At 38.5% G+C, this 129,741-nt stretch overlaps 2 protein-coding genes across 2 annotated transcripts; both read left to right on the top strand.

The window, feature by feature from the left end:
- The first annotated feature begins 1,654 nt into the window (after positions 1 to 1,654).
- LOC137502983 (uncharacterized) lies at positions 1,655 to 32,667 on the top strand. Its single transcript, XM_068230276.1, has 5 exons — positions 1,655 to 1,690; positions 18,044 to 18,133; positions 23,734 to 23,859; positions 31,942 to 32,003; positions 32,451 to 32,667. The coding sequence occupies exons 2-5, from the start codon at positions 18,047 to 18,049 to the stop codon at positions 32,665 to 32,667; spliced, it is 492 nt and encodes a 163-aa protein (XP_068086377.1). The 5' UTR covers positions 1,655 to 1,690; positions 18,044 to 18,046.
- A 31,957-nt stretch (positions 32,668 to 64,624) lies between these two features.
- LOC137502982 (uncharacterized) lies at positions 64,625 to 127,030 on the top strand. Its single transcript, XM_068230275.1, has 6 exons — positions 64,625 to 64,949; positions 77,029 to 77,118; positions 80,580 to 80,705; positions 104,755 to 104,813; positions 109,763 to 109,920; positions 127,020 to 127,030. Exons 2-6 carry the CDS (start codon positions 77,050 to 77,052, stop codon positions 127,028 to 127,030), a joined length of 423 nt encoding a protein of 140 aa, XP_068086376.1. The 5' UTR covers positions 64,625 to 64,949; positions 77,029 to 77,049.
- The last annotated feature ends 2,711 nt before the right edge of the window (positions 127,031 to 129,741 follow it).

Below are 129,741 nucleotides of genomic sequence, written 5' to 3'. Positions count from 1 at the left end.
TTGGTAAGAAACAAGTTTCTTTGAATACAGTTATAAAAATATTACTTTTTCTTATTACTTGGAAATTTTTCTTTGCCCTTTTTTCAAATGCCCTTATTAGGTTACTGATACAACGGCTGGAATGTGTATCTAAATCAAACAACTGATCATACCAATATTTTTCCAAATCAAATGAATGTACCCCAGACATTTGCTGCAGTACACTTATAGAATATAGCCTGGGATGGTCCAGTCACCCTGCATTCACGGGGCAACTGGGCCAATTGGGATTTTTTAATTAGGCCTATATAGGCCTATGTATAAAAAGTACAGAATGTCAAAAACTTTCCTTAAATAATATCTTGGTGTGTTTATTGCTAAATAATCATGCTATATTTTGCAGTCAAAAATTTCTTACTTCTTGTCCTAAATTACAGTTTTATGAAGGTAACTGGAGGTCATGTTGTCAAATCATGACCCAGTTACCCTGGAGCACCTTATAATGTTCAGTGGTTTGAGTTACCTATTACAATCATCAAGCTGTTTACTTGATCGGTGTAAGTTTGCTTCCAGATCTACAATTTTCTTCTTCATTCTGAATAGCGCAACACGAAGCCTTCTATTTGTTCTCTTTAGATTTTCCATGTTGCTGTCATCCAACAAATCAACTTGACAACCAACGTCACATGGTTTGTTGTTACTAGTATTTAGGCCTACCTCTTTATCTGTAAATGGAGACTCGACTGGAAAGAGAAAAAGAGAGAACCTGACATTAGATTAGCTATAACTGTATAACCTACACAAGTAAATAGGCCCTATTTGCATAATGAATAATAATAATAAGCAGAAGAGGAAGAAGAATAACAGTATATAGACATGAACTTCTACTACTAACAAATGACTCACGTATTATTCTGTTTCGTACCTTCACATTAAAAGTGCAATTGTCCCCAGAAATAATTACTTAGTATGCAATACTTCAAACCTTATAATATAACGCTTACCATTTTCTGCAATGATGTCCGGAGAGCTCTTGTTAGACGTCTCTGTGTTTGAATCCCTTCTCTTCCTCTTCGCCGAACTTAGCGGTTGTTTATAAGCTGGATAATCAGGGAAAAGGCTGGGTAAAGATCCTGCTTTTAATTTTCGCACTTTACTGGTCACTTTGAAATCGTCATTTACAAAATGTAGACTGCAAACCACGGAATAGTCAGAAGGCATCCATTTACTTCCCTTGCTGTTTCCTTCCCGGGATATAATACTTAACCACTTTCGACGCAATTCTGTACTTGAAGGTATTTCGTGGAATGAAATACCACGGCATTCTGGTTTTCCTTTCTTTGATTTGCAGAAAGGCACGCAGCAGTTGACCATTTTCACTGAAAACAAGAACAGTACTACCCGTGAACCCGATTTCCCGCTGTTTCATTTCGATTCCGACGACAGGTCTGGGGCCATTTGGTTTTGCTACCTACCGTGAGTATATGTAAATGGAGTGTTTTATTTTGTGCCATGTTAAAATATTGTGTTGTGATGAGCAGGCAGTATAAGCAGCCATCGGATGCAGATCGAGAAAAGATGTGCATTCCGTTTGTGTTACTATTACACGTGCTCTGGTATAATATATTGCTTCCGAATAGACGATCTGTAATTTGTGCTGTAGAAGGTTGCCAGGCGAGAATGTTGATGTGGTATTGAATTTGCTGCTCAAGTAAGTATTGTGTTGATTTTTCAGCAACTGAAGAATTTCATTTGGACTTTTGCTACGGATGTTGTTTATTCAAATAATTTTCACATATAGTCATTGGCCACCATTAGCAAAAATGTAGAATACCCTGTTTGTAGTTTTTCTTTTCTCTCATAGTCATAGTCTGTGATTCTGGTCCATTGTTTAACCGCAGATTTCCAGAGAAGAAATCGCGTTTTTTTAAAATATTTTTTTATCGGCTTATACTTCAATATAACAAGTGAGCGTATGTCGGGATTATAAATCCCAAAATTTATATTTCTGTTCAGTCTCTAAATCCTAACCACTAGACACTTGACATATATATTTAAATCCTGTGAAAACCAGTGGTGTATGCTGTGAACAAGATGTGGTCTACCATTAGACTTAGGTTACCGCTTTTTTGTTTGTTTAATGAATGTCAAGCCCTAAGCGTTCTGAGCTGCAGCCAATAGCCTGCTGTATTGCCAGTGCTGTTTTACAAGCTACTGCCCTGGCCTCTGCTACCGTCAATAGTCAACTCCTGATCAGTGAAATGATAGCCTAAGGTTTAGCAAATTAAAGCCTGGCTTTGTGGTGAAATGGATAGAATGCTTGCCTTTGGTCCGATGGGCCAGTTCAATTCTCTGAATCAACTCCTCGTACTCTAAATTCCCCTGGCATGTTATAATGTTTTTGCCATTCATTTCATTCTCATTAGGTCACCACCAAGCTTATACAGATGCCATGCACCATTATTATTATTATTATTATTATTATTATTATTATTATTATTAAAATTTAGAATTTTACAGAGTTACCAGCAGTCGTACTCATCGTTCACTGGTTTAGTAGCTTCCTCGGGAGATCAGTGGTGGTGTCCGATACATGATCATAGGTTTGATTCCAAAGAGAATAATAAACCGAAAGATTGCAGTTTATTGTAGCAGATCAACCTATAAAAAGAAAACTATATTAGTCCTGTAACAGTAAAGCATGCAATGTCTCTCTGTAAGGCTGTAGAAGCAAAAGAGAGTGAAATACCAGCACTCCATTATATGTATAGTTATTTCAGAATTACGAGGTGAGGAAGTATATATGATGAGGAACGAATGTGTCAATTCGGAAACTTCTGGAGAACTTCAAGTCTGTGAGCTCTCTCCTTCGTTAACAGTGGTGATCCAACGGACCGAAGCCTAGCACTTCTATCCCTCCGCCCCCCTTACCTATTTGGAATTCAGCAGCAAGCCGTGTGGGGCGAGGTCAGGGGAGAAGAACGCAGTGCCAGGGCTGCAATATCTTTCTCCAATGCCTTGCACTCAGTAATACGAGCAACATTTTATCTCATTGCATTCAAGTTTTGTAAATGGAACAATGTGTCAGATAGTTACATTGTAATGTGCTTTAAATTTCTATTGTTCTTATTTGACATTCGGGCTTCACCCATAGCCCTGGTAGCCCTCAGTATATGCCACTGGTGAGAACAAAACAATGTTATTCTGGTGTCAGAACTTTTCCCATTTTAAACAAAAGATGTCGCCGTTCCCCACAGGTAGTACTTCTTGTCTAGACACCCTTGACTATCTATGGTAATGGTCGGACAGTGTTGTTGCAGACGCTGGAACTCCAACTCCACAGTAAGACGCCAGAAGCCATTGGCCAGCAGTCACTGAATGCTGGGTGGTGGTGGTTGCGATTGTGGTTGGTGGTAGCGATTACTAACACCAATCAGAGGGCAAAATGGAAGGGGTCCAAAACTTAAAGAAATGAAGGTATTCTGCAAAGAAAGACAAAAACCATGTAAAGAGTGAAAATGAAAGACTCCTTCGAATTCGTAAACCTACTGTAAAATGTCACAGTCAGAAAGGGACAAGACTTGACCAAGGGACATCGGTTAGGACAGACAAAAGTGAGGAGCCTAGCACAAGTAAGTGGAACAGTGGGAGTACTCAGCTAAGGGTACATGGTTGTCAACTCATGCTCCCTACTTATGAGCTCCTGGTGCTCCTTTTCGTCACCTCCTACAACAGGCAGGGATCCTGTTTGTGATATTCTACTGCCCCTACCCACAGGAAGATGGGTAATAAATGCTGGAAGAGCAGTGATTTTGTTTGTTTTTAAAAGAAACAGCTGAAAAATCATGGAATGTGAGACCGCTCCAGTAATTTTTCATGGCAAGTAGTATATGACATACAGATGCCTTGAATTCTGAAAATTATTGTTAAGTAAATCTGTCAACTCCAGCTATAATGAACCTCTATGGACTCAAATATTTGGTTCACTGTAACTGAAAATCTTCTTCCAGTCTTTTTTTCAAGTTGCTTTACGTTGCACCGACACAGATAGGTCTTATGGTGACGATGGAACAGCAAAGGGTTAGAAGTGGGAAGGAAGCGGCCATGGCCTCATTTAAGGTATTTGCCTGGGGTGAAAATGGGAAACCACGGAGAAACTATCTTCAGGGCTGCCAACAGTGGGGCTCGAACCTACTATGCTTCAAGTACTGGATACTGGCCGCGCTTAAGCGACTGCAGCTATCGAGCCCGGTATGTGAACAAGTAACATAAAAGTTGATAATCTTAAAGATGCTATAGAAATAAGAAGTAGGCCTATGTTACTCTAAAAAAAACTTTTAATGACAGGCTGTACATTGTCCAATAAAGAGAGAATAATTTTCATGCACTGTATACATGGTTATTGAGTCCTAGATAAGCCTATTATTTGCAGCTGCTTACTGTACACTGTTTTAATAAAAACATTAAAACCTTCTGTAGGGCATGTGCCTTCTCTACACTAGATTCCACATCATTCACAGTTTCTAAAACCCTTAGAACATTCTTTATACCCTTCTTGCCTTTGATTTTACCCACGACTCATCAGCCCACATCTGCTTCGAAGACAAAATAGGAAGATACAGGTAGAAGTATTCATTGAAAGTTCTCCTTCCTTGCCCAGTTACCGAGGTGTCCAGTGCGGTCAACAAACTGACAGGGATGGAATTTATGACACACAGGACTGAGGAGCAGTGTTCTCTCCAGGATCTTCTTAATGGTGCACTACCCTGCCATTTTTACAGACCGCCTGAACCTAGATGTGTGCTAGTTGCGTAGAGCCCACACAGTTAAACAACAATTCGGCTTTTCTTCTGCCTGCGATCCTTCATCTCCAGCACACCTCCCTCTGCACACCTTACTTGGATCAGAGGTGCGCGTGGCTGGGTGTGCAGTAGTTAGTTAATCTGAGGCAAGCTTGGCGATAACACATCTCCTTAACAGTGCGTTTTGTGTTGTGACTATTGACTTGTGCGAAATAGTAGTGATAACAATATGCCTCCCATCCTTTCAAAACTATACAGAAAATCTTTTCCTTGTCAGGGTTGAGAAATAGTGTCTAACGTGTTACAATTCATGCAGAAAGAAGCCGACGAAAAGAAATTTATTATTCCAGCCAAAAACTGCAGGAGTATGTGTGTGCTGCAACTCGTGTAGGTGCATGCACCGTGAAGTCTGTGAAAAAACAATTGCTACAGGTCCAGCCAGGAACATTGGCATAGTTCAATACACCTCGCAAGAACAAAGAAAAAAAAGCGTCCGTGCTCTGGATTAGATAATTTTGACATGTTGTTTGTTCGGAGGACAGTCAGTGAATTTTATATAACTGAGAAAGAAAATACGACTGTGGAATCTGTGTTGGCATAACAAAACAAAATGTATACATACAAGGGCCAATGTAGTGGTTTGCGAAAAATTTCCAAAGAACTTGCATTTCGGTGGAAAAGAGTACAAAATAAGAGGTGTTTGCTAATTGAGCGTAATGATATTCACAGTGCTCGAATCACATTTTTGCATTCTGTTACTAGGTATCGTGAGGAGGGTCGCCCTATAGTATACAGTGATGAAACCTACATTAACAGCTCTCACACAACACCGAAGTCTTGGTGTGATACCACATCTACAGAGGGTTTTAAATCACCGATATTGAAAGGACAGCACCTTATTATTGTTCATGCAGGCTATGAGCTGGGTTTTATTCCAAATGGCCTCTTGATATTTAAATCAAATCAGACATCCGGTGATTACCATCGAGAAATGAATGCCACGAACTCTATGAAATGGTTGAAAGAAATACTTCTGCCAAACTTCCCACCAAAATCTGTTCTTGTGATAGAAAATGCATCCTATCACAACATTCAGTATGATAAATGCCCGACTTCTAATGCTCACAAACAGGAGATGCTGAACTGGCTAATGGAAATGATATGTTCAAGACTGAACTTTATGAACTTATAAAGATCAATAAGCCTCAAACTAAGAACTATATTATGGACCGTCTTTTACATGAATACAGCCATACTGTTCTTCGCTTGCCGGCTTATCATCCAGATTTGAACAGCATTGAAAAAATCTGGCATGATGTGAAACAATGGGTGGCACAGAAAAACACAACCTTCAAGCTGGATGATGTTAGAAATATTTACTTACAGAGATTTTCTGAAATTGGTGCAGAATATTTACAGTCAGAAGGCCTTTTGGAACCTGAAATTGAGCGCCTAACAATAAATGTGACTAACAGCAAGCAGTGAGGATGATTCGTCAAGCAGTGGCACAGATAGTGAAAGTGAAGTTGACATGGCTGGGATTGAAGAACTCCAGCCTTAGTTCTTTATATTATGAGCTCTATAAATGTGATGTTATTTTTTGTTAAGTGTTTGTGAGGCAACAACTGAGTCCTTGTGATAAGGTATCGTTATTCAGGATTTGAATAAAGTACCACAACCGGTATATGATTGCCGCGTTTCTAGCCTGACGTTAAGCAATGGACCTCGCGAAGTGGGAAATAAAATTTACAATTCCAGCAAAAATGTAAATTTAAACACCGGGCGACTTGGCCATGTGGTTGGGAGCTCACAGCTGTGAGCTTGCATCTGGGAGATAGTGGGTTCGAATCCCACTGTTGGCAGCCCTAAAGATGGTTTTCCGTGGTTTCCCATTTTCCTTCCTACTCCTATACCATCATTGCCATAAGGTCTATCTGTGTCGGTGCGACGTAAAACAAATAGCAAATAATAAATTTAAGATGGAAGGCGACTGTAGCTGTAGGGAATAGCAGTCTATACTTGATACACTTTTTTTCTTTTGCTACTCTGTGTACTGTACGGCACCTTCCATCTTTGTAAAATGAGTCTGTTACAGGAGGGTTCATACTGGCTATAATTCACCATTTATCTTTCATACCCGTATAAGTTTTTTTTTGTAAAATGTAAGAAAAAATATACAATGTATTCTTTTAACAAAGATTTCTATAAAATGATCATTTCATTAGAGACCCTTATTTCAAATGACTAGGGTTCATCATCTATATATTTGCCATGAAATAACATTACTACTACTCCTATAATAATAATAATATGAATGAACTTTTAGTTGGAAAGTTTTCTTAGTGATAATATAGACGTCGCTTGTTTACTACAGCAAATTTTCCAAAATATGATGTCGTTAACATTGCAGACTTCTGTTGCGTATAAATGTTCACGATTTTGTAAATGCATTACCAGTTGTGCTATAGCAGAATTGAATTACACCAGGTTAAAGCTCTAAACTATTCGTCGCTCTTACGCGCAATCTAAAAAGGAAATGCAACTATGAGCGATTGTCCGTTCAAGCCAGGGAATTTGTGGGAGTTGTGGGGATATTCTTTGTATTATACTGTATATAGAATGATGTGAACATAGCGCTGATTACAGGCATTAATGCTACTCGATTCCCTTTTGTGATCAAAATATGCAAATGCTGGAGCAACCTCAACAACAGCTCACATACTCTGGAGGCAGCTGCTTGCCACTCTGGTCTGGAGATGAGTAGGTTTGACCTGGGAACTCCGCGGAGAGACTCGCACTCAAGCGTCCCATTAAATGCACCCAGAGCTGTTATTTGATTGCATGGGCTCTACCATTATAAATACATATTTGAGTCTTTGGGTGCTCCAGATTAAAATGTAAATACTGTAAAAATTACTATTTAAATTATAAATCTTTATAATTGTCAGTATAATTGCATCAGTTACATCGGAGTTTAAATGTTTAGCTTGACTGTCGCGTAGTGTTGTGCACAAGCAGTGTCTGGATTGGCGTGGAATTGTGTGCGAGCACTCAATTCTGCATGACGTCACAAACCTGTAGGCCACTGCACAGTAACCGAGTGGCAAGCCCCGGTGTTTCATGATTATGAATAAGCAGTAGATCACTAGAAGTTCAAAATATTTTGTTATGTCCTGTTCGTGGTAATAACAATAAAATAGTCAATTTTGCAGTTAATAGTTACCTGTCTGATATTACTGTTAATGCACTGAGGGGAATAAATTGAAATTTTATCATATTTGACTTTACGTAGTATTCCTCGCCCGACTACTCATTCTTGCCATACGGCTGACAAACATTTCTAGGGAGAGCATTGTAGAAGGTTTGCTCTTTTCCCAATGAGAGGTGATTTTCTGTTTTGAGATTAATAGGATGGATTTTTCACATTGCTGCCTGGATATCAATCTGTTCTTAATATTAAAAAAAGAAGGAAACGCAGATTTTTTTCTGCAAACTTTGTGAAAATTTACATTATTTTAGAATGCAGTATGCTGTAATACATTCCACTAATGAAGCTTGAATGTATTATACGGGGTAAATTTTAAAGACTTTATACATTTAAAGTTAAAAACTTCATGATTGTTCCGTATTGAATAGAGAAAATAAGATGTATAATATTATAGGGAATGATCCACCTTTCAATACTCCGTAGTAAAAAGTAGTTACAACCTGTTTAATGGGACCGGTTTCAACACATTTAGAGTGTCATCATCAGCCAGTTAGCGAAGATCTTAACAGTAACTAACATATCAAACATAGGCAAAATATTAACATTGTATCACATCGTGGCAATTCAGTTAATGTTCAAAACACAATAATCACAGTCAAGAGAGTAAACAGAACATCACTATCTTGCGCCGAAAACAAATATACACTGACTGACAGAGCAAATGCAACACCAAGAAGGAGTGGTTCGAAAGGGATGAAAGTTGGGGAAAAAACAGAGACGGCACGGACGAATAATTGATGTTTATTTCAAACCGATATGCAGGTTACACAATGCGCACGGCATCGACTCAGTAGGATGTAGGACCGCCGCGAGCGGCGATGCACGCAGAAACACGTCGAGGTACAGAGTCAATAAGAGTGCGGATGGTGTCCTGAGGGATGGTTCTCCATTCTCTGTCAACCATTTGCCACAGTTGGTCGTCCGTACGAGGCTGGGGCAGAGTTTGCAAACGGCGTCCAATGAGATCCCACACGTGTTCGATTGGTGAGAGATCCGGAGAGTACGCTGGCCACGGAAGCATCTGTACACCTCGTAGAGCCTGTTGGGAGATGCGAGCAGTGTGTGGGCGGGCATTATCCTGCTGAAACAGAGCATTGGGCAGCCCCTGAAGGTACGGGAGTGCCACCGGCCGCAGCACATGCTGCACGTAGCGGTGGGCATTTAACGTGCCTTGAATACACACTAGAGGTGACGTGGAATCATACGCAATAGCGCCCCAAACCATGATGCCGCGTTGTCTAGCGGTAGGGCGCTCCACAATTACTGCCGGATTTGACCTTTCTCCACGCCGACGCCACACTCGTCTGCGGTGACTATCACTGACAGAACAGAAGCGTGACTCATCGGAGAACACGACGTTCCGCCATTCCCTCATCCAAGTCGCTCTAGCCCGGCACCATGCCAGGCGTGCACGTCTATGCTGTGGAGTCAATGGTAGTCTTCTGAGCGGACGCCGGGAGTGCAGGCCTCCTTCAACCAATATACGGGAAATTGTTCTGGTCGATATTGGAACAGCCAGGGTGTCTTGCACATGCTGAAGAATGGCGGTTGACGTGGCGTGCGGGGCTGCCACCGCTTGGCGGCGGATGCGCCGATCCTCGCGTGCTGACGTCACTCGGGCTGCGCCTGGACCCCTCGCACGTGCCACATGTCCCTGCGCCAACCATCTTCGCCACAGGCTCTGCACCGTGGACACATCCCTATGGGTATCGGCTGCGATTTGACAAAGCGACCAACCTGCCCTTCTCAGCCCGATCACCATACCCCTCGTAAAGTCGTCTGTCTGCTGGAAATGCCTCCGTTGACGGTGGCCTGGCATCCTTAGCTATACACGTGTCCTGTGGCACACGACAACACGTTCTATAATGACTGTCGGCTGAGAAATCACGGTACGAAGTGGGCCATTCGCCAACGCCGTGTCCCATTTATCGTTCGCTACGTGCGCAGCACAGCGGCGCATTTCACATCATGAGCATACCTCAGTGACGTCAGTCTACCCTGCAATTGGCATAAAGTTCTGACCACTCCTTCTTGGTGTTGCATTTGCTCTGTCAGTCAGTGTATTTGAAGTTCATAAGCAGATCAAGTATGCACTTATGTAAAGTCGTTGCTAGGCAGGTCTTGTAGGCATTTGTTTTCCGGTCGAAGGGTAAAAGGTGACGTGAATGAAGTCTTAGGGAAACAGTGTAGGATTTAATTTCGTCAAAATCAAAGTGGATATATAGGTTTTAAAATAATTTAAAACGTTAAAAAAGAATAAAGCCAAATAAAAATATATTAAAAATGGGAAGAAATAATGAAAGAAATACGAGGTTCAACTCGAAACAACTTGCCGTAGTAATTGATAAAGAAATGATAAATAGAGAAAGGGGGTGGGGGACGTTTATTAGAGGGTGGTGATGGTGGTTATTGTTATTAGAGGAAATACAATTGGGCAACAATCCTTTATATAACACTAATTCGAGGAAAAAAAGAGGAAGAGAACTGACACTTCGAAAAATGAAGATATCGGTTAAAGGAAGACAAGGGCCACGAAGGGCGTGAAAATGAAAGACTCCCTAGCCCTCGAAAACCTAATAGCATCGGGGTCGGAAAAGAACAAAGAGTTGACCAAGGGAGGTCGGACAGGATAGATGAAAGTGAGGAGCCTGGCACAAGTAAGTGGAAGCAATGCCAGGACTCAGCTAAGGCCCCCGTGGTCGCCAACCCACGCTCCGAGGTTCAGAGCCCCTGGGGGATGGAGGGTGGGAAGGAAAGAAAAATGGAAGGGATCCGATACTTCGAAAAATGAAGATATCAGCTAAAGGAAGACAAGGGCCACGAAGGGCATGAAAATGAAAGACTCCCTAGCACTCGGAAACCTAATAGCGTCGGGTTCGGAAAGGAACAAGAGTTGACCAAGGGAGGTCGGACAGGATAGATGAAAGTGAGGAGCCTGGCACAAGTATGTGGAAGCAATGCCAGGACTCAGCTAAGGGCCCCGTGGTCACCAACCCACGCTCCGAAGATCAGAGCCCCTGGGGGATGGGGGGTGGGAAGAAAAGAAAAATGGAAGGGATCCGATACTTCGAAAAATGAAGATATCAGCCAAATGAAGATAAGGGCCACGAAGGGTGTGAAAATGAAAGACTCCCTAGCCCTCGGAAACCTAAAAGCGTCGGGGTCGGAAAGGAACAAGAGTTGACCAAGGGAGGTCGGACAGGATAGATGAAAGTGAGGCGCCTGGCACAAGTAAATGGAAGCAATGCCAGGACTCAGCTAAGGGCCCCGTGGTCGCCAACCCACGCTCCGAAGTTCAGAGCCCCTTGGGTGGGGAGGGGAGAACTAAGGAGGATCAAGGGGGGTGTTGCAGAAGGGGGAAGTGGCATGAGAGGGTATTGTGTAAATTGTGAAAGATTGATTCCTTATTTGTTGACTTCAGGTTATTTGAAAAGGAGATGAGAAAATCGAAAAGGCATTGGGTTTCTCAGAAATATCATTCAGATTAAGATTTGGATTGAAAAACTGGTCAAGGTGTATAAAACAGTTTTCGGTGATGTCTAGGAGAGGGCCTTTATTTAGAGTGCTGAGAATTTCAATATCCTGGTTTATTGTAGTGAAAGCATGTTTTGTGTCATGTATGTGTTGTCCCACTGCCGAAAATCTGTTGTGCTTTATTGCATTAACGTGTTCAAAGTACCTAATTTTGAAGTTACGCCCAGTTTGACCTATGTAAGAAGAATTACAGTTGTGGCACTTAAAACGGTATACACCTGATTTAGAAAAGACACTTGTTCTATTTAAGGAGTAGGAGTTATGTAATAATTCAAGGTTTCTATTATTAGTTCGAAAATAAATCATGGTATTGTGTTTTTTGAAGACATTAGCTATACTATAGGTGTTTGTATTGAATGTGAATGTGGTGTAAGCAGCTGGTTTGGGAATATCTTTTAAGAGTGTTGTGTTAGGGCGGTGTCTAAATTTGTTAATGATTTGTTCAATAAAATAAGAATTATAACCGTTAAATTTGGCAATAGAACGGATGATGTTTAGTTCTTTATTTAAGTTTTCCTTTGATAGCGGAATTTTGAAGGCGCGGTTAACCATACTGTTGTATGAAGCACGTTTATGTGACTGTGGGTGAAAAGAGTCTTGTTTTATGGTATTAGCTGTATGTGTGGGTTTTCTATAAATCATATATTTTAATGAGGAAGGTAATCTGTTTATTGTTATGTCTAGAAAATTAATTGATTTGTTTGATTCTGTTTCAAGAGTGAATTTAATATGTGGATCAATTTTATTGAGGCTATTAAGAGTAGAAGCTGCATTGAAAACTCTATCATCCAGTATAACAAATGTGTCATCCACATATCTAGCCCAAAATAATACATGTTTAAAGTCGTCATTGTTATCAATGAAACTGTGTTCTAAAAAGTCTAGGTATATTTCTGCAAGGATCTCCGAGGCTGGAGAACCCATAGCCAAACCATCTTGTTGATAAATTATATTGTCAAAGATGAAGAAGTTGTTAGTAACTACTAATTTTAAGAGGGTCATAAAATCATTAATTTCAAGTTTGCTTAAGCAACTATATGTATTTAAGTTATTTTCAATAATAGGAAATAATTTTTTGATATTAATACTGGGATACATATTGACAATATCAAAAGAGTGTAGAGAATGGTGTGGTTGGATTTTAAGGTTATTTAATTTCTCAACTAGTTCTATGGTGTTTTTTACAGACTTATTTGATAAAAATTTGTAATTATTCTTAAGAAATTTATGAATGAATTGTGCTAATTTGTAAAGTGGGCTGGGTCTGTAAATAATAATTGGTCGAATAGGGACGTCAGTCTTATGAATTTTAGGGAGAGATTTAGCGGTTGGTAGGCCTGGATTCATGCTTAATAATTTTGTTTTTTCATGTTCAGTAAATAAGAAAGAAGAGTTCTTAAGGGTTTGTTTTAGGAGACGTTGAATTTGTTGGGTAGGATCTTTCTTTGTAATAGAAAAGGAATTATTACTGAAGAAATTTTTGGTTTTCTCGATATAATCAACTTTATCCATTATTACTGTAGTGTTACCTTTGTCAGCTTTTGTGGTAATGAGGTTCTGGTCTTTAATTTTCTTTTTAACGTTAAGAATGTGTTTACGTTCAACGAAGGGAACAGTGTTGCTATTATCATTAGATGTGTAAATCTTATTAAGTTTCCTTTTTACATCAAGTCTAATTTCGTCCTGTAGTTCTAAAGGCATTTTTTGATAGCTAATTCAGATTCAGTGATTGTATTAAAAACACTGTTATTTTTATTTAAGTTAGGCCAGTTATGTTTAGGGCCTTTTGATAGGATTAAGTTATCATTATCATCTAGGATTGTTTTGGATAAGTTTACAACAGGGGGGTGAAACTTACTAATTATATTGTCATGATTTTTTGGTTCATTAGGTAATTTAGTAAAAGGTTTCCTTGTCGTAGAGATATTTTTGAGATTATTAAGTTTTCTGTCTAGAGTTGATTGCTTTTTGGAAAGTGTGAAGAATAATTTATCGTCTATATGGGATTGAAATAAGTCCCATTGAGCACTTGATAGTAGGCGAGTTGCTTCGAGGTGAGATTCGTAAAGACGAATGTTTAGGAAAGATTTCTTCCTATAAAGGAATTTAACTTCATTGGTTAACCAAATCTTGTTAACTTTCTTTTGTGTTCTTGAACAATCATAAGAATTGCGATGTCTAAAACTGGTAGGTTTTAGAAAATTGGGGGTTAAATTTTGCGCGATACACTGTTTGAGAAAATTAATATCCTTGCCTAGCTTAGCAATCTTGATTTTAAGGCTTAAGTAGTTATAGGCTTTAGATATTGCTTGGTAAGCATTATCATTTAAAGTTAAAAACTTCATGATTGTTCCGTATTGAATAGAGAAAATAAGATGTATAATATTATAGGGAATGATCCACCTTTCAATACTCCGTAGTAAAAAGTAGTTACAACCTGTTTAATGGGACCGGTTTCAACACATTTAGAGTGTCATCATCAGCCAATTAGCGAAGATCTTAACAATAACTAACATATTAAACATAGGCAAAATATTAACATTGTATCACATCGTGGCAATTCAGTTAATGTTCAAAACACAATAATCACAGTCAAGAGAGTAAACAGAACATTACTATCTTGCGCCGAAAACAAATATATTTGAAGTTCTTAAGCAGATCAAGTATGCACTAAACATCATCCGTTCTATTGCCAAATTTAACGGTTATAATTCTTATTTTATTGAACAAATCATTAACAAATTTAGACACTGCCCTAACACAACACTCTTAAAAGATATTCCCAAACCAGCTGCTTACACCACATTCACATTCAATACAAACACCTATAGTATAGCTAATGTCTTCAAAAAACACAATACCATGATTTCTTTTCGAACTAATAATAGAAACCTTGAATTATTACATAACTCCTACTCCTTAAATAGAACAAGCGTCTTTTCTAAATCAGGTGTATACCGTTTTAAGTGCCACAACTGTAATTCTTCTTACATAGGTCAAACTGGGCGTAACTTCAAAATTAGGTACTTTGAACACGTTAATGCAATAAAGCACAACAGATTTTCGGCAGTGGGACAACACATACATGACACAAAACATGCTTTCACTACAATAAACCAGGATATTGAAATTCTCAGCACTCTAAATAAAGGCCCTCTCCTAGACATCACCGAAAACTGTTTTATACACCTTGACCAGTTTTTCAATCCAAATCTTAATCTGAATGATATTTCTGAGAAACCCAATGCCCTTTTCGATTTTCTCATCTCCTTTTTAAATAACCTGAAGTCAACAAATAAGGAATCAATCTTTCACAATTTACACAATACCCTCTCATGCCACTTCCCCCTTCCGCAACACCCCCCTTGATCCTCCTTAGTTCCCCCCTCCCCACTCAAGGGGCTCTGAACTTCGGAGCGTGGGTTGGCGACCACGGGGCCCTTAGCTGAGTCCTGGCATTGCTTCCATTTACTTGTGCTAGGTGCCTCACTTTCATCTATCCTGTCCGACCTCCCTTGGTCAACTCTTGTTCCTTTCCGACCCCGACGCTTTTAGGTTTCCGAGGGCTAGGGAGTCTTTCATTTTCACGCCCTTCGTGGCCCTTATCTTCATTTGGCTGATATCTTCATTTTTCGAAGTATCGGATCCCTTCCATTTTTCTTTTCTTCCCATCCCCCATCCCCCAGGGGCTCTGATCTTCGGAGCGTGGGTTGGTGACCACGGGGCCCTTAGCTGAGTCCTTGCATTGCTTCCACTTACTTGTGCCAGGCTCCTCACTTTCATCTATCCTGTCCGACCTCCCTTGGTCAACTCTTGTTCCTTTCCGACCCCGACGCTATTAGGTTTCCGAGTGCTAGGGAGTCTTTCATTTTCATGCCCTTCGTGGCCCTTGTCTTCCTTTAGCTGATATCTTCATTTTTCGAAATATCGGATCCCTTCCATTTTTCTTTTCTTCCCACCCCCCATCCCCCAGGGGCTCTGGTCTTCGGAGCGTGGGTTGGTGACCACGGGGCCCTTAGCTGAGTCCTGGCATTGCTTCCACTTACTTGTGCCAGGCTCCTCACTTTCATCTATCCTGTCCGACCTCCCTTGGTCAACTCTTGTTCCTTTCCGAACCCGACGCTATTAGGTTTCCGAGTGCTAGGGAGTCTTTCATTTTCATGCCCTTCGTGGCCCTTGTCTTCCTTTAGCTGATATCTTCATTTTTCGAAGTATCGGATCCCTTCCATTTTTCTTTCCTTCCCATCCTCCATCCCCCAGGGGCTCTGAACTTCGGAGCGTGGGTTGGCGACCACGGGGCCATTAGCTGAGTCCTGGCATTGCTTCCACTTACTTGTGCCTGGCTCCTCACTTTCATCTATCCTGTCCGACCTCCCTTGGTCAACTCTTGTTCTTTTCCGACCCCGATGCTATTAGGTTTGCGAGGGCTAGGGAGTCTTTCATTTTCACGCCCTTCGTGGCCCTTGTCTTCCTTTAACCGATATCTTCATTTTTCGAAGTGTCGGTTCTCTTCCTCTTTTTTTCCTCGAATTAGTGTTATATAAAGGATTGTTGCCCAATTGTATTTCCTCTAATAACAATAACCACCATCACCACCCTCTAATAAACGTCCCCCACCCCCTTTCTCTATTTATCATTTCTTTATCAATTACTACGGCAAGTTGTTTCGAGTTGAACCTCGTATTTCTTTCATTATTTCTTCCTATTTTTAATATATTTTTATTTGGCTTTATTCTTTTTTAACGTTTTAAATTATTTTAAAACCTATATATCCACTTTGATTTTGACGAAATTAAATCCTACACTGTTTCCCTAAGACTTCATTCACGTCACCTTTTACCCTTCGGCCGGAAAACAAATGCCTACAAGACCTGCCTAGCAACGACTTTACATAAGTGCATACTTGATCTGCTTATGAACTTCAAATATATTTGTTTTCGGCGCAAGATAGTGATGTTCTGTTTACTCTCTTGACTGTGATTATTGTGTTTTGAACATTAACTGAATTGCCACGATGTGATACAATGTTAATATTTTGCCTATGTTTAATAAGTTAGTTATTGTTAAGATCTTCGCTAATTGGCTGATGATGACACTCTAAATGTGTTGAAACCGGTCCCATTAAACAGGTTGTAACTACTTTTTACTACGGAGTATTGAAAGGTGGATCATTCCCTATAAGACTTTATACATGAGATATCCCGGGGCCTCAGAAAGAACATTTTACTGAAATTAAGTATGTACTAACTTGTAGATTTAGGTAATTGTTTTAGGTCTAATGTTATTCTGGTCGTAAGTTGGCAGGTTCAGTCCTAGCTCAGTCCAGTGGTATTTGAAGCTACTCTAATATCCCAACCTTGTTTCAGTAGATTTACATTATGTTCAACAATTCTTCAGGGACAGACTTCTACCATCTCAGCATTTCTGAAATCCATAAAAATAATTAGTGGAATGTAAATCCCGTAACATTTTTACTTGCCTCATACCCGAGTGTAGCCTATTAGTTTGTGTTTATACGACTTTCAACATGTGGAGTGGTAGGGCTAGCAGGCGAAATGGGCGGGAAGTGGAATTGGGAGGGACAGGATGTGATGGAGGAGTTGCAGGCCTTCTCTGTTACACGTGATGTATGTTAGGGTTCTGTTTACAAGAGATTGGAATGAAAGTGTCGATTAGCATGCTTCTTCTTTTGCTAACTTTGTATTAAGTTGTGGTAGGGTTGCTAAATTTATCCATGCTAATGTACAGATTTTCTAAAATATTAAGCAGGAGCCTTTTGGTTCTCATTAAGTTAAGTCAAGTCTTCCCCAGCTTCACTCTTCCCAAAATATAAAGCATATTACAACCACATGGTGTACCTTTCAACAATATTGTTCATGCATGCATATATATACAGTAATATCTACCTACCTCCAACTTGTGCACACAAGTCCCTCACCTCACAATGTACTTCGTTCTTATCAACATTAAATCGTGTTTCATATTGGTATTTTTGTGATTGTACTATGTAATTAACAAGTGTTTATCAAGATAAAAATATCCTTGTTCGTAGATCATACTGACTGTTTTAATTGTGAACATATGTGTTTTTACAACCATATTTATTGTCATGCCTTTTAAGATCCAGTCCTATTTGGTGTTTGTGTTAAAACATTTAATTTTAATGACACTATCCTTCCTTTAACTGTCTTGCTATGAATACCTGAAGATGGCCATTTACATTGGCTGAATCTAGTCCTAGTAAAAAAAAAAGGTGTTGATTAGGTGGCCAATAAAACTTTCAATAAGAAAATGAGTCATATCTATCAATACGGGCCTAATAATGAAATTCATTGCTTATATGCCTAAATTATGTTGAATGTTTGCAGACTAATATTTTTTTAAATATGAAATGATTGCTTGATAAAGGATTGTATTTTCTTTCCGTTTGGATGTTTCATTCCATTTTGTTTTCTTCTAGCTCATGATTTGTGTGGAAATTATGGAAGAGCCTCACTTCATTAAATGTGAACCAGAATGGTCAGCAGAAACAGAAGAAATCTTCAATTCGGTGAGTGACACCTTGGTTCCATACTGTGACGCAAGTGTGTAATGGACTAGTATAACTTGGAAACAATTCTCTCAACCGGTGGGTAAATAGTGAAAATATCGAGCTCGATTAGTAGGTTATTAATATTATCATCTACATAGTTATGTATGACAGGTTGTCAGTAAGGACTTTATTTGGTATAAATCGTGGTCGTACCATTTATTATTTGTGTCTTGTATGATGTTGTGTGTGTAATAGAACATGAGGTTATGTCATGATACTTCTGCTGTACATTTATTAATACAACTTTATTTAATGTAAGAGCATATAATTATTACTATATAATTTATTACTACTTGTAAATATGATGAATAAATCTGATGTAATGTTGTGCAGCACAGGGTAACAGTCTAGAACAATGCACCATTGCCACTGAGGTTTTACAGAATGTTTTATTAATTTGTATATAAGTTATTGGAGACTTGAGAAGATTCGAGAAAGCATGTTGTGTCATACTTTTCTGGAAGCCTGGCGAGGCAAAGTATATAAAAGGATGGTCTTGGGTTGTTGAGTTGTGTTGTTTGTGAGAGACATTACTCTAGTTAAGTATGTGAACTCATCTTGGGGTTTTGCCATTTAAATGGTTATGTTGTGTTGGTACCAAGCGTTCTGTAGCTGGTTGACATGCTAATATGGCAGTTGATTGAGTTCAAGATGGTGGTTCATTGGATGTGCAACTATTAACGCGTATATAATTTGTAAATAAAACAGTGTACACAATTGAAAGCATCTCGTGTGTGTGTGTCTTTTTGCATACGGTAAGTGCAGTAGACTCCCTCTAGTTCAGTCACCTCGGAACCAGACCCTACGCCAGACAAATCGACAATATGCTATAAATGCCAATATTTAGCTTATGTGAAATGCAGTACATAAATAAAAACCAATTATAAGGCAAGCAGTATTAATGTGTCTTTACTTTTGAGCATAGAAATAGTCAACTTATTTTAGTTACTTGTCTCCTAATTTCACAAGTTTAATTTTTCTCCATAATACTCATCTGAAATAGTTATTTTTAAATTATTATCACGGTGCTGCAAAATATAAACTCAACAGAACATATCATATATAATGCTGATTTTATGCTGGTTAAGCCTTATAAATCAAGAACCGTGACAGATAATGCAATCGTCACCAGTGCACCTATAATAATTATCGTCAAAGAAACTTTGAAATACCAATACTTAATGCAGGTTATAACCTCAAGGGTCTGTCATTAAAAAAAAAAACCAGCTATCACCATCATCACACTTATTCACAGAACTTCACATTTATTTTACAGATTTACCTTTAGGGTTGATGATAATTATTGTTTTATAGGGCCTAACGTATAGGTTATCAGCCATTATCATGCATGAACGCATATAGAACAACCTAACATCTAGGTTATCAGCCACTATCAGATTTGAATAAGCATGCCCATGCACACACACACACACACACACACACACCCATTGTTATTCCCCCTCCCCAAACATTTATATCTTACATTAAATAAATGATGATGTTACTTCATTGGAGTGGCTTGGGACATAATGGCCTTCATCCCCCTGTATTGAAGTATTTGTTGAATTTGTCTGATAACCTGGTGTGTGTAACTAGTTTTTAAAGTCTAGGATTCAGGTAGAGGAGGCTTTAAACAACATACCATCCCGGCAATTTCCTGGAAGGAGTATTGTATAACCCCGGGAAAATCACCACTCTAAGGATGGCCAGTCAGCACCAGGATTCAAACTTTTTTATCTCCGGACATCCAGCTCAGCCACATAGTCACGGTGCATGACTTACGGCTGTGCTGTAAGGTCCAGAAAAATTTAGGCTACCAGCAAAAATGAATATGTCAAAAAGTTCAAAGTAAGATAAGTCCACGATGTAGTAATAAGTTGGAATTAAACTATATGTGTCTAGACCTAATATTTCATTTGATCCCAACGGTACAAGTAAACAGGTTAATATCTATCTATGGGAGAAAAGTACAAGTAATTTTCTGACTTATAATCGTTTTCCCTGGCAGCCTATATACTGTATGAAATCAAGATTGTCTTTTCAGTTTCAGATTTTTATCCTTACCTGTGAAAAGATACCTTTCTCCCCTTTTCAAATCTTTAATTACTATTGTAAGCAGAGCAAGATATGACCATTCTGGCTCTATTCTTTCAGACCGGTGTACTTCACTTATCACATCAAGGAAAATACATGGTTTTTTTTTTGTTTGTAACATTAAAATTGCATAGAAGAAGCCTGGTTTGTTGACAATAAATCCTTGAAATCTCCCCACTTACGCCGATGGCCCGCGTAACTTACAATAGGTGCCCAACATCAGCTGATTTGTATCTTGGCACCGTGTTCTCCTGGCAGCACCCTCTCTATCTATTTGTATGCTTGAAGGTATTTACCATGTGTACTCACCTGAAATGAGTTGACGTTGTCTTTATGATGTCTTCATACACTTCTGAATTTTCACACCCAATGAGAGACAAACACTTGTAGTGGAAAATCAAATGCAGGAAAGCATTACAAAAACTCAGAATTTATTTTTTAAAGGTATGCTAATACTTTGTATAACTATCACAGACTGTCATAAATAAAACGTGGCTATCAACCAACTGATGTAACTGGAAGCTGTCTGTCTGAGCGGGGCGTGAGCTAAGGTATGGAAGAGTGACACAAGGACAGGTGCCGGCTGGACTTTCTGGCGGCCAAACTAGCTGAAGCCGAACTAGAGGGTGTCTACTCTTAAGTCCAACAGAGGACCTCAAAGGTTCAAGAACTATGAAGACTCTTTCTGAGATGGCAAAGTATAACACAAACTTTAATTGCAGTTTACCTCAAAATAATTTTACCGAGCTCGATAGCTGCAGTCGCTTAAGTGCAGCCAGTATCCAGTATACGGGAGATAGCAGGTTCAAACCCCACTGTCGGCAGCCCTGAAAATGGTTTTCCGTGGTTTCCCATTTTCACACCAGGCAGATGCTGGGGCTGTACCTTAATTAAGGCCACTGCCTCTTCCTTCCAACTCTTAGGCCTTTCCTATTCCATCGTCCCCATAAGACCTATCTGTGTCGGTGCAACGTAAAGCAACTAGCAAAAGCAAAATAACTTTTTTTTCTCAGGTACATGTAGCATCTAAATCATTATATTTAGAACTGTTATACTTTCCATGCTCATTAACGACCAAACTGTGACACTGTAACTCTACTATTTTCAATGTAACTTCTCTCTACATCCCTGGACCTTTTCCCTATAATCTAGGCTCATCATTAATGTTGATTAAGTTCAGTTTAAAGTCTGAATCACCGAGCTCGATAGCTGCAGTCGCTTAAATGCGGCCAGTATCCAGTATTCGGGAGATAGTAGGTTCGAATCCCACTGTCGGCAGCCCTGAAAATGGTTTTCCGTGGTTTCCCATTTTCACACCAGGCAAATGCTGGGGCTGTACCTTAATTAAGGCCACGTACGCTTCCTTCCCACTCCTAGCCCTTCCCTGTCCCATCGTCGCCATAAGACCTATCTGTGTCGGTGCGACGTAAAGCAACTAGCAAAAAAAAAAAGTCTGAATCCTTCGTGTTGCCAACCCTGTGTGCAAGGGTTGCCTATCTGCCATTTGGAAATGAAATCAGAGCTCAGAATGCGCAGTAAAATTAATGTAACCCAGGACCATGACAGGGTGGTGTTTGTTTTGTCTATATGACATCTGTCGATATCTATAATATCTGTAAGACAACTATATTATGTCCATGAAACATTGTTAAATTGTTGATACTGAGCAAGTGACTGTGCAGTTTTTGTTACGAAGCTTGCATTCGGGACATAGTGGGTTGAATCCCCACTGTTGGCAGCCCTGAATGTGGTTTTCCGTGGTTTCCCATTTTTACACCAGACAAATTCTGGGAATGTTCATTAATTAAGGCCATAGTTGCTTCCTGCCCAATCGTAGCCCTTTTCTATCCCATCATCAACATAAGAACTATCTGTATCCATGCGATGTAAAGCATGTTGTAAGAAAAGAAATTGTTGAGAGCGTAGTGTAAATTTCTGAAACTACTTGATCTTATTTTAATTGTGATTCAGGCCTATTGCAGATTGAAAGAAGATAAAACGAATGCATCAAAAGAAATCAAACAGGTCCAAGATATCTCAGGCAGAGCTTAAATTAGCTTTGGCTGCTGACCACATACTTGCCAACTTTCCCGAATTAGGCGTGAGACTCCCGATTTTCGACAGTATTTCCCGCCTCCCGGTTATTCTATTATTCCTCCCGATTTTAGGTTTTTTTTTTTTTTTTTTGTGAACTTCAAACATTTTTTTTTTCAAATGCCGCCATTTCAGCATTGTACGCAAGTGACCGAAAGTCCTTCGCTCTTTGCCGCTTTCAAATTAAATATGGACGTTTATTAAGACGAGAATGTGTGATGTTTATTCAAACCTGTATATCACGACGCGTATTTCGATCATCAATCTCTCGTTCTCGCGTGCTATGTTCGTGTTCGTTCACATCAGTCTAGTCAGTTGTTGAGGCTAGTCGCTAGGTTTGTAGTTTTTTAATAAATTAGTGACAGAATTTCAAAGATAGCGACTAGTGACTTTTCTAGAGAATTTAGGACCCATTCGGAGACAATTCTGGCGAACTTGAATTTATCGCTTGAAAAAAATAGTATTGCGATTCGCATAATCGCGCGGGCGGGTGATGCAATTTATTCTATGCACTTGCTAAGTAATAGCATCTACAGTAAATGCACGACTGATTCACACATGTGGAGCATCAGTTCATACTATTTTCGGAACTTATCAGAGGCAGATCATCTCACTTGCATACTTCCTGTGAGGGACTAGCCTCGTATAGCTACAGTCATGTTTTAGTACTCCTGTATTGCACACAATATGTAGAATAAGTGGTTTTGACCAATTGCATCTCCCGATTTTCATATCCAAATCTCCCGATTTTTGGTTTTGTAAAGTTGGCAGGTATGTGACCACCTGTCTAGCCTGTGAAGGTAGATATTCTCAAGAACACTCAAGATGATGCAATTAAATTGTTGAAAATTGGAGATAGTGTTGTTTGATGACAGTTGCAAAAGGAGAGCATAGGCAACAACACAAAACAGTCTTTCTAGGCCTAAATATTGTAGTCACTTATTTCTAATACCCATCCAACATCCACTTCACATATTCTATACCCAACAGACTTGTGGCAGCAGCTCCAACACAGGCTCCAGCCATCCTTTCTTCCGTGTTGTCTCAGAAAGACATTGTGGGTGGAGGGTGCATTGAAACAGTGTGACTGGATTTTCCTTTGCCAATAAAGTCATATAAATTATAGCTGTGTTGCTAATTTTTTAGCCACTGTCAGCAGCCCTGAAGATGGTTTTCCGTGGTTTCCCATTTTTACACCAGGCAAATTCTGGGGCTGTACCTTGATTAAGGCCACAGCCGCTTCCTTCCCATTCCTAGCCCTTTCCTGTCCCATCATCACTATAAGACCTATCTCTGTCGGCACAACATAAAGCAACTTGCCAAAAAAAATTTAGCCAGTCTATGTCTCATAATTTCTTTTCTAATTTCAGGAGACATACGATTATTTTCCAGGCAATAGCCTCACAAATGTCAAGAAAGAAACAGAGCCTTCACGTGATCCTGAATTAAATACTGAAGAAGAAAACAGGGACTCATTCACTGAATGTGAATCTCAGGTAATTATTTCTTTGTGTCAATGGACTGTACTCTCTTATGTCACACACAAAATTTAAGAGAATGTAAAAGGAGTCCAGTGAAGTGTAATGTTGTTCTGTTTCTCAGAAGACATAGCCTTCTTCATCTCATTTGTTCAGTTTAGTGAAAGGCCATCGTATGAATCATGTCCCGCGATACGCAAAGCTGTACGATTACTGTTGCTACTGCCTTCAATCTTTGGAATGTCCTTGCTCACTAATTCTCAGAGGTAAGCAACATTTCATATGTTTTACCTTAACTGTTTAACCCTAGAACTGGCAACTGTCAAATATTCAACAGTTTGGTCCCTGCTGTAGTTGCACTGTTGAATATTCAAAATATTTGTATTTCTTCTCATAAATTTCTCATTTCTTCGAGAGATGTCATGACATTCTACTTCTTGTCATTTTTTATGTCCGTAAGAGATGTGAGTTTAGCTTCATTCATATATACAACCTCTTTGGCCGCAATTTCACAGAAATAAATGAGTGCAGTTTTCCAATGATCCATTTGTGCACCATTTTTATAGTGTTGCCATGTTACAGCCAACCAGGCAAAAAGCATCCCTAATAAATACGCTAATCTTAAAATTGGTAGAATAAATAAAGACTTAGGTTTCCTTAAAAAATGCTTAAAGAAATGTCTAGTGCCCAGATTTCTATAGCAGGTCCAAAAATAGCATACACTATTCTTAACGCATCAAGAAACACAAAATAGGGTGAATAAAATTTGGCTAAAAAATGAAATCAAGTTTTTGTACAAAAGGAAAGCATTTCTTAATACACAATTATACAAAGCATACTGGAACACCCCTTTGCTGCTGGTTCCTCTGGAATGGAATTCTTTTTTCTGAGTCCCCTCTCCTACTTCTACTCTGTCTACAGGAAGCATACAAGTCAAGCCCACTTATCTTGATTTTAAACATCCATAATTATGGCCTCATGCGATAACACTTTCATTCCAGGAAGAAACAAGATTTAAGAACATAAGTACAAGTACAAGTGAACCTGAACGTCACAAATATTAACTATCATATATGATCAATGTTACGTTATTCACTATGATATTTTCATGACTCAGCACATGTTATTTTCACTCAAGTGCTCATTTTATATGTTGTTCTACTTTCCATTCACTTTATACAGTATTACCCCTCTTTTACACTTTTCAAGGGACCAAGAAATACTGGTGTAAAAGGGGGGGGGGGGGAAGTGTATATCGTGGGAAACAACTTGTACATATATATATTAAAATGCTCTGGAAAAGGAGGTAAATGTTACACAAATCCATATTATTAATTTATAGAGTATTTCAGTCTCAATTTATTTACTGTACTTACCTCAAATAAAGGTCCATTTAAGTTAATTACTGCACTGTATTAACTGTTGACTACACTGCCTTTGTAATTCTGTTCATCCATTGCCCAGGAGAAGGTTACTGATATGCGGTTAAAAATTTGTGTAATATATTCTTTTAATATAAAGTAGTTACTTTCTTAGAATGGCTATAGAATTATCTAAGATGCAATATTTTCTCTGAATGAAACATATTAATTGCTACAACATTAACACAAATTTATTCCAGCTGGAAAACTACACAGTCACTGCTTCCTACCAAAATAGTCCAGAATCGATCTCTGTTTGCACTTCTTATTTCTTATGACCTCTATTTGTTTTTCAAGCTCATAAAGGTTATGAAAATAATTTTCACCCCCCCCCCTCTACAGATAACAGATACCTGTGTAAAACATCCAATGCTGCACTTGTGCATCAGCACTGGTGGTAGGCATCACTTATCGGTCTTCCTCTGCTTCATCACTGTCACTGGTGGGAGACTTGGCTGCTGTTTGCTCAGCAACCAACTCCTCCACACTTCTTTCCTCTGCAGTGATCACAGAATCATCTACCTGAAGAAAATCAGTAGTGGAGTCTGACTGCAACATTCTCCATACATCAGGTAGCATGCCTTCTTCTTCTTCTTCTCCTTGTTCTTACTCTTCTTCTTCTTCTTCTTCTTCTTCTGGCACTAAGATTCAGCATAATTCTTGAAAAATCCTGCTTACAAGAAACAATTTAAGATGGTATTCTGCTTCAGGGCTTTCCAAGACTTTGCAACAAAATGAAGCGCATCCAGGATTGAAACTTTAACTGATGATGGATCTTTTCCAGCATCCATAAGGAATAAAATTCGCTGCACCAGGTTCTTCCTATAAAGTGACTTAAAGGAGTGAATAACCCCTAAATCCATACATTGTAGCTTGCTTGTGCAGTTAGCAGGCAGAAATTCTAACTGCACATTCCTCAAATTAACATCCACGGGATGTGCAGGTCAATGGTCGATGAAAAGAAGGATCTTCCTATTTTGCGCACCCATTTCTTAATCCAGAGCAATTAACTGCTGCCGGAAAAGATCTGAGGTCATCCAAGCTTTATGGTTGGCATCGTAGGTAGTAGGTAATGATCAAACATTCTTGAAGCAACGAGGCTTTTTAGATTTCCCTATCGCATAGGGGTGGATCTTCTCAGAGACATCAGTGTTGGCTCCCAACATCACTGTTAGCCTCATCTTGCTGTGTTTCCTGCCGTGGCATTTATCTCCTTTGAATGCCAAAATCTTGCTGGGCAACACGCTGAAAAACAGTCCAGTTTCATCTAGGTTAAAAATGTTCCTGGGTTTGTAATCCTTGGTCAGCTCCTGCAATCTTCTATCGATCCATTCTTCCACAGTTTCAACACTAACTGCATTAGATTGCTCACAAACATTTTTATAGGTTAGGTTATACCTTTTCCTAAATCGGTCAATCCAGCCATTGGATGCGCTGAAATTTTCAATGCCAAGAATGTTTGCCACTTTAAGTGCCTTTTCCTGTAAGAGCACACCATCAATTGAAATGCCTCCAGCTCTTGAAATTTCAAATCAACTTTTTACAATTTTTTCCATTTTCTTGTATTTCTTGGAGTTTGGTCCGCATTCTGAAGCACTTGATATAATGCTTCCTCTGCTTTTCACAATTGTATTCAATGTGGATGTAGAAATCCAGTTTGCGAGCTAATGAAACACGTGTTCCGCAGTACAAATCAACCTTTTCTAATATTCAAACTTTCTCATCCATAGTGAAAATTTTTCTTTCCTTCTTTTTTTCCATTATTAGCAGGAAAACAATGAAGCAATAACAAAGAAGGATTAACAAATACACACGACAGGAAAGGAAGATCACGGCAATTCATGTGAGATATTTTTTCAGAATGACATTATGATGATGATGATTATTATTATTATAATTTTCGACCATTTGACTCACATAACAAGAACAAAAAACATAATAAATAACAAAGTACAGTAAATGTGACAAATCAGCGACAATAACTTTAACAACTCCAAGAACAAACGCAAGTGTAAAGCAATAATCGTGAAATAACAAACTCAGTCAAGACAAACCGTCTTACTAATAAACGGTGTATAACTTTCATACAAGTTTATGTGATATTTGTTACTGATAAACCGTGTATAAGCCTCCTGTGTATACATCGGTTATAGTTATTCATTGAATTGCCTATACAGACCAGAACCCTTGTATAAGCGTTGTATAGCAGCGAGTAGCAGAAGAAAAAAAAAATGAGTGAGCAGTTTATTTTCGTGGTATTTACTGTCTGCGGTAATATAATCATGGTGAAATATTCGACTTATCCATTTAACATTGAACATACATTGAAAGAATGGACGATAACATTGATGATCTTCACAATATTTTAAACATAGATGACATACACTATTTAGAGGCTAGACATCTTCGTAAAGTAAAACACTTTAAAGAGACGAAATGACAATGAAAAACTATAAAAGAAATTATGCTTGGGCGTATTTTAGTGTAATAATGTGTCACTGCTTAATAGACTTTTGAAATTACGAGTTTATTATACATTATCTGCCTCTACAAAGATCTTTCTCAAATTTGGGTATAAAAAGGAACATATTCCTTGACACAAAAAATGGTGTAACTTGAAAAACATACGTAATATGATTTCCATACTTTGTAGTTGAATATGCAGGTATATGATGTATAAATGCCTAATAGAAACTTTTTTGATCAAACCTTTCTTTTAGCTACAAAACAGTTTTTCCTTTCTCCTGAAAAGTAAGGATTTTGAAATGTGTACCCTTTTCAGCTCACCAATTCAATTACAGTTGCCTACATTTTCCATACTATCCCAGTTAGAAGCTCTTGATCTTTTCTTAAGCTTTTCTATTTCTTTCTTGGCATTCATTACACAAGCAAGCTCGAATTCAAGAGGCCAAAATTGGGGCAAATATTTGTTTATAGGTAGGGGAGTTAGGGATTGGAATAACTTACCAAGGGAGATGTTCAATAAATTTCCAATCTCTTTGCGATCATTTAAGAAAAGGCTAGGAAAACAATAGATAGGGAAACTGCCATCTGAGCGACTGCCCTAAATGCAGATCAGTAGTGATTGAAATGTTGATATCAATAGAAGCCAATTCCCAGCTGTCTCATTTTGTGTTGCGGTTTCATTAATTCAACTCGTTCTCGGATTTGAAAATAAGGTTTAGGGCATTGTGGAAAACACCTGATATCAAAGAATGCACTGCGTTGGTTAAGCGGAAGTTCAATGCTGAGAGTTCTGAGGGTTATTATAAACCATGGTTGATTGATTTGGTCGTGGCGCCATGGTTACTCAAAGCGCTTTAGGTAAGTTGCGATGCCATTTTACCTCAAATTTTTTTCCTTTTGAAGGGCCTGAAATGTTGCAAATGTAATTTTGAGGATTTTAATACATTTTGAGCATAGGAAATCTCAGGGGACCAAGAAAAAATGTTGTAAAATGCGGGAAAACATAAAAGCTGAGAATGTAAATGCGGGGTAATACTGTCTTATATTTGAGCAAATCAGTTTGCATATGTTTTTAATAGTTTGTTGCATAGGACCTGTAAGTCTTCGACTAGTTAAAAAGTAAGGATAGATAAATAGGCAGTATACTTTTTAACACAGTTTCATTGTTATTAATATTATTTTAAATGTGATGAAGTTGATGTTGATAAACTTATATTATAGCCAATTTTTCTAAAAACCTCTATTCAGTTGATAATGAAGCTGTACAGCGTCAAAACTGGTACTGAATAAAACATAATATGTTGTAATTACATCTACACAAGAAAATTGTAAGGTATTCAATAAGGTGGACCCAAAAACTTTTAATACAATCTTGTAAACTTCCATCTGTTTGATACTATATATTTGCTTTAAGCAAAATTAATTATTTGTAGAATATTTGTAGAGCCATTTTCATCAAGTTAAATCAAACTGCAGTACTCAATTCTAATAAGAAGAGCAACTGAAAAGAACAGTTTAAATAAAATTAAGATCCAACTTAGACTTGAAAGAGTCAGTTTCAAAAAAAATGTTTTAAATGAACAACTATGAAAAACTCACATGAACAAAAGTGCTATATATTAACAAAATATATATTTAAGCGAATAGGAAATTGTTTTAAATTAGGTTAGACCCTAAGTAGATCCGTTTTCCCTTTCCATTTCTCTGCCTCACTCAACCTTCCCCATATATTTTAATGATCATTTTTAATTAGTTTTATTTTAAGCATAACAAAGGTACTATTTTAAGATGGATATTTGAGAAGAAGAAAATTCTATGTAATTTTACCTAAGCAATGTTATGTAGCCGAAGATGTTCTTAAGGAATGAAACATGTTCTACAAATAATTAATTTGCTTAAAACAAATTGAAAAACTGAAATTGAGAAATGGAAAATAAAATGTATTGGTTACATTCTGCAGCGTGAGGAGTTCGCTTGTAACATCACTGAAGAAAGAATTGCTGGAAAAAGTGGAAGAGGACTACCCAGAGTGTCTTATTTCCAGAACCTGAGGATGAAGTGCAAGACCTACGCTGAGTTGAAAAGACTGGCTCAAGATAGACATCTGTGGCTGCAGCGACAGGGCTTAGCCTTCAGAGGATGATGATGATGATGATGATGATGAAAGCAAATATATAGTATCAAACCACTGGAAGAGTTTTATTGATTTAATGTAAATAAGGTATGGTATTTGTAATGAGGCTGATTTCTTGCCAAAGAAAATCAGGTAGTGAACTTTGAGAAAATAATGTTGTGAAATGGAAAACAATTCCTTCGCAAAATCTCATGAGATATAGACAATAAATAGCTTCATAACAACCAGAAACATGTTCCAGAGGATAGATTAGCTTGTCAAAATTTCATGAAGTCCAATATCAACAGTATCTAAGTGTGCAAAAGCTTACCAGGAGTGCGTCAAAGTTTAGGTGGCTAAGCATCGTCAGGTGAGTTTCGTGTTACTGAATCCACAGCGGTGGAAAATGATTTTGAAATTCATGGTCTTGAGAGTGTCGAAATTTCTTTACAATTCTGAAATAAAATATTAGCAGTAAGATTTCAAACGCATTATAACTAGATACTTTATTTCAACAAAAGCTATCATGCAGTACTTATTCTACATCAAAACATGTTGCTCTGAAGCCACCAGACCCCCGTTCAAACTTTCTTCTATCCAGGTAGACAATCATGCTCAGCTGCTTTGAGCATTAGAATTGATATGCCATACCGTATTTCTTTTCACCACGAACCTACTACACTGTTGTAGCAGGGGGAGACGTGATACTGCCACGTGACGCATCCCAGGTGGCAGAAAGAGGGATCCTAACTGGCTTACCGGCAGACTTCAGCAGAATAAAATAGCTTTCATGGACCAAACACGTGGTCTTGGGAGTGTCATAATTTGTTCACGGTTCTGAAATAAAATATTAGCAATAAGATTTCAAATGCATTATAACTGGAACCAGTAGAAGACTTTTATTGACTTAATGTAAATAAGATTTTGATACGGGTAATGGTTCCACTGGACCCCGTGGATGGTGGATGCAGACGTAGAATACACCCACATTATATCCTGCCATTTGCAAGAGGCGACTAAAAGGATGCTGAAACTTGTACCATGAGATTACCTGTGATTAGTATGATCATGCAAGGAACACTATGAGTTGACTTTTCTTGGGATGAGTACCTCTACTTGAGGAATACAATGGGTCTGTGGGTGGATCTCTATGGGTTTACAGTACCCGTGTATAGTGTCCACCACTATGACGGAGGTTCCCCTCTTTCCAGGTTCGGTTGGAATGCCCAAAGCTGATAAGAAGAGGCTCTCATTGCTGGTGTGTTTCAGCATCTGGTTGTGGACATCATAGGTCTGCATTTCGAGGAAAACCACGGGTCTGGGTATTGCCTGTGATTAGTACCATTATATGAACGGTGCCTTGGGTCTGTGTTCCCTGTGATTAGTACCCACTCTGTGAGGAACACCACAGGATAGTGCGGGTCTCTGTGATTAGGACCACTATATTAGGAACGCCATGGGTTTGCATTGTTATGAGTGCACCATTATGAGAGAAACACCATAGGTCTGCATTACTTGTGAGTGGTACCACAATGTGTGGAACACCGTGAGCCTGCGTTACTTGTGATTAGTACCGCTACATGATAAATAGCACGATTTTACTTTACTAGCAATAAGTACCATTATGAGAGGATGTTGACCTGACAGGCATCACCGATTCAGGATTGTGCTTTGGAAGCAGCCTCTTGGTCAGTATATACCATTGTCTCAAGTTAGTTTCTTTGGAGATGGGGCATTGTGGGTCAGATCCACTGATTTTTTAAAGTTCATAATAATTGTTCGTCTTTTTTTATTCTAGGAAGTGGATTGCTTTGGGAATTATTTTTGAGTTTTAATATTGTGAGTTCGATCTGCTGATTACTGTACATTCATTCTTCATCATCAAGTTCTGAATTCTGGTCAGTGAATGAATTTTGGAATTTCAGATTGTCATTACATCTCATCTCGTACCATTGGGGCTGATGACCTAGATGCTGGGTCCCTCTATACAAGCATCATCATCATCATCCTTTCTTTTCATGTACTTTTTTGCTTTTTATGTTTCAAACCTACATAATTTCTGCTGCATTTACAAACTTCACTGAAATTTCTTCTTTGTAGATTCTTAAAGAAGAAATTATCGAGGAGGAAGAAGACATCAGTGGAAGAAATCTTTTGGATGAGTAAGTATCACATCAGGTTTCTTCCATTTTCTGATCTCTCATTGAATATCATCAGCAGGTGACAGGCCCAGCAGACTCTGCAGCTGCTTGGCAGCATAATTGGGTCTTGTTCCTTCCTCTCTCCTACCAGTCATTCACAAAACCAAGCTGTCTCACGCCTTTATGTAGTCCTTTACTCCACCTTTTTTCTTGATCTACCCAGTTGTTCCTCCTGCAGAGTATAAGATAAGTAGCTTCATAGATTATATGTGCAGAGTGATTTCTGAAACGTACCCTGTCCTCACAATGCATTTATTCTCATGGTTTTTTTAAGACACAAATTTTCACGACCACTATATGACATTATATTATATTATTTTGGGGATGTTAGGTTGTGTAAATAGTTACAATACTCAAAGTTTATAATTTTCATATTCCATATTGATGTCAATATTGTAATGGTTATAGCGTCCGCCATGCCAACTTGCTACGGGCCCAGCTCGTCACCGTATTTGGCCCACCCCCTTACTTCAGCCGTGCCAATCACATGCCGCACTTAAGTGCTAGGCGAGTCTCTCTCGCCTCCGCCCGCGGTCCCGCAGCAGAGGACTGCGGAAATGACTGGAAGATTAATCTGGAGTCTAAACAGACTTTCAACGTTTTAGGTCGTGTTACGTACATGTAGTACGTGTTGAAGAGATGTTAAGTACAGAACAAAAATGGCCAGCCGGACACCAGTGGGATCCGAACCCACAACCTCCCGATTTCGCGTCGGTTGCTCTACCAATTGAGCTATGGTGGCCTAGGCCATCTTTGTTCTATTTGAAAGGATCTGAGCTACAGGTCTGGCACTGCTGCTAGCACACTGTAGAGTGCGTTTAAGTCGCCCGTTGTGGGGCATGTCAATGAATATTTAATTTTCACGACCGCATTGTAATCGAAACAGACTTTCAACGTTTTAGGTCGTATTACGTGGGTTCGGATCCCACTGGTGTCCGGCTGGCCATTTTTGTTCTGTACTTAACATCTCTTCAACACGTACTACATGTACGTAACACGACCTAAAACGTTGAAAGTCTGTTTCGATTACAATGCGGTCGTGAAAATTAAATATTCATTGACATGCCCCACAACGGGCGACTTAAACGCACTCTACAGTGTGCTAGCAGCAGTGCCAGACCTGTAGCTCAGATCCTTTCAAACAGAACAAAGATGGCCTAGGCCACCATAGCTCAATTGGTAGAGCAACCGATGCGAAATCGGGAGGTTGTGGGTTCGGATCCCACTGGTGTCCGGCTGGCCAGTTTTGTTCTGTACTTAACATCTCTTCAACACGTACTACATGTACGTAACACGACCTAAAACGTTGAAAGTCTGTTTCGATTACAATGCGGTCGTGAAAATTCAATATTCATTAATCTGGAGTCTTTCATTTCGCGAGGTTCCTGGATCCATCGAGCATCCGGACTATTCCAGAAGGGCCAGCGCAGGTATATAAGAGAGGAACGACCTGCCTGCAGGAGTTAGTGAGAGTTAGTTAGTGAGTGAGTGAGATTGAGTTCGCTGGCGTGAGTTAGGGAAGAGCGCAGTCAGTGACAGCCTGGTCTGAGATGTCAGCCTGATGGAGTATCTGCCTGTTGGAGCTGAGGGCTCGTTCCTGTTTCCCTGATGTCTTGTATGTGTGTGTGTGTGTCCCTTGAGGCCGGCTGCTGGAGAAGAACCTTGGGTGTTCTGGAACAGCGGGAAGGGAACAATGGGTGCCAACGTGTGCAGACTGCGAACGGAGTTCAACGGATTGAGTGAACAGCGGATACTATCCCGACCTGCGAGACTGACATGTAGGCTGTGGACCATGACAGCGCTAACGAGTGTGACTGAGTGGCTGAGTGAGTGTAGTGTAAATAATTGAAGACTCTGTGTGTGTGTGTGTGTGTGTGTGTGTGTGTGTGTGTGTGATTGTAGATGGAACATGAGAAACTAAGAGAGAGCGCGAACCGTGTAAGTGTACTTGTGTAAGTTGTAAGTTCGGCAATCATGTGTGTGTTTGTGTAAATGTGTAATTGTAGTGCTTAGTTAATAAATCTTAGAAATAGGATGCTACCAGATTCTGTACTCATTTATTTACTTATTTACTCCTCCAACACACAACAACTGGCGTCAGAAGTGCGATGGACAAGTGTGATAAACTAGTGGATAAACTCTTACGATAAAACTGGTGTCAGAATCGAGTACCTGGTAGCGAATTTTGTAGTCGACAGAAATTTCTACTAGCGAAATGAATTCCGAACAGCTCCAGATGTTTCTAAGTAAGTTTAGTGAACTTGAAAATAAAATCTTATCCAGCTATGGCGAACTCAGTGAACTGAGGTCTGAACAGAGTTCTAACACGGACCAACTGAAAACACTCATATGAACGGAAGAGTGAGCAGTTAAAGTCAGGAGACGAAGTGCGCTCTCTCAGAACTGAGATCGACAATGATGATGTGCGGGATGACAACAGACCGGACGAGAAGGGGTCCGATTAGATGCTCACGGCTGTGGAGTCCAGAGTTCGAGGCCCAGCATGCAAAAACGATGGCTGTGGAAACGTGAATGAATCCCGCTAGCAGCGACGGCAGCTCCACCATCGTGAAGTTCGAAACCCTACGGAATGACGGGATTACTTCCAAGAGAACATGCCAGACCCAGTTCGAGACCGGATCGACATCCAGGAAGAGTGCTGAATACCGATCGCCAGACTACGTGTACAGAAGATGGTAGTTCAACGCAGCCCCAACCAAGTTCGACCTACGAGGAGGGTGTAGGAGTGCTCGACGTACGCTACGGTGTCCACCAACCGAGAGCCACCTACCGAGTCCAGCTGCAGGAGATGACTCAGCACACAGAGATAACGCCGCGGATAATCAACGCCGAGATCAAAGGACTAGGCGACGTGGTTGTGGAAGAGTTGTTATTAGGTGACACCAAGCTCGAGGCGGCTGACACCTGTGATAAACTACGTGGCGCTGAGATCCGTCCAGGGAGGACGATAGGCAAGAAACAGAACTACGAAGAGGCTCTGACGAGGGCTCATGAGACAGAGGCAACGATTGCAACGGCACGGATGGAGGGACCCCTACTAGGAGATGGAGCAGCAATGGAAGACGAACTGATGACCGACTAACGAGGATGCCACCTGACCAGGACACTTGTTCCAGTACGAAACTGCGTGCCGGTACGAACATCAAATTCTGCACCCTAGAAGAAAAGGAAATTCAGCAGGGCTAAATCTGGGACAAGCAAACCAGTCCCGGGCATCACACCACAGGTCTACGAAGGTGCTCAAGCCCTGAAAGTGGACGCGTGTGTGGAGGGAAGGAAAACCACCAAAGTTCTGGCTGCCACACGAAGACTTGCTGATTGTTATCAACGGGAACGAGGACACCATCGACTGGACCCAGCGGATCCCCCATGGGAAGGTGGTGGCCAACTGAACAAACCATATTGCAGCGTATCATGGGGCAGCTCAGGATGAGCAGCCTTAAGGAGGGGGCAATGTAATGGTTATAGCATCCACCATGCCAACTTGCTATGGGCCCAGCTCGTCACCGTATTCGGCCCACCCCCTTACTTCAGCTGCACCAATCGCGTGCAGCACTTAAGTGCTAGGCCAGCCTCTCTCGTCTCCGCCTGCGGTACCGCAGCAGAGGACTACGGAAATGACTGGAAGATTAATCTAGAGTCTTCCATTTTGCGAGGTTCCTGGATCCATCGAGCATCCGGACTATTCCAGAGGGGCCAGTGCAGGTATATAAGAGAGGTACGACCTGCCTGCAGGAGTTAGTGAGTAAGTGAGGAGTGAGATTGAGTTCGCTGGCATGAGTTAGGGAAGAGCGCAGTCAGTGACAGCCTGGTCTGAGATGTCAGCCTGATGGAGTATCTGCCTGTTGGAGCTGAGGACTCATTCCTGTTTCCCTGATGTCGTGTGTGTGTGTCCCTTGAGGCTGGCTGCTGGAGAAAAACCTTGGGTGTTCTGGAACAGCGCGAAGGGAACACTGCGTGGCAACGTGTGCAGACTTCGACGGGTTGAGTGAACAGCAGATACTATCCCGACCTGCGAGACTGATGTGTAGGCTGTGTTTTAAGATCTTATGGCTGATATCTAATATCTATAGGCCAAAACTAGAACGAAGATTTAAATTATTTGCTTACAATAATACTTATAATATTCTGATGCATTTTGATCATGCAACCAGGATCATCTTCAGAGCAGTAGCAATGATTTTAGTGGCAACTGTCATTCCGTAGTGACTAGCCTCAATATAGACACTGTTAGAAATGTAGTTCATTCCAGGGCCTCCAGAGTCAATTAGAAAAATGCTGAAGAGTTAAATACGGACGGTACCCATGATCTACTCTGTATATATCCAACCCAATTTTTAACATTATTCAGATGATTAGCAATTTCTGTCAGCCTCACAAATTATTCTAGATATATAATGTTTCTCTCTAGAAATGACAGAAGTTGCATCAAGCAGTATTTGATGGACATTATATATAACATTTTCTGCCACAGCTGACTTCTCTGGCTGGCAAAGACCCGTATGCCTGCAAGATTCCTTAACCTTCGTTGCTGCTGTCCTACATGTTTGGCGAACATAAACTGATACACAGGATTAAGGAATCATATATATTCCAATACACTTTAAAACAATGGGATCTCTAAGAATCATAAGCAATTGCCTGTGATGATATTATGTTTAACCACTCAATCTGGTTCAGCATGTACGTGTACGGGCCTACAAAACATAAACCAGGAGCGGTTTGACGTATGCCTGTATGGAATAGGCTAGTTATGTTTTAGATATACATCTGCATGCCATCTTTGGTTGTCAATGTGAACTTCTCGCACGGCTTGAAGCACAGGGTATCATTGTACATTAGTGTCCAAAAGTTAAGCATAAGTTACGAGTAAGCAGGGGAAAAGGAAATAGACCACAAATCGCGTGACATATGCACCTACCAACCTTACGTGTTCGCTCTGTATAGGAAAGTAGTGTTCCCTGCTTTGACTAGCGGCGTGACCACAAGATAAACACAGCCAGTGCCTGCGTCCTATATTCCCTCACTCGTGTTCGCCCTGTTATAATAGTGAACGAGACAACATAATGGCATAACGACGCCATTTGGACCCCGTTTTGCAGAATGATTCCCATTGCACATTAATCTGGGGGGAACCGGGTAGCTGACACAACCACAGGAACATCCTGGAACGTGACCAGTATGGTGGTGGTGGCGGTATGATGTAGAGTGGCTTCACATGCATAATGATAGTAATACAAGTGAATGCTCACCTGAGTGGTTGTGGACAGCTGTTGATTTGCATTTTATTCCTACAAGAAGGTAATTTGCATTTTTTTTACCTTGCATGCCCCCTTATTGTATGTAGCTATATCATCTGAATGATATGAACTGCGTATTCACTTATTTTGAACAAAATCAGACAAGTCGTTTAGAAGTTATAGCAATGTTTGTGACAGCATGTAAAATTGTACTTTTCTCAAATTTATTAACGTTGTAGGGTAAAACCTGGCCAACTTTTAATACTGGCTAGAAGGTTTAAAGACGTTCTTGATATTGTGCCTTCTGAGAATATTGCCAATCCTATCCATGACAGATTTTATGTATGGAGAGAAAGCCAGACCCTGAGGACAAGAATCACATGACAGTCTTTCTTTTGGCTTAGGATGTGCCTTTTCATCTATCTCTTTCCTTGAGTAGCCAATGTTCTGGTTAGGATCCCAACTTCTCCATTTAAATTATTCTTCCCACAAATCTTCCTTGCTTGGCTACTGAGCATGCTTTTGGCAAGGATATATATCAAGTAGATCATTGCTACCCTCCATTTTTAACTCTTTAGCATCCTTCTCCTTGAATCTGGGGACCCAAACTACAATTCTAACATGTCTCTATCTTGAGTAGTTGCTATGGAGTGGCAGTTGCCACTAAAATTCTTATTGCTCTGAAGACGATCCTGGTTGCAGGTTTGAAATGTGTCAGCGTAGAAGTATTACACAAGCTAACATTCCCAAAATGATATATTATGAAACCGTTTTCTTCAGTTTGGACTTAGTTAACATATAACATATAGCTTCTTTGTTGTGGAATTCACAAATTTGACAATTTTATGGCCTCTGTATTGACTAAGCTTATAGAAATAAATACACCAGGTTGTTGAAGGGTCTGCCATGTCAATATTTATTATAACATCATTAATTTAATCAATCATTGGTTGTACATGTTTGAGGAAATGGTCATTCTCCTCATCAGTGATAATGATATCCTATAATCTAAGGCCCTTTATCAGTGATTATAATTCATTAATTGCTATAACTCTTAATCTTAACACTTTAATTTTTACAGTGTTCACTAAAAGTTGCGTGTGTTTGTTCTTGCCTAAATGCTGAAAACTCACTGTAATTTTTTTTATAAAATGGCACCATTATTATACAAATGAAGTAAAATGTTGAAATTCACTAGAAACCATGGTCATGATTGCTTGGAGTTGTTAAAAATCTTCAATTCCATATACCATGATAAAACAATCATCCTCTTCAAATTTTCAGCTATTTATATCTTATACCCTATTCAAAATAATATACTGCCCCTTTTTATAGGCTTCAGTAGAGCAACCTCATTCTATGACAAATTCTTGCCAAATTTAAAACAGAACTGATCCACCAATCTTGATGTGTCTTTGAAATGTGATAAGTATACCAGATAGACATTCTTACTTTTAAAATAAGAAGAAAATCTGTGTTAAAAATATAATCGAAAACTGATCCTAATGTTCCTCCTCACTACTCAAAGCATTTTACTTCTGCCTTCCAAAATATTTGATAGTCCTCTGGTTTCAAGAGTATGCACCACAGCTTGCTGGAGCATCGCCAGACTTTAGCAAGATTACTATATTGAGGATATTGTTGTGTATCTACTCAGTGACTAGAAACAATAAAATGCTAATGTCCACGAACATGTAACATTCTTAGAAAAAAGTCCATTTCTATGGGACAGTGTATAGTAGTTTGTTCCATACGTAGTGGATTAATGGTGCAGTAAACAAATACACAGTAAGTATGACACGTAGGGAGAAGGTGATGATCCCCAGAAGATAAAAATGGTTAGAATAGAGAGAAGAAGAATACTGACAGAACAGATGAATATATTTAATGGTCAACAAGAAATATAAGTTTTTGTTAAAATTAGGACACCAACATAATGTAGTTAGCAATGAAAATAGTAGGAACAGCTCTGAAATCGGTAGTTACAAAGCAAGAATATGCCACATTTACAAATATCACATAGATAGTAGGAGTACATCTGTTAGGTAAATATAAATTTAAATGTGACAGATATAATTACAGAATCATACAAATATACAAAATGATGAAGGAACTCCGAAAAAAGCTAAAAAATAAAAAAGCGGAATGATAGAAAAATACGTAGGAAAGGGAGGGTGGGGAGTAAAGATGGATGCTAGGAGGAAGATATTCTTCACCGTGTAGCTCATTTGTTTTAGAAATATGAGTGTTGAACAACCAGCAGGTATCACAAGCACATAAATAGGTGAATACAATTAATGTTCCCTGTCCTGAGTACTAACTTAAAAAAGAGAAATCTTGCATCCCGATAGCTAAGACTAGATGGCTGAATGAAAAAGTACTTAAGAAGCCAGTTCTAGAAAAACGAAATAAGGCCAGACGGGCCAAAGAAAAGTCTGAAGTCAAAATAGCATAATGATTTCTTGCTCACCTATTTGCACAATTAAAAAGCCTGGATGGTAATGGCCAAATAATAAGATGGCACACAGTTCCGTGGTGATCCACCACTCTGTAATTATGCGAGACTGACGTGTGAAGGGTGGTGCCTATGTTATATAGCACAATGGAAAAATCTAGAAATATAGGTAAGAGAGAGTCAACATTTTCCAGAACAATGACATCACAGTCACATGTCCATGGGTAGGAGTTGCAGCAGGCAAGTAAGGCAGAATGTAGCGAAGGCAGCGGCACAGGAGTTGAAAAAAGAAGCGGCAGCAGAAGATAGGAATGTGGAATTACACTGAAACTTGCATTGTTGTAGAGGGAGAATATTACAAGTGTTAATTCTGACATACACCAAGCAAGTTGCCTACCTGGTTTTGGTCACTCGCAGCTCTGAAGTATGTTTTCTATAGTTTTCTATTTTTCACATCAGGCAAATGCTGGCACTGTTTCTTAAGGTCACAAGCACTACCTTCTCAATCCTGGCCTTTTCCCATCCCTCATCTCTAAAAATATGTGTGTGTTAATGCAATGTTAAACCACTAACAGAAATAATAATAATAATAATAATGGTGTGTGGCCTCTGAAGAGGGATGGTGCTGATCTTTCGAGTGGATGCCCTATCGGTGACCTGCACGTCTGGCGCTATATATGGTGAATTCTGATAATAAAGGCACAGACACCCAGCCCCCGAGCCATCAGAAATCACCAATGAAGGTTAAAATCACTGACTCGGCCAGGAATCAAACCCAGGAACCCCTAAAAGAGAGGCCAGCTTGCTAACCATTTAGCCGTGAAGTTGGACTAATTATCTTCTTGTCATTTAATACCGGGCAGTTCAAAATGATGGACCCGATTTCATAAATTTATTTTGTGAAATCTAATAAATATATTGCAATGCGAGGCGTGCTTTCAACGGTAAACTCTCAAAGTTTTTTTCAGTCACATCACAAGTGTTTTATGTGACCACCTCGCATAACATGACATATATCAAGCTGATAGTCTATCTCCTGCCAAACCTTGTGTAGTGTGTCGCAGTCAATCTCTGCGATGGCTGCTGTGATGTGGGAATGAAGGTCGCCCAATGTTAGTGGAAGACCCTTACGTTGTGTCTATTCACAGCCCCAGAAAGGTGAAAAGTCACTTCATCACTGAAAATTAACCCTTTCGGAGAACCCATCCTCTTCCATTAATGCAAGAAAGTCAGCACAGAAGGATGCTCGAGCAGCATAGTCAGTGTCTTTTAAGGCCTGCACCAGCTGCAAGTGGTAGGGTTTCGTTTGTAAACGTTTCCGCAGAATGCACCAAACAGTTGCCTGTGGAAGTTCAAGTTGCCTCGGTGCCAGGTAGGTGATAAGTATTGGAAGGTGGGAACCTACTTATAACTTAACCTTAGGTGGACTTCTGCGGACTCCACATGTAACGGGCGCAAACACATTCCACTGTCTCTTTCCTCGTCAAAGGACAGCCAGTCGACTTTCGCTTACAGGTGCAGCCCATGTGTCTGAAGTTTGCATACCGCCGGGCTGAGTGGCTCAGACGGTTAAGGCGCTGGCCTTCTGACCCCAACTTGGCAGGTTCGATCCTGGCTCAGTCCGGTGGTATTTGAAGGTGTTCAAATACGAAACTTTGAGAGTTTGCCTTTCCTTGCACATATCTCACAGTATGATATGTCCATTAGATTTCATAGAATAAATTTATGAAATAAGGTCCATCATTTTGAATTGCCCTGTATATTACCTTTTGGGTAACTCATTAAATTACTATTGCTGAATATAGGGTGAATCAACATGCAAAATTGTGCAAACTCAAATGTAGTGCTTTCTGTTTTGTTACATTCTCTGTTCGAAATCAACATTCTTGTCTTCATATGAAACACTGCTCCTTATTTAAGATATATTTTTTAAAACAGACATTTTGTATTTTTTGAGTGGATTATAACATGTTTATGAAGAAATGTGGAAATGAAGATTTAATGTACAAAGATGTTTGTCAACATAAATATGCTATAGTTTTTCTGTTACATAAAATCACTGTAATGTCTTTATTATTACCGAACTTCAGGTCTCAGTGCTGTGAATATTAAGATTTCATAAAACTCACATTTTATTGTGTAGTACTTCTGCGGAGGCGCAGACATCCAAGCTACTTCCACACTGATATGTCCATTGGATGTGCACAATCTTACAACCTACTTGGCAACTCTTTTGTTTGGAATCACTTGCATGTATGGTATTTTGTACAGCCTGTGATCTTGTGTATTTTGTTCAGCTTTTCTTTCATAAATTATTTCTGGTTTTTTTCTATCTGATCATGAGATCATGAAAGATAAACTGTTGTAGCTTGTAAAGGGCAGTAAACCAAAATTGCCAGTGTTCATTGTGGACAAAACTGCAAGAAGACAAGGACAATGTATGATTGCCACTTAGATGTGATTGAGAATGGGACTCAGATTGAAAGTGTTTCTGAGATAGGTGGAGTTTTCCCTTTGTAGGTTACAAAATTCTTTTTCCCCAGATATTAGCTGTGAAAAGCTCGTTTTTTCCTCATTCTCTTTCATTTGTAACAATTTATTTTCCTGATTTTATCATCAAATATAGCTGCATACAGACTGTTATAATTTTTTGTCAATTTGATTACAATGTGTTCTCGTAATACATTTGCAATTCTGAGCATTACACATTACGAGGCCATTTCCCGTGATTGTATTGTGATAGCATTTGATGCATTAGCAGAGCGCTGACAATACAGATAAGTTGGTGTTTGTAGGCTGTCAGTTTAGAAGTTGAGCCATCGAATGCATGCTTTAAGTAGAACCTACCCAAATATTAATACAAGAATCACAGATGGCCCACCTCGTAGATTATAATTGCCATGAGAGTGCCATGTGAGTATAATTATCTGGGAAAGAAGCTGCAGCTATCAAAAGTTTTGACAACCACTGTCCTGTTCAATTACTATATTATCAACATCATTAAATCACAGTATTGAATTTTCACAACCACATTGTAAAAAAAATCGACTTTCAACCTATTGTGTTGTGTTCCCTACATATAGTACATTCACCGCTGAAAGTCACTTTTATATATCTAAATCAGCTCTGTCTATACTATTTAATTACTCACTATTTATTTAATCTAAAACAAAGTCTACAAGAATTTTCATTCGCTTATCAACATTACTGTGAAACCGGTTCTGCTGCAAAATGAATACTAAATACCAGTGAAAATAAACTCTTATTCAACAATGCCCGTGCTGCACACAAATACAGACAGCATTGTGTACCAACAGTACATGCCTCTAGTTCCCTGCAGTGTGTATTCTTAGAAATTAAAATTCGAAAGGAATCTAATATACAAAGATAGGCGAGGCACTGCATCATTGTGAGCTGAGCTTGTCATTTGATTCATGTGCCAAAACACCTCGCGCAGCCACAGCTTATCATATGACTTCACTTCTGTTTCCACTTTTCCTTGTCTCCTTTAGAGTTTCATCCTATTGCCATTAGGAATAGTAGTTGTGACATACACTTCCCCATCTTAGACCAGTTACATTTTTAAATTGTCCATTACAGTATGTTTAAACAAGACTATCTCTTATGTCCCTAGTGATGATGATTTGCCTGCAACATCAGCTTCAAATGGTGAGAAAAGTGCACAAGATATGACCTTAAATGATGATCTGAAGTACCCAAATGAACTTAAAAGAGCACCACCACATCTGAAGAAACATCTGAATAAAGCTCATAATCGAAAAGGTAGCTTTGAATGTAAGGAATGCAACAGAATATTTACATGGTCTCAAAATTTAAAGGACCATGCAAAAATCCATCGTGGAGACAAAGCTTTCCAATGTACTCTCTGTGATAAAGCCTTCCTTCGATCATGGGACTTAAGGCGTCATATGGTTGTTCATACTGGGGAGCGAGAATTTAAATGTCCGTTATGCTGCAGGAAGTTTAGTTATGATTCGAATCTGAGAAGTCACATGAAAATACATAGTGGTGCACGACCATATTACTGCAATACATGCAATAAGGCCTTTCCGTCGAAAGGAAATTTAAAGAAACATGCTATGATCCATACTGGGGTCCGTCCATATAATTGTTCCTACTGTGACAGGGCTTTCATAGAGTCTGCCACTCTGAAGATACATTTACGTGTACATTCTGCAGAAACCTTTCCATGTTCACATTGTAGAAAGTCTTTCGATAGTGAGAAAGAACTAGAGATGCATTTGCATAATTCTGTGAAAAAGGACCGCTTATCTTTGACGTGAATAACAAATGTTTTCAAGTCGGAAAGTGATCTGAACGTAGAATGCTAAAAAGACTTCAATCATCAGAGTCCCCAATTGCCAGTTATCTTAACATTACCATACTTATGCCTGGTCTCTGGAATGGTGTGATATCTTTCCTATAGAAATTGCTCTGTTACAGCTGTCGACTCGATAAATCTTCGCTGCGTTGCACAGCGAAACAGCAGCTAACTTATCGAACTGTCAACTATTGGCTCATTAATCAAGTTTCATAAATACACACTAGATGCCACCCCTTGTACTGCTTTGTTTTTTTGCATTAGGTGTGTTCCCTAGATTGTCAGGCACATGCGCACAAGTAATGCATTACATTTGAGCTTTCTGTGCCGCTCCTATTATCCCCTCTTTGCCATGCAGCATAAAATTGGTATTCGACTTGTTCTTGCAGACGTGGGTGTTAGTTTCCTGGTGTTTAAGGGCTGTCGGAAGAATTTGACATTGTTTGAGGATTCCTAATGAAATATGCACACGAGGGGCACATGTTACGCGCAATCCAGTTTGCACTGAGCCTTATACGTATACCGTATCTCTCCCTGTTATTACAAAATATGAACATTGTTTGATCACAGTATAACGATATATATTGGGTAATTAACATAATTGTGCACGTAGAGGCACGCGGCTGTGAGCTTACATCTGGGAGATAGGTTTCAATCCCACTGTCGGCAGCCCTGAAGATAGTTTTCCGTGGTTTCCTATTTTCACTCCAGGCAAATGCTGGGGCTGTATCTTTATTAAGACCATGGGCGCTTCCTTCCAATTCCTAGGCCTTTCCTATCCCATTGTCGCCATAAGACCTATCTTGGTCGATGCGACGTAAAGCCCCTGACAAAAAAATTAACATAATTATATAACTTGTTAGTTCCATGTAAAGTAATATCGTTAATTAAAAACAATCCCACGATAAAAGTATATGCTCATGCCAATGCAAGTAAGCCTGCAGTAGGCCTACTATGATAAATGTGTAATATCTGTTAAGGCCGGTCTCCACTGATTAACATTTAACAACAACATGTTAAATGTTAAAAGTGTTAAATGTTAACTGGTGACACCATCAGCATGTTAAATGTCAAAAATGTCAAACATTGTGTCCACACTTAATAAACATGTTAAACTTGACATCCTTTGTTTATATACAGGTAGTTCATCATATCAATTTATGGTAATACATTTAGATGGTGTCTAGTATTTTTAAATAAGGACAATGGACTCAGATGAAGAGAAATTGGCCTTTGTTATTGCCGCTGTTGCTTCTTGTTATGATTTAGAAATTCAGTTTTATTAGGCACATTTTCTCCCCTCACTCTGCTCATAGCTTCAAAAGGAAACCACTTTGAAGTACAGGGTATAAACTTCGTCCGCTCCCGACTACCGACTTTTCTGAACTTTCTGCAATTCTCGACTGTACCGGGAGCAGAGGGACGCTAGTTTTTTTTAATTTTTTATTTACTCGCGGGAACAATTATAGATATTTTTGAGTTCGTGGAAACTGTCGACTTTCTTCGCTTTATATCTGTATTCCTCTGATGAGACATCTCACAAATAAGGCCTTTCTATTATATCATTAATTAAGTCCAGAGTAATCTCCTTGCTCTACCCCATTTCTGACATTTTAGTATAGTGCAGAGAGAACGACACACGTGCGTGTACTGTATTTGTAGCTTATTACAAAGAGAAGGAGTATTGCGGAGTGTTGTAATTATAATTCTACTTCATGAGGAGCACGTCGTTTGCATCGTTTAGGTTATGTGTTGGCATGGAAACATCATGGAAGTTGCCGAAGCTGTGCCGACAACGCACGAACAACGAATTGACTTGACATGTTTTCCACTTGGAGCGGAAAACACGCCAACATGTTAAAAGTGTTAACTCAACATTCTGAGTTAACATGCAAAGTCAATTGGAAGACACAATCACAATATACATGTCAACTATAACGTGTTAAATTTAACATGTTGGTGTTAAATGTTAAACAGTGGAGACCGGCCTTTATACTCAGTTACTGGTACCAGTGCTTTTATGGGCATGAATGCAGTCACTGATATAAATGTGATAAGACTCGGTGGTACTGAATCTTAAAGGATATTCTAATTATTAATTGATCAACAGGGGACAATGGAAAATTATTCGTCACAGGGCACAAATTGTCGCCTGTAACCTCTACCAAACCTATGACAGTATACTTGTTTAGCCTCAGTCTGTCTTTGAATTTGTTTTCACTACTGCATACTTCATTAGAATATTAGGCCGTCAATGATATAATCGTGGTCGTTCTAGACCGTTGACCATTTATACAATTTCTTTTTTTGGAAGATTGGAAAGCCACAGAAAATTTTAACAAACACCATGTTAGCTGGTGATACTGATGTACTGCGCTCGCGCCCACCAAGTTAACAAATAGATATCTCCTGCTGAGAGCCCTCTAAGTTAGCAAGCGATTTATCAAACCGATAGCTGTTTCCTACGTTTGTGCAACGCGAAAACACAAGTTAACCATTCAATACACTATAGGTTCGATATCTCGCCTTCCAGAAACCGGGCATTAGTGAACAATTTAATCAGTCCCACCAAAACTGAACACGCTTAAACTACTGCAAGGAATGTTTCAATTTCTTCATTAACCGGACCTTTCTTAACATATCAAACATTCAATTACACCAACGCTTCATTTCTGCGAGTTGCGTCTATTTAATGCAGCATTTCTTTGTATGTGAACTTGCAAGATACAGTCATATTTTTTCCTTGAAAGATAGTGCTTCTGACCAACATATGCTAAAATATATTTACATTCCCATCATCTAAAGTAATGTGTGATAAGTTCATTGTCTGAAAATGGATGGATAGTGATCTTCATTCTTTTTTGCACCGTTTTTGTTTGACGAGTTAGTTACTCGTAGGCTATGAGGCAAAGGTCATTGCATGAGGGTATGTCTTTCAGTGCCCAGTTCAATAACTGTATGTTGTGTAGTATGTGAAATTAGGTGGGGACCGTGTGAAACCCTAAGTTGGTGCATACTGTACTCCTGTCAAATAATATAGTCTGTTGAATACTTTACATTTCCACCTGACTGACAAATTGCCATCAAGAGCATCATGCTTTCACTCCACAAAAGTTCTGATTGGAACTGAGGCCAGGCTTTTGGTATGTAATTTAGGAAATAGGAATTTCATAATACAACCACCTCGTCTATGTACTCTGCCATTTAACATTTTCATGGTGAAGATCTTTTTAACCAATGGGGCTTGAACTGCCTAGGAACAATGTCAGACTATAAAAACTTCTTGCCTCAATAATCATAGCAACAAGGCAAGCTAAGTGGAGAATAGTATCCAGTCTAATGATGCTATGGTAGAATTGCCTTCTGCATAATATTTATGGCTTTTCCAAGTTACTTGTTGTCACCCACAAATGTGAATTAAGCCGTTACAGCTTGTTGTCTTACCTGGTGCCAATGCTATGAGGAACTGTCTATTCACTGTTCCATGCTTCTGTGGTGGTTGATAGTTTGAAGTGTTGTGTGTGAATAAAAATATGTATTTAGACAAAATTTTCTGAGCTACAATTAAAATGTCAACCCAGGTAGGTGTTGAACATGGGCCTGCTGAACACAAGGCAACTATTCTAAACATCAAGTCGAGTACACAAGAAATATAATGTTAGAACGCTTCCCGCTGTGAATTTTGTATATCTTGTACTTAATTTATAATTGTTTTAATGGTGAGCTTCTATAATACTATTCCAGTGTTCTAAATGCAGAATCTTCTGCACTTTACTAGCTACTATGAAACTCATAATTTAGGAATTGTGTTCTGTCAACATATTTAGGAATGTTTAATATACATGTTGATCTAATTATATTAAAAGCATACAGTATGCTGGTATCAAATATATCCTGGCCTATTTTCACATTAATGTCTTAATAAAGATTTGCAGTATTACTGTAAATAGTTATAGGAATCTATCAACTAAGGTTAAGCTGAAGGAAGAATCCCACCTTCCAATACTAATTTGCTTTTTTATTGCTAATCTATGTAATCAAAACACATAATCCAGCTTAAAATCTAGTTAAATGGCTTAAAAAGTACATGTTTCATTCCTGATTTGGAACATGTTCATCTAAAACATGCAAGAAATTGGAATATATGCCAATGTTATAATGTATGCTAATTTTTGGACCTTTACTCACATATTTTTGGCTGAAATGTTCTAAATTCTGGAATGAAACATGAACTTTTTAATCATTTAACTAGATTTTAAGCTGGACTATGTTTTATGAACACATAGACTAGCAATGAAAAAAACAATGAAGTACTGGAAGGTCAGATTCTTCCTTCAACCTAACCTTAGCTGAGTTGAGACCAATATGGGACTAAAATGAGAATTATAAGTTGGATATAATATATTGTTAAGAACCTTTAATAACTAAATTTAAGGTTAATATAAAAGAATTACTTCTACAGTATTACATATACAATGTAAGAATGTTACAATAGAGCCTTGCTTATCTGGATCTCAGATTTATCCAGACTTATTATGTTGGTAATATGTCTCAATTAAACTCACTTAATAATTATCTTAAGTCAAACATGAATGGAATTCTAAATTTAACAGGATTTCAATGATAATTTATTAATTGTAATATGACTATTCTGAAAATTATACAATTATTTTCAGTTATAATTAAAATGAATCCTCTTGGGATTGAGTATTGTTTTGTCAAAATCCCTGTTGTTTTAAGAGCAATACTTTATATTTGTCTATCAAAAACAGATGTGGGTAATTGGAGCTGAATTTACTTCGAAAAAAAGAAAAGAATATTGCCTTATAGGAGAACCTTTGTGACTCAATAATATTTTGTCAGTTAGGATGTTCAGTAAGTGCTAACAAGAGTTTCTCTTCCACACTGATTTATGTATTGAAATGATGTACAGTGCCCAAATTAAAGCCAGATTTATACTGTATGTACTTTATTTGAATTTATTGTTGACCCTGTACTTGAAAGACTTTCCTAAATAACACTTGCTGGGCTGATTGGCACAGACGGTTGAGGTGCTGGCCTTCTGGCCCCAGTATGGCAGGTTCAACTCTGGCTTAGTCTGGTGGTATTTGAATGTGCTCAAATATGTCAGCCTTGTGTTGGTAGATTTACTGGTACGTAAAGGAACTCCTACGGGAGAATTTCTGGCACCTCGGCATCTCCAAAAATTGTCAAGATCTTGAGACACCACGTCTACTGCACTGAAATGCCACACTTATTATACTTTTTGCCGTAATGTGCCTTTCCCGTCCTAGAAAAGTATGCGGGTGCGGTCAGAGAGCTTCGTGGTTAATGTCCAAAATGAAAAATAAGGCGATAAACAAAACTAACATCTAAAGAATCAAATACCAGGCATATGTGGACGGGTAAACAGCAACATAACTATGTGAATAAGAAGCAATATAGGGGGTAAAACAGATTTATTAGACTAAGCACACTGTCAAATATTCACGCTAAATACAAAAATAAAACAAAGGAAAATGCTTCGAATTGGTTTGAAAATAAATGTTGAACAACACAAGTGTGCCGGCCACATCCTTGAACAAAATTTATAACCAAGTACATAAGAAAGTCGGGCAATGTCCCAAAATGAAGTAGGACATTTACATAACTAAAATCTTGGGGAACACTACATTTCTCTTTGAGTCAACACTGCCAAATCAAATATGTCTAATATCCCGTATGGGATTAGATTGTTAAAACGTCTCTTAAGTCAACCCGCTAAAGAAGAAAATCACACTAGATCCGATCCATACTTATATATATATATACATTAACAAACTGTCATCACTAAATCAAAATAATCCAGGGTTCACTATATTACAACTACACTGGCTGTACAGACAGACCATTCTGTCGCAAATCAGACAGCAAAAAAACTGACAACCCTTTGAAAACAGGTTCGGGCTAATATTTAAAATACAGCAACATTGAAAGAATGACACATAAACAGTGATAAGTAAACACATGACACAATCAAACCAGAAGCACAAATCACACAATAAATGCTGTAAAATACATATAGTACGCGAATCTTTTCTTGAGCCCTGAACTCCATAGTGCTGCATGGGAACTTGGGCTCAACAAAAGGTTTGCATACTGTACAGGCACAAAAGAAAAAATCACTCCATATCTGGATACATGAAATAAATGCACTTCTTCTTATTGGAAGCCATTGGGATTCCTGACCTAGTTAATCATATGTGCCTGTCTAGCAAAAGAAACGACAATAGGTAACGGTATCGCTTGAGCTCTGCCTGGGAGGGGCTGTCACATGGGGTATTTAACTTTCAGCGCTGCTCATACTATTTCACTGATAAAATAAATCGATCTCTGCTCAATATCAATGCTTTTTACTACAAATTAATAAGGCCTCAATTTCTCATCTCTACATATACGCAGCTTCACTATTAAACATAAGGCCTTCTTCCCTCGCGGTATGGGAGTTTGACGTTTTCTGTACCACTGAATATCTTGGCCATTCAAGACCTTCCCTATGTACGCAGCTACAACATATAATTTCCCCTTTACTAAATTTTCACAGGCATCTCAGCCCTGTCTTAACATCCTACTGTATCAAATACATATCTATTAGGTGATTCCTGCCTTCGTGTTATAGCTCTCTTGTTCAATATTGCCCGTTTCGCTTGCCTTCTTTGCATGAATAAAAGATACTCACTAAAAAGTCACACGTACCTTCCTCATCTGCCATGAAACAAACCTTAAAAGCATGCCTCGTGCATAACAACAACAAAACCTATACTATATTGAAATATATTCCCGAACGATCTTAAGGGTGCACAGCCTCTGCAATTAAGGAATCTATCTCTGGTCTCATAACATGACACACATAAATGGAATAAACTTAAATAATATAAAAGAAACACACTCCTAACTAGAATCTAATAATTTCGCTCTTCCCCATCTAGTAAATAAACATAAAATCAAGGGCTCAAGCATGCATGTATCCCTGGGATCAACACAACTTTACTTTAAATTAATAGCACAGTTCAGCTCCAAATGGCTGATATTTAACATAAATTTAATATTAGAAATGGACCGAACTAGAATTCTATCTAAGGATTTAGACGTGTTGCACTTAAATTTGCCGATCTCTATTTTCATAGCAGTCACCAGACCACTAGGTCTCAACGTCTTAGGCCATCATTACAACGCACTGCATGATGTCAGAAGACACTCTGCTCATCCTGGTTGTTGCCATCACTGTCTTTGAAATGTGGTGCTCCTATAATGGAAGAGTTGTTAGGATTTCTTCTCCACTCGAAGTACATGAGTACTTATATACATATGCCTAATAAAATGACAGTTTATATGTAGCAGGCGGTACATGACATAGTCCCGTTCACACACTGTTAGTTCAGGGATCGGATCCCAGGCATGGCAGTACACAAGAGCGGTAAATTAACGGAACGTACTCGCTACAATTGCGACCATGATACGCAAACCGATTATAGTTTGTACACCACACAAATACAAATTAAGTCCGCAGGCTTCATAATATCGAATACTTATACTGTCTCTAACTGTTAATAGTTTCCGTGCCCAGCCCGCACTTTGGCGATGCTGTTCCTTTACACACCGGGCAGAGGTAACTACCATCCTAATTTGGACTGTTGACTCCCGAATCTGAATAAATTCACTCGCACAGGTGTTGTGCATATTAATTATAGTCTCAAAATAAAATCTAACTTGAACAAAGCATCACTGTTGGAAGTACAAACAAATAACTGGCACGTCAGTCACAGGCTACAATGACTGCCTACAAGAACAGACTGAGGACGAGAAACGAATGAGTACGACTGAGAGCACTTTCCTCATAGCTCGCTCTTTTAAAGACCCCCTAGCTTCTTTCAAATGCGGTGAACTCCCACGATACAATACGCTGGTGGTTCAACCACTATCTGAGGACAAAGCACTGAACTATTGAAATATATAAATTCTTTACCATGATTACAGGTAATCAATACTCCTAAATACAGTTAGCTGTAAATACACAATTAACACTTTGGACATATGGAAACCATGGAGCATAGGTTTGATAACAGATTTCATATGTAAAATAATGATGGTCCAGCACTGCGGTAAACGAAGTTGGTAGTTCTGAAGTCACTGTTCTGGGGATCCCAGCCCTCAGAAACTCCGCCATCAAGCTCGCAATTGGCCACTTTCAAACGTACTGCACACACGTGGTACTGCGACACTCCCAACTAACTTATTTGAAATTTCAAACTGAACGCTGATACAAGGCTAGGTACTGCCTAGTCTCTAACTCTGCGCGGTCCAGAAAGCATCCGTAACCAACTGACTTCCTCAAAAAGCTATCCCTTTTCAAATGAGCCCACAGTGTTATGCAATATTCCAAATACATTTTCATGTGGCATATACGAAATATCTCAATACCTCCTTTGTAATTTACAGTTTTCTTCATTAATAGAACTGTATGTATAAAATGTGATACATTTTATTTTAATGGCAGCCTGTAAATACAAGAGGTTGTTAATAAATAAACGGAAATGTAAGTGTATATAGAGAAAATTACAGAAACAATTAAAAGAGGACTACAATTTTATCGTCACCTTCACAGAGTGAATGACAAGAGGCTAACTAAAGAAGATTTTTGATTACATATCAAAATTAAAAACATTGCCAAATGTCTGGATGAGATATGATGGAATCTACAAAGACTGAAAATTACAGATAACTCATAATTAACAAGGTGGACGCCCGGAAACAGATCATTTCTGTGGAATTTTTGCTCTTGCAAATCCTACATCACTGTTGTAGAATGTTACTGGAAAAACACAGGGTGGCAATCAGCCACTGTATGAAGAAGTTCTGGGAAGAAAATTGTACCACAGTCTTTTGTTGGAAGTGGCCTTAAATTGTCCAAATTTTAAATGAACAAGAGACTGTTAAAAACACCTACAGTAAATTTGCTCTTAGGGACCAGGTTAATAAAACTGGTGATTACATGTAAAATCCAGCCACGTTTAGCTAATCATAATCTACTTTAAATCAAACAAACATATTTTGCAACAAATTAGTACACCCTTATTAAATCATATTCAAAATCTTATTTAGGTACTCACTGCTTTCCACTAACACTATTAAGGATTTAAATAGAAATAACCTAAATATTTTAAAATATATTTGAGTGAGATTCAATAGAATCTGATGACATTCTTTTATGAAAGAAAATTGTCATTCTATTTTAAACAAGATGTTTCTTTTTCAGATATAATAATGTTACCATATGTTCCCATTTTCAGATAGCTTATAAATGTGTTTAAATTGGTTTTGACAGACCGAAAAACTTAACAGTTATAAGCTGAGTCAAAACTGAAAAGAGATGGCTTCAGATATCACCAAGAAAGAAAGACAGGATCAGGAAGATCTTCAGACTCATTTGGCTGGTTGTGTGAATGAATCATATCCATGAAATTTCATTGGAATTTTTGTCCTAAATGGAGGATAATAATTGCTTTCATACAAATCAACAATAAAATTAGTGGTAAATTAATAAATACCGTTATTACTAGAGAAATATAGATACATTACTATGGCGACTATTTCGCTGTAGACACGAACCCTTTTGTGGCATTCTACTTCATCGTGCCATCTTTTGTTTCCTTCCTGAGGTCCAGGGCTAGCATCAAAGAATGGAAGTGCTATGTCTGTGAATTCTCAATATCTTTGTCCATCATGAATAGCAAGGGGGGGGGGGGACACACACACACAGTTCAAATGGGAAAGTCGAGGTGAAAAGTGTATCGTAAGAAACATAGAAATGATCTTTGTTGAAAGAAAAATAGCACGATCCATGAACCAATAGTTATATTAATTAATGAGTTAGCACTGATGAATGGGAGTGTTATGTCTGTGAATTCTCAATATCTTTGTCCATAATGACTAGCACAGGCAGTTCAAACGGGAAAGTGTAGGTGAAATGTGTATCGTAAGAAACATAGAAATTATTTTTGTTGAAAGAAAAATAGGATGATCCCTGGACCAATAATTATATTAATTAATGAGTTATGGGCACAAGTCAGCAACTCGCTCCACCAAGTAACATCAAGGAAAATACAGCAAAGTTGTTCAAAGAACATAAGGGAGCGAAGTCTTAACATACAAAAGTGTTACATGAACAAAAGGCATAACGAAGCGCTGGAACGTAATAAAATTTATAGCCGAAATGTAACACAGTATGCATATATTTCTCTAGTAATAATGGTATTTATTAATTTACCAATAATTTTACTCTTAATTTGTGTAAAAGCAATTATTATCTTCCATTTAGGACATAAATTGTAATGAAATTTCAGGGATATTTTTCATATACCCCATTGGCTTGTGCCATAAACTCACAATACAGAGCAGGAGAGCTATGCAAAGGAGTAAAGTTTCTTGACAGGTGTGATAGTTCTACATGACCCATTCCACACTATATCAACAGGTCTAGCACAAGCGGATCATCACCACACAAGGTTACCAAACTCAGCATTGGATTAACTTAGAGATAAGGTGGACTTATGCTATAACTGATCGTGGTCACCCCAGTTTTCTCCCTGTCAATTTATGAAGGATGTTATTTCCCACAGAGATCTTTAAAACAATTTGTCTTGTAGGCCAGGATACAATCTAAAATTACCCCTATATATTTTGGAGTAAAACATTGTTCCACGTAATCTCCCTTTCATTTAATATTGAGCTTCCTGGCTGCTTCCCTGTTTCTAAGGTGAAAAGTATGAACACGAGTATTGGATGCGTTACATTTGAGTTGATTCTCCTTGTAGTTCTACTCCTCAGTCCAGAATTAAGATCTTTGAAATGTCCATAAAATGATCCCATGAACCTAGGGTCCTGGGAAATAGAGACAAGCATGCTATCTCTATACCACATGACTGGGTAATAATAATAATTAGATTAGTATTATATTTACAAGCTCTAGAATATGTTTTATTTTCTCAACTATCATGAACCTTCTATTTCATTCGTGGATACACTTTTCCTTTCAGTTTATCAAAACGCTTTACCTCCCCTGTGGGTGGCGTCAAAGGATGCTTTATCTCTACCTCTGGCACGTCATAAGAGGCTCCCAAGAGCCAAGGGCATATAGCTCTTTCAATTCACAAGCGGGTAGCCTTACTAACCTACCACAAACCCCAAGTAATCTTACTCAGCAGTCAGAAAATCCCCAGCCTGGGGATGGAATTAATAATAATTCACAATTGCCTCTCAGGAGTAAGATTCCACCACCGACACCATACCCTGACAATCATATTGGCCCCTACCTAGTGTTTGTCAAAGCAAATGACACAAATAATATAGGCAACTTACACCCAATGACCTTGGGTAGGCTCTTTTATGAGCGGAAAATTGCGGGCATCAAAGCTATTCATAGAAAAGGACAAAACTGTAACCAGTTAACTTTTTTCACAGATGATGAAGCTAACATTTATATGCGACACCCCATCCTCATTGAGAAAAACCTAAAAGCTTATATACCTTCCTCCAATGTCTTCAGGATCGGCCTAGTCACGCAAGTGGATTTAAATTTACCTGAGGATGAAATTAAGGAAATCTATAGAAGACTCGTTCGAGTATATACCAACTGGAACTGTGAAAATCATATTCGAAACTCAAACTCTCCCACAGTAGATTTCTATTTTTAGTGTCATCTTAGATGTACAAGTTTTCATATTTAATCCTATCATTTGTAAAAATTGTCAGCGCTATAGGCATACAGCTACGAAATGTCGAGCGAAAATGACCTGCTGTGGCCGATGTAGCAATAAGCATAACACGGGAGACTGTCAACAAACGCTCGTCAAATGCCTCCACTGTAGTCAGAATCACCCGGTAGGATCCTCTCAATGTGCTGTACATCAACAACAGACTGCTATTAAGAAACACATGTGTACTGAAAACATCTCTTTCGAAGAAGCCAAAAATAGACTGCAGCCATCCACCTATAACACGACCATTCTCCCAAATTATTTCCCATCCTTAAAGGAAACTTTAGTAAACAGGCCTGGCAATGCCAATCCACGAAAGCGCAAAATAACTACATACGTAGACAGGGAGAACTGCCCACCCCCGGGTCCAGGCTATGATAGAATGTCATATTTCAACATAATAAGAACCCCTCAAATGGAACAACAACCACCTATTCTAACTCCGACCCCCCATACTACAACACCAGCAGTACCTACAAATATTCTTGCAAAAATGACAAGGGAATAACCCCTTCTACATCACATATACCCCACATTAAAGATTCAGGTGAAGAGATTCAGGACGACTTTATCAATCTGATGGAAATTATGGGTCAAAACACCCAATGGAAACACTTATTAAAACTGATACATAATAAAATAATCAGCATTTTAGACCCCAAGTATGCAGATACTGCAATGGAACTGTAGGAGTGTAGTGAACAAATGACATGAGTAAATTTTATTCATTAACGAATTCTAACCCAATATTACCTTATTACAAGAAATATGGCTTCTAATTTTTTTAAAAATTTATAATCAAAGGATATAATATCGAATGATTAGATGGTCCAAGATACACCGGAATTGCAACACTCATTAAGAATTTCATACCCTACAATCGTAACAAGACTTATCAGGCACTTACTTCCATCGCATACACATATAAGATATTATCATTTCTAACTTTTACTGTCCTTCCGACATACATGGTTCCTATGAACATTGGCTCAATTTTTTTACTCAATTTACCGGTGATTTCAATGCTCATCATATAACCTGGGGAAGCAGCAGCAATAGCTCGAAAGGAATACATATATCAAACTACTCCCTTCAAGCCAAACTCACCATCCTTAATGGTTAACAGCCCCTTCAAACACTCCGAGTGCGGTGGATCTAACTATATGTAATACGGATATAGCACATAAATTGACTTGGCAAATAAATAAGGATCATTTCCCTATTTTTGTTACATGTTCCAATAACAAGCCTCAATACAGAAACAGGCCTTCTAAGATACCTACATGTAATCTGCATAATATTGACTACGATCTTTTTAAGCATTTTATACAGGACTATTTCAGCCATACCTCCAAATTGACATCAGCGGAATATGATTCGCTCCTACAATGTATAAAATCATATCTTGACATCTATCATTCGAATATTTACAAAATTTCAACCAAAAATAATCCGATGTACACCATTCGTTGGTGGGATAACAAATGTGAGGACTGAATTAGATGACGGAGAAGTTTGTTGAAAAATTACAGAAACATTTCACGCTAACTATACGCAATATAAATGAATCTGTGCAAAAAATACACATATATTCAACACTAAACATAGAGCCGCATGGAAGCCCTTCTATTATAATCTATTAGCTTCATTTCTGTATTGATTGGTATCACAGTATAAAGATAATTTAAAAGTCACCACCTTATCAATACACAGATTTATTTACTTCAAAATTGGTCTTGACCTAATTTACCAATTTTGAAGTAAATAAATCTGTGTATTGATAAGGTGGTGACTTTTAAATTATCTTTATACTGGAAGCCCTTCGTCGAGGGCATAAATAGTACTACACCCAGTACAATCATATGGGCCAAAATTCTCTCCCTTAGTAACTCTAGGTGCACACCACAGCCTATCGCCCTACCACCTCCTAAATTATATCAATTGTACCGCAATCTAACACCAGATTTTGTTCACCCTGAATGTTTATTAACTTGTACACACCCCTCTACTAAATATCAAACATTACTGAATCCAATTACTCTGCTCCTTACCATTTAAGGCTAAATCAATCATTCTTAACCAGTATAATAAGATTTTAACCGACACAGTAATACCATCAAACTGGAACAAATTTGACATTATTCCAATACATAAGACAATACATAAGACAGAAAATACTAAAAAAATGGACATCTCTCTGGAAAGATCCCACAAAAACGAAGGGTAAATCTTATTACCAAATATAACTGGAGCTTCAATGAGCCCCCTTGTTCATCATGGGCAAATACTCAAGGAGACATATTACCACTATAATCTGCTTAAGGTACAATTATGCACTAACGTCCGAATATAAGTACAGATTTCACATAAGCGACACAGATACCTGCTCCTGTCAACAAGCTCATGGCACCATCCACCACCTAGTATTCCAATGTCCTAATTACTCCAACCCACGGAAAGGTTTTTTTCCTCAAAATTACAGAGGTATAATATTAGGGTCATGTCTATGCAAAACCTTTCAAAGAATTTTTTTCCAAAGATTAATATGGAATCTAGAATATTAAAACTCTTTACCGAAATGTCCATTCGCCTTCATAAAAAGCAGAAGTACCACTGACGCCTTAAAATTTTTTTTAACTGACCTATTATTAGCACGGTGCTAAAACAAGACACTATAGCAGTTTTTCTTGATGTTAAGGGAGCATACGATAATGTTGACCTTAACTTTCTACTCCAAAAATTACAAAAGTTTAACCTCCCACTATCCCTCATTCATGTATTCAAAAACCTTCTAATAAATCGCACATTAAATTTGAAAAATTATCAACTTAATTCTAGCGCATGATATGCCAATGTTGGGCTTCCCCAGGGGGATAAACTAAGCGGCATCCTATTTGCATTATATACAAGTGATTTGGAAAATGTAGTAACTCCTTATGCACGCATACTGCAATTTGCAGATGACATACTCATATGCTCCACACAAAATAAAGTAGATATATGTCGTCACTCAATCACGCAAGAACTCTCACATATACATATTTGGATGGATCAGCATGGATTAGAAATAACGTATTCTCAAAGTGCCGCGGTTATTTTTACCCTAAAAACGGAAATATGAGAAATCCGCAATACCTTATGCAACTCAACATATTGCCATTAAATCCCATACCAAATATTTGGGAGTCTACATTGACTATCAATTAAATTGGAAAATACATTTTGCCCAGTATAGAATTGAAAACACCATTCAAATCCTTAAGTCCTTAACTTGCTGAAAATGGGGTTCGAATCCGGCCACGTTACTGCTTTTATATAAAAACTCAATCAGAGCAAGGATGGCTTATGGATGCCATTTTTTCAACATAGCTTCAGCGACCACCCTAAAAAAATTACACATACTGTAATTCACTTCACTTCGAATTATATTAGGTGCAATAAGGACAACACCCACCAATGCCTTATTGGTTGAAGCAGCAGAGCTACCCTTGGCTATGCGATGGGAATATCTATTGTCCAAATATTTATTTAAAAGGATGTCTCTGAACCAACATCCCATATTGCCAAAACAGAAACATTTAAGAGAGTATCTACAATGGCATAAAATGAAAACCAGCAACATATCGGCTCTTCTACAGGCATATATTGTATTCATCCCCTTTAGAAACAATGTCATACAAACAAGATCTTTACTGGCATACTCTTACCAATACAGCATAACCAAATACCAACCTTCCATTATCACTACAACCTTCGAGAACCTTCCTGGCAACTTGAAAGATAATCCACTCTGGTTAATAAAACTTTGCAGGCATTTCTCCATCTGCACAAACAATATACCAATTGCTTTACCAACGGATCCAAGACATCAGAGGGTACAGGAGCTGCCTACTACATACCTCAGCATAACATACAGCAAAAATTTACTCTACCAGCTAATGCCTCAATTTACAAGGCAGAAACCTTCGCTATTCGCCAAACTCTTTTATGCATAAAACAACATAACATCCCCAATGCCATCATATATACCGATTCCTTAAGTGTCCTCCCAAGCAATCAAACCCTAAAGAAATCTCCCTCTTGGTATATCTGGAACAGCATGATATAATACTAATCTGGATACAAAGTCAGTGTAATATACCCGGTAACATTCAGGTTGATAGGTTAGCAAAAGCGGCAGCCAAAGCTACAGGACTTGCTTATCAACCAGCCATTCCGCACACAGATTACTCCCTCACTATCAAACAGAAAATACTCCAAAAATAGAGATCCCACGAAAACGAAGGGTAAATCTTATTACCAAATACAACTGGAGCTTCAATGAGCCCCGTGGTTCATCACGGGCAAATACTTAAGGAGACATATTACCACTATAATCTGCTTCAGGTTCAATTATGCACTAACGTCCGAATATAAGTACAGATTTCACATAAGCGACACAGATACCTGCTCCTGTCAACAAGCTCATGGCACCATCCACCACATAGTATTCCAATGTCCTAACTACTCCAACCAACGGAAAGGTTTTTTCCAAGCACTAATTGACCATAACGTTCCTTTACCAACAAGTGACTTTTGCCTCACTCACTCTCCTACAGAACCATTAGTTAAAATACTTAATAATTTTATTAATGAATGTAAAATCACATTATAAGTTACAATCGCTTACAAGCCCCCTAATTTCATTACCTGCATTATCATTATCACACATACAATGCAACCCCGGCCTTTTCACTTAACCTTCATAAGAAAATTAACAGTACTACAGTATATCCAAGTAACCGAATATAGCAGAACTCCAATGTTCAACCTCGATAACACACATAGGTGAAACTAAACGACATTCCAAATTTACTGTCGGGCGAGCATATTATTTGAATCATCTTTTACGAGCATAAACATACTCCTCCACTTCATCCTCAACCTCTAAACACAACTTCCAAGTTTATAACTTCTCATGACTACCAACCTAAGAATATTATATCAACAAAACAAATGCAATAAATAAACAGTGTGGTTATTGGGTACAGAGCATTGACTAATCTATAATACAAGGCCTTGAAATGCACTAAACCGGGCGAGTTGGCCGTGCGCGTAGAGGCGCGCGGCTGTGAGCTTGCATCCGGGAGATAGTAGGTTTGAATCTCACTATCGGCAGCCCTGAAAATGGTTTTCCGTGGTTTCCCATTTTCACACCAGGCAAATGCTGGGGCTGTACCTTAATTAAGGCTATGGCCGCTTCTTTCCAACTCCTAGGCCTTTCCTATCCCATCGTCGCCACAAGACCTATCCGTGTCGGTGCGACGTAAAGACCCTAGCAAAAAAAAAAGAAATGCACTAATGAAAATTCACCCACTAGGATCGCGTTCTTGCCCCTTGTGTTCGCATGGCTGGGTATGTATATAAGTAAAATATATCTTGAATAAAGAGAGCTGAAAGTTGTTTTGAGTATTTCATTGACTTGGACAGGTCTCTAAATTTTTAAAACTTTCCTACTCAGTGGCTTCTTGTCAATTTTCAAAACTTTCTCACTTCTACCTGAGTGGCTCAAAGCAATGTTGCCTAATAGAGGCCTCAGAAATTTTTGGAGTAGAAAAGGAGGTTATTGTCATTGCACTATCTACACTTAATTTCACTGATGAACCTGGCTTTCAGAAAAAACCTACACACTTTAGTAACTGTTGTCAGGGTAAGTACTTCACAGCAGAGGTGACAAATTCTGTCATGAAGTGCAGAAGAGCCACAAATGATGATTTTAGGTATCCGAGGGCTCCTCAATCATGAAAGCGAATAAGACACAATGTTGGACTTTCGCTAGCTGGAGAAGAGATGTGTTCTAAACAGCCTTCACAGTCTGTTTGTTCTTCTGCCACATGCACTAAGTATCCTGCTACCATAGCTAGAGAAATACCAGGCATTGTAGCTGTTGAATCTGAAACAAATTAATCATATTTATATACTAGCGAACACTTAAAAATAAAGTATTTTTCACACAGATCTGACGTAATTTACCTTGCAAGGGGTTTGTAATGCTAGACATTATGTGTTCAGGAAGCTGCAGAATTTGCACATCCTGCCAACTTTCATTCCTTCTATATTTTTCATCCATATTGTAGTAAACTGGTTCGTATATTGTGGATCTTATCTTCATCCCTCAGCTCAACATTGCCATGTTCTGATGCCGCAATAATTCCTGTATGGAGCATTGTTTCGATTACGTTAAGGCATGACTTTGCATCCATTGTGTCACTTTATCCTGCTTTGCGTCGTAGGTGGCTAAAAAAAATCGATATCATCGCTTGTTAGGTTCCTCGTCAAGACATAATGAAAATGTATACTTATGAGGTATTCTACGCAGGCTACAGTAGATTGTGTAGTCAAGACCAACGCCTGATACATTGCCCTCATGAATCTTTTCTCCTTCTCTGGATGCATTTGAATGTTCTTGATATACGACAAGATATCACTTATTAACCAACTGAGGCATTCATCTTTAATGCTGAAAAATGCCAGTTTGTTCTCATTCCTGGAATATGTCCCATATGAGGTATTGCAGACATCATGCGCATCGAATCACTTCAAAAAACAAATTTTTTCTTTTAAACTGTCCCTGTCTTTAATGCTCTCAGGGCAAACCACCTCCATACTTTTCAAACCAGCGATTGTTTCAGGGGAAAATACAATTTTGGCTCTTGCTACATTCATTTTCTCCAAATTTGTCAGATAAATTACTTTGCTGGTTAGTTTCCTCGCCGGCTTCATAATTGAAGATTTCTGGAGTTTGAAAAGACCTCTCAAGTGATCGCCAGTCATGGTAGCATTGTTTACAAAAAAGTCTCGTGACAAATGTTGGGATCACACATTTTTTATGACGTGACCGGGATCAAAACTTAGGAACAGAGGCCTAGTTTCATTAGCTGGATGTCGTATCTCATGCATAGTACTTCCTCCGCATAATGTTTCGAACATCGAAACATTTACCTGGGAATTGTCGGTCACAATTCTGATCACTCTGAAACAACACTCTTCAACAGCATTTAATGCATCCAAGGTTAATTTTGCAGGTTGTGAGCCTGTAATGGATGAAGCGAAATAGAAAGACACTGGTATTCTGTAATATGCAGAGAGTCTCTTGAACAAAATTCGGAGTAGTTTATTGGCCAACCTATCTTCGATTCCAAGAGCACCCATTTCAATGTAATTCAGTCCAATAAACATATCTAATTTCCTGTCATACATTAGTCTCAGCTTTATGGACATTTCATCTATTATAAAGGAACCAACGAATGAAGAGATACTGAATCAAATTGGTGAGAGGAGATCGATTTGGCTAAATTTGACAAGAAGAAGAGATAGAATGATAGGACACATCTTAAGACACCCAGACTTGTTCAGTTGGTTTTTGAAGGAAGTGTAGGTGGTAAGAACGGTAGGGGTAGACCAAGGTATGAATATGACAAACAGATTAGAGCAGATGTAGGATGCAATAGTTACGTAGAAATGAAAAGGTTAGCACAGGATAGGGTGACATGGAGAGCTGCATCAAACCAGTCTATGGACTGATGACTCCAACACAAAGGAACCAACCTTTTTGTTATCATTCACCAAGGACAGTGTTCCTGCCAGCAATCGGGCTTTAGTTAGCGAAGTTATACCCGTTTCCCCTTTTGAGTATCTAACATACGATTTTGATGTTCTTGGGTGAGGAAGATGCAAAATATCGAGTTCTGAGAAGCCGATAACCCATTGGTGACCTTGAAGATAACAGCACACAAATTTTAACAGTAGTCTCCTGGTATTTATATTTCTTTATTCCCAAAGCTCTGAAGTTGCACAAACAAAAAGTTTGATTTCATATAATCCCCTTCAGATTCCTTCTGAATTTAAGAAACTCAACTTGCAATATTTCCGGGATCCTTCTTTACCTTACTAAGTTCTGCTTCCAAGTCACGGATTTTTGCCCGCAACTTCTTAATAATGGTCATGTACTTTCTGTTTCTTCTGATCTCCTTCCTCAATTTGCTGGTGATGAATTTTGGTACTGTTGGTTTCAGGGCGGGAGAAAACTGTGTACCTACTGTTGCGGTGCCTACATTTATCAGGTCAGATTCTCCAGTATTATCAGGCACGGGAGAATCCGATTGTTCCGCACATTTTCCCTTATTTCTTATATACTCATTTTCATTTTCCAGTTTTTCAAGTTGTCTTTTCTTGGGAACTTTCCTACATTTTATGGTGACTTGTTTGTGTTTGGGAAACTCTGTAAAAACTGAAGGGACTTTATTAGGCAGGAGTATCTTTCTAGATGTACTTATACTAAAGTCTTCTTCTCTGAAGTGTTTACTGCACACCCTCGATTTTTCTGTAGGAACCCAGAGAGATCCCGGTTTGTCTCCTCCACGAGATATAGCAACAAGCCACCGTTCTTTTAAAGCACTATTCACTGGAAACTTGTGAAATGAAATGCCATTACTTTTAATTTGTCGTGAATGACAATAAGGAACACAGCAATAAACCATGATTGAAACTGCGGGTGCTTATCACAAGAGTACACACATTCACAACCAACTCAATAAACACGTTTAAAGGCGCGAACCTGGTAAACAGGGTGCAGGAAAGCGATCCTAGCGGCTCAGCATTGAACTGCAGTGTGACCATTTCGACAGCGTTTTACGGGCTCTATTTCCAGGCCTTGTATTATACCGTAGGCAACGGTACAGAGTCAAAGCCCAATAACATGCAAGAAGAAGACCGTGAGACACATTCCGAACTAAGTCCCCGTTTACATGGCGTTTTCAATACGGGAAGTGTACTCAAATCGATCGATCTGAATCGTGGATGTAAACGCATTAGCAGTTTCTGGTTTCTGTGCATTCCGATTGTGTTAAATACTAATACACCTGCTGTGGCATATTACTTTCGAATGGACGATCTGTAATTTGTGTTGTAGAAAGAGTGTCGAATGTTGATGTGGTATTAAATTTGTTGGTGAAGTATAATTTCCATTTATTTTGGAAAGACCTCCTGTATTTACAAGCTGCCGCTACAAACAAGGTAAAACATATGAAATTTTCTGTACATATCTATTAATTAAAGAAAATTCTACATTATAAAGGAACGGTATATTAGTGCGGCATTTCAGAGCTGTAGAGGTGGTGTCTCAGGATCTTGATGCAGCCTCGGAGGATGACGGTCGCGATTTCGGGGATGAGCTTCATTGGGAGTTGGAAACGCTTCCATGTGGTGACGAAGTGACGAGGTACGGTAACACGAGCTCCGACCATTATCCCTATTATTTTGATTTCCTGAAGGTGGTATTTAGATTTGTAGTAAGGGATAGTGGGTTTGTATTTGTTAATCTTTTCTAGATTAACCTCCTTTGGCTGACCGCTATGGTGCCCGAACGTGACAGTCGGATCTAATATGAATCCTTGAGAGCTGTTGTCTTAAAGGCTATGATGTCAATTCTCTGTGAACTACCATTTCTGGCCAGTCCATGTACCTCCTCATATACATTGAATCCCTTCTTTTCTCAGTTCTTCGGCAATGAAGGATCTGATCTGGTGGTGCCGCGTGTTTCTTAAGAGCTCCCCGCATGTGCAGAATCCCAGGACATGACCAAGAGTTTCTTTCCGTGGCAGTGCCGACAGAGGTTGTTGTCCAGGGATCTGCCTGGCACTGAGCACACCGCAGAAACATTAGCAGTTATCTTTATAGCCTCTCTCTCCACTTGTTACAAGTCAGTCCAGTATCATCTCGCACCCAAGAGTTTGCTGGTGTATACTCTTTGTAAAGTTGTACTCCAAGTCCTTTTTGCGGTAGTGAACACCTGGAGGTGAATTCACTTCTCGTAGCTCTTGACGGATCTTCTTAGTATCGTACAGGCCGTTCTTGGTGGTTATTTTTTGGATATTAGCGTTTGTTAGTTTTAGAGGTTCTATACATTCCCAACTCTCCACGTGACAATCCCTTGAAGTGACACCAGGTGGATGTTTAGTCTTCAACAAGGTATTGCAAGCATTAATGCATTGTAGGTAAACTTCCCATGGGGTTTTAAAAAGAGTGAATCCTTTGAATTTCTTTGATGTACAGCATGCTATCTGGGGTATCCGTCGCAACTGCAGTATCTCCTTTGTTGCACTTTTAATACTTTTATCGCTATCAGATAAAAATTTCTGTGCGATTTTCTTGAAATCACGTGTCAGGAAAGGGTGTATCAGGATGGGACAGATTAAGGAATTTAGTACTACAAGCTTTTGGTCTTCCTTAAGCAGTGGCGACGATGTTAGAAGTTGGAGCTTATTGTGAAAGTCTTTCATTACAGCAGGCTCATCGAATACTAGAGTATCCCTGAAGGTAGTTCCAAGGTAATGAATTTGTTTGCCGTCTCCGGTTAAGTAAATGCTACAGTCTTCCTCCACGGATAGCGACCCTTGCTTCAACTCACCTCGAATTACACATATCCCTGTACACTTCTGTGGATTGATATCGAGACCAATTTCTTCGAACCTCCTGCGGGCTAGTCTAGTAAGATCTAAGGCGGCTTCTTTGTTCTTCCCGGTGATAACGGTGTCGTCGGCAAAGCCCATTACGGTTATAGATCATAGTTCGGGTGACAGAGATGCCCCGTAATGCCGCGAGAGACTATCTTCGCTTAGCTCATCTAAGATATGATCTACGGCTACGTTATAGAGGGCTGGTGATAATGGAGATCCCTGCATCACACCTCTCTATATGAGGATAGATCTTGTTCTACCCTTCTGCATTTCGATTTGAGTGACATTCCCGGTCTAAAGTTTGGACATTATGTCGCTGAGTTTTGAAGGTATTCCTTCGGACTGTAGAGTTTTTAGAAGGTGTATGCGACCGATATTGCCAAATGCTTTTCGAATGTCCAAAAAAATTACCATGGCGTCTTCTTTCCTCGGTTTATCAGATTTTAACAATACGCCGAGAATGGAAGTATTTATAACAGTGGCTGGAGTTGAACAGAATCCTGGCTGGTGTTCATTATAGTGGATGTACTCACGTAGGCGACGTCAAGTACTCTTTCTATTACTCACCTAAAGACTGAACAGATGGTGATGGTCGCCAGTTCGACACGGCCTTCGGATCGCCTTTCTTATATAGCAAAATTGTTCGTGCTTTCCACAGACATTCGGGAATTTTGCCAGTTTGTAGCATTCTGGCTGCTGTTTTTGCGATGATAGCCTGTATGTCGATTTTTTCTGTTGATTTTTCAGCAACTGAAGAATTTGCACCTGGACTTTAGTTATGGATGTCGTGTTTTTAAATAATTTTCACAATCAGTCATTGGCCACCATTAACAAAAATGTAGTATACCCTGTTCGGATTTTTTCTCTTTGTCATAGTCTATGATTTTGGCCCATTGTTTAACCCCAGATTTCCTGAGAAAAAATTGTGTTTTTTTTTTTAAAGGGCTTATACTTCTGTATAACAAGTTACCATAATGTCAGGATTATAAATTGGAAAAATTATATTTCTGTTCAGTCTCTAAATCCTAACCACAAGAGACTTGACATATAAATTGAAAACCACTGAGAATAAAACAATATTATTGTGGTGTCAGAAGCTTTCCTGTTTTAAACTAAAGCTATCGCTGTTCTTCAGAGGTACCGATAGTACCTCTTGTCAACACACCCTCGACTACTGTACCTATGGTAATGGTCGGACAGTACTGTTGCACATGCGGAAACACCCACATATAACTCCAAATGAGACCATTGGCCAGCAGTCACTAAATGCTGGGTGGTTGTGGTGGTGATTACCGTACTAATACCAATCAGAGGGAAAAAACGAAAGGGGTCCTACACCTCAAAAGACAAGAGCCATGTAGGGAGTGAAAATGAAAGACTCCTTAAAATACGTAAACTTAAAACATCACAATCAGAAAAGAACAAGATTTGACCAAGGGACACCGGTCAGGACTGATGAAAGTGAGGAGAGCACAAGTAAGTGGAAACAGTGTGAGGACTCAGCTAAGGGCACGCGTTTCATCAACCCATGCTCCCAAGTTACGAGCTCTTGTGGCTCCTTTTAGTTGCCTCTTACGACAGGCAGGGGATAACGTGGGTGTTATTCTACTGCCCCTACCCATAGAGGGTTGGGGGTGAATGCTGTAAGAACAGTGCTTTTGTACCAGTGTATACAAGTAACAGCTGAAAAATCATAAAATGTGAGACCGCTCCAGTAATTTGTTATGGCAAGTAGTATATGACTTACAGATGTCTCAAATTCTGAAAATTAAGGTTCAGTAAATCTGTTGACTCTGGCTATAATAAACCCCTGTGGACTCAAATATTTTGTTCACTGTAACTGAAAATCTTCATCCAGGCAGAATTATGTGAACAAGTAACATAAAAGCATTGGCCCGCATCTGTTTCAAAGACAAAAGAGGAATATACAGGCAGCAGCATTCATTGAATGGTTCGCCTTCCTTGCCCAGTTACGCAGATGTATCCAATGTGGTCAACACATTGACAAGGACAGAATTTATGACACAGAGGACTTTTTTTTTTTTTTTTTGCTATGGGCTTTACGTCGCACTGACACAGATAGGTCTTATGGCGACGATGGGATAGGAAAGGCCTAGGAGTTGGAAGGAAGCGGCCATGGCCTTAATTAAGGTACAGCCCCAGCATTTGCCTGGTGTGAAAACGGGAAACCATGGAAAACCATTTTCAGGGCTGCCGATAGTGGGATTCGAACCTACTATCTCCCAGATGCAAGCTCACAGCCGCGCGCCTCTACGCGCACGGCCAACTCGCCCGGTGCACACACACAGAGGACTGAGAAGCAGTGTTCTCCCCTGGATCTTCTTAATGGTATACTGCCCTGCCATTGTTACAGCCTGCCCAACTAACATAACCTAGATATGTGCCAGTTATATACCAATATTAATTCATATTTGAGTCATTGGGTGCTCCATATTAATACGTAAATACTGTAAAAATTACTATTTAAATTATAAATCTTCATAATTGTCAGCATAAGTGCATCAAATACATCAGAGTTTAGATGTTTAGCTTGACTCTCACGTAGTATTGTGCACAAGCAGTGTCTGGATTGGCGTGGAATCGCATGTGAGCACTCAATTCCGCATGACATCACAAACCTGTAGGCCACTCCACAGTAACCAAGTGGCAAGTCCGGGTGTTACATGATTAGGAACGAACAGTAGAACACTAGAAGTTCAAAATACTCTGTTATGTCTTGTTCATGATAAAAACAATAATATAGTTAAATTTTTCACTTAATGTTTGCCTGTCTGATATTACTGTTAATGCCCTGATAAGAATAAATTGAAATTTATCACATTCCTTTCTTTACGTAGTATTCCCCACCTGGCTACTCATTCCTTCCATCTGGCAGCCAAGAATTTCTTGGGAGAACGCTAGAGAAGGTTTGCGTTTATCCCAACGAGAGGTGATTTTCTGTTTCAAGATTAGTAGGGAGGATTTTTCGCATTGCCTCCTGAAGCTCAATCTGTACTTTTTTTTTTTTTAGTGAAAGAAGGAAATAGAGATTTCTTTTCTGTAAACTAAGTTTATCCAGAAAAAAACATAATTTTAGAATACAATATACTGTATAACTTTCCATTAATGAAAGTGGTTTGGATTGCATCCTACAGGGTCAATTTTAAAGACGTTATTTATGAGATATCGAAGGGCCTTAGAAGTAATATGTATTATGCGGGATAATTAAATAAGAGGTCATCTATTGGAAATTCTCTGAAATTAAGTATGTACTAACTAGTAGATTTAGGTAATTGTCTTAGGTTTAATGTTAATCTGGTCGTAAGTTGGCAGGTTCAGTCTTGGCTCAGTCCAGTGGTATTTGAAGCTACTCAAATATAACAACCTTGTTTCAGTAGATTTATATTATGTTAACCCCTTCCCAGCATCAATCGCTTATATGCGTCAAGGTAATTATTCGCAAGTTGTATGAACCGCTTATAAGCGTCATCCAAGTTTGTGTATTTATTACAGATTGCATCAACCGCTTATAAGCATCAGAAGTTGATATTTATATACATTTATTCAGAGAGAATAAACACTCCCCCACATAAGGAGGTTGTCCATGAGGACAAAGTATAATATATACACTTATGACTATACAAATGATTCCTCTGTATGGATAATGAACCTTTCAAGGCTTTGAGGACCACATTTTTTGTTAAAAACTCTGATAGATTGAATCTTGTGCAGAATTCTTCTAAGAACCTAGAATCATTCCTTTTGCACCGATCATGAGGCCTATAACCTCGATATTATCCAGTTCGTATTCACGTCAGTAGAAGGGGATAGTTGGTTCATAGATGGTTTTCGTTTCCTCGTGTACTTAACTGGGCTGATTAGCATGCGATTCAAATCAAACCATAGAATCAGTAATATATCCATTGTTATTTTTGAGGGCTATCATATCGATCCTATGGATACCACCATTCTCAGACAATCCATGGACCTCTTCGTGCACTGTGTAGCCAGCATCTCGCAAAGACTGAGCGATGTAGCTTTGTATGGCATGATGTCTAGTAAGACACAGGGTTTCGCCATAGGGACAGTATCCCAGGACATGAGAAAGGGTTTTTATCTCGTTGTGACAATGCCAAAAGCGGTTATTATCCTGGAACCTGCCTGGCACGACTTGAAAGCCTGCAACATAAGCAGTCATCTGTAGAGCATCACACCAGTCACTGCAAGACAGGCCATCATTGTGTAATATCCAACTGTTCCCTGAAGGGTTTTCTTTAAATAAGATAACACCTTTACCCTTTTGAGGAAGCTGACACTATTTTTGGAATTCCTGATCTCTCAGTAATTGTCTTATATTCTTGGAATCTTTTTTTTAATTTTTTTTTTTGCTAGTTGCTTTACGTCGCACCGACACAGATAGGTCTTATGACGACGAATTCTTGGAATCCAAAACCTTATTTTTGGAATTTAATAAGCTGATGCAAGGTGAAATGTGCAGGTTTTGTAGGCATTTGTTACTCTTCTCAGAGAGATGTCCACTTCCTAAAATGTAAGGGCTGCCATTTATTTGTAGGGTAACAAGGGCTCCAATCTGTTGCAGGACAGCTTCCTACTGTGATCGGAGAAGTCCTAGTCGTTTGAACTTCTGGGGTGTGCATATCATACTGTCAGGTGTGTTGGCATGAAGTTGGAGGATTTTCTTTCAGCATGCATTTTATCATTTTGTCACTGTCTTTCAGAAATTTCAGAGAAGTACAGTTCAGCGCAGCTGTCTGAAATGGATAAATCAATGATGGGCAAATGGAAGAATTTATGACGGTGAACTCTTGATGTGCCTGAATGAGAGGAGAAGATGACGTTGACTCCAATTTGAAACGTTCGTCCTGCATTGTTCTGTGTGTGTGAAAGGTAATTACCTTCTGAAAGTTCACTCGAAAATATGTGAGGGACTCATCTTGCAATATCACTTTTATATCTCCACTGAAGACAGACATTAGGCCATCAGCAAGCTGACCTATAGATATGTTGATAGACACTGATTTAGATATATTGATGTTCAAGCCTATTTCTCTGAATCCTCTCTTTGCTGTTTCATTCAGATCTAGTGCAGAAGCTTTGTCCTTACCAACAATAACAGTGTCATTGGCAAATCTCAGTACTGTGAGAGGCTTCAGATCTTCTACGAGTGGAAACCCATATGCCCTAGCTATTAATTCCTCTGAGAGTTCATTCAGAATATGGTCTGTTGCGATATTATGAAGCGTAGGTGACAATGGTGAAACTTGCAAAACACCTCTCCTCAGTTTTGTGCTCTTAGTCCTTTAGTAGTTAGCTTCAATTTAGGTTGAATTGCCCTCTTGAAGGGAGAGGATTAGCTCGACAACTTTAAATGGAGTAGCAGAATTTCTACTTCTCAGATGGTCATGACCAGTGTTATCAAATGCCTTTTGGATTTCAAGGAAGACTATGGTTGCATCAGTTTTCTCGTTCTTTGCTTTTGCCCGAATCGACTGTAGCAGTGAAGTATTAGTTATCATGCCCGGTGAGGCAGTGAATCCCCTCTGATTATCATTGAATGTCATGAATTCTCTCAACTGATGATCTAGAACTCTCTCGATAACCTACCTAAAAATGAACCGATGGAAATGGGCCTCCAATTTGACACAACTTTCTCATCGTCTGACTTGTAAATCAAGACAGTTCTTGCCTTTTGAAAACATGGAGGGAGGGACTATTAACATTTACATTGCTATTATAGCAATAATATCACACACAGAATAATCTTTCACAACCCTCATCAACACATGATCTGGGCCTGGGCTTACCTTTCACTGCAAAAATGACCTTTTCCTTAGAGATGTTGAGTTGATAGGTGTCATCCAAAGTGATTCGTTCTGATGCAGACAATGATCTTGGATAATCATTTTGTATGCAAATGTTGCTAGTTGAATAAACAGAAGAGAAATGGTTTTCAACATCGCATATAGGAATTTTGCATTGTTTTCCATTGTTTCCTAGTACTCTGGAGACTGCTTTACTTCTCTGATTGTTGTATTGAAATTGTGTTAGCTGATAGGCATACTTTTCTTGTCTTTTTACCCTATCTCTTTTAGATTGTCTTTCAGGATTTGACAATTATTGTGCCTAATTTGTCTGGATGTGTAAGTTATTTTTATTTTTTGTCAAGGCATAAACTTTTCTGGCAGGGTGTTTAGGTCCAGGGAAGACATCAATTACTTTTGCAAAATAGTCAGAGAAATCATTTATCCAATTCAAAAAAGTGGAATTATTAATATTATCCTGGAATAGCTTTTTCCAGTTTTTCATATCAGTCTTGAATGCATCCAAGTCCGTGTCATTTGACATACAGGGAGCATTATTTGATACATCTTCTGAGGAACGTGTGTTACTGAGGGGAATTTTGTCCTTCGTTTGTCGATTGACAATAATTTGTCTGTGGACATACGGATGCGCTTTCCTGATGTGAATGCCGAAACCCCTGACACCTTGAAACTGACGTCCACAGTGCTTGCATTTCATCTTGATAACTGGGTCGTTCTGTGTATATTTTCTAAACCCGCAGTTGTGAGGTTAATATTTGAATCTCCGTCCATAATTATGTCTTTATTAGTAATTGGAGCATTTGATTCACTCTTGATAATGACCTAAAAAAGGTCAAGGATGAATAGTCATTGGAGGAATATATTATTCTGCAGATAGATTAGAAGTTGCAACACAAATAACATATATAAAAATTTGAAGAAGGGGTCAGTGTGTGTGTGTGTGTGTGTGTGTGTGTGTGTGTGTGTGTGCATGTTTAGATATATATATCCAAATGGTCACTAATTACAGAATTGATTATTTACAAACAAGAAGGAGCAGCTAAAAATTATCGTACCATGGGAGATAATTTTGACTCTTATAGCCTTGATACATATCCTAAGCATCATGGCGACAATTGGTTATAACGTAAACATACATGCTGGACCGCAGATATATCAGAATTGCCACAGAACGCTCAAGAACTCAACCAAATCACATCCACTCACAAAAGACTTCAAAAACACACATTAATAATATCAAATCAAACATAAACATAAAACATCCATGAAATCGTAAGTCTCTGACCATATCAAACTTTTTAATGTCAAAAACTTCATTTTTTTTTTTGCTAGGGGCTTTACGTCGCACCGACACAGATAGGTCTTTTGGCGACGAGACTTCATTTTTAGTCCGTATTGAATCCAGATTTACATTGAGGAGTGAGGGTAATTGTTTCCATCTATTCAATCTGTTGTAGATTGAATAGGTGGAAACAATTACCCTCACTCCTTAATACATATCAAACTTGCCACGTCACCGCCTTCTACATCTTCTGACATCTGTTGGCCTTATTTTGCAACAAAGCACTACATTTTATTTCCATGGAATATTGTATCCCTCTGTGGGTGGGGGACACAGACGAAGAATTCACCCACGGTATCCACTGCCTGTCGTAAGAGGCAACTGAAAGGGGAGAGCAAGGGATGATCAAATTATAACCATGAAACTACTTGTGATTGGTACCACCATGATGCAGGGAACACTAATGGTCACTTTTACTTGTGTGTAGTACCACTATGTTGGGTACCAAATAGGTTTGTGATTAGTAGCAGACGAGAGCGCGACAGCTTTTACATTACCTGTGATTAGTAGTACTATATGAGCGATACCATGGGATGGGGGAACCCATGGTTTTGGCTTGCCTATGATTAGTACCCACTGTATGAGGAACACCACGGGATAGTACGAGTCCCTGTGGTTAGTACCCTTATGTGATGAACACCATATGTTTGCATTGTCTGTAAATGGTGCCGCAATGTGTGTAACAGCATTAGGTCTGTAATACATGTGCGAATTACATTAGCTGTGAATAGTACCATAATGTGTGGAATACCGCGAGTCTACGCTACTCTTGAGTAGTACTGCAACATGACAAATACCGTGGTTCTACTTTTCTAGCAATAAGTACCATTGTGAGGGACCGCTGCCTTCAATTTTGGACCCCTTTCGACTACCAGTATCAACGATTCAGTATTGTGTTATAGAAGCAGTCACTTGGTCAGTAATACTATTGTTCTACGCCAGCTTCTGTGCATGTGAGGCACTGTGGGTTGGTTCCACTGATCATTTTCAGTTCATATCCATCCATCCATTCATTCTTCGTCCTCATGTTTTGAATTGTGGTCAGTGGATGGTTTTTGGCTTTTAATTTGTCATTTCTTTTCGTCTCATTTCGTACCACTAGGGGCTGATGACCTTAGATGTTAGACCTCTTTAAACAACAAACAGCATCATCATCATCATCACCGTGTAGAATTCATGTGGCCGTGCACACGTTTTCGGTGGCGTCAGCAGTCGAAGCAATATGGCTTTCATGCTAAAACCCTCAAGAGTAAACAAACAAAGTAATTTAGCAAACAATGGTATTGAGCAAATGCTCCTGCTCTGCGATGAAAGTGACAATTATTCTTCCAAATTGAGTGATGAATTTCACTACGGCAGACAGGAACGTGAAAAAACTGAGAACGCTCAGGCTGACTGGGTTATGTTTGGATGGCCGTGCAATAGATTTGATTTTACCAGAAATAGCTTTGGGTGTAATACCAAACCATTGATAAAATTTGAACATTTGCTTAGTGGTGTAAAATTATCTGAAGTAAAAATATATGCAACACGTGGAAAATTAATGCCCAGTTAAGGTGTTAAACAACTCTTAAAGCACAGACTTCTGCAATCTCAGTATTTCTGAAAACCATAAAAATAATTAGTGGAATGTAAATCTAGTAACTTTATTGCTAATAGGCTAAACTTGGGTGTGAGAAAAGCAGCAATTATGATACTTTAATTGTTTTCTTAATGAAAGTTTTATTGACCACCTAGTCAGTACAGTGTTTTTATATTAGGACTAGTTTCGGCTGATGTAAACAGACATCTTCAGCTATTCATAGCAAGACAAACATCAAATAGAACTGAATTTTAAAATTCTGTGACCACAAATCATTCACCCCATGGAATAACAAGATAAGTAAAAAAATTATAAAGTTCTTATGTGAAGCATTTTTTTTGCTTTTAAACCATATGAAATCATGGATTCACTAAATCTTGTCAAACCATTCTGTATTATATTATATTCAATAAATGAATGAAGTATCTACCTTGGATAGTGAATGAAAGTGACTTGTCCTATATTCACCAGGCATTATTTTCTAATGTGAAACAGTGAAATGGAAAGTGGTGTGAGTCACATTTGTGTATTGTTAGCCAGTAAGATTTAATAGTTCTCTGTAACAAAGGCAGCTGTGTAAATTCACTTCCATAATTCATTTAAGAGACAAGAATATTCATGTCCACAGAAAATGTACTACACAGAAGACAAAGTGACTTATCTGGTTGAAGCCACTCTTATTAACAATATTCAGAATATTAATAACTCAATTTACCTTATTTTTACTGTAGTAGGTTACTGCAAAAATTAAAAAAAACAAGAAAATAACTTACCTGGTTTTTTTTTTCCCGAGATGAGTAAAATGTGGTTGCAAAAACACATATGTACTTACACAATTAAAATATTCAGTATGGTCCATATACAAGGACTTTTTATCTTGATGAACACTTGTTATTTTTTTAAGTGATATTAATCTATCATTGTCCATTGATACTTCATTCACTTGTCAACATGTATATAAGAAGCTAAGGATGTTATAATACACTCCTTATGAACACCACAACTGCTGTGTTAAAGTCATCACAGTGTTGAGTTTGAGCTGTTAGAAGCTGCACAAAGTGTACTATTGAAACCTCGAGGGATATCCCCCACATCGTCCTCACAGACGGACTTGACTTAATTCTTTAAACATCACGATACCCCTCAGTCCAATATGCAACATTACACTTTTTAAAGAGAAGATTGATCCAAATACTTCAATCACATGCACAGCATACAGCATATATTTTTTGTGTTTTCAGTAGACTGTATAGTGGAAACTCAATATTCAAGCTCAATACTGTGATAATTTTGATCACAGCAGATTTTTAGTCCACGACAAGTGTAATTATATCACCCTCACCTTCATATATGCAAGTTCAAAACGTACTCTTCTTATGAGCATTAACGGACAATCATAGATTAACATCATTTTTTTATTAACAAGTGTTCATCAAGATCAAAAATGCTTGTATATGGATCATACTGAATATTTTAATTGTGTACATATGTATTTTTGTGACCACATTTGTGGTCATAGCTCTTTAAGTTTCAGTTCTATTTGATATTTGTATTAAGACATTCTATTTTAATAACATTATGTCCTTCCTTAAACTGTCTTGCTATGAATACTTGAAGATCGCCATTTACATTGGCCGAATCTAGTCCTAGTAAAAAAATATGGTATTGATTAGGTGGTCAATAAAACTTCCATTTTGAAAATAAGTCATATCCATCAATACAAGCCTAAAATGAAATTCATTACTTATATGCCTAAATTATGTTGAGTGTGTGTAGACCAACATTTTTTTTTTTTAATTCAATGATTGTTTGATAAAGGCTTGTATTTACTTTCCGTATGGATGTTTCATTCCATTTTGTTTGCTTCTAGCTCAAGATTTGCTTGGAAATTATGGAAGAGCCTCACTTCATTAAATGTGAACCTGAATGGTCGGCAGAAACAGGAGAAATCCTCAATTTGGTGAGTGACACCTCGGTTCCATACTACAGTAGACTCCCTCTAGTTAAGCCACCTCGGGACCAGACCCTAGGCCGCACCAACTGACAGTATGCTATAAATACCAATATTTAGCTTAAGCGAAGTACAGTACATAAATAAAGAACCAATTGTAAGGCAACTAGTATTAATGTGTCCCTACCAAATGTAGTCACCCAAAATGAGTTGATGTCTTTATGATGTCTCCATACACTATTGAAGTTTCACTCCCGATGAGAGACAAACACTCGTGGTGGAAAATTAAATGCTGAAAATCATATTACTAAAACTCAGAATTTAATATGTAAGGGCACACTAACACTTCATATACCTATCACAGACTGTCGTAAAACAAAACGTAACTATCAATCAATTGATGTACCTAGAAACTAGAGAGATAGGTGGTGACGTATATCTGTCTGAGCAGGGCGCGAGCTAGAAACTAGAGAGACAGGTGGTGACGTATATCTGTCTGAGCAGGGCACGAGATAAGGAACAGAGGAGTGACTCAAGGACAGGTATCGGCTGGACACTGGCGGCCGAGCTAACTGAAGCCAAACTAGAGGGAGTCTATTGTATTAACTTAGCAGACAGTGCCATAACTGGAAAAAAAATTTTAATATGGTTACACATGATATCAGTTGAACACACTTCAAATGTGGTCATACAAAGCACACATAATTTGAAGACCAGATGGTTCTGAATAGGAACCAATTTTCAAATTTTAAACTCTTATTTTCAAACTGAGTCCCCTTTATGAGCAAACTGAATATTGGCTAGAGAGCAGGGAAATCACAGATAGTCATTTTATATGATTAATATTTAGAAAATAAGTCGGAGTTGTTTGAGTCATCAGTCCATATATTTAAAGATAAAAATTTCATTGTTCCGTATTGAAAAGTATCACAGTTAAATTGAAATAATAAATATGGTAGTTCAACCTATTCAATACAAGTAAATAAGAGATGTAGAGATTACATTCTTATTTAATTAAAAATGGAAATGGTACCAGTTTCAACCCCAGTCTGGGTCGTCATCAGCCGATTATAACTCGAAAAACAATGCATAAGTAAGAAAGAAGTTAACGGTCAAGTCCACACAATATCAGTTGAAGAGATGATATAAAAATGACAAGGGTAGGCACTGTTAAATTTAGACGAAGTGGAATGTAAGTCACTTAAAAGAAGTAATGCGTAATCTTCCGAGCATCAGCATGGCACACGCAGTGTTTGGCACTGTCTCACAATGTTCACGAAAAGCAAAGAACAGTTAAATGAGCCACACTGCATACACCGTCAGGCACAAAGTCACAACACAATCCAAATATGAAGATCTAAAGTCATGAAGAAGCCGAAGGCGAGCAGCTCACCCGAAGTAACTTGCAAGTTTCAGAAGATCGGCGCGGTGTTTACAACGTCGTGCTGTAGTTTCATACGCTGACGGAGATTGAAGGATAGATTAATGATCAAGTATTTGCTTAGTTCACGAAAATGTACCTATATATGTATATATACTTATAATACAATTCAATGTAATTGAATACGTAATTATGATCTTGAAGAATTTTTAGAACAGTTGACGTGAAAAAACAATAGTGAATAGAAAAAAATGGTAAAAAGTGCAATACCGGAAACAAATGAAAACGTGTAAGCACAGTGCACTATTTCTTGAATATTAAAAAAAAATAGCGCACTGTGCATACACGTTTTCATTTGTTTCCGGTATTGCACTTTTTACCATTTTTTTCTATTCACTATTGTTTTTTCACATCAACTGTTCTAAAAATTCTTCAAGATCATAATTACGTATTCAATTACATTGAATCGTATTATAAGTAAATATACATATATAGGTACATTTTCGTGAACTAAGCAAATACTTGATCATTAATCTATCCTTCAATCTCCGTCAGCGTATGAAACTACAGCACTTGACGTTGTAAACACCGTGCCGATCTTCTGAAGCTTGCAAGTTACTTCGGTTGAGCTGCTCGCCTTCGGCTTCTTCATGACTTTAGATCTTCATATTTGGATTGTGTTATGACTTTATGCCTGACGGTGTATGCAGTCTGCCTCATTTAACTGTTCTTTGCTTTTCGTGAACATTGTGAGACAGTGCCAAACACTGTGTGTGCCATGCTGATGCTCGGAAGATTACGCATTACTTCTTTTAAGTGACTTACATTCCACTTCGTCTAAATTTAACAGTGCCTACCCTTGTCATTTTTATATCGCCTCTTCAACTGATATTGTGTGGACTTGACCGTTAACTTCTTTCTTACTTATGCATTGTTTTTCGAGTTATAATCGGCTGATGACGACCCAGACTGGGGTTGAAACTGGTACCATTTCCATTTTTAATTAAATAAGAATGTAATCTCTACATCTCTTATTTACTTGTATTGAATAGGTTGAACTACCATATTTATTATTTCAATTTAACTGTCATCAGTCCACAGACTGGATTTGATGCAGCTCTCCATGCCAGCCTATCCATTGCTAACCTTTTCATTTCTATGTAACTACTGCATCCTACATCTGCTCTAATCTGCTTGTCATATTTATATGTTGGTTTACCCATACCATTCTTACCGCCTACACTTCCCTCAGAACCCAACTGAAAAAGTTCTGGGTGTCTTAAGATATGTCCTATCATTCTATCTCTTCTTCTCATCAAATTTAGCCAAATTCTGAATTTGGTGAGTGATACCTCAGTTCTATACTATTTACTTAGCAGACAGTGCCATAGCTGGAAACAAATTTTTGTATGGTTACACACGATATTACTTGAACCCATTTCAAATATGGTCATACAAAGCATCTCCTCTCACCAATTTGATTCATTATCTCTTCATTCATGATTCGATCTGTCCATCTCACCTACAATATTCTTCTGTAACACCATATTTCAAAAGCATCTATTCTCTTTCTTTCTGAGCTAGTTATCGTCCATGTTTCACTACCATCCAGTGCTATGCTCAATACAAAAGTCTTCAGAAATATATTCCTAATTCCTATATCAGTGTTTGAAGTGAGCAAATTTGTTTTCTTAAGAAAGCTCATCCTTGCTTGTGTTAGTCTGCATTTTGTGTCTTCCTTACTTATGCCATCATTAGTTATTTTACTACCCAACAGTCTCAAAAGGAGAGCATAGGCAACAACAAAAACAAAGTATTTTCTAAGGCTAAATATTGTACATTCACTTACTTCTAACACCCATCTAACACCCACTCCACATATTCTATACCCAACAGACTTGCAGCTGCAGCTCCAACACAGGCCCCAGCTGTCCTTTCTTCTTTGTTGTCTCAGAAAGACATTGTGGGTGGAGGGTACATTGAAACAGTGTGGCTGGATTTTCCTTTGCCAGTAAAGTCATACAAATTATAGCTGTGTTGCTAATATTTTTAGGCAGTCTGTGTGTCATAATTTCTTTTCTAATTTCAGGACACAAATGATTATTTTCCAGGCAGTAGGCACCCGAGGGTCAAGACAGAAACAGAGCCTTCATGTGATCCTGAGTTAAATACTGAAGAAGAAAACAGGGACTTATTCACTGAATTTGAAACTCAGGTAATTATTTCTTTGAGTCAATAGACTGTACTGTTTTATGTCAGACACAAGATTGAAGAGAATGTAAAAGGAGTCCAGTAAAGTGTAATGTTTCTCTGTTTCTAAGAAGACATGGCCTTCTTCATCTCATTTGTTCAGTTTAGTTCAAGGCCATCCTATGAATGACGTCCCTCCATATGCAAAGCTGTATGATTACTATAGCTACTGCCTTACTTCAATCTTTGGGATGCCCTTGCTCACAAATTCTCTGAGGTAAATAACATTTCATTTGTTTTACCTTAACTGTTTAACCCTAGAACCAGCAACTGTTCAATATTCAACACTTTGTTTCCTGCTGTAGTGGCACTGTTGAATATTTGAAATTTTTTTATTTCTTCTCATAATTTTCTCATTTCTTCGAGAGATGTCATGACATTCTACTTCTTGTTATTTTCTTATGTCCATAACAGGTGTGAATTTAGCTTCATTCATATTTACAACCTCTTTGGGCGCAATTTCACAGAAATAAATTAGTGCAGTTTTCCGATGATCCGTTTGTGCACCATTTTTATAGTGTTTGTGAACAAACCATCATGGACTCTGCTTTGCTATTCCATTTCGTTCTATTTTGTAGTCTTCTATTCTGTGTGATTTATTTATTTCTGTATATACATTGTTATTTGGTTGACTATATACATTTTTTGTACTGTGTGTGTCTAAATATGACATCTTCACTTCCTTACAAAAGATTAGTTATGAAGTAGTGCAAAATTTGTTGGAAGATGAAAGTGACGGCTCTCACTTTGAGGTTATTGAGAATGAATTGACAGATTAAGAGTCAGATTTGGAATATTTATGAGCTATTTCTTTCCATCAAATATCAGAAGTGAAAGTGAGGACAAACCTCCCATAAAGAAACCTATCAACAACGTGGTCTAAGGGCACGCCTCCAAATTATTGCATGCCAATAAGTTTTCCCCAATATTTTCAAGGATATACCTTTCAGAGTGATGAAACTTTTGCTAGTGCATTACAGATACATTATTGACAATCTGTATATCTCAGTTTGTTTGTGACATGTTCCAGTTTTGTGTACATATCTTCGAAAATGTTATTATTTTGAAATTAGGAATTACACTTTTTTAACAGACTGTACATTTTTCTAGTCATAACATTTATGCAATATCTTGTCACCATGACATTCCTCAGTGTGTTAGCTTTAAGTAGATATATAGGAATTTGCAGATTTATTTCATATCTTACCGATATTTTGTATTATATTTAGACAAGAAAAAGCTGTCATATATGGTTGCTGCCACAAGATTTAACATTGCTAGTTCTAGGGTTAAAGTTTAAGCTTTACTAGAGATGATAAGCTAGGACAATCATGAAATAAAAGATTGTTCATTTTTTAATACTCTTGCAACTCCTAGCAAGTTTGTCACTGTGTAAACAGTGTTCCTCAGTCTGGCAATTGTCATATTGTACCTGGCAAGCTGAGAAGTTTACTCTCTGGAGAGCTGGGCATGTCAGCTCAAGTTTTCAAGATCAAGTCTGGCTTGGTTCAGTGGTACTTGAAGTTTCTGACAAGTGAGCCTCATATCAGTAGATCTATTGACATACAAAAGAAGTCCAGCAGGGAAAAATTCCAACACCTCACAAAATAATGAAAATAGTCAGTGAGATGAAGGCCAGCTCCGCAGTGTAAGGTTAGCGGGCCGGCCTTTTACCCAGAGGCACCGGGTTCGCCTCCCGGCCAGGTCAAGGCTTTTTACCTCGATCTGAGGGCTGGTTCGAGCTCCACTCAGTCTACAATTACAATTGAGAAGCTATCTGACAGTGAGCAGGTGACTCCAGTCTAGAAATCCAAAAATAATGGCAAGAGGATTCGTCATGTTGATCAAACAACATCTCATAATCTGCAGGCCCTTTGGCTAAGCAGCGTTTCTTGGTAGGCCATGGCCCATGCGCTAAGCAGCGGTTTCTTGGTAGGCCATGGCCTTTTAGAACTGTTGCACCATATGATTTGGTTTGTTTGTAGGATGAAAAACAACCTACATTATCTCTTAAATGCACTGAATTGAATACATGCAAAGAGAATTTACTTTCCTGTTATATCTGCTTTACAATTTTACAACTGTGCATTTATTTCCACCTTGCAGACGAACTCTAGGAGTTGCTACTGTGTTAAAAAATTAACAGTCTTTTATTTTATGACTGCTTTAGCTAATCAGCTGGAGTGAAGTGTAAACTTACGCAGTTAAGGTTGTAACCATACAGGAGCTGAGCCCTGAAACATATATATTCTAATAGTCAAACTCATAGTATTAAATTGCGTTCTATGTATATATTATTAGTTTAGGATTTTATGTTCTTTTGTTATGTAGTTGTAAGGTAGTGGTTTAATCATGGTTGTATTATATATGTGTGTCTTTATGTTTACTTAGTATCATTCAGTTATTATGACAAAATAAAAAGAAAGAGGAAAAGAATGCTTTGCCAGGATGTCATTGTAAGAAGATCTAAAGTGATATGTATAGGTTGTATGAAGTTAAAGATATAAAAGATGTTATATTTTTGCAGCAAAATAACAGAATTATAATTTCAAATAAAACATTGAAATTTGTAGGGTTTCATAAATATATAATGGAGTAGTAAAATTCAGAAATTAGACTTTACCCTTAAAGAAGGCAACAAGAACGATACAAAGCTTAATAAAGAGATTGAGAAGTTAGTGGTGCAGGAGAGGAATTAAATAGTAAAGCTGAGAAGAGAAACAATGAAGTATTCAATAAGGGAGTCTGGAGCCTCAGAGTTGACTGAGATACAAGTATCTCAACAACACAGCATTACTAATGCATTTGTACAATACATGGGAGGAAAAAGAAGAAGAAGGTGGAGAAGTATTAAGGACAAAGAACTTCTCAGGAACTATTTTAAAAAATTATTTGAAGTGAATTTTTAAATGAAATAACTAATGATAGGAATTATACAAGGTCTTTTTTATGGCCTGCTCCATGTGTCAGGAGAACGTGCATGGAAGGCGATGGCGCGGCCGGGTGACTCATTTGCCGAGAGATATATGCTTCATGACTGGCTAAGATGATCTAATGCAGTACGGTAGCGATAACCATTGCTTCACACACAGCAATAGTTCAGTTCATCTGCGGCATTGGTAGCGTGTTCAATGTGTTCACTTTAAAATAGCGTAGTTTCTGTAGGAATACTAATTGTGTGTTTAACGAGTGATGTATACAGTAGAACAGCGTGTATTCATTGTGTTGTGGTATGCGAAGCATTCTTCTTATACAGAATGCCGTTTTTGATTCATTTGCAAATTTCCTGGAATCCTCCCTCTCCATAGGAGTACGGTACATTTATTTTATAGTGATGAAGCATGGCTACACTTAAGTGGCTATGTAAATAGTCAAAACAATCGCTATTGGTGTTCAGAAAATCCTGCTCGCAGAATTATAGGGCCTACATTTTTCTGCGAAACAATAAATGCTGATCGATGTATAGACTTCATTCTCAGACCATTCATTCAAGAGCTGACGGAAGAAGAAAGGAGTAATGGTTACTTTATGCAAGATAATGGGACAGCACACACTGCTAATCAGTCTATGGAGGTAATATGGGAAGTTTTCGAAGAACGTGCGGTTAATTATGCCCCTAGATCTCCTGATTTAATTCCCTATGATTATTACCTGTGGGGGATGCTGAGGGGAAAAGTGTATGTGAACAATCCTCACACAAGAGAAGAACTACAAGAGAACATTACACAAGTTATTTCAAACATCACACGAGCTGAGATTCGTCGAATGTCTGCAAACCTATTTACGAGGTGTTAGGCATGTTTGAACATCAAATGTAATGCCAGGTAGATTTTAGACTAATAGTTTCACTAGAAATGGATTTCTATAAGTGTGAATTGCTGTGAGTAGTGGGGAGGAAAAGCGCGCATTATACCGGCTGGCGACCGAGTGTCATTGCGCCAGCCGTGCCGTGGTCTGAGTAGTGCTGCCGAGCATGCTAAAGAAAAGACCCTGTATATGCAGCAATGATTGTAACATCTGGATTTTGTCAGTGCATGATACACCCATGGGATAAGAATTTTGTAAGCTCAATTCATTTTAAAACTGTATTCCATGGGTACCAGCTCCAGTAGAAGCACACAGGTAACAAGAAAAAACAAGGGAAATATTAACATTAGCAATCAATTAAACTAAATTATGGTTCCCTTCTAGGAACCTTATTTTTTGATATAGGCCAAAGGCAGGTAATTTGTACAAGTGAAGGCACATGCTTCACCCAGTGTACCATCACTACATTGTCCTACATAGGCGGCTTGAAGTGGTGTCTCAATGGCGCACTAGCGCCAGCATCTTGGAAAGGTGTGGCAATCCAACTGATGAGCCCACTGCTACACTGGGGTTAAACGCTGGTAATTTCACAATCGAAAAAGCCTAAAGACTTGGTGAGCTTAAATGAAAAGTTTACCTCACAGAATTCGTGAGCAAGGACATCTCGAAGATTGAAGTGTGGCAGTAGCTACAATAATCGGACAGCTTTGCATATACCAGTATGTAAAACAATTACAAATATTACAATTACAAATATTAATATTTTGATTAAAGGAGAACCTACAACCTGTTTTCCAGTCAATAACTGGGTCAGGGATGGAATGAATGAAGCCCCCCATCTTGTTGCGAGGATAGGAATTGTGCTGGCTGCCGAAACCTGCCGCACTCCTCTGGGGCAATGATTAATGACTGGCAGATGAAATGTAATAACAGTGGAGAGTTTTTCTGGAATGAAAGATGACAGAGAAAACCAGAGTACCCAGAGAAAATCCTGTCCCACCTCTGCTTTTTCCAGCATAAATCTCACATGGAGTGACCTGGATTCGAACCATGGAACCCAGCGGTGAGAGGCCGATGTCCTGCCATCTGAGCCATAGAGGCTTTTAACATATTGATGATCCAAATAAATAAATATTTATAACTTTTTAAATATTTTCTGATAATGTATTACTTTTGAAATGAAAACCATCAAAAGATATAATAAATTGTCTAAATATTGCTTACCCACGATTTTTGCAGTTAAATCAGTTATATTTAGAGTCCACAAATGAAACAAGATCTCACTCCAAGTTAAACTCCGATAGCACTTGTTAGTTGCGCACGGAAGAAAAGTCCAGGTGACAACGGTCTTCACAGAAATGACACCTCCCTCACACAAGGGAATCACAGTCTAGGCAAATTCCAGGCAGGCCAGCTCCAAATGAACGAAGGGAAAGGTGGTGGGGAGGTCCATCAGTGAAGAGAGGAATACTGTGCCATGCACAGATGGCGGGTTGGTCGTTGAGACCATAGAATCATTTCGAATTTCGAACTGTTTCAGAGTCTGAAGTGAGACGAGTACTGATTTCAATTAAATCTCATGCAACAGGGGCTGATGAAATCCCTATTTTCTTTATTACTAACATTATGGATATGGTGTTGCATTGTTTTGTAAGCTTAATCTCAGGAGTACAGTGGTAAAAGCTTCTACCACTACTACAAATCCTGTTCCTGAATTTATGTTTGTTGAAATTATTATAGACACTGTTAAAGTACTCATTGGGGTTGTATATAGGCCTCCAAATGCAGGGGGCATTGGTGAGTTAGAGGACGATTTAATGAGACTTTTACCATCTTATGAACACGTGATTATACTAGGCGACTTTAATACAAATTTGTTAACTCGGACTAGTGAAACAATACGTTTTCGAAATATTTTTCTCTCCTGTGACATGACAATATTGTCATTGGAACCAACTAACCACGTTCATACTTCCACCGTCTCTTCCGATTCACTGATTGATCTCATGATAACCAATAATCCACACAAGGTTCTTAAATACGGTCAAATACCTGTTCCTGAAATATCAACTCATGACCTTATATACTTAGCGTATTCGCTAAGAGTTCCTCAATATAGGTCGAAATACGTGACTTTTAGAGACTTTAAAAATATAGATTTCAATCACCTAAAAGAAGATGCATGCAAATATCCTTGGGGTGACATAATACTAATGAATGACATAGATGAAAAACTGGAAAATATTAATTCTCATATTCATGGACTTTACAATAAGCATGCTCCTAAGCGCTGTGTGAAAGTAACACGGCCGCCCTGTCCGTGGCTGACAACTGAAATTAAATCTTTGATGGCTCAGCGTGATTCGTTATATAGACGTTACAAACGAAATTTATCAGCTGACACATTTGAACAATACCGTGTACTGCGTAATCGAATTAAACAAATTATCCGCAATAAGAAATTCGATTACTTCCGGCGTCTATCCAATAATATAAACGCTGGTAGTACTTGGCGACAACTTCGTTCATTAGGTATTGGAAGGCCTCCTGTGAACCATGCTAAACCAGAAATACCGGTTGACGATATTAATAGACACTTTTCAACAGATGTTTTTACTCCTGAACACGATATAGTGCAGGCCACCATCAAGTCTATAATACGACAACAATCATCTGATCGTCCATATTTCGAATTTCGAACTGTTTCAGAGTCTGAAGTGAGACGAGTACTGATTTCAATTAAATCTCATGCAACAGGGGCTGATGAAATCCCTATTTTCTTTATTACTAACATTATGGATATAATATTGCCGGTTATTACTGACTTATTTAATGCATGCCTCTCCCGTAGTTATTTTCCGACAAAATGGAAAGATACACAAGTTGTCCCAGTTCCAAAAAGGTCGCCAGCTAATGTAGCATCCGACTTTCGTCCTGTATGCATTCTTTCAGCACTGTCTAAAGCTCTAGAAAAATTGATCTATAGCCAACTTGAACAATATCTGGAAAAATATTCTCTGCGTGACCCCTTCCAATCTGGTTTCAAGAAAGGACATAGCACAGGGACGGCACTGCTAAGAATTACAGACGACATTAGACGAGCTATAGATGAGCGGAAAGTGACTATACTTATTCTACTTGACTTCAGTAGTGCGTTTGACACAGTAAATATTGACATATTATTAGCGAAACTACAAAGATTTAATCTGAGTCCCTCTACTATTCAGCTCTTTGCTTCGTACCTCTCCAATCGGCGACAACGTGTTGTCATAAACGGCACTACCACAGACTGGAAGACGAAGCAAACAGGTGTCCCACAGGGATCCGTGCTTGGACCTCTTCTGTTTACTCTATATATCAATGATTTATCTTCTCAGTTCAGTAACTGTAAGTATCATTTATATGCAGATGATCTACAAATATATTATCACTGTAAAGCTATTGATATTGAGTTTGGAATTCATCAGATGAATTCCATTTTAAATCTGATTAGCTCCTATTCTAATAAGAATTGTTTATTAATTAATCCTAAAAAGACACAAGCTATTATAATAGGGCAACAAAGGCAGTTAAATATCCTTAATAAGAAATTATTGCCTTCACTTTCGCTTTGTGGTGTAGCTATACCATTTCAGAAGTCGGTAAAAAATCTTGGAATTATCATAAGTGACACACTAGATTGGAGTGAGCACATAACAAGCATCTGTAGGAAAATTCACTCGTCACTTCACCCTCTCAAAACTCGCCAATCACTTCTTCCACTAAGCTTGAAAATTAAACTTATCCAGACCCTCATATTTCCCATACTTAATTATTGTGATATTGTAATGATAGATGCCACCATGGAACAGACACTAAAATTACAGAGGGCAATGAACTCATGCATTAGGTTTATATTTTCAATTAAATTTTCAACTCATATCTCCCCCTATTATGAACTTCTCTCCTGGTTAAAAATCGATAAACTACGACATCTTGACGTTGCTACTCTCGTATTTCGTCTGCTGAATGAATCTAAACCCCAGTATTTATCCTCAAAGTTTAATTTACTCTCCTCCTCTCATGAACACAACACACGATCGACTACGACACTCTTAATTCCTGTGCATCGCTCATCTTCATTTAACCGCTCCTTTCAAGTGTCTGGTGCAAGGCTATGGAATTCCCTTCCAGTTAGTGTTAGGAATTGCACTTCCTTAGTTTCTTTCAAGCGGTCTTGCCGAGATTACCTATTAAATGTATAACCAGCTTGTATGAATGGCAGTATGAATGGAAGAATGAATGAGGTTAGGATTTATATTTTGTTAAATTATTTCATTATTCTGTTTTATAAAGTTTATTAGATATGTGGTTATTTCATTATTCTGTTTTATAAAGTTTATTAGATATGTGGTTAAGTGTAAGAGAGGGCCGTGAGCCTTAACTTCGCCACAAATGAAGGCATGAAATAAATAAATAAATTATTACTATTATTACAGTATTTTATTAACATTATTGTCATACTGGTATTTTGGCCTACTGATTTTCCTTATGGAGGGCATGATGAATGGCATCGTCTCAGGCTTCCCATGAGATTTAGGTAATGAAAGGGCATATTATTACGTTTTGGAACCAACATAAATTTACAAGCTTACTTGGTTTCACTCTTGTTTTGCTTCCCACCATTTCAACATGAAAACCAAATCCAGCTGCTGCACACTTTCCATTTTTGACGTAAAATATGTCAGTAATATTGGAAGATACTTGGGCTCATGAGCGTTGCGAAACCATGAAAGTTTAAAAATCAAAATGTTTTCTGGACAACATATGTAATGTCATTATTCATTATTTCATTTTAAGATGAAGGAGCAGTGTACCAATAAACAAGTGCCTGGGCTTGCTATAACATCAAGTGTTGCAGTGAGGCCACCATTTTAAGGTACATTAGAAGTCCGTTTTAACGAGAATTCACAACGGTGAAAAATTTACTAGCTATAGCAGTTTGTCGTTATATCCGATTTTTGTAAAAAAAATTCGGTGGACCCCACACTCACATTAAGATTGGGATAAAATAGCAATTAGTTCTTTCAAACCTAGCAATTTTGCAGTTCTGTACTAAGACTTACTCATTAGTTATTTTTCTAATTCCGAGACATTGTGAACATGTATATTCAGTTTCATTCTGAAAAATGGGAGTAGTATCACTCCAATGGCTTCTGTGGCAAATGTTTCATTTTCTTATTCAAACAGCATCATTTATGCTTACTTAACCTTATAATCATCATAAATTTCAAGCACCAGTAGAGTAATGATAACCTTTTGCCTTAAATTTACAAGGAAAGAGTCTTTTCAAAATAAACTAGATGCGAGAAAATACAGTGAAACCTCGAAAGGGATTTCATCAATAGAACAATGTCTTCCTTAGCACAGCATAAATTCGATGTCCCAATTCATGGTGTATTAAATTTTATACCTTACTTATCATGTCACAGATTTTCATTACAACTGCGTAGTACAATCACATTTTTTCCTAGCCCTGAGAATGTTCTTTGTCATCCCTTGTAAAGGAACAGCTTTCTAACACAGATTAGAGCCCTTCCCACAGAAGGCCACTTTGAGACAGTTGTGTGAAAATGAGTAATGGCCTTGAATTCCTGAACTTTACAGGATAAAATAAACCTTCGGGAAGGAAGCCATTAGCCTCACAAAAATTCAGTTTTGCTCTCCGATTTTCATTGATATTGCTGAATAACCTAGAAAGCATGTTCATGCTTGTATTTCACATTCTCTTCAGAAGTTTAGAAATGCATTCCCTGTTGAGTCATACAGGGAAACGTAACGAATATTTGTCGCGTGATAGCCTACGTATGGATGAGGAGCACAATCATGTTAAGTCAACTGAAGTGGTCATATTATTGTGTAGCCCCGTAATAGATACTGAAAAAGTTGTGATATTCGCTTACTAATGAAGACAGAATTAAAATCCAGGAAGAGGACAAGCATCCACATCTTTCAACAGTGGCACATATGTTGAAGCTCGTACCTTCGAGTTTCAACTCAAGTCGATCAAAGCGTTGTCGCGTTGGAGATGGCGGTCAAAGTAATCCTCTCGCACATGGCCGAGTTCAACCTCCAAATAATTCATGGTCAAAGATAGTGACCTGTAAACAGTGTGTAATAACCTACTGGTCCGAAATGTAAGACTTCAGCTGACATTTCTTTTAGAAAGACTGTGATCTGCAAATAATGCGCTCATACTTTTATGGAACCCAATGCAAATGTTTTATATTGGTTGCCTGGTGTTTTACATACCTTATTCACTGTTATTATTTAATACGTCCCAGTGGAAAAGATTTTCGTATTTGTTCCCTAGTCTTTTCCACGCTTTTTAATACTCTCATGTTTAGAAACAGCCCATCTCCATCACTGTCTTCATACATACACAACGTATACTCACATCGAAAAGAAATATTTGTCCCATGCAGAAACGTCCCAACAGAGGTTTTACTACATGAAATAACCTCGCAAATCGGTCATACTTTCTGTTACATGTTATAATTCTCATGTTAGGTCCGTATTGAAATGTACGTAAATACAAAGTATGTTACAAGTGGATATATAAATAAACACTTGTAACATACTTTGTATTTACATACTTTCTGTGCCGTATTTTAAAAAATAATGTTATTGACTTTACGTCCCATAACTACTTTTGCAATTTTCTGAGATGCCGATGTGCTGAAATTTATGCCCGCAGGAGTTCCTTTATGTGCCAGATAATTATCGACATAAGGCTGATGTATTTGAGTACATTGAAATACTACCAGACTGAGCCAGGATCGAATCTGCCAAGTTAAAGTCAACCGTTTGAGCCACTGAGCCCAGCATGCCATATATTGAGATGTAACACATTCTTGCTTAACCCGTAGAGAGCCAGACAATGATATATCGTTTCGTATATACGCGTAAAGTGCCAACCACGATATATCGTTGTTTTGATAGTGCGCAATTCTATACGAGTTTGTACAACTTGGGCCGTCAGATTACAACATTTTATGTGTTGAGTCTATAGGGAATTGTCATTAGATTTTAACTACATAGCTAGATAGTGTGTAAATTAATTCGTTATCATGCATTGAATTTCTAAAATCCGTGTTCATCTACGACATATGATCTTCAAGCCACGTGAGTATAATGGCGACTAGCGGGAGAAGTTATTTTGTTAACGATGACGAACTGGCTGTATATCTTAATAATTTTTAGTAAAGAAGGGGATGATGAAGACTCGGATAAGGAATTCACTCTTCCAACAAGTGAGGAAGGTGAAAGTGAAAGTGTTATTGGGAGTGATAACAGCGAGTTTTCTGTAAACACTCAACCACGTGCTCATTGTCCGAGTGTAAACATTGAAAGTGGTAATGACCGTCTGAGTGACAGTACTGATGATGATGGCGGTTATAACAATACCCAACAGCAATAATTTCATGTTTTCCGCGAAATTCAATTAGGTCATGATGCAAAATACGAACCCTCACCTGATTATTATGATACTCCTGGCCCGAGACACGCCCCTTCGTCGGACGCAAACCTGTAGCGTATTTTTATTTTATTTTTCACGGCTCAGTTATGGAACCTCATAACTACAGAGATAAACAGGTATAAGAAATCATGTCTTGTCACCACATGCCAAAACACATCAGTGGCGCCCGTTACATTGACTGAAATGAAGGCTTTCATTGCTGTTTTGTTGGAAATGGGTATAGCTAGAAGGCCGAGCATATTTTCGTATTGGGTCAAAAACTCCCATTATATTCCTTGGATTGGAAATATGTTCTCAAGGAACAGATTCCTATTGATCTTGAGATTCTTTCGTCTTGTGAACAATGATAATCTATCACCATCTGGTCACCCTGACTACAACCCATGTGCCAGGTTCGATCCCATTGTTGACCATGCCAATTGTATATTATGATACCACTGTACATAACTCTTAAAATACTCAAAATAAAAATGTGAAACTTTACATGTTTATTCATCTGAAATAGGACATTGCAATTAAGTCATCAATATATATCTTCTTCTATCGATTTTGGCCAGCTGTGGACCACGTAAATAACTCCTCATGATTTAAACTTTCTTTGGCGCCAGTACTCCTTCATCCTCCTGCTTGCTGCTTCTTTTCTTTCAGCCGTCCATTGTTGTTTCTTCTTGGTCGCTGTTTCTGGCTCTAGGAAACCCTTAAATGAGTGTAGCTTTTTTCTGAAGGTGGTTCTATTGCGGATGTCTTGATGTGTGATGTTCATTTCTTGCAAATCCTTCTTCGTGTTAACAAACCATTTTTCATAAGAACTGCCTTTCCTATTTTGCTTATTGAAGTGGTTAAAGATTTTCTTGGCCAGTCTGTCAGGCATTCTTGAAATATGTCCAAAAACTTTAACTCTTCGTTTTCGAATGACATCTGAAATCCTACTGCATGTTTTATATATTTCTTTGTTACTGCATAATCGATATGTGTCAGTACATTTCTTTGGACCGAGGATTTTTCTTAGAATCTTTCTTTCCTTCTTCTCAATTTCTTCAATGTTTTTCCTTGTTGTTAATCCCAGGCATTCTGAAGCATACAAGCATTCTGGTTGAATTACTGCCTGATAGTGGTGTAGTTTTGTCCTAATAGAGATCGCTTTCTTGTTGTATGTGTTTTTTGTAAGGTGGAATGCTAGCTCCATTTTTCTGGCTCTCTCGCGGTTTGCTTCTTTATCAAGCCCATTAGGTTGTATAATCTCACCAAGGTATTTGAATTTAACAACTTTATCTATCTTATCATTGTTTGTTGTTACTATGTATTTTGGGGCTTCTTTAATGTTGGTCATGAAATGTGTCTTTTCAAATGATATCTGCAGGCCACTTTTCATTGCTACTTCTTTTAAAGTGTTAACTTGTATTATCGCCGATTCAGTATTTTCTGATAGCAGTACAAGATCGTCAGCAAATGCTAAGCAGATGATAGTGATGTTCTCTTTCTTGTATCCTATCCTTATTTGGTCTTTAATGCCTTTTTCTGCGAGTTCTTTTTCCCACTCTTTGATGACTTTATCCAGGACACAATTGAACAGTAGAGGGGATAGGCAATCTCCTTGCCTAACACCTGTCTTGATTTCAAAGGGTTCAGATATCTCTCCCATAAACTTAACCTTTGAGTATGTGTTTGTTAAGGTCTCCTTTATTAGCTGTAATGTCTTGTTATCTGTATCCATTTCTCTAAGGATGTTAAACAATGTGTTCCTATCAACTGAATCATATGCTTTTCGAAAGTCAACAAAAACTGCTACATACTTCTTGCCCCTGGCAACTCTGTCCTTCAGTATTAGTGATGTGACTAGCAGTGATTTTACACTCACAGGTCAAACTGCGATTGCTATTTTGAAGTAGCAGTGATTTTTATCTGTGATTAACTGTGATTCAGCCAACGCCACCTAGGATACAATGCCACTCGAAATATGACCATCATCACTCTGCGGCTTACAGGAGTACGTTGTCGTGCAGCATTCAGTACACGGGCGAACTCGCGCTAACGCTGAAAACAAATACTCATTTTTCAAAATCATATTTTAGAACGTTATATACATTACTTTTTTTCAAAAAATACGCCACCGTAGGAATCAGCAAGGGCTACTTTTTAATAATTGCTAGTTGATGTACCCGTGCTTCCCTACGGGATTTTCAGAAAGTCTGAATTTGTGGTTTTCCTAACTGAAGTCAGTAGGAATGTAGTGATTAAAAGCAACATTATCATATAAAATACTCGATCAAATGAAAAACTGCAGATTTTCCCACTTTCAACGAACAGTTCATACTACGGTGCCGACCTAACAGTCCAAAGTTCCAGAGCTGGAATGACCAGGCCGTAGACATCCGTGAAGACTCCTCTGCCGTTATTCCATTAAATATGCACACTGCTCATTCGAGTCAGTGCCTCAGAGTAGGGATTGAACACCTCGAATGCTATGATGAACCAGTGTGTTATGTACCAGTAGCATCAGAAAATTTATGAACCAGAGGAATAGCATGCTAAAGAAGAAAGTTGTATAACTCCCCAGCTACTTCCCGCCAGTATTCAAGTAGGCTGTTACACTCGGTACGACCAGGCGAGTTGGCCGTGTGGTTAGGGGTGCGCAGCTGTGAGTTTGCATCCGGGAGATAGTGGATTCAAACCCTACTATCGGCAGCCCTGAAGATGGTATTCCGTGGTTTCCCATTTTCACACCAGACAAATGCTGGGGCTGTACCTTAATTAAGGCCAGGAACGCTTCCTTCACACTCCTAGCTCTTTCATATGCCATCGTTGCCATAAGACCTATCTCTTTCGTTGCGACGTAAAACAAATTTTAAAAAATACTCAGAACGCAGCAGCAATCCTATCTATCGCAGATGGGTGGCAACAGAAGACACAAAACACGTCTCAACAAACAATGGTCAATGTAATGTTACTGTTGATCAATTTTATGAGCTTTCTATATTGTAGCCCTTTAGTTTTTTTTTTTTCGACTCTGCTATATTAGGGCGTCTTATAAAATTATTTATAGCGTAGTCTGCAATTTCTTATTCTCCGAATTTACATACCGATTTTCATTAAATTCTGTTTACCTATTTTATTTTATTTTTTCATGACTCGGCGCTGATATGGACTTGGTAACAAAAATCCAAATTCATGAATATATCTGTGATCATAGCCGGTACAGTAACAATATATAAGACATAAATGATCGGAAATTTAACACTATATAACTTTAGTTATGCAGTATTTATTGATACGACCACTATTAACATAAATATTTGAGAATTAAATGTTAGGCCTTCCCTCAAACTACCACTTCACTCAGCGTGAATAAAAATATTTATGGCCGAGATTGTAGCAACTTATTCCCCGACTGCATACCGATTTTCATTAAATTCTCTTCAGCGGTTTTCTCGTGATGCGTGTATATACATGCAACTGTGACTTTGGTGAGGATCACAGTTAGACCTTAGAGTGTGATGCTGTGATACAGACAGACATTACGGAAAATTAAAAAGTGCATTTCCTTGTTACTGTGGACATGACTGATACAGAAATACTATCCTCTTTAAATTCTGAGCAATGTACAGGAAAAAACTCATAGATTTGAGGGTTAACCAGCTGTCTTTTATCAAAATCATTGGTATAATTATATTGGAATTATAGAGCTGCTCATTAAGGAAGGAAATCAGGGAGTGAGGAGGAGGAAATGACTTCCTCTTCTGACACTTTTCCCACACCTGTGGGGTCATGGGTGCGAACTGCGTCGCACATGTGGATTTGGCCCTGTTTTACGGCCGGATGCCTTTCCTGACACCAACCTTATATGGAGGGATGTAATTTGCGTTTTTCTGTGGTGGTTGGTAGTGTAGCGTATTGTATAAATATGAAGAGGAAAGTGTTGGGACAAACACAAACACCCAGTCCCTGAACCAGAAGATTTTTTTTTTTTTTTTTTTTTGCTATTTGCTTTACGTCGCACCGACATAAATAGGTCTTATGGTGACAATGGGACAGGAAAGGCCTAGGAGTGGGAAGGAAGCGGTCGTGGCCTTAATTGAGGTACAATCCCAGCATTTGCCTAGTGTGAAAATGGGAAACCACGGAAAACCATCTTCAGGGCTGCCGACAGTGGGGTTCGAACCCACTATCTCCTGGATACAAGAAGAATTAATATGACGGGATTAAAATCCTCGACCGGCCGGGAATCGAACTCGGGACCTCTCTGAACCAAAGGCCTCAACGCTGACCACTCAGCCAAGGAGTCGGACAGGAGGAGGAAAATACTATTCTGATAAAATGCCAAAATCTCACTCAGAGTTCGCCTGCTGCCAATTCTCTTGTTGGCAATACCACTCATTTTAGTACCGAATACTTATACTACTGTACAATAGTGGAAAAACAAAAACGGTAGGCAAAATATTATGCCTACGTGCAAATCACTGATTAAAATACTTAAGTCAACTCAACTGCTACCATCACAATTTTTCACTTTTAGACCTACAACCACAAGCCACACCCCAATAAACAGAATGAGATAATGAGAAGACTAAAATAAATCGCAGGTTGGGAGGTTATAAATCCCATAACACGACAATAGCTCCTTTCAAAAATGGGCAAGAGGGCTTTCACGGCCCCAGATTCTATTCACTTCCCCTTCCTGTGATCGTATGACAATGTCGACAGTAAGTGTTTACAATCACAGCGCAGCCGCAACTGCAACTGTGGTGTGAGTCACAGTTAGACTTGGACTTGTGAGTGTGATGGTGTGATTACTGATTAGATTAGTTGTTACTGCTATCTTAACTGCTAGTCCGCTAACTGCTACTGGTTGCTATTGGCCTTGCTGTGCGTTTCACGCTGGTTGATCATGTTAGTTTAGCGATTTCTCGCAGCGCAGCGCTGCTGGTACTTGATTACGTTATCTGCTACTGCTTTGCTTAACTGCTAACTGCTACTGGCTGCTACTATTGGCCTTGCTGCGCATTTCACGCTGGTTGATCATGTTAGTTTAAGGATTTCTCGCAGTGCAGCGCTGCCACCCATGAATCATCACACTAGCAGTGATTTAGTAGCAGATTTGTTGCACACATGATCGTCCGTTCCGAAAGCCTCCCTGGTATTCGCCAATTTTGTGTTCAACTTGTTGTTCTAATCTTGATAGCAATGCCATCGATAGTATCTTGTATGTCTCTTGAAGGAGAGAGATGCCTCTGTAATTGCTGACATCTGTTCTGTCCCCTTTCTTGTGTAGTGGGTGTATTAAAGCTAATTTCCAATCATCAGGAATCTTACAAGTGTTCGAGATTTCTTGCATTAACTGGCATAGGTTCTTGATCATTTGGGGGCTCACATGTTTCCATAGTTCACTCGTTATTGAGTCTTCACCAGCTGCTTTGTTGTTCTTAAGCTTCTTGATTAGATTTGTGATTTCTGTTTCATCTGGCGGTGTGGAGTCTGGGTTCTGTTGTGTATGTTCTGTGGCGAGCTTCTCCTCTGGAACTGGGCAGTTAAGTAGCTGTTTAAAGTATTCTGCTAACAGTTGGCAATTTTCTTCAGTGTTTGTTGCGATGGTGCCAATCTCTTTCTTGAAACACAAGCTCGGTGGTTGGTATTTAGAAAGGCTCCTCTTAAATGTCTTGTAAAAGTCCCTCGTGTTATTCTTTTGGAAGTTTTGTTCTATTGCAGCCAGTTGTTCTTTCTCAAATTTTCTTTTTTCTCCTCTTATGATTTTTGCGGTTGATTTTCTTTGTTCTTTGAAGCTGTTGTAATCTTTCTCTTTCTTTGATGAGTACCACTTCTTTCATCTTTGTAGTCTGAGTGATATTGCCTGTTCACATCTTTCATTCCACCATGGATGTTTTCGTGATTTCTTGAGTAATGCTGTTTCTTTGGCTGCTCCTATCATGGTCTGCTGCATTTGCTTCCATTCAGTTGTTTCAATGTTCGTCAGTTCTTGGTACTTGTTGCTGTTCTGTTTTAGTTTTTGAGTGTTAAATCTCAGTACTCTGTTGTTTGTGCGTTTCTTCTTGCTGCTGGGAATAAACTTTATCTTTATAATTGTTAAATAGTGATCTGTTTCTATGTTGGCTCCTTTCTTAACTTTAACATTCATGATTTCTTTTTGACTTCTATGGGAGATTGCAACGTGATCAATTTGATATTCTCCTAATAGTTTGTTTGGTGATGCCCACGTCGTTTGTTTCCTAGGAAGCTTCTTGAAATGAGTGGACATCAGTTTCAAATTAATGTTCCTACAGAACTCTATAAGCCTTTGCCCATTTCTGTTGGTTCTTCTATGAGTTGGGAAATCCCCCACTATTCTCTTGTAGAATTTTTCTCGTCCTACCTGTGCGTTGAAATCCCCAAGTAGTATTTTCACATGATTATCAGGAATTTTTGATGTCACCAATTCTAATTCTTCCCAAAAGTCGTCTACCTTTTATGGGTTAGTTTGATTGTTATCATTAATTGGTGCATGAGCATTAATGAGGGTATATATTTTCTGTGCACACTTAATGGTTAGTAATGTGAGCCTTCCATTTGGAGACTGGAAGTCTATAACCGAATTTAGAATCTTTTTATTGATTACAAATGCTGTTCCTAAGTGTGGCATATTCTTCATGATCCTTATACCAACCTTGCCTTTCAGGATTCTATAGTTGCTTGATTCCATCGCGATGTCATCCGTGAATCTTGTTTCTTGAAGTGCCATGATCAGAATATTTTGCTGGTCCATTACGTCTGTAAGTTGTTTAAGTTTTCTTGTTTTTAGGAGTGAATTTATGTTCAGCGTGCCAAAAAAGTGTTTCCGTTTAGGTCTTAATTTTAGTGTATTCAGTTTGGATGCGTGTGATGGCAATGGGTTTCCTAGATGCTCCGACTCATTTATGCATGGTGGTTTGGGCTCTCCAGAATCCGATGGTCCAAGTGCACTGCTTGTAGCAGTGGTGGATTTCCTCTTGAGGCTGCCGCCTGGAGTAGTTTCCGTAAGAAATGTTTCCATCATGCGAGTTAATGGGAGTTGTTGGGGGAGCCGACCGGGGTCAGCTCAAGTTACCACTAAAGTTGTAAGCCTTAGGGCTGCTCCTTTCCAGCAGATGTGTCTGGATTGTAGCTCAACTGTCGGGGATAGGTTATTCTTCACCTTCAAACACAATTTTACACTACAACATACCTGTAAGAAAACACACTATTAAGCAAGTAATAAAAAGGACACCAACATGGTAAAACATCAAAGAAAGAAAAATGTTCTTAGAGACAAACTACACACGTTGCTTACAATTATGTTTGAAGTTATCGTAGGAATGTCCAACATCTGGATGATTTGCACACGTTTCATATGTGGATTAGCATCCACTTTCTCGATATTCTTTAATTTTTCATCATTTTTAAAGTCTCTAGCTTTCTTCTTCTCCATAACTGAATGTCCTGCAAGCCACTATGCGTAAGTACAGTAGGCCTAATTTATGTACGTTGTTACACAGTTAACTTCTCCCTCTCTCATTATCATCCGTGAGGCTGGTTGACAGCAGCTCTCCATTCTTCACGTTTCTCTGCTTTCCTTCTCAGTTCATAATCTCATGTTTTCTAATATTTGCATCATGTACTCTAATCTTATATGGCCTATTAGATTATCTCACCATCTTTTTATTTGTGTTATAAAACATCTTACAATTAAAATAAAATATATATTGTGGTTCCACCTATTCAATACAAGAAAACTTATTAATGCAAGGTTACATTCTAAGTCAATCACAATTGGGACTGGTTTTGACCTCTAGTCAGGGTCATCTTCAGGCTGTCATTCAAAAGGTGCAAGGTAAGAATTCACTGGCAAATAACAAGAGTGCATAGAAAACAAACTTTTCTCAACTGATGAAAGTTCAAAATCGTATAAGAAAGATGCACTAGGTATTCAAAGGTCTTTTAAATTTTTTGAAAGGTGCCAGGTAAAAATTCACTAGCAAATAAAGGACGTAGAAAATATATCACAAGACGAAAGTTCAGTATCACATAAAATATGCACTGGGGATTCAAGCTCTTATAAATCTTGATGTGGAGATAAATAATTATTACGCGATGTTGGATCTTGTAGTTTAAGATTTATTCACGACTGATGCTCCCTGCAGCTATAGGCCAACTCGCTAAGACTGTGAAATCAAGTTCTCTACCAAATTCTTACCCAGGCTAATCGTCTTGTGAAAAAGTTTATATTTATATTGAAATTGTGTGTTCGACAGTCTGATGAGATTTTGAGCTACATTTAACTGAGTTTGACCCATTTTCAACAAATTAAATCAAACGACAATACTCACTTCGGAAAAAAAGAGCAGTTGAAAAGAACAGTCCTTTGTTTATTAAAATACATCGACTTTTTGAAAAAATCCTTTTCAAAAACTGTTTTTAAATGAACAACTTAAAAAACGCACACATCACACACGAACAAAAGTGCTGTGTGCTAACAAATTTTTAGTATCTATTGAAGTGAATAGGAAATTGTTCTGAGTTAGGTTCCTTTCCCTTCCCATTTCACTGCCCCACTCAACCCTCCTCACATATTTTAAATATTTTTTAAATCAGTTTTGTTTTAAGCATTATAAAGGTACCAATTTAAGATGGTTTTTTGAGAAGAAGAAAATTCTACATAATTTCCCCTAAACAGTGTTATGTAGCTGAAGATGTTCCTAAAGAACGAAACATCTTGTACAAATAATTAATTTGTTTAAAGCAAATATATAGTATCAAACAGGTGGAAATTTGCTTTTATGGATTTAATAATAATAATAATAATAATAATAATAATGCTATTTGCTTTATGTCCCACTAACTACTTTTCGGTCTTCGGAGACTCCAACGTGCCGGAATTTAGTCCCGCAGGAGTTCTTTTACGTGCCAGTAAATCTACCGACACGAGGCTGACGTATTTGAGCACCTCCAAATACCACCGGAGTGAGCCAGGATCGAACCTGCCAAGTTGGGGTCAGAAGACCAGCGCCTCAACCGTCTGAGCCACTCAGCCCAGCTTTTATGGATTTAATGTAGGCCTAAATAAGATACGGGAAATGAAGCTGATTTCTTGCAAAAGAATATCAAGTAGTGAACTTTTGAGAACATTGTGGTGTGAATTGGAAAACAGTTGCTTCCTCTCCACTTTCTTCGGTCTTTCCACCACTCCTCCAACACTGTGTCCTAGTATAGACAATAAATAGCTTCAGAGTGATCAAAAATGTGTTCAAGAGGATAGATTGGCTTGTCAGACTTTCAAAAAGTCTAATATCACCAGTATCTAATTTTGCAAAGACTGAAAGGGAGTGTGTCAACATTCAGGTGGCTGAGCATCGACAGATGACTTCCGTGGTGGAAAATGATTTTGAAATTCTGTGTCTTGAGAGTGTCGAAATTTGTTTACAAATTAGTAATAAAATTTCAAACTCATTTCAACTAGATATTTTATTTCAGTATATGGCAAATATGCTTCCTCTCCACTTTCTTCGGTCTTTCCACCACTCCTCCAACACTGTGTCCTAGTCCAGGTTTTTCTTTCCATAATACTGCATTGGATTTTGTCCTTCCATCTGAATCATGGTCGTCCATGGCCTCTTCTTCCTTGCATTTGCATTTCCATCACCTTTTTTGGCATTCTTTCATCACTCATTCACTATATGTGCCCATACCATCTTAGTCATCTCTTCTCTATTCTATCAATCATTTTTTCCACTCCAATTTCTTCCCGGATTTTCTCATTCCTTATTTTGTCTCTTCTACTCTTCTGTATCATACTCCTCAAGAACTTCGTTTTGTTGCCTCTATTTGACTCTCATCCTGTACCCGGCTACAGCTTGATAAAGGGAAATGATGATGATGATGATGATTTTATTTCAAAAATATCTATCACACAGTACTTATTCTACATCAAAACTTGTTGCTCTGGACCTGGCAGAGACCTATTCAAACTTACTTCTATCCAGTTAGACAATCAAACATTCAGCTACTTTGAGCATTAGAATGGATATACCATACTGTATTTCTTTTCATCACGAACCTACTACATTTTTGTAGCAGGGGGAGAGGTGATACTACCATGTGGTGCATCCCAGGTGGCAGATAGGGGGGTCTTAACAGGCTTGCCGGCAGACTTGAGTAAAATAAAATAGCTATCACAGACCAAACACACAACCCTCTGTGGATGAGGAATGCAGACAAAAATTACACCCACAGTATCCCCTGTCTGTTGTAAGAGGCGACTAAAAGAGGTGCCCTAGGGATGCTAAATTTTGAACCATGAGGTTACCTGTAATTAGTACTATCATGGGAGGAACACTATGGGTCGACTTTTCTTGGAATTAGTACCACTACATGAGAAGTACCATAATTATGGGTTTACAGTACCTGTATATAGTATCCGCCACTATGACGCAGGCTCCTCTCTGCCCATGCTCGGCTGAAAACTCAAAGGAGATAAAAAGGAGGCTACCATCACTAGGGTTAAGTATATAAATTTCATTATTCGTCCGTATTGAACCAAGATTACAATTTATTAAAATTCGTATCCACCTTATTCAATACCAAAAATGTTGTTAAGATGAAATTACAACATGTATATTTTTTTTATCAGGACTAGTTTCGACGCTTTATATTGCGTCATCATCAGCTGATATACACTGGAAACATTGGCAAACATATATAAGTTTATCTACGTCACACACATTATAAAAACTATGAAAAAGATTTAAAAACCATATTATAATTGTACTATTTCCGAGTCCATATTGTCCAAGACTTGCAATTATTAAACTTTGGATTGCTAAAATATGATGCAATTTGGTTTAAATAATCATTAAAATTAAACAAAACTAATAATAAAATCACGATCTTCTTAAAAACATTCACTTTTTTTGACATTTTCTAAAAAATGTTTTTGTAGAAACATATTAAAACCATTCAATAAAGTCCTCAGGCTATTGCCATGTAGTGAACATCATGTCGCAGAATAAGGTTAAACAATCTTCTTAAATGACATTCACACTGTTTGACACTTCAAAAATTTTTAAAACCTTATTAAAATTATTCTGTGAAATCTTCAAAATGTTGAAATGTGGCGATCGTGAAAAGAGGCGGACTCAGAAGCCGGTGCTTTATGAAGTTACCACTTATTTCATTCTCAGTTCAATGCAGACCTGAAATAATATGAATATATTAACCTTCACTTTAACTGAAAAAGTGTAAACTTTACATCTTATAACATGTGACTCACCTCGTGAGATCGCTGTCCTTGCAAAGCATTGTGTAGCTCAGTAATATGGTTTTTAAATCTTTATCATAGTTTTTATAATGTGTGTGACGTAGATAAACTTATATATGTTTGCCAATGTTTCCAGTGTATATCAGCTGATGATGACGCAATATAAAGCGTTGAAACTAGTCCTGATAAAATAAATATACATGTTGTAATTTCATCTTAACAACATTTTTGGTATTGAATAAGGTGGATACAAATTTTAATAAATTGTAATCACTAGGGTGTTTCAGCATCTCGTTGTGGACATAATGGGTCTGTGTTTCGAGGAACACCATGGGTCTGGGCATTGGCTGTGGTTAGTACCACTGTATATGAGCAATGGCATGGGTCTGCGTTGGCCTGTTATTATTACCAACTATGTGAGGAACACCACGGGGTAGTATGGGTCACTGTGATTAGTACCACACTGGGCAAGTTGGCTGTGCGGTTTAGGGGCACGCGGCTGTGAGCTTGCGTCCGGGAGATAGTGGGTTTGAATCCCACTGTCGGCAGCTCTGAAGATGTTTTCTGTGGTTTCCCATTTTCACACCAGGCAAATGCTGGGGCTGTACCTTAATTAAGGCCATGGCCGCTTCCTTCCAACTCCTGGCCTTTCCTATCCCATAGTTCCCATAAGACCTCTCTGTGTCGGTGCGACATAAAGGCACTAGCAAAAAAAAGATAGTACCACTATGTGAGGAACGCTATGTATTTGCGTTGGCTATGAGTGGTGCCAATATGTGAGAAACACCGTAGGTCTGTGTTACCTGTGTGAAATACACTATCTGTGAGTAGTAACACAATGTGCAGAACACTGAGTCTACCATTACTTGTGATTAGTAACGCTACATGCGAAACACCGTGGTGCTACTTTACTATCGATAAGTACCATTATGAGGGGTCATTAACCTGGATTATGGACCCATTTTGAGAACAAGCATCATCGATTCAGGATTGTGCTTTGGAAGCAGTCCCTTGGTCAGTGTACACAATTGTTTTAAGTTAGTTTCTGGGAAGGTAGGGCATTGTGGGTCAGATCCATTGATTGTTTTAAGTTTGTAATCATTGTTGATCATTGTCTTTTAGAATGCTAGTCAGTGGATTGATTTTAGAATTATTTTTAACTTTTAATATTGCGAGTTGGATCTGCTGATTATTTTACATTCATTCTTCACCATCAAATTATGAATTCTGGTCAGTGAATGAATTTTAGATTTCCAAATTGTTATTACATTTTGTAGCATTAGGGGCTAAAGACCTAGATGTTGGGCCCCTCTAAACAACAATTAACATCATGATCATTTATTTTCATTTACTTTTCCACCTTTTATGTTTCAAAACTGCATAATTTTTACTGCATTTAAAAACTTCACTGGAATTTCTTCTCTTTAGATTCTTAAAGAAGAAATTATTGAGGAAGTAGACATCAGTGGAAGAAATCTTTTGGATGAGTAAGTATCACATTAGGTTTGCTCCTTTCTCTGATCTCTTGTTGAATATCACCGACTGGTGATCAGGCCCATCAGACTCTGCAACTACTTGACAGTTTCATTGGGTACTGTTCCCTTCTCTTTCCCACCAGTTATTCCCAAAACCAATCTGTCTCACGTCTTTATGTAGCCCTTCACTCCACCTTTTTCCTTGACCTACCCAGTTGTTTCTTCCGCAGACTAAAAACTAAAGTAGCTTCAGAGGTTATATGTGCAGAGTGATTTCCAAAACATATCCTGTCCAGACAATGCATTTGCTTCTCATTTTCTAAACATTTTTATAAATGAAGCCATTTTTAACATGTAGATTTTTCATGACCACTATATGACATTTTAATATGTATAATTTTGGGGATGTTTGGTTGTGTAATAGTTATAACCAAATAACATCAAAGTTTATAATTTTCATGTTCCATATTTATGACAGTATAATTATTGTAGACATATGAGGTAATCCACCTAATCAGTACAATATAAAATTACCCTATTTTCTTGCAAAAATTAATGCCCTTTTATAATCTACGCATCCCAATATTTTTAAATCCAAAGTTGAGAAAAAGAAATGTTTCGAAATAAAGATGTCAAGATGTCAGCCTTCCTATTGTGAAACCGGGCATTCCAAATACTGAGCAATGTATTGTTATCAGCCATTAGGAAATACCTCTGCACTAGTTCAGTCAGAGAATCAGCGCTGAAGTGACTAGTGACGCTCTATTTGAGTCTGGTGCAAACGAGTGTTTCGGGTATGGGACATGCCTTTTCTGTGATCTCAAAATTGTTTGTTAGTCCACAGTGAGCAAGTATTCGATTAATACTGCATCATATAAAATTGCGGTGATCAGATAATGCCAAAACATATGGGAATAGGGCAGCGGGCCGCAAGTATACAGTTTCCGAATACAATGTGCGCTACCGCGGGAACAGAGAAGTGCACTTCAAGCGACCAACAAGTCTCGCAAAGCATTTCATGGACCAAACAGCAGCAAGTTTCTGCAAGCACAGGATGATCTGCTTAAATATATTATTCCATTTGTAAACACAACGTTGAATATGCTGTTTCGTGCAAAATGATGTATTTTAAAGGACTAAAAATAGTTGCTGCATGTGGAATCAGTGTCTCAGGTTTGAAGTTTAGCCAAGGCGGGATGATTAAGTTTATGAAGAGAAATGGACTTCCTCTTCGACGAAGAATAACATTATGCCATAAAATGCAGAATGATTTCAACCAAAAGTAATTGGTTGTCATTGCTTTTTGATTGAGAAGCATAAAGTGAAGGGATATTTGCTCTCCCAAATAGGAACCACAAGTCAGACAAAAATTGTTTCCATATGCCACAAAATCGAACAGTCAATAAGAAAGGGATTTCAAGTGTTATCGTACACACTACTGGAAGCAAGAAACAATGTACTGCACCGCTTGCTGTGACACGTGATGGCAGAAAGCTTCCACCTTATGAAGTTCTAAAACGGAAAGCAATGCCTAAAGTAAAATTTCCACGATAGATCCATATTCGTACCAAAGATAAAGGGCGGATAGACACATTACTTGTACAAGATTGGATACGAATGGTTTGGGGAAATCTAGCAGAGTTCCTCCTTCGATGCCGGGCCATTCTCATGTTGGACAGTTTTCTTTCGTGCCAGTAAGTCATTATTATGTACTTACATGTATTGTACTTTTATTAATTCATGTTTATTTCACTCCAGGGCATATTGTCAGCTCATAACAGGAAGATTATTTTCCAGTGTTGGTACTTCAAACCTACATGCCCAACTACCTGCTGTACCCTATTTGACTTTTCAGGGAAAATCTCGTGCCGAATTTTACGCCAAATGACAATAACTGCAAAATATTTTAACTAGTGTGTATATTATATTTGATGTAGCTTTTAAATGTAAATGAATTGTAAATCATTCCTAAATATCTGAATTCCTTGAATAATTTATGCATCCAAAGTTTTTACCTTCATTTACTTCAAAAATTTGTGTTAATTACGCGAGAAAATAGAGTAGTATTTCATTTTACTTAATATCATCAGCCATGAGATCTTAAAACACTTAAAAATCTAATTGCCTACACATATAACAAAAATAGATAGCATAATACTTTAAAATTGTTCTGATCCAATGTTCAATATCCACTCAAATAAGTCACTGTCCTGAGGATATAACACATTGCTTCAAAATTTTGATGATCTGTTTCTTCCACTCCTAGGCCTTTCCTACCCCATCATCATCATACGACCTGTGTCAGTGCAACATAAAGCCAATTGTAATAAAAAAGAAATGTTCCATTTTCCTCCTTCCAAACACATTTATTGCTTTTCGACTGATGTTCCAATACAGTTCCTTCTTATACTGTTCTTATTTTAGTTCTTCAACCTTAATTTCAATGCATCTCTTACCTTCCTGCAATCTTAGCCTCAGTCATCCTCTAGTGTGTTCTCTTGAATCTGTCTGACAGCTTTTCTAGTCTGATTTCTTTCCTGACATCTGTGTTTTTCAAACTCCCAGTTTATCCCCAACCTTCCTAACACATTTTGGACGGGACCCGAGTCTACTCCTGTTTGGCTAGCTGAACGTTGCTGATGGATCCTGAGATAACTTGTGTTCACGAGGCTTGTACATTCGGTGACATCTGTTGGGACTTCTGAAACTAGCTATCAGTCTTTTCTTATGGAATCTTATTGTTGAAGGTTTTGTTTCTTCCATACTACGATTAATTTTTGTGCTGGGCTGAGTGGCTCAGACGGTTAAGGCGCTGGCCTTCTGACCCCAACTTGGCAGGTTCGATCCTGGCTCAGTCCGGTGGTATTTGAAGGTGCTCAAATACATCAGCCTTGTGTCAGTAGATTTACTGGCACATAAAAGAACTCCTGCAGGACTAAATTCCGGCACCTCAGCGTCTCCAAAAACCATAAGAGAGTAGTTAGTTGGACGTAAAACAAATAACATTATTATTATTAATTTTCGTTCTTCTGTTTTATGCTTCAATTTATTAGTTTTCCGACCTAATGTTTATGTAGTTCAAAAAGCCATGTGGTGGATAAGATGGCGCTTCCCATAATGACTGCATGTTAAGATCTGGACAAAATATTTAACAAACTGAATGCGGATAATTATTCATAATGCCCAAGTAACATTGAAAAAGATTAGTTTGATATTGAAAGCTCTTCTGATGAAATTGTGAGTAGTGATGGTGAAGAAAAACTCCCTTCAAAACAATGTGAAATCTGTTTAAGTTGTTGTTGCCCCTTCACCGAGATCATTGCTATACCACTTATCACACCAGAAAACATTATTAGGACTATTTCAGAAGGTCTCCAGGAAATTTTGTCACAATTAGTACAAGGTTAGTAAAGCTCATCTCATTTGATTCTGTGCGTGCTCTCGCACTATGTTGCTCAGGAAATGGCCAGGTATAGGGAATGGATAATGCAAAGAGCATGCAGTCAGCAGTGTGTTAAAAGTGTCATTTCACTGGCCTTTACTTCTCTCTTGTGTCTTTTCATCTGTTTCCAGGTCTCTGCTACTTATGCCAGTATGAGACGATATTGCATCTTATACATAGCTCTGTACACTTTCTTGGTGCATCTTTCTTCCAAATGATGTTCCTCACACTTTGTTAAAATAAATGCCCCTGTTGGTCACTTTTACTGACCACCATGTTTAGCCCTGCAGCCTACATCAGTTTGCTTCCTAAGTAATGGGTAGCTTTCAAAACTTCAAGGTTTGTGTCCCCCCCCCCCTAGTATTACTATGCCTTTTCCTTCTCTTTCTCGTCTGGTCAGAACCATTCTCTTGCTGTTCTCAGTGCTAACTCTAATTCCATTATTACCATTATATTCACTACACATAACCAGTTAACCTTGGGCCTACTCTCTATTTGCTCCCCACAGTTAAAATAATGTCAATAGCAAACATCAACCCATTCAAGTCGCAATAAATGGCCACATTGTTGACTGTGGAATCAGATTTAATTTGCCCACCCATAGTTTGAGCATACCTGTCACACAAAAACGTGCATAAAATAAAAACTAATGCAGATAATTTGCTCAAATTTCACATTCATGCCATTGAAAGTTATGACTTACCCATTCATCATTCCTTGAATGACTGATGGGTGTAGTATAAATGTTTCATTTGAAATTATTTCAAAAAGAGTGGATCTGTGTACTTTAAAAGCATCGCAATACATTTTTGTAAGTATTTATGAAAGACCTCTCTAGCCATGAAATGGGTATATATCAGAATTATTGTCTTTTCCTCTCCGATTTCCAATCACTATGGTTTTTTGTCACCGGGCACGCTCATGGAAGAACCTAGCATGGCACTTTCTGTCTTACTTTCTTCAATATTCTGCTCAATTCAGTAATTTCACTGTTGCTATCACTATCCTCAAACTTGAATTCATTTTCAAAACGTCATTATTTCCATACTCACCATCTTAAACAATGTCTACAACCACTTTCAATCTCTTGTCGACATTATCACAACTGAATACTGAATGGAAATAAACTGTTACTCAACAATGCCAGTGTCATACAGAAGTACATAAAGCATTGTTTACCAACAGTACATGCCTCTAGTTCTGTGCATTGTGTATTCTTAGAAATTATATTGCAAAGGGAATCTAATATACGAAGATAAGCAGGGCTCTGCGTCATTGTGAGCTGAGCACTCATTTTATTCATGCGCCAAAACACACCAGCCGACCACAGCTTGTCATATGATGCAAAAGGGATAACTTCACTTCTGTTTCTATTTGTTTTTCTTTGTCTCCCACAAGTTTTATCCTATTGCTGTTAGGAATATTAGTTGTGACATACATTTCCCCATCTTAGACAAGTTACATTTTGAAACTGTCATTTATAGTATGTGTAAACAAGACTTTTTCTTATGTTCCATAGTGGTCTTGATTTGCCTGCAACATCATCAAATGGTAAAAAAGGTGCACAAGACATGACCTTAAATGATGATTTGACCTATCCATGTTGCCACTGTGAGAAAGTGTTTAAAAGAGCACTACATCTGAAGAAGCACATGAGAAACACTCATAAGCGAAAAGGTAACTATGAATGTAAGGAATGCAACAGATTATTTACATGGCCTCAGAATTTAAGGGACCATGCCAAAATCCACCGTGGAAACAAAGCTTTCCAATGTACACTCTGTGAGAAATCCTTCCTCCGAGCAGCGGACTTACGGCGGCATATGGTTGTTCATACTGGAGAGAGAGCATTTACGTGTCCTATATGTTCCAAGATGTTTAGTTATGATTCAAATCTGAGAAGTCATATGAAAGTTCATAGTGGACTAAAACCATTTTCCTGCAGTATATGCAACAAGTCCTTCCCGTCGAAAGGAAATTTAAAAAAACACGTCATGATACATACTGGGGTACGTCCTTATAGTTGTTCCTACTGTGACAAGGCTTTCATTGAGTCTGCCAATCTGAAGCAACATTTACGGGTACATTCTGCAGAAACCTTTCCATGTTCACATTGTAGAAAGTCTTTTGATACTAAGAAAGAACTAGAGATACACATGTTGCATTTTTCTGTGAAAAAGGAACGCTCTTCTTTGATTTGAAAAATGAACCATTGTGACAGGTCAGAAATAATGTTTGTTACTTGATATTATTTGAGGTGGTGCAAGTGCTGTTCTACAGAATTGTAAGTTCTTTTTTTATACTGGCGATGAAGGGATACTGATAATCTCAAGACGTTTTTGGATCTGTGCAGGCTAGGGATGGCTAGAGATGCAGCAATAATCAAGACTTATATGCTTTATTGAATGAATCTAACATTGTATAAAGAATGAGAGCCTGAAGGGATGTCATGCTTCTCCAACAATCCTCTTCCTCTACTGTTTTTCCCGCGTGTGTAGAGTCATGCATGCAAACTGAATTTTACATGTGGATTTGCCCATGTTTTATGGCTTGATGCCCTTCCTGGCACCAGCCCTGTACGGAGAATATAATCAATATTGAGTGTTCCTCTGGTGGTGGCAGTATGGCATGTTTTGTGAACATGAATAGGAGAGTGTTGTAACAACCAGCTGATCCCCAAGCTATAAGAATTAATGAGGTGTGTTTAAAATCATTGACTCAACCAGGAATCGACCCGGTATTCTTTGAACCGATGATCTCAACGCTGATGATTGAGGCAAGGAGTTTGGCTCATGTCCAACAATATCCTGCCCAAAGTAGTGTAGAAAGGAAGACCTGAAGGCTTTCGTTTACCAGTAAACTCATAAAGTGATTAGAACATACAATGCTAAAAGGCTTTCAGCATATTGTGAAATTGGATCAAAGTATAAAAATGAAAAGCCCTGTAAAGCGAGGGAGGTAGTGAGGTTAGTACATGATCTTCAGAGTCCTCAATTGCCAATTAAACTAAACCCGACCATAGTAATAATAATTTTGTGTGGCTATTTCTAGCCAAGTGCAGCCCTTGTAAGGCAGACCATCTGATGAGTATTGGCAGCATTTGCCATGTGTAGGTAACTGCGTGTTATTGTGGTGGAGGATAGTGTTATGTGTGCTGTGTGAGGTGCAGGGATGTTGGGGACAGCACAAACACCCAGTCCCCGAGTCAAGAGAGTTAACCATTTGAGGTTAAAATCTTTGACCTGCCTGGGAATCGAACCCAGGACCCCCTGTGGCCAAAGGCCAGAACACTAACTGTTTAGCCACGGAGCCAGGCAGCCATACTTAGTGAACAACTTGAACAGTCCCACTGAAACTGAACACACTTTAACTATTTATTGCAAGGAATGAATTGAGTTCTTCATTAATTGGACCTATGTTATACCTAAATATTCACTTACCCCACCACTTTCTGTGAGATGCTTCTATTTAATTCAGCATTTCTTTTGTACATGAACTTACAAGATGCAGTCACAATATTTCCTTGAAGGATCGTGCTTCTGACCTAAGTATGCTCAAATGTATTTCTGTTCCTATCACCTAAAATAATGTGTATGTATGTGTTGTAATGCCCGGACATCTGGATACAAGTTCCCTGTGATGATGGACGATTCTTTTTGTACACCATCTTTGATCGGCAAGAGTTTACTCCTTGGCTAAGAGGCAAAGGTCATGATGTGTGTGAATGACTTTCAGTGTCCAGCATGATAACTTTATGTCATATGTTGTGTAGTATGTGAAATAAGGTACGAAAAGTGTAAAACTGTTTGTTGGTGCATAGGCTACTCCTGTCAAATAGCATGCTCTGCTCAAGGCTTAATATCCCTACCTGACAGATGAAATGCTGTCGAAAGCATCATGGTTTCACTCCAGAAGTGTAATGCTGAGAGGTTTTGAACTGATGCCAGGCTTTTAGTATGCAATTTATTAATTGAAAATTTTATCATACCATCAATCATTTATGTACTCTGCCAATCAGCATTTAGATGGTGAAGATTTTTTTCAACCAATGGGTTTGTAACTGGCTAAGAATGGTATCAGACTACAAAAACTTCACGCCTTAATGTTCATGGCTACAAGGTAGGCTAAGTGGGGAATCGGTTCCGGTCTAATGATTCTATGGCAGAATCCTTTTCTGCATCATCTTTATGGCCTTTTTTGAGTTACTTATCACCACTAAATGTGAATTAAACCATTACAGCTTGATGTTTTTCTTGGTGTCAATGCTATGAGGAAGTATCTATTCACTGTTCCATGTTTCTGTGGTGTTTGTAGTGTTGTATGTAAATGAAGATGTGCATTGAAACAAAATTCTCTGAGCAAGGGTTAAAATGTTAACCCAGGTAGGAATTGAACATGGGCCTACTGAACCCAAGGCAGCTGTGTTAAACATTGAGTTGAGTACCCAAGAAATCATATGGTAAAATGCCGCTTGCTGTGAAGTTTGTATATATACTTAATTAAAACTGCTATAATGGTGAACTTTTTTGTAGAACAACATTCCAATTTATTTAAGCGGGGAATCTCCAACACTTTACTAGCTGTTATGTCACACAAAATTCAGGAATTGTGTAATAACTTGCAGCATATTTTGAAAAGTTTAATATACATATTGATCTAATTATATTAAAAATATACATTATGCAGCTATCAAGTATATCCTGACTTATTATTACATTAATGTCTTCGTCGCCATAAGACCTAATCTGTGTCGGTGCGACATAAAACAAATAGAAAAAACAATGTCTTTATAAAGATTTGCAATATTACTGTAAATAGTTATGGGGATCTAATATATTGTTAAGAAACATGAATAACTGAAGTTATGATTAACATGATCGAATTACTTCTCCAATATTAAATGTTCAATGTAAGAATGTTAAATTAGAGCCATGCTTATCTGGATATCAGGTTTTCTTACACTTTATGTTGGTAATGTGCCTCCATTAAAGAGTTTAGTTTTATCAATGATATCCTCTTGAATTAAAAGAGTTGTTTTAGGAGCAATGCTTTGTTATGCTTCTCTATGAAAAATAGATCTGGGTAATTGGACCCGTATTTACTTTGAAATGAAAGAATACTGCCTTTTGGGAGAAAGCCTTTTGACTCTTTTTTTTTTTTTTGTGTTCCATAATTGGTCGCAAGAATTTCCATTCTACACTGCTTTATTTATTGAAATGATGTACAGTTCTCTAATTTAAGCATCAGATTTATACTGTATGTACTCTATTTGGATTTGTTGTTAACCCTGTACGTGAAAGACCTTCCTGAATAACACTTGCTAGCCTGAGTGGCACAGACAGGAGAGGCACTGGCCTTCTGACCCCAATTTGGCAGGTTCAAACGTGGCTCAGTTATTTGAAGGTACTCATATGTCAGCCTCATGTTGGTAAATTAACTCGTATATAAAAGAAATCCTGTACGACAAAATTCTGGCACCACAGCATCTGATGTAGATGTTGATTCCCATAGGGAATCAGAAATAACTGTTCCGAATGAGTAAATTTATAATACCAATATAAATGGTCCGTTATTGGACATTATAAATTTTCCAGCTAACTCATTCCTGGCTGCCAGCGTTTCGTCCCTGTGTGCTAGGCTGGGCTCATCAGTTGGTACCTAGCACACCTACCAAGATGCTGGATAGTGCATACCGTGGAGGCCACTGCGTAGGCTAATTGTAGCCACCGGCAGTGCCAATGCACTATGAGAGACATTGTCTCATTATCAAAAATTGATGCCTGCTTGGCCATCAGATGATGTAGATGTTGATTCCCATAGGGAATCAGAAATAACTGTTCCGAATGAGTAAATTTATATTACCAATATAAATGGTCCATTATTGGACATTATAAATTTTCCAGCTAACTCATTCCTGGCTGCCAGCGTTTCGCCCCTGTGTGCTAGGCTGGGCTCATCAATTGGTACCTAGCACACCTACCAAGACGCTGGATAGTGCATACCGTGGAGGCCACTGCGTAGGCTAATTGTAGCCACCGGCAGTGCCAATGCACTATGAGAGACATTGTCTCATTATCAAAAATTGATGCCTGCTTGGCCATCAGATGATGTAGATGTTGATTCCCATAGGGAATCAGAAATAACTGTTCCGAATGAGTAAATTTATAATACCAATATAAATGGTCCGTTATTGGACATTATAAATTTTCCAGCTAACTCATTCCTGGCTGCCAGCGTTTCGCCCCCGTGTGCTAGGCTGGGCTCATCAGTTGGTACCTAGCACACCTACCAAGACGCTGGATAGTGCATACCGTGGAGGCCACTGCGTAGGCTAATTGTAGCCACCGGCAGTGCCAATGCAATATGAGAGACATTGTCTCATTATCAAAAATTGATGCCTGCTTGGCCATCAGATGATGTAGATGTTGATTCCCATAGGGAATCAGAAATAACTGTTCCGAATGAGTAAATTTATAATACCAATATAAATGGTCCGTTATTGGACATTATAAATTTTCCAGCTAACTCATTCCTGGCTGCCAGCGTTTCGCCCCCGCGTGCTAGGCTGGGCTCATCAGTTGGTACCTAGCACACCTACCAAGACGCTGGATAGTGCATACCGTGGAGGCCACTGCATAGGCTAATTGTAGCCACCGGCAGTGCCAATGCACTATGAGAGACATTGTCTCATTATCAAAAATTGATGCCTGCTTGGCCATCAGATGATGTAGATGTTGATTCCCATAGGGAATCAGAAATAACTGTTCCGAATGAGTAAATTTATAATACCAATATAAATGGTCCGTTATTGGACATTATAAATTTTCCAGCTAACTCATTCCTGGTTGCCAGCGTTTCGCCCCCGCGTGCTAGGCTGGGCTCATCAGTTGGTACCTAGCACACCTAACAAGACGCTGGATAGTGCATACCGTGGAGGCCACTGCGTAGGCTAATTGTAGCCACCGGCAGTGCCAATGCACTATGAGAGACATTGTCTCATCAAAAATTGATGCCTGCTTGGCCATCAGATGATGTAGATGTTGATTCCCATAGGGAATCAGAAATAACTGTTCCGAATGAGTAAATTCATAATACCAATATAAATAGTCCGTTATTGGACATTATAAATTTTCCAGCTAACTCATTCCTGGCTGCCAGCGTTTCGCCCCCGTGTGCTAGGCTGGGCTCATCAGTTGGTACCTAGCACACCTACCAAGACGCTGGATAGTGCATACCATGGAGGCCACTGCGTAGGCTAATTGTAGCCACCGGCAGTGCCAATGCACTATGAGAGACATTGTCTCATTATAAAAAATTGATGCCTGCTTGGCCATCAGATGATGTAGATGTTGATTCCCATAGGGAATCAGAAATAACTGTTCCGAATGAGTAAATTTATAATACCAATATAAATGGTCCGTTATTGGACATTATAAATTTTCCAGCTAACTCATTCCTGGCTGCCAACCTTTCGCCCCCGTGTGCGAGGCTGAGCTCATCAGTTGGTACCTAGCACACCTACCAAGACGCTGGATAGTGCATACCGTGGAGGCCACTCCGTAGGCTAATTGTAGCCACCGGCAGTGCCAATGCACTATGAGAGACATTGTCTCATCAAAAATGGATGCCTGCTTGGCCATCAGATGATGTAGATGTTGATTCCCATAGGGAATCAGAAATAACTGTTCCGAATGAGTAAATTTATAATACCAATATAAATGGTCCGTTATTGGACATTATAAATTTTCCAGCTAACTCATTCCTGGCTGCCAGCGTTTCGCCCCCGTGTGCTAGGCTGGGCTCATCAGTTGGTACCTAGCACACCTACCAAGACGCTGGATAGTGCATACCGTGGAGGCCACTGCGTAAGCTAATTGTAGCCACCGGCAGTGCCAATGCACTATGAGAGACATTGTCTCATTATCAAAAATTGATGCCTGCTTGGCCATCAGATGATGTAGATGTTGATTCCCATAGGGAATCAGAAATAATTGTTCCGAATGAGTAAATTTATAATACCAATATAATGTCCAATAACGGATCATTTATATTGGTATTATAAATTCACTCATTCGGAACAGTTATTTCTGATTCCCTATGGGAATCAACATCTACATCATCTGATGGCCAAGCAGGCATCAATTTTTGATAATGAGACAATGTCTCTCATAGTGCATTGGCACTGCCGGTGGCTACAATTAGCCTACGCAGTGGCCTCCACGGTATGCACTATCCAGCGTCTTGGTAGGTGTGCTAGGTACCAACTGATGAGCCCAGCCTAGCACACGGGGGCGAAACGCTGGCAGCCAGGAATGAGTTAGCTGGAAAATTTATAATGTCCAATAACGGACCATTTATATTGGTATTATAAATTTACTCATTCGGAACAGTTATTTCTGATTCCCTATGGGAATCAACATCTACATCATCTGATGGCCAAGCAGGCATCAATTTTTGATAATGAGACAATGTCTCTCATAGTGCATTGGCACTGCCGGTGGCTACAATCAGCCTACGCAGTGGCCTCCACGGTATGCACTATCCAGCGTCTTGGTAGGTGTGCTAGGTACCAACTGATGAGCCCAGCCTAGCACAGAGGGGCGAAACGCTGTCTCACCGCTCACCACCCTCTAGGACCTCGGTACGACCTAGGGATGATGAGGTGAATAACCTTACCCACCAGGGTGAGAGAAGAAGAGAGAGAGAGAGAGAGAGAGAGATAGATAGAGACCCTGGTGAGAAGGTTGCTAGCGTGTCCGCCCCAAAATGGGAGATATAGCGATCACGAGGGAGAAGATGGGCACAAGAAGAGCAACAACAAAAGTTCAAGCACAATAAAAAAACAAGAAACCATAGAAATAACTTACTGGAAGCAGCGGAGGAAGACGACTTAAGGCCGTGGAAGTGAATGCACAAGAAAAACGGTGGCAGTGCTCCACCGAACGTGGCGAATGAAAACCAGCACGTCAATGAAGTTAAAACATTTTAATTGAAGGGCAAATTGTAGGTAAACAATCAAGTCATTAAGTTGATAAAACCTATGTTTATTTTAAGACGTAAAGCCAAAATGTAAATAAAGTCAACGTAAGGTTGAAAGGTGGAAAAAGTAATTAACAATAAATAAAATAAATCAGAATATACCCAGGTATGGTTTAAAAGAAAAAATAATTCATCATTTATTAACAATTAATGGTAAATAAATACTCTTTAACAGATAATAAATTGAAAATTTTATGAAAACAACAAAGAAAGAAAGGATGACCTCCGTACCTAATAAAATGTGATCAGAAAACAACGGAAAACCAATAGACTTCCTTACATAAATACTACTTTGAAATAAAATGTGATCGATCACGGATAGATAATTAATTTAAAAAAAACTCAGTTAACAATTATTCAATAAAATGGATCTTCAACGCGGCCTCTTCTCATAATTACCAAATTTAAAAACGTTCAGTTTCCACCAAGGACAGTTTCCAAGACATATAGAGTTTTACGTAAAAATACACACCACCGGGGGGGGAAGAAAATAGTGACACAACTTTAAAGGATGGTCAAAATTAATAAATTAACTTTAAAACAGAGAACGATACACTCAACTCAGAAATATATACTTCTAGATGCACACAGGCTCCATACGCCAGACAATATTAAAACCCGACAACAATCACACACCAAACGTTGCCAAGGTAACCACCAAACAAAAAACGCCTCCAAAAAACGAGGAGGAAAACAGGCTAGAGAAAAATTTTAATTCCCCCAAAACCCCAGAAGGGGGAGGGGAGAAGAAAACGTACCAAACGAATTAGAAAACAAAACACAGGAAAGCAAACAGAAAGCCGAAGAAGGTAAAGCTCGCTACCTTGGAGACTGTACCTTGGTTCACAAAGAAGGTTACAATTTAAAGTGCCAAAAGGAGCTCAGTTAAATTTTAATCTAAAAATCCCAATTCAGTTCACTGTGAACCTTCCACATTACTGTGATTAGTTGCCGAAACAGTTTTTCAGATTTTCAATACCACACACGCAAATAGGAATTAATTTAGCGACGAAGTCCAAATATTTATTATTATTATTATTATTATTATTATTATTATTATTATTATTATTTTTCCTGAAATCTTCGAAAATATCAAAATCCTCTTCTGGACGACGTTTAAAATGATTCAAACACTGGTACATACCTTTGGTGATGAAGAAATGAGAGGAATTTAAACCTGACTATTGTTGACGAAGAATACAGTCACACGACCGGCATCAGACCTTGTTAGCGAGTATCCAGACGAAAAATAAATCCAAAAATATGATCAGAAGAAATGGCAGGAGGTCTCCAACTAGTTCACCCGGGGAAAATCCCCGTTAATGGAGGTATCACGGGGGTTTTCTGGAAATCCACCTCTCCATGGCGTAGCTCTCAAACACACAAGCGCACATCATGGCTGACTGAAGCGAACTGAGTCTCGCGTCGGCAAGCGAGGAGGAGGCAAGTCTGCCTGGAAATAGGCCGGCGCATGCGCAGTTATGCGCAACCAAACAGAGCTAGGAGAAACGGCGCGCGGCCTACATTAGCTTAAAACTGTTAGTCGAGCAGTCAATTGACACAGATATTCTAGGGCGCAAAGGCCAGTTCAAAATGTTTATAAAGGGGCGGCTCACACAATTTAATATTGTCTCAGCCCTCCCGCCCCGAAACGACGACAAAATCTCATGCATATGCCATCAATGATGTGGAGGTCACACATATACTAAATTTGGGCGAAGTAGTCCAACAGAAAACGACCACCAAGATTAACTAATATTAGTTAGGAGTTCACACGACCAGGTTAGTAGTCCGAGACACAGTTCCATATCACATAGTTTTTAGAAATAATTGGCGGGGTGCGATCAACATCAGTGTCCAGAAACGTTAACCGAGCACTCGGAAAATCACCAGAGTAATGTTTGTCATCAAATAGAGAGCACAATGACCAGAGTTCACCAAATATTCAGGTTCACCCAATACACATTGTTTCAATGCATCACACAATGATATAGTTTATGACACATGACGCAGTTCACCTTGAGGTTTGGCAACTCTCACACTAATCACAGATATACTGACCAAAATTAAACGAAAACCACATGACTATAAGTCCACGCATCCAGGTTATTTTCTCAAACACGGTGGTAAATTAATTTTTAATGCACGAATACCTTTACAAGTCTCCTTTGATATTAAGGGAATGCATGATCTCGAGTTACAAAAAGGTGACACCAGGAGAATCAAACGCACAACGGAATCAGGGGAGGACCAAAGGAAGGCGCAATTGGTGACTGAAATCTTCAAAATAAGTGAACCGCAAAATCTAGATCAATACAGTTTTGTTACGCTTGATCGAGTCAGGGCCACGGTACACCACTCAAAACACAGTAGTAGGTAGTCAACGAGGTAAGCACCAGTCAGTACACGGAGTATCCATAATACCGGAATGGAACGAGCAACCACACCCATCACCATAGCCAAACAAGACCTCAAACTTCACCACTCGATTCGGTTAGCAATCAAATACCCAGAATTAAAATCACCCCAAAACAACAACCCATAATCAAGAGCATCAACCACAACATAAGGTGCCATGACCGCAGTGCCAAATAGCAATATTCCACAGAAGTTCAGATCAGAAGCTCTGAGTGAAACAACACCTAGCCTACAAGTACCAGCATGACAGTACAACGTCTTACCACCACTAACTAAACATAAATAAATATGACATAGGTCAAGAAATTTTTCCTCTAGACGAAGGTCATTACACGGGCGTACATCAATGAAAGCAGGTTAAGTCCAAGGTTAGAATTTAGTAGATACAGGGTTACGACACAGTGAAGAATCAACCACTAACAGATTCCAAGATCCACTGACAAGAGCATTAGGGGAAAAAAAAAATTTCAAATAAAAGGTTCAACTTCCCACATCAAAATACACCACCTAGTAGAATAAGAGTGAGGACAAGCAACCAAAATGCAATAGATAAATCCAGCTTCAAGAAGTCAGGGTTAGGGTATTAAATATGGAAAATCCAAGGCTTAAAAGGGTAAACATGTTTAGAGCAAGGCAAGGATTGACTGGACCGGTTGGAGACTTCTTAAAGTATCCAGATGGAGGGTTCGCGAATAGTCTGTCATCGACAACAGATCAGCCAAGCAACACCAAGCAACCGCACACATCATTAGTCACAAATAAGCAACCAGGAATTAACGGAACAGAAATAGGGATAGAAGAATCACAGGAGGGAATACAATCTGGAATCAGTAACCAACCTACTATACAGAACCATAAATACAATTAATTTCACAATGGCCAGCCAATCAAATTAAAAGGCAAAGTAAAACCTCAGATCGGAAGACCAAAATGGAAAATATCGAGCAATGACGCACACACGTACACCACCGGATACCCAATAGGGTCTCGGCATTACCCGGTCTACAAATACGTGACTTTCCCATCACACTGTCGCTCTACAGCCAACAGGTACTTTCTCCTATCCACCAGGAGAGCAAGCAAATAAAACATAAGTGGCGAAATACGAGGCAAGTCCATGGAAAATGCTCACAGTAGCATGAAGAAGGCAGTACTCTACAAGAAGACCCCATAATCTACTCGCAGGAAGATTCCAGTACCGACCAAGGGAGCACTACTCCGTCCCATACCAGAGTAGCAAACCCAGAGCACGGTAAGATGACAAACACCAATGTCAACAGACACTAAGAGATCCACTGAGAAAAATGAAACACCATAGAGTGGTAGGTAAAATTAAAATGAGCTTTACAGTAGAAGAAGTTACAGACACGACGACATCAGATCAATAGGAAATGCATGGAGACAGGGAAAGTAAAACCCGAGCATACCAAACCGACACATTACTGAAAACCAACAAGCTAATTCTGAGAGTAGTAGATTCATGTAGAAGAAATGGCCATATCCACAGAACACGGAGGTAAATCAAAGACAGACACGAACACTGCCCATACCAAGGTGCCAACATCACCAAATAATACAACACAAAGAATAACCCAACCATGACCAACCACACCGGACATGTGTCAGCTCCACACAGGGATTAAAGGAACACAAACATCCTCAACAACATGCCGTGAAGTTCTCATGCCACCCCAAAATAAATCCCCAAAAATAATCCACGGTACCGTCACAACACAACCACCTTACATATGTCCAAAGCCATCCCAATGAAGGTTCAAAAGGGCATATACCACCCCTCAGGCAGAGGATCATCAACAACACAACACAAGACCCGACAAGTAGATATGGTAGGGAATACTTGAACCCACAACTCAAAGGAATTAGATAAGTAGCAATAGGTTAACAAAATTTTGACAACACACATTCTAGGCCTGTAATTACCACAGCAGTGTACGATACCAAAATGGAGAGAATAATCAGGCATAAGAAACACCAAATTACCAAATAATGTTTACAACAGGATGAAAACCCAAGCAGTAGTTCAGAAAAGGTCAATTAGTTTAATTAATACACAGCAAGACAAGTCACGAGTAGGAAAACTTGAAGTGGCCCAGACACCAGATAAATATACTTCAGCTAGTTGATGGGTTACACGAGGAAAATGGTTCACGACACACCAGAAATAGTTAAACACGTCCGACCAATAATCAGGAAGGGAAAAACCAGTTAAAACTATAACAGCTCAGGCACAAGGCCATCTAGTTATTCCAACCCAATACCGGCCAACATGGCCCAACCATAACTGATGACTGCCTCGCAACCAGTTGACAGAAAAGATAACTCCAATCACAAACCAAAACCAGGCATACATACATATTCACGGATGGGATGATGAAATGAAAGGACACTCATGCCGACAACACACAGCACTCAGCCAAGGCACAAACACACAAAGCTCGGTAATGATTGAGGCACATCATATAGGCAGATTCAATATACCAAAGTCCACACAAGGATGGGAACACGTCTCTAGTAACAGGTCAAATAAACCAGACATGATCTCACAAGGGTGCATATTTAACGGCACACTAAAAGCCAACTACACTTCAGATAACAGTAACCTAAACCAAATTTAAAGAAATAACAATAGACGAGTAAGGTTAAGCAATTTCCAAATTAAAAACCAACCATAGAGCACAGAAACATTACAGGCTTGATAAGTTTCAAAATACCATGATGTTGTCCACCAGATTATCAGATACTAACAGCCAAGAACGGTTACTGGCATGGAAACAACAGAGGTTAGCCATAAGTTAGTAGGGGCAAATAACTTTACCCACACAGCACCAAGTCACAGTTCAAAACCATGAAAGGGCATAACACATCACCGTACACTACAGCACATAACCGTTTACACATATAAGTAGGCATATTTGGACATGCTTAGTGGCCAAGTCAAATTATAATCAGAATCACACACCAGAGTTAACGCAGTAAGAAAGTATTAAATTTAGAAGACTAATAAACGGTTAGCATGTACACCACCGAGGTACCATACAGGAAATATGCTAGAAATGATAATAACAACACTAAGTCTCGGAGCCCAAAGCAAGGCCAGAACAGATAACACAATAAAGTGATCCCAGGACACACTATGTCACTCTCCAAAAGCAACCGAGCAACCCTCACATAACATAATGATCAGAAAAGCTCCCCAAGATAAAACCAGATTAATTCACACCGAAATCGCAACCACAGTATGCAGGTAGGCAGCAAAGATACAAGGTTGACAGCCAGTACACATAATACAGGACATGTACTAAGTGGTAGTACACCAGTAGCCCTGAGTCAACCAAGTCATACTCCATTACAAGTTGTTCAATTATTACAACTTCCACCAACCCAGAATAATTAATTACATGCAGTCACTCACCAAATCCGCCAGGAAAAAGGAAGAAAAATTTACAGGTCACCTCGAAACAGCAAGGCAGAAGCAGCATTCACAGCACAGGTACCCATAGGGTTTCAAAATCATAATCAGCAAGTAGGCAAGTCCATACCGCTCAGCATAAACACAGTTGAAAGCAACAGGGAACTCCAAAACACAGATACATGAAACAAATAACATAGGGAATTACACGAGATCCTTGCATTTCCTTTTACAATAGTTATTGACAATAACACTTTCAGTTTCATAGTCTTTGATTTCCATCCACCAACATTCGCTACAGCACTGCACCAAGCAAGGGTAGAAAGGGAGGAAAGTTAGGCTGCACAAGGCAGAAACAACTGAGATAAGGCAGCAGAGCAACAACAACAACAACAACAGGTCTGCTACCACTCAGATCGGGTTCAGAACAACAGTGGAACAACAAACAACCACCGCTCACCACCCTCTAGGACCTCGGTACGACCTAGGGATGATGAGGTGAATAACCTTACCCACCAGGGTGAGAGAAGAAGAGAGAGATAGATAGAGACCCTGGTGAGAAGGTTGCTAGCGTGTCCGCCCCAAAATGGGAGATATAGCGATCACGAGGGAGAAGATGGGCACAAGAAGAGCAACAACAAAAGTTCAAGCACAATAAAAAAACAAGAAACCATAGAAATAACTTACCGGAAGCAGCGGAGGAAGACAACTTAAGGCCGTGGAAATGAATGCACAAGAAAAACGGTGGCAGTGCTCCACCGAACGTGGCGAATGAAAACCAGCACGTCAATGAAGTTAAAAAATTTTAATTTAAGGGCAAATTGTAGGTAAACAATCAAGTCATTAAGTTGATAAAACCTATGTTTATTTTAAGACGTAAAGCCAAAATGTAAATAAAGTCAACGTAAGGTTGAAAGGTGGAAAAAGTAATTAACAATAAATAAAATAAATCAGAATATACCCAGGTATGGTTTAAAAAAAAATTAATTCATTATTTATTAACAATTAATGGTAAATAAATACTCTTTAACAGATAATAAATTGAAAATTTTATGAAAACAACAAAGAAAGAAAGGATGACCTCCGTACCTAATAAAATGTGACCAGAAAACAACGGAAAACCAATAGACTTCCTTACATAAATACTACTTTGAAATAAAATGTGATCGATCACGGATAGATAATTAATTTTAAAAAAACTCAGTTAACAATTATTCAACAAAATGGATCTTCAACGCGGCCGCTTCTCATAATTACCAAATTTAAAAACGTTCAGTTTCCACCAAGGACAGTTTCCAAGACATATAGAGTTTTACGTAAAAATACACACCACCGGGGGGGAAGAAAATAGTGACACAACTTTAAAGGATGGTCAAAATTAATAAATTAACTTTAAAACAGAGAACGGTACACTCAACTCAGAAATATATACTTCTAGATGCACACAGGCTCCATACGCCAGACAACATTAAAACCCGACAACAATCACACACCAAACGTTGCCAAGGTAACCACCAAACAAAAAAAAGCCTCCAAAAAACGAGGAGGAAAACAGGCTAGAGAAAAATTTTAATTCCCCCAAAACCCCAGAAGGGGGAGGGGAGAAGAAAACATACCAAACGAATTAGAAAACAAAACACAGGAAAGCAAACAGAAAGCCGAAGAAGGTAAAGCTCGCTACCTTGGAGACTGTACCTTGGTTCACAAAGAAGGTTACAATTTAAAGTGCCAAAAGGAGCTCAGTTAAATTTTAATCTAAAAATCCCAATTCAGTTCACTGTGAACCTTCCACATTACTGTGATTAGTTGCCGAAACAGTTTTTCAGATTTTCAATACCACACACGCAAATAGGAATTAATTTAGCGACGATGTCCAAATATTTATTATTATTATTATTATTATTATTATTATTATTATTATTTTTCCTGAAATCTTCGAAAATATCAAAATCCTCTTCTGGACGACGTTTAAAATGATTCAAACACTGGTACATACCTTTGGTGATGAAGAAATGAGAGGAATTTAAACCTGACTATTGTTGACGAAGAATACAGTCACACGACCGGCATCAGACCTTGTTAGCGAGTATCCAGACGAAAAATAAATCCAAAAATATGATCAGAAGAAATGGCAGGAGGTCTCCAACTAGTTCACCCGGGGAAAATCCCCGTTAATGGAGGTATCACGGGGGTTTTCTGGAAATCCACCTCTCCATGGCGTAGCTCTCAAACACACAAGCGCACATCATGGCTGACTGAAGCGAACTGAGTCTCGCGTCGGCAAGCAAGGAGGAGGCAAGTCTGCCTGGAAATAGGCCGGCGCATGCGCAGTTATGCGCAACCAAACAGAGCTAGGAGAAACGGCGCGCGGCCTACATTAGCTTAAAACTGTTAGTCGAGCAGTCAATTGACACAGATATTCTAGGGCGCAAAGGCCAGTTCAAAATGTTTATAAAGGGGCGGCTCACACAATTTAATATTGTCTCAGCCGGCAGCCAGGAATGAGTTAGCTGGAAAATTTATAATGTCCAATAACGGACCATTTATATTGGTACCACAGCATCTTCCAAAATTGCGAGATCTTGAGACACCATCTCTACAGCACTGAAATGCCACACTAATTATACTATTTAACATATCTCCCTTATAATTTAGAGCTTTTGTTCATTAATAGAACTGTATTGATAATATTTACCTTGTTTTCAATGGCAGTCTGTAAATGTAGGAGGTTGTTCCTAAATAAATTGAAATGTATGTGTATATAGAGATAATTACAGAACCAATTCAAAGAAGACTAAAATTTTATGGTCTCCTTCACAGAGTGAATGATAGCAGGGTAACTAAGATAACTTTTTATTACATCTGAAAATAAAAAAACATCAGATGCCTGGATTAGATGTAATGGAATCTATAAAGACTGAAGATTACTGATAACATCATAACTGACAAGGTGGATGTCTAGAAACAGATCATTTCTGTGGATGTAACACTTTTGCAAATTCAACGTCAGCCTTGTAGAATGTTATCGGAGGAACAAAGGGAGTTTAATAAAAACAAGGAAGTTTGAATGTCATCTTAAATGATCAAGCTAAACATGTTTTAATTGTGTCAATTGTCATTTAAGAACTCACAACAAGTTCACTTATTTTTATAATATTTACTTTTCTCTATTGTAACATTTTAACTAAAGTAATCAGGATCCTGATCTTTACCTTTTAAGGATGAGAGTACGGCTGAATGGGCAAAGCATGTCCCATTAAATTAGTATAACAAGATGTAAATCTTAACTTCAAAAACCCAATTGTATTGAATAGGTTCATCTCAATAAACTTTTGTAACATTTTTAAATTAATGTACATTTCAATACAGACCAGTCATGAAATTTGTAACATGAAGCAGAGGGAGGCGATCGGGCAATGTATGAAGAAGTTCTGGCAAGAAAAGGAAAAGAAAAATATTGTACCATATTCTTATATTCCAAGTGGTCTGTATTAGGCCAAATTCTTTAATTTAAAGTAATATATATTAAAGACATCTACAGTAGAATCACTCTTAGGGACCAGGTTTATGTAACTACTGATTACATGTAAAATCCAGCCATATTTAGTTCATCACAATCTACTTTAAACCATAAAAACAAATTTTGCAATAAATTAGTACACACTTATAATATTAACTAATATTCAAAATTTTAATGAAGTCCTCACAGCACTCCACTAAAGTTTTTAAGGATTTATATAGAAATGAACCTAAAGGTTTATACATTTCTAAATATGTTTGAGTGTGATTTGAAGAATCTGATGATGTTCTTTCAAGAACAAAACAAGTCATTCTATTTAAATTGTTTCTTTTTCAGGTATAATACTATTACCATGTTCCTTTTTTTCAGATAGTTTATAAATGTATTTAAATTAGTTTCGGCAGACCAAAGAACCTAACAGTCATCAATTATCTGAGTCAAAACTCAAAAGATATGACTTCAGATATCACCAGGAAAGAAAAAGAAAGACAGGATGAGGGAGATCTTCAACAATTTTTGCTGGTTACGTGAACAAATCGTATCCATTTAATTTCATTGTAATTTTTGTCCTAAATGGAGGATATTAATTATTTTCATGCAAATCAACAGTAAAATTAACAGTAAATTGATAGATACCATTATTACTACAGAAATATAGATACGTAACTAAGCAACTATTTTGCTGTAGACACAACTCTCTTCTGTGGCGTTCCACTTCATCATGCCGCCTTTTGTTTCCTTCCTGAGGTCCAGGGCTAGCACCGACAAATGGAAGTGCTATGTCTGTGAATCTCAATATCTTTGTTTATATTGACTAGACCGGACAGTTCAAACAGGAAAATTGAGGTGAAATTTATATTTTAAGTACCACAAAAATGATTTCTGTTGAACCAATAACTATATTAATTAATCAGTTATGGGTATGAGTCAACAACTTGTCCCACCAAGTAACATCAAGCAAAGCACAGAAGTGTTACAAAACCAAAGATAATGAAGCGTTGTGATGTAGTAGAATTCATAGCCGTAATGTAGCAAAGTATTTGTGTATATAGTTCTTTAGTAATAATGGTATTCATTAATTTACCAATAATTTTACTCTTAATTTGCATAAAAGCAATTATTGTCTTCCATTTAGGAGAAGAATTATAATGAAGTTTCAGGGATATGATACATTCATGTAACCCATTTGGCTTGTGCCATTAACTCACGGCACACAGCAGGAGAGTTATGTGAGGGAGTAAAGTTTGTTGACAGGTGTGATAGTTCTATATGACCCTTTCCAGACAATATTAATTTGTTTGGCATGAGCAGATCAACACCACAAAGTCAGCAGTGGATTAACTTAGAGACAAGGTGGTGGTCTTAAGCCAAGTCTCCACTGATCAACATTTAACAATATCATGTTAAAAATGACATGTTGAAATTTACATTTCTTTGAACATTTGGTTCATAGTTGACTGAACATGTTTTTTTTTTGTTAGTTGCTTTACGTCGCGCCGACACAGATAGGTCTTATGGCGACGATGGGACAGGGAAGAGCTGGGAGTGGGAAGGAAGCGGCCGTGGCCTTAATTAAGGTACAGCCCCAGCATTTGCCTGGTGTGAAAATGGGAAACCATGGAAAACCATTTTCAGGGCTGCCGACAGTGGGGTTCAAACCTACTATCTCCCAAATACTGGATATTGGCCGCACTTAAGCGACTGCAGCTATCGAGCTCGGTGACTTAACATGTTAACTTGATATGTTGAAGTTTACATATTTAACACGTTGGCGTGTTTTCTGGTGGGATTGAAAAACATGTTAAACCAATTCATTGTACGTGTGGTATCAGCATGACTTTGGCAATGTTTGTATAGGTAAACTACATTAAAATCATGCTCAGATATTATCAGAAATTTTTAAAATCAAACCTTGTCTTCTACTTTATGCTCATTCAGAATTACGTCCACATTGTGTCTTTTATTCGGATATTGTCGTACCCCCATTCTCCTTTCCTTCCTTATCAAGAAGAGCCGATGACCTAGATGTTGGGCCCTTTTAAACAATAAGCATCATCATCGTCCTTCTCAAAATCCTGTAAGAAGCAACTGTGGCAACAAAAAAGGCCAAATCTTCATCTGAGTCCATTGTCTTTATTTGATAACGCAAGACACCTCCTGAATGTATTAACACAAATTGATATGATGAACTAGCAGTGTATTAAGAAAGGAGGTCAAGTTTAACATGTTTATATGTATGAACACAATGTTAAATGAAACCGTATTTAACAGTTAAAACATGTTGGTAGTGCCACCAGTTAACATTTAACATGTTGTTGAAATGAAATGGTGTATGGCTTTTAGTGCCGGGAGTGTCCGAAGACACGTTTGGCTCGCCAGGTGCAGGTTTTTCTATTGACTCCCATATGTGACTTGCGCATCATGGTGAGGATGAAATGATGATGAAGATGACAAATACACCCAGCCCTCGTGCCAGAGAAATTAACCTATGATGGTTATAATTCCTGACCCTGCCGGGAATCGAACCCAGGACCCCTGTGACCTAAGGCCAGACAAGCTGAAGAAAATTAATATTATTGACTTTATTCAGATAGGAACGGTACAATTTCACCTCAGTTCTCAAATCCTCTCACATATCAGAGACTAGCTATCCTTAATTTTAGATTACATACCTCTGTCTCTTTGGTTACAGCAACTTCTATTCTGTATTTCAAAGTGTAGGCACAGCTTTTAGGGTTAGTATATCTTAAGGCAATCATTCATTTTGACTAGAATCAGATGCTTTTTATAAGTTGGTCTTTTAAAGTTATTTTACTCTCTTAACACTTTGAAAACGAGCAACGAGCTTTTATATGTAAATGGTTGTCATTTTTAGATACTGCTACCAAGTTGTACTGATTCTTCTCCAGTAATGAGTAAGAAAAGAACAAGAAAAGAAGATAACTGGAAAGGAATGTTAGGAAACAAAATATTTTGAATGGAGAAGAATATATATCAACAACAGGGAAACTTGTGACTGCAAAGACAGTTGCTCCAGATTGTTTTTGTAAGAGAAAATATACAGCCAAGTTCTCGAAAGATATTAAAGAAC

The sequence above is a fragment of the Anabrus simplex genome, chromosome 14, assembly GCF_040414725.1.
Source record: "Anabrus simplex isolate iqAnaSimp1 chromosome 14, ASM4041472v1, whole genome shotgun sequence".
Classification (NCBI taxonomy): domain Eukaryota; kingdom Metazoa; phylum Arthropoda; class Insecta; order Orthoptera; family Tettigoniidae; genus Anabrus; species Anabrus simplex.
This window is presented reverse-complemented; position numbering and strand designations above follow the sequence as displayed.

What these genes read in the sequence shown, in the direction of transcription:
- LOC137502982 (XM_068230275.1), top strand. Translation starts at nt 77,050, where the DNA reads ATGGAAGAGCCTCACTTCATTAAATGTGAACCTGAATGGTCGGCAGAA. An exon ending in CAGGAGAAATCCTCAATTTG is followed by an intron (nt 77,119 to 80,579) that starts GTGAGTGACACC and finishes TTCTAATTTCAG; the next exon opens with GACACAAATGATTATTTTCC. An exon ending in TCACTGAATTTGAAACTCAG is followed by an intron (nt 80,706 to 104,754) that starts GTAATTATTTCT and finishes TCTTCTCTTTAG; the next exon opens with ATTCTTAAAGAAGAAATTAT.
- LOC137502983 (XM_068230276.1), top strand. Translation starts at nt 18,047, where the DNA reads ATGATTTGTGTGGAAATTATGGAAGAGCCTCACTTCATTAAATGTGAA. An exon ending in CAGAAGAAATCTTCAATTCG is followed by an intron (nt 18,134 to 23,733) that starts GTGAGTGACACC and finishes TTCTAATTTCAG; the next exon opens with GAGACATACGATTATTTTCC. An exon ending in TCACTGAATGTGAATCTCAG is followed by an intron (nt 23,860 to 31,941) that starts GTAATTATTTCT and finishes TCTTCTTTGTAG; the next exon opens with ATTCTTAAAGAAGAAATTAT.